The 122,553-nt window shown below is 43.3% G+C and overlaps 1 protein-coding gene and 3 pseudogenes across 1 annotated transcript; 1 reads left to right on the forward strand and 3 right to left on the reverse strand.

Annotated features, from left to right (window-relative positions):
• Positions 1–9,467: 9,467 nt before the first annotated feature.
• TAF1 (TATA-box binding protein associated factor 1) lies at positions 9,468–108,816 on the forward strand. Its single transcript, XM_030933770.1, is given in 38 exon segments — positions 9,468–9,710; positions 10,720–10,834; positions 11,275–11,391; positions 18,771–18,890; positions 20,561–20,802; positions 21,555–21,773; positions 22,185–22,403; positions 22,768–22,975; positions 25,676–25,852; positions 26,399–26,526; positions 26,620–26,727; positions 26,850–27,038; positions 27,789–27,962; positions 28,527–28,631; positions 31,168–31,368; positions 32,074–32,215; positions 32,576–32,706; positions 33,412–33,492; positions 36,720–36,869; positions 37,026–37,145; positions 37,490–37,665; positions 38,255–38,433; positions 41,666–41,879; positions 42,942–43,107; positions 45,901–46,112; positions 50,970–51,078; positions 51,982–52,080; positions 52,377–52,554; positions 65,989–66,056; positions 67,828–67,950; positions 68,679–68,771; positions 68,855–68,939; positions 96,754–96,821; positions 97,317–97,433; positions 100,778–100,903; positions 102,087–102,243; positions 103,173–103,350; positions 106,645–108,816. Coding segments are annotated over 38 exon segments (5,694 nt in total). The 5' UTR covers positions 9,468–9,530; the 3' UTR covers positions 106,865–108,816.
• LOC104653838 lies at positions 64,749–65,655 on the reverse strand (annotated as a pseudogene).
• On the reverse strand, positions 81,577–81,705 carry LOC115898927 (annotated as a pseudogene).
• Positions 108,817–113,120: 4,304 nt separating the features above from the next.
• LOC104653839 lies at positions 113,121–114,844 on the reverse strand (annotated as a pseudogene).
• Between the last annotated feature and the right edge of the window lie 7,709 nt (positions 114,845–122,553).

Genomic DNA, 122,553 nt, shown 5'->3' on the forward strand with positions numbered 1-122,553 from the left:
ACATTTCTCAAACTTATTTCACCACCGAATTTTTTTTTTGGTCCCATGCAACACCTATTAATATGTCTGGTGACACCATTTTTTTTTTTTCTTTTCAGATGGGGTCTCGCTCTGTCGCCCAGGCTGGAGTGCAGTGGTGTAATCTCGGCTCACTGCAATCTCCGCCTCCTGGGTTCAAGCAATTCTCTGCCTCAGACTCCTAAGCAGCTAGGATTACAGGCACCTGCCACTGCGCCGAGCAAATTTTTGTATTTTTAGTAGAAACGGGGTTTCACCATCTTGGCTAGGCTGGTCTTGAACTCATGACCTCGTGATCCACCCACCTCAGCCTCCCAAAGTGTTGGGATTATAGGCGTGAGCCACCGCGCCTGGCCGACACCATTTCAAAGAAGCTGGGTTAATGGGAACTAGGAATTTCCAAGGAAGAGGCTGTAAAACCAAAAAGCATCATGTAGTCTTGTTCTTTTGGTGTTTTCCTCTTCATGTCTTTGAGACAAATGTTTATCAGCATAGTCTTATTTGTTCCTCTGCTTCAGGAGATGGGTCTGGCCCTTAGTCATGATAGTGCACTGGAGGTGGGATCTGACAGTGAGATCTGCTATCACATTCTGATAGCACTATGGGCCTTGTGATGTGGAATTACCAATCCCTCTGAAAAAAAGCTTGTGTCTGAGTCTTCCCTGTGGCCCCTCTCACTTTCAGCTTTAAGGACAGACCACTCAAGGTTAACCTCCAACAGGGTGCAGTTGCTCACTCCTGTAATCCCAGCTACTCACAAGGCCGAGGCAGGAGGATTGCTTGAGGCCAGGAGTTCCAGAGCAGCCTAGGCAACATAGGGAGACCCCCATCTCTATTAAAAGAAAAAGGAGAAAAACAGTAAGTTAACCCCCTAAATAAAACAAACAAATAAAATACTGTCCTGCCAGTCATTGTTGGAGTTCTGTGCTTTTTCTGAGACTTCTCTTCTGCCCTCGTGTCTGGGTTTAGCTTGAGTCTACACAGGCTGTCATGCTTGCTTCCTGTCCTTCCCTGCTCGGAACAGCACTAGGAACAACCACTATCAACACAGTGGTTGATAACTCCACTGTGCACGCATGCTCCCTGCCAAATAGCATTGGGTTTTTGAGAGTTTGGGAAATGAAGCTAAGGGATTGCATGGTCCCTACCCCCTGCAGTGGGTAAAGTGTCTGTGCTTTGTTCTGTGGTAGCCTCCCTCTTGTTCTTTGACAAGGTTTGGTCAGCACAGCCTCCTGGACAGGGCTGACAGATAAAATACACAATGCCCTGTTAAATTTGAACTTCAAATAAATAGATAATTTCCCATAATTTTTCTAAATCCCCAAACTCTGTATTTTTTTCAACAGAAATTTTTCAGTGTATATACCATACAATATTTGGAACATACACTAAAACATTATTGTTTATCTGAAATTCAAATTTAATTGTGTTTTTATTTGATAAATCTGTCAAGCCTACTCTTGGAGAATCTGGAACCTGAAAGTCAAGCAGATATCAAGTACTGATAGAAGATAAAAGGTTACATAAGCTTCCTATTCTCCTTCCTTTTCTTCTGGTTTCCCTTTTCCCTCACTATGGGCTAAAGTGTTTGTTGTTTTTTTCTTTTTTTTTTTTTTTTTGCTTTTCTTTCATCACTGTACCCTTAACTTTGGATAGCTCTTCACTGTTGACACCATTGGTTGTCTAATGGCTGTGGCGAGTCCAGGTTGGACATGTGAACCCTGAAAATTTGAGGCAAGTCTCAGTTAATTTACAAAGTTTTATTTTGCCAAGATTGAGGATGTGAGCCCGTGACACAGCCTCTGGAAGTCCTGAAAACATGTGCCCAAGGTGGTCAGAGCAGTTTGGTTTTATGCATTTTAGGAGAAATGAGACATCAATGAACATATGTCAGATGAACATTGGTTCAGTCTGGAAAGGCGGGACATCTCCAAGCAGGGGGGGTGCTTTCAGGTCACAGGTAAATAAGAGACAAATGGTTGTATTCTTTTGTTTCTGATTAGCCTCTCCAAAGGCAGCAATCAGATATGCATATATCTCAGTGAGCAGAGGGATGACTTTGAATAGAAAGAGAGGCAGGTTTGCTCTAAGCAGTTCCCAGTTTGACTTTTCCCTTTAACTTAGTGATTTTGGGGACCCAAGCTATTTTCCTTTCACATTTCCCTCCTTTTTATTTTTAAAAATCTTCTGGAGAAAGCACTTTAGAAGAAAATGAGTCTCTGGTTCCAGGTTTTGTCTGTTCTCTCATGGCTAGGATGGTTTATTCCTAGATGGGTAGGTCCTGAGTTATTAGGAAAGTTCATTTTTATTATTTATGTATTAATATTTAAGACACAGTCTCATTCTGTCACCCAGGCTGGAGTGTAGTGGTGTGATCTCAGCTCACTGCAACCTCTGCCTCTTGGGTTCAAGTGATTCTCGTGTCTCAGCCTCCCAAGTAGCTGGGATTACAGGTATTAGCCATAAAAACACCTGGCTAATTTTTGTGTTTTTAGTAGAGATGGGGTCTCACCATGTTGTCCAGGCTGGTCTTGAACTCCTGACCTCAAGTGATCTGCCAGCTTCAACCTCCCAAAGTGCTGAGGTTACAGGCATGAGCCACCGCGCCTGGCCAACACACTTTCATAAGCAATGATACCAGTAATTTAGTCCATCCTGAAAGAACTGAGGATCCTGAGAATTTAACCAGTCAAATGCAGTTTTTTTACATAATGAACTGAGGAAAGGCTGGGTATGATGGCTCACATCTGTAATCCTAGCACTTTGGGAGGCCGAGGTGGGCTGCAGCTCAAGAGTTAGAGACCAGCCTGGGCAATATGGTAAAACCGTTTCTTTTTTTGAGACAGAGTCTCGCTCTGTCGCCCAGGCTGGAGTGCAGTGGCACGAACTCGGCTCACTGCAAGCTCCGCCTCCCGGGTTCATGCCATTCTCCTGCCTCAGCCTCCTGAGTAGCTGGGACTACAGGCGCCTGCCACCATGCCTAGCTAATTTTTTGTAGTTTTAGTAGAGACGAGGTTTCACCGTGTTAGCCAGGATGGTCTCGATCTCTTGACCTCGTGATCCGCCCGCCTCGGCCTCCAAAAGTGCTGGGATTACAGGCGTGAGCTACCGCGCCCAGCTGTGAAACCGTTTCTACAAAAAATACAAAAATTAGCTTGGCGTTGTAGTGTGTGCCCGTAGTCCCAGTAATTGGAAGGCTGAGGTGGGAGGATAGCTTGAGCCCCAGAGGGAGAGGTTGCACTGAGCTGACATTGGACCACTGCACTCCAGCCTGGGTGATGAGAGTCAGACCCTGTCTCAGGGCCAGGCGTGGTAGTATGCACCTGTAATCCCAGCACTTTGGGAGGCTGAGGCGGGTGGATCACTTGAAGCCAGGAGTTCAAGACCAGCCTGTCCAACATGGCAAAACCCTGTCTCTACTAAAAAAAAAAAAAAAAAAAAAAAAGAAAGAAAAATTAAAAGAATTAGCCAGGCATGGTGGTGCGTGCCTGTAGTCACAGCTACTCAGGAGGCTGAAGCAGAATTGCTTGAACCCAGGAGGCGGAGGTTGCAGTGAGCCAAGATTGTGCCACTGCACTCCAGCCTGGGTGACAGAGCAAGACTGCATCTCAAAAACAAAAACCGAGTCAGATCCTGTCTCAAAAAAAAAGAAAAAAATAGGTGGTCTCCAGCTGCCAGCTACATCTTCAATATTGTCTTGTCCCTTCTTACAATGAGTTATCTATTTGTAAACCGCTTTTTGTTGTTTTTTTCAAGGCAGAGTCTTGCTCTGTCACCCAGGCTGGAGTGCAGTGGCGCAATTTTGGCTCACTGCAACCTCTGCCTCCTGGGTTCAAGAGATTCTCATGCCTCAGCCACCAGAGTAGCTGGGATTACAGGCCTGTGCCACCAAACCCGGATAATTTTTGTATTTTTAATAGAAGCGGGGTTTCACCATGTTGGCCAGGCTGGTTTTGAACTCCTGGCCTTTCAAGAAATTTACCCACCTTGGCCTCCTAAAGTGCTGGAATTACAGGCGTGAGCCACCTCACCCAGCCAACTGCTGATTTCTTTATGGTATTGTCCCCATAAACGTTTCATAAAGCACCAATGATTTCACCATTCTTTCACCTAAACTTGAAGTTGTTGCTTCAATTTTAGAAGAATTCATATTGTTCTGATAGGGATCTTTTCAAACTGATGTCTTATCCTTTTTAGTGCCTGAAACTAGATCCTGTTTAGACATTTTTTTTTTTTTTTTTTTTTTTTGAGATGGAATCTCACTCTGTAGCCCAAGCTGGAGTGCAGTGGTGTGATGTCGGCTCACTGCAACCTCCGCCTCCTGGGCTCAAGCGATTCTCATGCCTCAGCCTCTGGAGTAGCTGGGACTACAGGGGTGTGAAACCATGCCCGGCTAATTTCTGAATTTTAGTAGAGACGGGGTTTCACCACGTTGCCCAGCTGGGTCTCAAACTCCTGAGCTCAGGTGATCCGCCTGCCTAGGCCTCCCAAAGTGCTGGGATTACAGGCATGAACCATCGTGCCTGGCCTCAGCAAATAATTATTAAGCTCCTACTATGTTACAAGCATTACCATACTAGGGACTGGAGTTGTAAAGATAAGACATCATTTAATGTGCTTTGCCTCTTCCAGTCATCTCAGCAAAATATCCTTCTGTTTGTTATAAAAATTGACTAATCTGGCTGGTAATTGTGTGTAGTGCTGATGCACTAGTAAGGAAAGAACCATGTTTTTTTATTCAAACCCAGCTTTATTGAGGTATAATTTATATAACATAAAATCCACCCATTTCAAGTGTACAATTTAATACTTTTTAATATTTACTTAGTTGTGCAGCCATCTCCAAGATCCAGTTTTAGAACATTTCTATCATCCCAAAAAGATGCCTCATTCACTAAATCCCTGTTCCCACCTCTAGCCCTAGACAAACTAGTCTACTTTCTTTTACAGATGTCTTTTCTGGGTATTTCATATAAATGAAATAATGTAATATATGGTCTTTTGTAACTTACTTCATTCATTTTGGATGTTTTCAACGCACATTCATTTTGTAGCATGCATTAGTACTTCATTTCTTTTTCAGAGATGGGGTCTTGATGTGTTGCCCAGGCCAGAGTCCAGTGGCTCTTCACAGGCACAGTCATACCATGCTAAACCCTGAACTCCTGAGATTAAGCGATCCTCCTGCCTCAGCTTCCAAAATAGCTGGAACTACAAGTGCTGGCCACTCTGCCTGGTTACATTTCTTTTTATTGCTGAATAATATTCCATTATGTGGATATCCCATACTTTGCTTATCAGTTGATGGACATTTGGGTTGTTTCTACTTTTTGGCTATTATTAACACTGCTGTGAACATGTACAAGGTTTTGTGTGGACATATATTTTAATTCTCTTGGGTAGAAAACCATGAGTGAAATTGTTGGGTTACAAGGTAAATTTACATAAAACCATTTTTTAAAAAAATTTTTTTTTGAGATGGAGTCTCACTCTGTCGCCCAGGCTGAAGTGCGGTGGCGTGATCTCTGCTCACTGCAATCTCTGTCTCCCAGGTTCAAGCTATTCTCTTTCCCCAGCCTCCCAAGTAACTGGAATTACAGGCACGTGACACCACGCCCAGCTAATTTTTTTGTATTTTTAGTACAGATGGGGTTTCACCATGTTGGTCAGGCTGGTCTTTAACTCCTGACCTCCAGTGATCCACCTGCCTTGGCCTCCCAAAGTGCTGGGATTACAGGCATGAGCCATTGTGCCCAGACTATTTTTAAAAACTTTTTTTTTTTTTTTGAGATGGAGTCTTGCTTTGTCACCCAGGATGGAGTGCAGTGGCATGATCTTGGTTCACTGCTAACCACCGTCTCCTGGGTTCAAGCGATTCTCTTGCCTCAGCCTCCTGAGTCACTGGGATTACAGGCGCCCGCCACCGCATCTGGCTAATTTTTGTATTTTTAGTAGACACAGTGTTTCACCATGTCGGCTAGGCTGGTCTCAACTCCTGACTTCAGGTGATCTGCCCACTTTGGCCTCCCAAAGTGCTGGGATTACAGAAGTGAGCCACTGTGCCCAGCCTATTTTAATTTTTAATTTTTTTCTGAGACAGAGTCTTGCTCTGTTGCCCAGGCTGGAGTGCAGTGGTGCCATCTCAGCTCACTGTAAGCTCTGCCTCCCGGGTTCACGCCATTCTCCTGCCTCAGCCTCCCGAGTAGCTGGGACTACAGGCGCCCGCCACCACAACCGGCTAATTTTTTTATCTTTAGTAGAGATGGGGTTTCACCATGTTAGCCTGACCTCATGATCTGCCCGCCTCGGCCTCCCAAAGTGCTGGGATTACAAGCGTGAGCCACCTCGCCTGGCCGCCTATTTTTATTTTTAAAAAGATTTTTATTTTACTTTTTGGACAGAACAGTGTGAACATATAAAAGCATGTTTTGAATCAAGAATGGTATCTTTAGGTTAGGTGTGGTGGCTCATGCCTGTAATCCCAACACTCTGGGAGGCCAAGGCAGGACTGCTTGAGCTCAGGAGTTCAAGACCATCCTGGGCTACATAGTGAGACCCTGTTTCTACAAAAAATAATAATAATAAAAAAAGAATATTGTAATCTTTTATATTTATAGGACCTGAAGTCTCCTTCCACATCCTACAAGCCTCTACCTCTCATTGCATCTGCTTTTTCTCAAGCACAAGCATCCAAGAGAAAATATATTGTACTAAATAACTTTTTTTTTTTTTTAGACGGAGTCTCGCTCTGTCGCCCAGGCTGGAGTGCAGTGGCACAATCTAAGTTCACTGCCAACCTCCGTCTCTTGGATTCAAGCAATTCTCTTGCCTCAGCCTCCTGAATCACTGGGATTACAGGCGCCCACCACTGCATCCGGCTAATATTTGTATTTGTATTTCTAGTAGAGATGGGGTTTCACCATGTTGGCTAGGCTGGTCTCGAACTCCTGACTTTAGGTGATCTGCCCGCCTGGGCCTCCCAAAGTGCTGGGATTACAGGAGTGAGCCACCGTGCCCAGCCTATTTTTACTTTTTAAAAAATTTTTATTTTACTTTTTGGACCAAACAATGTGAATATATAAAGCCATGTTTTGAATCAAGAATGGTATCTTTAGGTTAGGTGTGGTGGCTCATACCTGTAATCCCAACACTTTGGGAGGCCAAGGTGGGAGGACTGTTTGGGCTCAGGAGTTCAAGACCACCCTGGACTACGTAGTGTGAGACTCTGTCTCTCCAAAAAGAAAAAAAAAGTTATCTTTTATATTTATAGGACCTGAAGACTCCCTACAAGCCTCTACCTTTATTCAATCTGTTTTTCCTCAAGTACAAGCATCCAAGAAACAATATATTGTACTAAATAATTTTTTTTTTTTTGAGACAGTCTGGCTCTGTTGCCCAGGTTGGAGTGCAGCCGCACGATCTCAGCTCACTGCAACCTCCACCTCCCGGGTTCAAGCGATTCTCCAGCCTCAGCTTCCCAAGTAGCTGGGACTACAGGTGTGCGCCACTATGTCGGCTAATTTTCTTATATTTTTAGTAAAGAAAGGGTTTCAAAGTATTGGCCAGGTTGGTCTCGAACTCCTGACCTCAGGTGATCCGTCCACCTCGGCCTCCCAAAGTGCTGGGATTACAACTGTGAGCCACTGTGCCGGGCCACTACATAACTATCCATAAAGTACACTAAAAGGCATTCCAGGCTGCAATGTATGTATATATGTATTTTTTTTTTTTTGAGACGGAGTCTCGCTCTGTCGCCCAGGCTGGAGTGCAGTGGCCGGATCTCAGCTCACTGCAAGCTCCGCCTCCCGGGTTTACGCCATTCTCCTGCCTCAGCCTCCTGAGTAGCTGGGACTACAGGCGCCCGCCACCTGGCCCGGCTAGTGTTTTTGTATGTTTTAGTAGAGACGGAGTTTCACCCTGTTAGCCAGGATGGTCTTGATCTCCTGACCTCGTGATCCGCCCGTCTCGGCCTCCCAAAGTGCTGAGATTACAGGCTTGAGCCACCGCGCCCGGCCGTGTATTTTAACCTGAATCAATCTAAGGAAACAAGAGAAATTCAGATCATGGAATGTTTTCAAGACAACTTGCCTGGCTTCTTCCAAATATTTAGTGTCATGAAAAACAAAGAAAAAGGCAGGTGGATTCTGGACTAAAGGAAGATGACCAAATACAATGCATGAAACGTGAATGGATCCTTGAGTGGAAAAAAGGAGAATGAGGAAGAGCGCTATGGTGTGGTACAGAAATTATTTCAGTCTATGTTATTATAATAAGTAAAAAAAGCAAGGTGAAGGCCGGGCGTGGTAGCTCACACCTGTAATCCCAGCATTTCGGGAGGCTGAAGCGAGCAGATTGCTTGAGCCCAGGAGTTTGAAACCAGCCTGTGCAACATGACGAAACCCCGTAAAATGTCCCAACTAGGACAACTGGGGAAATTTAAGTGCGGACTCTTTGTTAAATAATATTGACTTACTTCCTAAAGATGTGATAAAGGTACTTTGGTTCCGTAGTTAAGACGCTTATTTTTAGGAGTGAAGAACAAGATGCCCGTAAATGGTTTAGAAAAATAAAAATCCTAGCAAAATGTTAACAATTGTGAGTCTAGGTTAAGGGTCAGCTGTTCATTTTACTAAAATTTCACATTTTCCGAAATAAAACGTTGGGGGAAAAAGTATTTCTTTTTGAGGCGGGCTGGAGTGCAATGGCCCGATCACAGGTCACTGCAGACTCCAACTCCTGGCTCCCACCTCAGACCCCCCCAATAGCTGGACTACAGGAACTGGCCACCACATCTGGCTAATTTTTTAGATTTTGTGTAGGGATGCAGTCTCGCTTTCTTGCCCTAGCTGGCCTCATACTCGTGGGCTCAAGCGATCCTCCCACCTCGGCCTCTCCAAGTGGTGGAACTACAGGCCTGAGCCAACGCGCCCGGTCAAAAAATCAATTTCTAGGGAAAAATGTCAACTCAAAACAAGTAACCTGCAAAGATACCTTCAGCATAGCTGGGGAATGCCTGTATAATTTACGTCAAGGGTCTCCTTGGGAAGAAGCGGTGAAATCGCAGGCAGCACAAAGACCGGCTCTTATCTCTACTTCCGGGTATTGTGGCACAGGAATCCGAGGTTGCCAGAGCGTAAGCCACGTGACCAGAGCAGCTCCTTCTGACTGGAGGAAGAGCCATTGCTCTAATTCGGTGCCGTGAGAAAGCTCGCGCGCAGAGCAGTGGGAGCGGGCGGGACTGAGTATTTTCTTTGACCAACCGCTTTCCACGTATCCATCCTCCTGATCCCGTAGCGTCGAATCAAAAGCCGTTAGTAAAGTAGTTACTTCTTTCTCTTAGGATAGCCGGTCTTTCCGGGTTTTTCCCCCCTCCCCCTCCTCCCTCCCCTCTCCCCCCTTTCCCCTCCCCTCCCCTCCCTTCCCCTCCCCCTCTTTATTCAGCTTCCGGTAGAGGCTGGTAGGGTAAGGGAGCTCAGTAAGTCACTTCTGTGCGACTGTTTTATATCCGGTCTATGGGACCCGGCTGCGATTTGCTGCTGCGGGCAGCAGGTACCATCACTGCTGCCGCCATCATGTCAGACACGGACAGCGACGAAGATTCTGCTGGAGGCGGCCCATTTTCTTTAGCGGGTTTCCTTTTCGGCAACATCAATGGAGCCGGGCAGCTGGAGGGGGAAAGCGTCTTGGATGATGTGAGGGGGTGGGCGTGGGGGTAGGGCTGGGGGGGTGCGGCTAAGCAGAGGAAGGAGGTGCAGGGAGGAAAGCAGAGGGTGCTCAGGCAGCGAGAACAGGGCACAGTTAACGCCGGGGAGGAGGATCCCGCCCTCGTGGGTGCGGGAGCAGCGTCGCGTGGGAGTGATCAGTTCTGGGGGAGGGTGGGCAGAAGAGAGCACGAGGCGAGCCCGGGGCCAGGGGCGTAGGGAATGGTGGCTTTGGAGCTAGTGCTCTGCCGACCAGACAGTACGACTACATGCTTGTTTCGCCTAATGAGATGGCTTCCCACCCGTAACCTGCTTGGAGATTCTTGACGCTGCCTGCCCCTCTGACATCGGTAGCCTGAGATGGCTCTATAGAGCCAGAGGACTGGACAGGACCTGCCCCCGGCTCGGTTGGTTCTGGCCCCAGGCTTAGGACAATGGGGTGTTCCCAGCACCCGGGCGGGCCTCCTGGTCCCAGTGCGCCTTTTAGGTGGGGGGAGCAGCGTCTTCACTGACATCCGTGAAATAGTGTCCTGCGCCCTCGTGAAACTACATCGCCTTCACTTAGGCCCGTTTTCTTGAGGGGTGAAGCTGTCGGCTGCTGTGGCCCCTCCTGTGCCACAGGCTCATGCGAAACTTGGCCCGAACGAGCCCCGTCTCGCCGCCTCCAATCCCACTCATCTCCCTGCCTCGGCCCTGGTTCCGAGAACGACCGTTCCGTTCGTTCAGTCTTGGTAGTTGTTTGATTCGTCTTCTCTTGCAGTATTATATTTTAAAGTGTGGGCGATGCAGTTGGCCGTGGTGCTTTAATAAAGATCTGATCGATGCAAAGTTTGGTAGATAGATATTGCAGTTCTTGAACGTGTTGCTCCTTTTGGCACACTGCACAGTCATTTTTCATGTGGATTTGTGACTTTGTTGTGGACCAGGGAAATAAGCCTTTCTGGTGTGGGAATCGTAGATTTAGTTGTTGTCTTCGACTCTGGTGCTGTCCCTTTTTCAGGAGTGTAAGAAGCACTTGGCAGGCTTGGGGGCTTTGGGGCTGGGCAGCCTGATCACTGAACTCACGGCAAATGAAGAATTGACCGGGACTGACGGTGCCTTGGTAAATGATGAAGGTGAAGTCTGGGTTGTGAGGAGTAGGTGGGGGAGGAGGCTAGCCACCTACTATATATGTACTTTTTTGTGTGTGTAAGATGGGAGTTTTGCTCTGTCTCCCAGGTTGGAGTGCAGTGGGGTGATCTCGGCTGACTGCAACCTCCGCCACCCGGGTTCAAGCATTTCTCCTGTCTGAGCCTCCCAAGTAGCTGGGACTACAGGCGCGCGCCACCACGCCCGGCTAATTTTTGTATTTTTAGTAGAGACAGGGTTTCATCATATTGGTCAGACTGGTCTCGAACTCCTGACCTGAGGTGATCCACCTGCCTCGGCCCCCCAAAGTGCTGGGATTACAGGCGGGAGCCACCACATCCAGCCTGTACATGTACTTTTAAATGGGAATTACCTGAGGGAGTGAGGGTCACTTACTGTTGTTGCTATTCTCCCTGCTTTTTCATAGGGTGGATTAGGAGTACAGAAGATGCTGTGGACTATTCAGACATCAACGAGGTGGCAGAAGATGAAAGCCGAAGATACCAGCAGACAATGGGGAGCTTGCAGCCCCTTTGCCACTCAGGTGATTCTTTGGTGTATTAGCTTGAACATTCCAGTGCATTATCCTGCTGTATAGTCCAGTTTGGGCTCTAGTTTCCATGCCTGCTTTCTGCCATTGTTCCTGCTCTCTATGCCTTTGCTTTGCTCCTCTCCCTTTGTCAGCTGAGTTCCAAGTAGCTGCTATCTTTTTTTATTCTGGCCAGTGTTAACTGTACTCCTGGTTATTCCTCATACTGTTCAGTCATGAATTCTTGGTTAATGACAAGTAGCTTCCTTGTCATCTGGTATTTGAATACCTGCAGGGGTTTGTGAGATGCACTTCAAAGTTGGAAACTATGAAACAAATTCAGTTTTTGCCCTGAAGGAATTGATAGTTCAAGAGGGATGCAAGGTCATACATAAACAGTGAACTAAGGCAGGACGCGGTGGCTCACGCCAGCACTTTGGGAGACCGAGGCGGGTGTATTACCTACCTGAGGTCGGGAGTTTGAGACAAGCCTGACAAACATGGAGAAACCTGGTCTACTAAAAATACAAAATTAGCCAGGTGTGGTGGCACATGGAGTGTAATACCAGGTACTCGGGAGGCTGAGGCAGGAAAATTGCTTCAAACCGGCAGGCGGAGGTTGCAGTGAGCTTAGATCGTGCCACTACACTCCAGCCTGGGTGACAGAGCGAGACTCCGTCTCAAAAAAAAAAAGAAACACACTTCCTGTCAGTCTAGAGTACATAACAAGTGCTCAAACAACGTGTAATGAACTGAGTTAGAGTCTACCACTTGCTAATTGTATTACTTTTGATAAAATTCCACATTTTATTATAAAGTTCTCTAAAGTTCAAGTTTTCCTTTTTAGTAGAGGTTACAAATAAATAATTCCTAAGACTCCTTCCACTTACTGACTTTACCTTCTAAGTCTGAGGTTCTGATTCTATAATGTAGCATCTTATTCTGATTCTATAATGTAGCACCTTATACCAGAGAAGAAAAAAACATATTTGCAAGCAGGTATCAAGTTCATTGTTTTACACAGGGTGCAGTGGCTCACGCCTGTAGGGGAGCATGGTCATTTGAGGTCAGGAGTTCGAAACCTGTCTGGCCAACATGGTGAAACCCCTTCTCTACTAAAAATACAAAAAAATTGGCCAGGTGTGGGATTACCTGCCTGTAATCCCAGCTACTCGGGAGGCTGAGACAGGAGAATTGCTTCAAACCGGAGGCGGAGGTTACAGTGAGCTGAGATCAAGCTCCGCATCCTGGGTTCATGCCATTTTCCTGCCTTTGCCTCCTCAGTAGCTGGGACTACAGGCGCCCGCCACCTTGCCCGGCTAATTTTTATTTTTATTTTTATTTTTGGTAGAGATAGGGTTTCACCATGTTAGCCAGGATGGTCTCCATCTCCTGACCTCGTGATCAGCCCGCCTTGGCCTCCCAAAGTGCTGGGATTACAGGCGTGAGCCGCCGCGCCCGGCCTAGGCAGTGTGTTTCAAAGATAATGAAGTTGGCTGGGTGTGGTGGCTCAGGCCTTTGTAAACCCAGCATCGGGCAGATCACATAAGGCCAGGAGTTCGAGACCAGCCTGGCCAACATGGAGAAACCCCGTCTCTACTAAAAGTACAAAAGTTAGCTGGGCATGGTGGCGTGCGTCTGTAGTCCCAGCTACTCGGGAGGCTGAGGCATGAGAATCGCTTGAACCCAGGGAGGGGGAGGTTGCAGTGAGCAAAAACGAGGTGCTGCATTCCAGCCTGGGCGGCAAGAGCTACATGGTGTCTCAAAAGATCAATGAAGTCCATTTTCGGAACTTGAGGAGTTCAATTTAGTGGTGTGGAATCTAGAGCTATTGGTCCACAGTTCTTTATAGTTCATTCTTTGCACTGCCCTATTCTACCTCTCACTGCCTGAAACTCCCCTGCCACGCCCCTGACGGAGTCTCTCTCTATCACCAAGGCTGGAGCGCAGTGGCGCAATCTTGCCTCACTGCAGCATCCACCTACCAGGTTCAAGTGATTCTCCCACCTCAGCTTCCCCAGTAGCTGGGACTACAGGTGCACGCCACCACTCCCAGCTAATTTTTCTTGTATTTTTAGTAGAGATGAGGTTTTGCCATGTTGACCAGGCTGGTCTCGAACTCCTGATCTCAGGTGATCCACCCACCTTTGCCTCCCAAAGTGTTGGGATTACAGGTTTGAGCCACCCTGCCCGGCCTGCTTGAAAGTTTTATATGAAGTTGCTCGTTATTCATTCATTGTCCATCTCTTCGAACTAGATTTCAGGCTGCTGATAAATGTGAATAAAACCTTGGTAAATACTTGAACTTAATTTTTTCGGGACAGCTTATGGATTTGAGTGCTGCTTATATGAAAAGAATTAACTATACTGCATATACGAAAATTAACCCACGAAAAATAGAAGATATAAGCCCTGTCTTTAAGGATATTGTTATCTTGTGGGGAAGATGACATAAATAAATGCAGAACAATTAGTCATAGTAAGACGAACCAACTATGAGCTCCTGTTTCTATATATAGAGTGTTATATTTAGTTTTGATGGGCTGCCAGAATAGGTAAGTCAATAGCTGTCATTTTTGAGCACCCTGACTGAGGGGAGATGGTGGCAGTTATTATTTTCAGTAGAAGTTATAATTTCCAGGTTTGTGTTTGTTGTCTTGACTAGGGATGGTAAGGAAAAGGCTGCGAATTTCCCTAGGTGAGTTTTATGAGCTAACTTCCTGGAAAAGGAGGATGCTACATTTGATAGAATCTCAGTACTCTGGGATGCTCATTTCTAATTTCTCTTGTCCTCTAGAGGTGCCTTCACCTATACCCTTAGCTTTTTCCTTCCTTGGCATTGGCTCCTTTGCGTGGCTTGATTTACAAGGTTGCTTCTTGGGAATAATTGGAAGTGGGTGTAGATTGCTAATAAAGCTTTCATGGAGGTGAATTTTGAGTAGAATTTTGAAAGTGAGGCAAGGTTTGGTGGAGAAGGAGCAGCAGAGCATTTTGGTTTGAAAACATGGCTTGTCTAAAGGTTTGGAGATACTTAGAAATAAGCAAGTTGTGTGTGTAGAGGGGGGAATTAGCCAGTAGGTTTTCTTGAAAGGAGTAGAAAACATGCTGCCAAATAGCAAGAACCAAGAATGGAGCAATTTCATAGTACCTTTTATGTATGTATTACTTGGGATTTGATGACATAAGGAATTGTAAACCATCATAGACTGTTGAGTGAGAGGCAGGATGGTATAATGAAAAGAAAAGGACTTTGGAATCAAAGTGTCCTAGGCTTAGAGTGTCATAGATTCAAATTCCAACTCCATATTTAGTGTGACTGTGAGCATGTTGCTCAATCTCTGAGGCTTGGATTTCTCATTTGTAATAATCCCTCAGTTTTCTTGTCAGTAGTAAAGGTGATAATAGTTACATTAATAATAGTTTTGTGAGAATTTAAGTTTATCACATGACGTGAAAGCATATAGTATAATGGTAAATGCTCTTGTCAATATTAGTTGACTTTCCTTTTTTTCTGCTTTGCTAGTTTACAGTCTTAGAGGCTTCCCTTTGTGATGCTTTAGAAGAGTGATACTTGTCGCTCTGGGATTTTGATTAGTAAAAGAGTGAATGTGACATCAACTTGGAGGCTGTTCTTGCAGGCTAGAGATGTAAAGTTATTAAGGTCTGAAGTAGGGTGACAATTGTAGAAAATGATAGCTAGGGTCATGCCGGGCGTGGTGGCTCACGCTTATAATCCCAGCACTTTGGGAGGCTGAGGAGGACGGATAACTTGCGGTCAGGAGTTCGAGTCCAGCCTGACCAACATGGTGAAACCCCGTCTGTACTAAAAATGCAAAAATTAGCCGGGTATGGTGGCACGCTTCTGTAATCCCAGCTACTTGGGAGGCTGAGACAGAAGAATCGCTTGAACCCGGGAGGCGAAGGTTGCAGTGAGCTGAGATCATGCCACTGCACTCCAGCCTGGGGGACAAGAGCGAAACTCCGCCTCAAAAAAAAAAAAAGATAGCTAGGGTCAAACTTAGAAGATACTGATAAAGTATCGTAGGACTTGGTTGCTTATAGTCCCACCTACTCAGGAGGCTGTGGCGGGAAGATAACTTGAGCCCAGGAGTTGGAGGTTGCAGTGAGCTATGATCAAGCCTCTGCTCTAGCCTGGGCAACAGAGCAAGACCCCTGCCTCAAAATAAATAAATAAATAAATAAATAAATACAAGGCTTGGTGAGTGAGGAATTGTGTTGGAAAGATTGTAGGCTTTGTTGTTAAACCAGGCTTGTATTGTGATTTTGTCACTTAAAATTCAGTCTCTTCCATATCTCAGGATAATTCCTGTTGTGAAGTGTTATTGGGAGGATCATACATAAAACATCTAGAAATGCCTGGCACATAATGGAAGTTTTTTTTTTTTTTTTTTTTTTTTTTTTTGTTGAGACGGAGTCTAGCTCTGTCGCCCAGGCTGGAGTGCAGTGGCCGGATCTCAGCTCACTGCAAGCTCCGCCTCCTGGGTTTACGCCATTCTCCTGCCTCAGCCTCCCGAGTAGCTTGGACTACAGGCGCCCGCCACCTCGCCCGGCTAGTTTTTTGTATTTTTTAGTAGAGACGGGTTTCACTGTGTTAGCCAGGATGGTCTCGATCTCCTGACCTCGTGATCTGCCCGTCTCGGCCTCCCAAAGTGCTAGGATTACAGGCTTGAGCCACCGCGCCCGGCCCATAATGGAACTTTTATAGTAGAAAGTTGCTATGCTTTTTTTTTTGAGACGGAGTCTTGCTCTGTCGCCCAGGCTAGAGTGCAGTGGCATAGTCAGGGCTCACTGTAACCTCTGCCTCCCAGGTTCAAGCGATTATCCTGCCTCAGCCTCCTGAGTAGCTGTGACTACAGGCCCGTGCCACCTCTCCCAGTTAATTTTTTGAATTTTAGTAGAGACTGGGTTTCACCATGTTGCCTAGGCTGGTCTTGAACTCCTGAGCTCAGGCAATCCGCCCGCCTCAGCCTCCCAAAATGCTGGGATTACAGGTGTGAGCCACCTCGCTGGCCCTACACTTACTATTTGTAATGATCAACTGGACAAATGTGTATTGGGGGTCACGAGATTGATGAAGGAGACAGTGGACTAAAGTCATAAACTGGGAAAATGCATGTGGATGTGATGTTGATAGGGAATTTAAAAGAGATGAAGGATATTTCAGTGTTTTATAAGGTACAGTTGTTAAATATCTGAGTAGAAAGATTCTTTTTTTTTTTTTTTTTTTTTTGAGACGGAGTCTCGCTCTGTTGCCCAGGCTGGAGTGCAGTGGCCGGATCTCAGCTCACTGCAAGCTCCGTCTCCCGGGTTTACGCCATTCTCCTGCCTCAGCCTCCCGAGTAGCTGGGACTACAGGCGCCCGCTACGTCGCCCGGCTAGTTTTTTGTATTTTTTTTAGTAGAGACGGGGTTTCACCGTGTTAGCCAGGATGGTCTCGATCTCCTGACCTCGTGATCCGCCCGTCTCGGCCTCCCAAAGTGCTGGGATTACAGGCTTGAGCCACCGCGCCCGGCCGAAAGATTCTTTAGGAAGCAGAAGAGTTGTGGAATTGTAGAGGAGGTAAATTTTTTTTTTTTTTTTTTTTTGAGACTAGAGTCTCCCTCTGTCACCCAGGCTAGAGTGCAGTGGCGCGATCTTGGCTCACTGCAACCTCTGCCACCTGTGTTCAAGCGATTCTCTTGCCTCAGCCTCCAGAGTAGCTGGGACTACAGGCGCCTGCCATTGTGCCTAGCTAATTTTTGTATTTTTAATAGAGACGGGGTTTCACCGTGTTAGCCAGGATGGTCTCGATCTCCTGACCTCATGATCCACCTGCCTCGGCCTCCCAAAGTGCTGGGATTACAGGCGTGAGCCACCGTGCCCAGCCCGAGGAGGTAAATTAAGGCCGCATATGTAGATTTGGGTTTAATCTAGGTGAAGGTGATTCTTGAGAAAGGGAATAGGGAATGTGCAGGGGAATAAAAGCAGAGTCTTCAGGATGAAGTCTTGAGTGATGCCAATGGCTAAAGGGCAGTGAAAAGAGTAATAAACTGCAGATGATAGATAGAAAAACTGTGTCATCTCTCATTTGAGAGATGAGAAGAAAGACCAATCTTATGGGAAACTGACAGAGGGAGAAGATTCCCAAAGTGCTGGGAATTACAGGTGCGAGCCACTGTGCCCGGCCCAGTATGAAAATTCTAAAAAAGGTATGGTCAGGAAAGGAGCAAAGGTTTCAAACAGCTCTTGGAAGCTCTTTCATATGTTGTATGATTATTTATTTTTATTTATTTATTTATTTATTTTTGAGACATAGTTTCACTCTGTCGCCCAGGCTGGAGTGCAGTGGCACGACCTCGGTTTACTGCAACCTTCACCTCCCGGTTCAAGTGATTCTTGTGCCTCAGCCTCTTGAGTAGCTGGGATTATAGGCACATGCCACCACTGCTGGCTAATTTTTGTGTATTTGACAGAGATGGGGTTTCATCATGTTGGCTAGGCTGGTCTCAGAACTCCTGACCTCAGGTGATCTGCCCACTTCAGCCTCCCAAAGTGCTGGCGTGAGCCACCATTTCTTGTATGAGAAGTCAAGAATCATGTCTTGTATGAGGTATTACTCATGTTATAGCAATTGACTTGCACCTTGACATCATCTCTTTCTAAAGGCTAAAGCTATGTTTCAGATATGTATATGTAAAATATTTTGAGGCATGGTCTTGCTCTGTCACACGATTACTGCTCGTCAATGCCTTGACCTCCCAGGCTCAAACTGTAACTCCACCCCAGCCTCCTGAGTAGCTGGTACTACAGGCATGTGTCACCACGCGTAGCTAATTTTTGTATTTTTTGTGCAGATGGGGTTTCTCCATGTTGTTTAGGCTGGTCTTAAAATTCTGGGCTCAAGCCATCTGCCCATCTTGGCCTCCCAAAGTGCTGGGATTACAGGTGTGAGCCATCATGCCTGGCCCTCACCTTGCTTTTTTCACTTGTGTGTTCTTAAGGGATATGGATAGTGCTTCATGGGGTGCTTTAAATTATTGGGTGGCCCTGTAGTCCCCAGCACTTTGGGAGGCCAAGGTGGGCGGATCTTGAGGTCAGGAGTTCGAGACCAGCCTGACCAACACGATGAAACCCTCTCTCTACTAAAAATACAAAAATTAGCCAGGCGTGGTGGCGCATGCCTGTAATCCCAGCTACTCAGGAGGCTGAGGCAGGAGAATCACTTGAACTCGGGAGGTGGAGGTTGCAGTGAGCCGAGATTGTGCCACTGCACTCCAGCCTGCGCAACAGAGTGAGACTCCATCTTAAAAAACAAAAAATTGAGTGGCAAGGAAGCTTAAGGCGGTTGTGTAATATTTTGGATATTGAGGAGATCACGTTCTTGGTTTTATTAGATTATGATGAAGATGACTATGATGCTGATTGTGAAGACATTGATTGCAAGTTGATGCCTCCTCCACCTCCACCCCCGGGACCAATGAAGAAGGATAAGGACCAGGATGCTGTTACCAGTGGTAAGTAGAGATAGTCTACTTTTGTGTTAGGAGCAAGTTTCCATTCGTAAGTCCAGTCTTGTGGCTCACACATAAGGGACAAACTTAAGCTTATACGAAAGGACAAAACTTCTAGAAATAATTCATACAATCTCAAATTTTAGTATTAAAGGGAAGTTTTACTTTTAAAACATTTGGCAACAGTATTTTAACGTGCTCAATATATAGTAGTTTAGTCAGTGGTTCTCAAATCTGGTTAACCATCAGAATCACTTAGTCTTGAAAAAAAAACAAAAAAAAACCCATTACCTGACTTTCACCCCTTGAACCTGATTCAGAAGATCTTGGGTAGAGTCCAGGAATTCAATTCAATTCAATTCAATTAATTAATTTTTTTTTTTTTTTTTGAGAAAGAGTCTTGCTGTGTTGCCCAGGTTGGAGTGCAGTAGCACGATCTTGGCTCACTACAACCTCTGCCTCCCGGATTCAAGTAATTCTTGTGCCTCAGCCTCCAGAGTAGGGGCTGGAACTCCTGACCTCAAGTGATCCTCTTGCCTTGGCCTTCCAAAGTGCTGGGATTACAGGCGTGATCCACTGTGCCCTGCCAAACCCAAGAATTTTAAAGAGTTTCTTAAGTAATTTATGATACAACTGATCTGTATACTGGTATTTAGAAACTACTTATTTAGATGGCTTTATTTTCAGTGAAGTGATTAAATAAGGAAGGTGCCCTGGAATGTTGATAAATCAGATAGTGTCAACTACCAGATATTCAGAGATTTCAAAGGCTGGTAGAGTCTTCAGTGTTTATCTTACCTATTCGTATAACAGTAACTGTCCTAGGCTTGAAAATTGGGGAAGAGCAGTGTGTTTGACTGACCTATATGTTGAGGCTTGCATTTACCTAAATTCTTCCTGTTGGAGTTTTAAGCCATTTCTTTTTAACAGTCTGCTAAATGTCAGCTGTTTCATAGATCTTCTTTATGCCAAATAATCTTAACGTTGTCCGGTGGGCTTAAAAAGATTCTCCAGTTCATGGGTCTCTGAACTAGGACTACCTGAGCGGTATAAAGTATTACATAATTTTGCTATTGGTCACAACATTGGTTACAATATTGGTTACTTAACAGAAAGTAGGGCCAGGCGTGGTGGCTCACACCTGTAATCCAAGTGCTTTGGGAGGTGGAGACGGGCAGATCATTTGAGGTGAGGAGTTCGAGACCAGCCTGGCCAAGACGGTGAAACCCTGTCTCTACTAAAAATACAAAAATTTAGCCAGCTGTGGTGGTGCATGACTGTAATCCCAGCTACTCAGGAGGCTGAGGCAGGAGAATCACTTGAACCTGGGAGATAGAGGTTTCAACAAGCTGAGATCTCACCACTGCACTCCAGCCTCTGCGACAGAGCAAGACTCTGTCTCAAAAAAAAAAAAACCGAAAGTAGTAAACCTAGTAATAGTGTTTGTTTTCTCATCACAACCCTAGGGTACCAGGTACGTGGTGAGTTGGGGGATAATGGGAGATAACGAGTTAGAAGAGTTTTCTGGGTTGCATACTAGTATTATGATTTGGGTGCTTGGGCCTATATCTTCTGGCATTGAGCCATGTGTATAGCCTAAAGTGGGTGTTTGCGGAATTCAAGGAAATATGTTCACAGTTACATGCCAAAGGGGTTTCTCTTCCTTGTTGCAGTGTCTGAAAATGGAGAAGGCATCATCTTGCCCTCCATCATTGCCCCTTCCTCTTTGGCCTCAGAGAAAGTGGACTTCAGTAGTTCCTCTGACTCAGAATCTGAGATGGGACCTCAGGAAGCAACACAGGCAGAATCTGAGGATGGAAAGCTGACCCTTCCATTGGCTGGGATTATGCAACATGATGCCACCAAGCTGTTGCCAAGTGTCACAGAACTTTTTCCAGAATTTCGACCCGGAAAGGTACATTGTATGGAGAATGCCCAGATTGCAAACCACTGACCTCTTCCAAATAATGAGTTTCGTTGTTAAGATGCTGAGTATGGAATAGACCTAAGGGTTTCCTTACTCAGTGACATATTATTGGCTATATAAGAGTTCTTCACACTGTATTAGGTCTTTTTTTAAAAGTTGTATATATTGATAGTAAATGTGATTTATGCTGTTCTCATTGGAAATTTCCCTGTTACCTTAAAAGAACTAGTCCAAATTATTAAGGAACGCTTTTTTACTTTCTTTTTTTTTTTTTTTTTTTTTTTTTTTTTTTTTTTTTTTTTTTTTTTTTTGAGACGGAGTCTCGCTCTGTCACCCAGGCAGGCTGGAGTGCAGTGGCGCGATCTCGGCTCACTGCAAGCTCCGCTTCTTGGGTTCACGCCATTCTCCTGGCTCAGCCTCCTGAGTAGCTGGGACTACAGGCGCCCGCCACAGCGCCTGGTTAATTTTTTTGTATTTTTAGTAGAGACGGGGTTTCACCGTGGTCTCGATCTCCTGACCTTGTGATCCGCCCGCCTCGGCCTCCCAAAGTGCTGGGATTACAGGCGTGAGCCACCGCGCCCGGCCTACTTTCTTGTTAGATGTTGTAAGTCTGAATGCAACCCTCCTTTATTTCTCCCCCGCGTTTGAATAGATCTCTCAGGGGAGTTTTCAGGCCCAGATGCTGCTGTTTTCCTATCTGACTTTGAGTCTCTGTCATAGTAATGTATTCTGTGTTCTAGGTGTTACGCTTCCTACGTCTTTTTGGACCAGGGAAGAATGTCCCATCTGTTTGGCGGAGTGCTCGGAGAAAGAGGAAGAAGAAGCACCGTGAGCTGATACAAGAAGAGCAGATCCAGGAGGTGGAATGCTCAGTAGAATCAGAAGTCAGCCAGAAGTCTTTGTGGAACTACGACTACGCTCCACCACCACCTCCAGAGCAGTGTCTCTCTGATGATGAAGTAGGCAAAATGGAGACCTGAGATTAAGGCTTATGAGAGGAACAAATGAATTCAATGAATTCTCTCTAGTTTATGTCTAAATTGTAAATAACACCATAGCAGATAGAATTCTGTGCTAATTCTCAATGAGTAATCATGGGTTCAATCTCAGTGGCTGCCCCTTCCCTATTGTAAAAGAAAAATGTTTGGTGGGGTAGGCAGGGATGAGAGGGGTAGATGATGATATGCTGCTGAATAAGGTTTGATCAATAGGCGGAATGTGCTATGATACATCTCCATTGTTTACATTCTAACTCCGGGTAAATCATCCTCAGTTTCTCTAAGTTCCCCTCCTGACTGTTAACTCTCTATAGCCTTAGGACAGCTGGGATCAGGAAATTCTCCGTGCTCTACTTCTTTTTTCTGTTACAGATCACAATGATGGCTCCTGTGGAGTCCAAATTTTCCCAATCAACTGGAGATATAGATAAAGTGACAGATACCAAGCCAAGAGTGGCTGAGTGGCGTTATGGGCCTGCCCGACTGTGGTACGATATGCTGGGTGTCCCTGAAGATGGCAGTGGGTTTGACTATGGCTTCAAACTGAGAAAGACAGAACATGAACCTGTGATAAAATCTAGAATGACAGAGGTGAGCAACACTGGTATGTAAGAAAGGAATCAGTGTACTCAGGTCCTATTACTTTTACTAACTTTACTTTTTAATTCGGGAGATACTTGGTAGGGTTTCTTTGGTGGGAGATTGAGGTGTCTCAGCCTTTTATTTGGTATGGTATATCACCCTGGTAGCTAGGTGCTATACTAAGGATTCTGTTTGTGAAGTGAGTGCTGTGCCAGACTAGGAGTGGGAAGAGGCAAATATTCCTCTTTTATCAAGTGGTTGTTTCAAGTAAAGGACCACTTACGATGTATCTGTATCTCTAACGTGGAATTTGGAGTGTAAACTTTGACCAGTGACCAATCGAGGGTGTGTTTTTTCTTCCCTACTTACCCAGGAATTTAGGAAACTTGAGGAAAACAATGGCACTGATCTTCTGGCTGATGAAAACTTCCTGATGGTGACACAGCTGCATTGGGAGGATGATATCATCTGGGATGGGGAGGATGTCAAACACAAAGGGACAAAACCTCAGCGTGCAAGCCTGGCAGGCTGGCTTCCTTCTAGCATGACTAGGAATGCGATGGCTTACAATGTTCAGCAAGGTGTGCTTCTGTGCTAGCTGTGTCCAGCGTATACTGCCCTTAATCTTAGTCACCATAAGTGGGCTTAGCTGTGGTTTTTTTTTTTTTTTTTTTTTTTTTTGAGAGAGAGTTTCGCTCTTGCTGCCCAGGATGGAGTGCAATGGTGCAATCTTGGCTCACTGCAACCTCTGCCTCCCGGGTTCAAGCGATTCTCCTGCCTCAGCCTCTGGAGTGGCTGGGATTACAGGCATGTGCCACCATGCCTGACTAATTTTTGTATTTTTAGTAGAGATGGAGTTTCTCCATGTTGGTCAGGCTGGTCTCGAACTCCCGACCTCAGGTGATCCACCCGCCTCGGCCTCCCAAAGTGCTGGGATTATAGGTGTGAGCCACTGCGCCCGGCCGGCTGTGATGTTCTGAGCTGCCAAGAGATAGTGAAATGTTTAGGATCCGAGGCCTAATTCTAGTCCCTATAGTTTTTATTTTATTTTTATGCTCAACCAGCAGGGAGATAGTCCATGTAATTTTTTGCCCTGTTAAGAAGCTAGGCCAGACTCAGGTTTCTTAGAAAAATGTGATAACCATTTTGAAGTTAAAGATCTTTTTTTTTTTTTTTTTTAAGACAGAGTATTGGTTGCTCTGTTGCCTGGGCTGGAGTGCAGTGGCGCAATCTCAGCTCACTGCAATCTCTGCCTGCTGGGCTCAGGCGATTCTCCTGCCTCAGCCTCCCGAGTAGCTGGGATTACAGGCATGTGCCACCACGTCCAGCTAATTTTGTATTTTTAGTAGAGATGGAGTTTCTCCATGTTGGTCAGGCTGGTCTCGAACTCCTGACCTCAGGTGATCCACCTGCCTCAGCCTCCCAAAGTGCTGGAATTACAGGTATGAGCCACCACGCCTGGCCTGAAGTTCTTTCTGAACTATAACAGTACTTTACAGTATATTTTTGTTTCCCAAGTCCCTCTGTATTTAGAATTCTAGTTTCTTTTTTTTCTCCTTAAATAGGTTTGTATGTTTTTTTTAAAGGTATGCCACGATTCATGTAAAACACTTTGAAAATACAGTATAGTGTTAAAAAAAAAAGTCACTGGTAATCTATCTGGAGATTATCAATTGTTAATTTTTGGTGTATTTTCAGTGTTCTCTGTGTGTATGTAGTTGAGCTCATTTCTATATGTACAGTTTTTGTGTATTGTGCTTTTCACTTAATAAATATTTTTCTCTCTTTCATTTTTTATTATTTATTATTGAGACAGGGCCTCACTTTGTTGCCCAGACTAGTTTCAAACTCCTGGACTCAAGCGATCTTCCTGCCTCGGACTCCGAAAGTGCTGAGATTACAAGCAAGAGCCACCCCAACCAAGCCACATAAATATTATTCTGTTCTTTATAAAAATGTTTAATGACATGGGAAACTCATTCATTTTATTTTAATTATTTTTTGTAGAGGTAGAGTGTTGTTACGTTGCTCAGGCTGGACTCCTGGGCTCAGGTGATCCTCCTGCCTCAGCCTCAAGTAGCCGAGACTTCAGGTGCACGCCACCACACCTGGCTTGAGAAACTCATTTTAAATGGAAAGAAAGAAGATATGAAACAACATATATGATATCCTATTAGTGTAAATGAAAAAAAGCAGACTGCATAAACAGAAAGCTGGATTACTTCTACATTTTGGAGGAAAAACAAAATTTTTTTTTTTTTTTTGAGAAAGCAGTCTCTGTTGCCCAGGGTGGAATGTGTTGGCGCGATTTTGGCTCACTGCAACATCCGCCTCCCAGGTTGAAGTGATTCTTGTGTCTCAGCCTCCCGAGTAGCTGGGATTATAGGTGTGCACCACTGTGCTCGGATAATTTTTGCATTTTTAGTAGAGATGGGGTTTCACCAGGTTGGCCAGGCTGGTCTTGAACTCCTGATCTCAAGTGATCTGCCTGCCTTGGCCTCCTAAAGTGCTAGGATTACAGGCGTGAGCCACCGCACCTGGATACAAAAATGTCTGATTTTTAAAACCTAAGAAATAGGTTTTTTCCTTTCCATTCTGCCCACTTTATGGGTTGTGTATTATTCTTATGTATGTTTCATAATTTACTGGTACATGTTGCATTTGTTAATAAAATTTATTACCATTTATTGTTAGCATACTTTACCGTGTCATTTACTATAATTTAAGCAATTCCTTCTTAAACATTTAGGTTATTTAAATTTCAACTATTGTAAACAGTGTTGCAATGAACATTTTTGACTGCAACATTGTTTTATTTTTATTTAGTTTTTGAGACAGAATTTCACTCTTGTTGCCCAGGCTGGAGTGCAATGGCACGATCTCAGATCACTGCAACCTCTACCTCCCAGGTTTGAGTGATTCTCCTGCCTCAGCCTCCTGAGTAGCTGGGATTACAGGCATGTGCCACCACACCCAGCTAATTTTTGTATTTTTTGTAAAGATGAGGTTTCTCCTTATTGGTCAGGTTGGTCTTGAATTCCTGACCTGAAGTGATCCACCTGCCTTGGCCTCCTAAAATGCTGTGATTACAGGTGTGAGCCACTGCGCCCAGCCTGCAACGTTATTTTAAAGTGAGAAATACGCTGTGTAGGTTCCTTTTCAGTGGGCACATGAGTAACTCACATTACTCATGTTACTCATAAAAAATCTTTGCCAGAATCTTGATTGAAAGGGGCATAAATGTTTTCTCTGTTACTATTTCCTCCTTGCGCTTTGACTAGGTTTTGCAGCCACCCTTGATGATGACAAACCTTGGTACTCCATTTTTCCCATTGACAATGAGGATCTGGTGTATGGACGCTGGGAGGACAATATCATTTGGGATGCTCAGGCCATGCCCCGGCTGTTGGAACCTCCTGTTTTGACACTTGATCCCAATGATGAGAACCTCATTTTGGGTATATTACTGGCAGAGGCCAGTGTTCCTTCTCCTTTGACAACTTGATGTTAATGTCAACGGGCAGGAGGAAATCAGAAGGGTTGGAGAAGATTAGGACTAGAAACTTACAGGTAGTGGCTTGAAAGAGCGAAGTTTTGGCTGTTTATATTATTTGTGTATATGCTTAGGGGACACTCACGTAGGAATGTTGGAAAGTTGCAACTTTGAGATGTCAGGAGCATAGTTTGTTCCATTAGTGAATCATGGACTGGAAACTTCTAGGTAGCAGTTTGAGGGAGCAAAGTTGTAGCTGTTAGTTTTTATTATTTGTGTATTCCCTAGGGAAAACTCATGTAGGAATGTCAGTAATACCTTTAGAGATGTCAAGCATGTAGTTCAGTTAGTAAATCATGGACTAGAAGTTACCTGGGGTGGGATGAAAGATCTAGTTAAGAACTTCATTGGGACATTCATCACCTTAAAAAAGAAGAAAACTGGATACTTGTCTGTAGGAAAGGTGAATCTTCAGGGAGAGCAACTCAAGTGGTTTTTGTTTTATTCTCAGAAATTCCTGATGAGAAGGAAGAGGCCACCTCTAACTCCCCCTCCAAGGAGAGTAAGAAGGAATCATCTCTGAAGAAGAGTCGAATTCTCTTAGGGAAAACAGGAGTCATCAAGGAGGAACCACAGCAGGTGTGTGAAGAAAAAAGGGGCTTGGTGTTTAGAGGAACAAAGATAATAGAGAAGGATAGTCTGACCAAGATTTGTTTGATTATCTATCATTAGAACATGTCTCAGCCAGAAGTGAAAGATCCATGGAATCTCTCCAATGATGAGTATTATTACCCCAAGCAACAGGGTCTTCGAGGCACCTTTGGAGGGAATATTATCCAGGTACAAATAGTGTCTTTTCTGTGGTAGAGGAGAACCCCATGGCTTTGTGCTGACGGAGGATATGGGAAAATCTTGCTTAGGCTGGAATTAGCTAATTTTAACCCTTCTATTTCCTGTTTTAGCATTCAATTCCTGCTGTGGAATTACGGCAGCCCTTCTTTCCCACCCACATGGGGCCCATCAAACTCCGGCAGTTCCATCGCCCACCTCTGAAAAAGTACTCATTTGGTGCACTCTCTCAGCCAGGTCCCCACTCAGTTCAACCTTTGCTAAAGCACATCAAAAAAAGGCCAAGGTATAATTGAATTCTGGTTAGAAAACAGCTATAAAGGATATTGGGGTGTAAATTAGGGAAATGTACCAGATATTAGATTGTATCAGGGAGTTGGTTACTTTCTCAGATGTGATAGAATGTTATTTTGTTTATTTAGGAGAATGTCTTTATTGTTAGGTGATGCATGTGAAAATATTTAAAGGTGAGGTGTCACAATGACTGCATCTTTCAAAAACCAGCAAAGTCTATAGAAAGGTAAAGGTTAAAAAAAAGGCAAAATATAAACAGCAACGTGGGATAAGTGTTCGTAGTACAGTAGTCCTTATGTATCTCTGGGAGATTGGTTCTAGGACCTCCTCTGGATACCAAAATCTTTAGATGTTCCGGTTTCTGATATAATAGCATAATATTTGCACATAACCTATGCACATCCTCTCCTATACTTTAAATCATCTCTAGATTACTTATAATACTTACTCCAATGTAGATGCTATGTGAATGGTTGTTACACTGTTACTGTTTAGGGAATAATGACAAGAAAAGTCTGTACCTGTTCAGCACAGATGCAGTTGTATTTTCTGAATATTTTCTATCTATGGTTGGTTGAATTCACGGATGCAGAACCATACATGGATATGGAGGGCTGACTGTACTATTGTTTGAACTTTACAGTAGTTTGAAAAATAGGTAAAATCTTTTTGGTGTGTTTGTCTCAGATTGAACAACATCATTGTGTGTAGTAGTTGTCCTGTCAGGAGCTAGATGGTATTTTCTTTGTTCTGGACAGATGAGAGAACAAGAGAGGCAAGCTTCAGGTGGTGGAGAGATGTTTTTTATGCGCACACCTCAGGACCTCACAGGCAAAGATGGAGATCTTATTCTTGCAGAATATAGTGAGGAAAATGGACCCTTAATGATGCAGGTTGGCATGGCAACCAAGATAAAGAACTATTATAAACGGGTGAGTCTCTGCTCAGAAAATTTTTTTCCACACATAATTCTGCTTATGCTTCCATAAACTTTTATGTACAAACTTTTTGTTATTAACATAGCTGTAGTAAGACAAACTGCAAACTTATATACAAACTTTTTGTTATTAACATAGGTGTAGTAAGACAAACTGCAAACTTATATACAAACTTTTTGTTATTAACATAGCTGTAGTTAGAGATCTACTGGTAATCTGTGAACATATACCATAAATTTCTTGGGAGAAAGGAGTGGTACCTGTTTTGTAGTTATAACATGTTGAGCATCTCAAACCTCAAAATTCGAAGTAAAAATCCACAACTTTTTGAGCACTACTAACATGATACTCAAATGAAATGCTCATTGGAGCATGTTGGATTTCCAGATTTGGGATGCCCAACTGGTAAGTATAATGAAACTATTCCAAAATCTTCTGGTCACAAGCATTTTGGATGAGGGATACTCAACATGTGTTAGTAAAGTGCTATGCTCATATTGTGTAGGATTATTGATTATATTCTGTGATTAATAACTGGGTCTTCTGTGTTCCTTTTAGAAACCTGGAAAAGATCCTGGAGCACCAGATTGTAAATATGGGGAAACTGTTTACTGCCATACATCTCCTTTCCTGGGCTCTCTCCATCCTGGCCAATTACTGCAGGTGAGGAATTCTTCCCTGTTTTTAGTGTTAACTAAGGAAATTGATAAATGAGGAACCAGTCAGCTCAGAAAGAACTATTATAATTCTAGTTGATTGAGATGCTTTAATATTAAGTACAAAGAAGATAAGTATAATCCAAAAATGTTTTAAGGAAATCTTTTTCTTAAAACTGGCTGTAATTGTGTTGTTCTTAGGCTAAATGTAAAATAGGTTTTTAAAAATACACACTGGTAAGCTCAGTAACATCTGGGAAGCATGAGGAAGTCAACCAGGATGAATTTACTATAATTTATGAATGTTTAATTTTTGTGTATAAAATTGATAACATTTTGATCATATTAGCTGTGGTTATTGTGAATATTGAACCACACCTGAACTGTGCCATCTGCAGTCCCCAGCCATAGTGAAATGCCTTTTTTTCCTCCTTTATTCTAATGGGTGTAAAGAGGCCCTCTTGTAACAGCTTTTATATATTCAAGGGGGGAAGTATGGTGGTCCACAAATGATGTGGAAAATCTCTAACACTGTCCTATCTTTTTTTTTCTCCATTTCATTTCTCTTGGCAATCTTAACCATTTGTCCTACTCTTATACCTAGTTTATTCTACTACTGTTATCCTTTACTCTCCTAAAACGTCTGCAAAGCTCAGTTTTTTTCTTTATCCTTTACATCCATAGTCTATTGCCTACCAGATTTTTAGTATCATCTTTGTATTGTTCTTCTCCTTTCCCTGAAACTTTCTGTTGAGGTTTTTTACCAATTCAGCCTCTTCTTTTGTGCCTACTTTTGTAGTCTCTTAAAGATCTTTTTTTTTTTTTTTTTTGAGACGGAGTCTTGCTCAGTCGCCCAGGCTGGAGTGCAGTGGCGCGATCTCGGCCCACTGCAAGCTCTGCCTCCCGGGTTCAAGCCGTTCTCCTGCCTCAGCCTTCCAAGTAGCTGGGACTACAGGCGCCCACCACCACGCCCGGCTAATTTTTTGCATTTTTAGTAGAGACGGGGTTTCACCGTGTTAGCTAGGATGGTCTCGATCTCCTGACCTCGTGATCCACCCGCCTTGGCCTCCCAAAGTGCTGGGATTACAGGCGTGAGCCACTGCGCCCAGCTCTTAAAGATCTTTTTCTGGCCGAGTGCGGTGGCTCACGCCTGTAATCCTAGCACTTCGGGAGGCCGAGGTGGGCGAATCACCTGAGGTCAGGAGTTTGAGACTAGTCTGACCAACATGGAGAAACTCTGTTTCTAGTAAAAATACAAAATTAGCCGGGTGTGGTGGCACATGTGTGAAATCCCAGCTACTCAGGAGGCTGAGGCAGGAGGATCACTGGAACCCAGGAGGTGGAGGTTGCAGTGAGCCGAGATCGCACCATTGCACTCCAGCCTGGGCAACAAGAGTGAAACTCCATCTCAAAAAAAAAAAAGGTCTTTTTCTGTATTCTGTAATTCTTTTTCTGTGTTCTTCTGTAATTCTTTTTCTCCCTGTATTTCACATTTAGAATTTTCTTTCCACACTCAATGATGTTCTTCCCTCGTTCTGTCTACTCTTCTGATTTTCAGCAAAGGCTTTCCTTAGTCTCAGGCTTCTTGTGACAGTTGATCCCTATCTTGCCTCTACTTAAACTAGCTTAGATGTTTCTGTTCAGCTGTCCTCTGCCCTACTGTCTTGTGTTTTCCTTTTTTTTTTTCCAGCCTATTCTGTCTAGCAGTCTTTATACCTCATTGGTTGTTTTATGATTTGTTTGTTTGGAGACAGGGTCTGGCTCTGTCACCCAGGCTGGAGTGCAGTGGCACGATCTTGGCTCACTGCAACTTCTGCTTCCTGGGCTCAAGCCATCCTCCCACCTCAGCTTCCCAAGTAGATGGGACAACAGGTGCATGCCACCACATCCAGCTAATTATTGTATTTTCTGTAGAAATGGGATTTTGTCACGTTGCCCAGGCTGATCTTGAACTCCTGAGGTCAAGTGATCTACCTTCTTTGGCCTCCCATAGTGCTGGGATTACAGGCATGAGCCACCATGCCCAGCGTTGTTTTATTTTTTAATTAGTTAACTAATTTATTCAACAAATGTTGCTCTCACCTGTTGTGTGTCGGGCTACACTGTGGTCTAGTATAATACTTGGTACATTATAAAGTGATTTTCATATGTAATCTTCATAGCAGTTCTGTGAGGTATAGGCATTTTTAAGTACCTCTGTTTTGTAGATGAGGAAAACTAAGCTTAGACATGTTAAATAGCTTAAATAGACTTGTTAAAAAGCTTAAATAGACATGTTAAATAATATAGGTAATGGCAGAGCTAGCATCATCTGAATTCACTTCCTGTATTTTCTCCCCTACTGACTCTGAAAGATAGATAGTGGATGAAAAACTGTTTAATCACATTTGATAATCCATATTTTAATTTATTTGTATTACTGGATAGACTTTAGATGGCATAATGAAGATGGAGAGCAATAAGCTTGATTTTTCTTTCTCAGCAGTTGACTGAATTTCCTAGGGCTACTCTGTACATAATTTTTGTGTTTTTACTTTTGTTAGGCATTTGAGAACAATCTTTTTCGAGCTCCAATTTATCTTCATAAGATGCCAGAAACTGATTTCCTGATCATTCGGACAAGACAGGGATACTATATTCGGGAATTAGTGGATATTTTTGTGGTTGGCCAGCAGTGTCCCTTGTTTGAAGTTCCTGGGCCTAACTCCAAAAGGGCCAATACACATATTCGAGACTTTCTACAGGTAAGAATGGGAGGATAGGGAGGGGGTTGGGTTGTATATAGAAAGGGTATGTTGGGGCTGGGCACCGTGGCTCACGGCTGTAATCTCAGCACTTTGGGAGGCCGAGGCGAATGGATCACTTGAGGTCAGGAGTTCGAGACCAACCTGACTGACATGATGAAACCCTGTCTCTACTAAAAATACAAAAATTAGCCGGGTGCGGTGACTCACACCTGTAATCCCAGCACTTTGGGAGGCCAAGGCGGGCAGATCATCTGAGATCGGGAGTCCGAGACCAGCCTGACCAACATGGAGAAACCCCGTCTCTACTAAAAATAGAAAATTAGCCAGGTGTGGTGGCACATGCCTGTAATCCCAGCTACTCGGGAGGCTGAGGCAGGAGAATCGCTTGAACCCAGGAGGCGGAGGTTGCAGTGAGCCGAGATCGCAGCATTGCACTCCAGCCTGGGCAACAAGAGTGAAACAGTCTCCAAAAAAAAAAAAAAAATCACTGGAGCCTGAGAGGCAGAGGTTGCAATGAGCACTGCACTCCACTCTGGGTGACAGAGCGAGTCTCCGTCTCAGAAAAAGTGGGGTGTGTGGGTTTGGGAGCACATCAGGAAAGATGAAAATACATTAGAGCTTAGCAAGGGAAGAGGCCCTAGTGAGGACTTTCATCCTTTTCTTTGCCAAATAAAAATAAAATACACTTGGTTTGTTGGGCAGGTTTTTATTTACCGCCTTTTCTGGAAAAGTAAAGATCGGCCACGGAGGATACGAATGGAAGATATAAAAAAAGCCTTTCCTTCCCATTCAGAAAGCAGCATCCGGAAGAGGCTAAAGCTCTGCGCTGACTTCAAACGCACAGGTCATCCCGTTGTGACTAGTTATTTGACTGCCTTTTTCCAAGAAAAGAATTTTGATGGCTTTGAGTTAAAGTATAAGCATATAGTTAATAAAATAGAAATTGATGGCCGTTGAAAGTTGGTAGCAGATCTTCTAACGCTGTGGTTGCTTTTTTGAATTTGGCTGCCAGGAAGTTTAATGTGATTGTTGGATATCTTCTATGAGTTGTAGGAAACTTAGCAGCTGGGGTTTTCTTGGCCAGTCATGCCAACTGTGGCTAGGCCTGTTACAGTTTTGGTTTACTGTCCCTGTTGCTGTCAGTAAATATCAGGGCCTTTGGAATTCAGAATGGTCTCATTCTCTATGTATATGTCTTTTCCAGGGATGGACTCAAACTGGTGGGTGCTTAAGTCTGATTTTCGTTTACCAACGGAAGAAGAGATCAGAGCTATGGTGTCACCAGAGCAGTGCTGTGCTTATTATAGCATGATAGCTGCAGAGCAACGACTGAAGGTGAACACCTTCCTCTTAGACACCACTTGTGCCTGTGGTTTTTTTTTTTCTCCCCCCAGAGAGATGAGAGAGACGACTCTCTCGCTGGCTTAGGGAGGATGGTTACTAGATTATTACCAATTACTAAAAAGTTGAATTTGTGTAAAGTACTTCCTATGTACATCAGTTCTGGAGAAAAACTGCAGTGTAGCTGAATATCAGTGGGAAGGCATAACCAGGAACTTTGGGCATATTGTTTTGCTTTGAAAATGGTGACTAGGTGACTTTAATCTCTTCTTTGCAAGATAAGCATATAAGCAGGGAAAGTACTTGTCAACCTCTCAGGTAGGCAGAGATGATGATGGTGCTGAATGTGTGCTTTAGAGAAGCACAGAATTCTTATAAGGCAGAAAGAAAAGGTCCAGCTGGGGTGGGACAGCACAGCTCTGTCCCACTGAGTTAATGAGTCTCAGTTGTTGAGCATCTCTGTTCAGCTTGCTTATGGGCTGTAACTATCTGTACATCAGCTAGTAAGCTGCTTGGCATGTGGTAATGTATCTTCTCATAGCTTAAGGATGTGCCATGGTGCTAGATATAGTGAAGACTTTATGGAATCCATCTATGCAAAATAGGCTTTGGTATTCTGTACTTGTATTCAGTAAAAAAAGAACTTGTGCTTTGTGTTTTTTAACTGACTGATTTATGCATGGATCTGTCCTCTTCCAGGATGCTGGCTATGGTGAGAAATCCTTTTTTGCTCCAGAAGAAGAAAATGAGGAAGATTTCCAGATGAAGATTGATGATGAAGTAAGGCTTTATACTAGTTTGTATTAGTCATTAATACATCTCGTTTATCCTTTTAAAAGAGACAGCTTTATTGAGATAAAATTAACATACAATAAACTGTACACATTTAAAGCATACTATTTCATGTTCTTGCTTTATTCATGCCAGAAAAAATGATGTAATATATCCAATACTGTACTTTATATGATATGGTTTTTTTCTTTCTTTTTTTTTTTTTTTTTTTTTGACGGAGTTTTGCTCTGTTGCCCAGGCTGGAGTGCAGTGATGGCGTGTCCTCGACTCACTGCAACCTTCACCTCCCGGGTTCCCGCGATTCTTGCGATTCTCCTGCCTCAGCCTCTCGAGTAGCTGAAATTACAGTTGCATGCCACCATGCCCAGCTAGTTTTTTGTATTTTTAGTAGAGCCGGGGTTCCACCATGTTGACCAGACTGGTCTCGAACTCCTGACCTTAAGTGATCCTCATGCCTTGGCCTCCCAAAGTGCTGGGATTACAGGCATGAGCCACTGTGCCTAGCAGGATTTTCATTTCTTCTAGAAAAAATACTTTGACCTGATTTATAAGACTCCACATGATTTTGACCTTGCATATTAATCTGACCTTCTTTCATCTCCTGTCACTGCCTGTCTTATAGTCTAAGCTCCAACCATACCGAAGTTCATTCCGTTTCCTAAATTTCTCTCCCCTTCCAGAATTTTGCAACTGTTATGTCCTCTGTGGAAATATTTTTTCTCCACTCTGCCATTTGACTCTCATCTACAAGTTATTTTCTCTGGGAAGCTTTCCTGGACTTTTCCCCTCATTCCACCCTAGGTTTCGATTGGATGATAATTCTCCTTTCATTGTGTACATATAGTACCCCTTTACTTTTTTTTTCCCCAAGGTAGGGTCTTGCTCTGTTGCCCAGGCTGTACTGTGGTGAGATCACAGCTCACTGTAGCCTTGAACTCCTGGGCTCAAGCAGTCCTTCTGCCTCAGCCTCCCGAGTAGCTGGGACAACAAGCACTCACCACGACACCCAGCTAATAGTTTAAATTTTTTGTAGAAATGGGGTCTCATGGCCAGGCACGGTGGCTCATGCCTATAATCCCAGCACTTTGGGAGGCCAAGGCGAGTGGATCACCTGAGGTCAGGAGTTCAAGACCAGCCTGGCCAACATGGTGAGACCCTGTCTCTACTAAAAATACAAAATTAGCTGGGCGTGGTGGCGCCCGCCTGTAATCCCAGCTACTTGGGAGGCTGAGGCAGGAGAATCACTTGAACCTGGGAAGTGGAGGTTGCAGGGAGCCGAGACCACGCCATTGTACTCCAGCCTGGACTAAAAGAACGAATCTCCGTCTCAAAAAAAAAAAAAGAAAGAAAGAAATGGGGTCTTACTGTGTTGCCCAGGCTGATCTTGAACTCCTGGGTTCAAACAATCATCCTGCCTTGGTCTTCTAAAGTGTTGGAATTATAGGCATGAGCCACTGTGCTTGGCCTCCTTTACTTTCTTACCATGGTACTGATCACAATAGTACTGAACTTGGTTGGCTGTTTTTCCCTCACTGACTTGAGGTTCATGAAAAAGTAGCATGGAGTAGTGTGTAGTTGGTATTCAATAAATGTTCGTTAAATGAATGAAGTGATTATAAAATGAAGCAGAAAATGAGGCCACAGAGAGTGAGTAAAGAATCGTTGTACTATTTTGAGGTTGGAATGAAAAATGAGTGGATATCTAAGAATTTCAGAAATTAAGAATTCTATTGAGGCCAGGTGCAGTGGCTCAGGCCTGTAATCCTAGCACCTTGGGAGGTCAAGGTGGGAGGATTGCTTGAGGCCAAGGGTTCAAGACCAACCTGGCCAACATAGTGAGACCCTATCTCTAAAAAAGAAAAACAATTTTTTTTTTTTTTTTTTGAGACGGAGTCTCGCTCTGTCGCCCAGGCTGGAGTGCAGTGGCCGGATCTCAGCTCACTGCAAGCTCCGTCTCCCGGGTTCACGCCATTCTCCTGCCTCAGCCTCCCCAGTAGCTGGGACTACAGGCACCCGCCACCTCGCCCGGCTAGTTTTTGTATTTTTAGTAGAGACGGGGTTTCACCGTGTTAGCCAGGATGGTCTCGATCTCCTGACCTTGTGATCTGCCCGTCTCGGCCTCCCAAAGTGCTGGGATTACAGGCTTGAGCCACCGCGCCCGGCAAGAAAAACAATTTTTTTTTAATTAAAAAGAAGAAAAGAATTCTGTTGAATGGCTTTTAATATTGAATCTTAGAGAATTGGCCATTTTCTTGTTAATCATATATACTCTTTTTTTTTTTTTTTTTGAGACAAAGTCTCACTCTGTCGCCCAGGCTGGAGTGCATTGGCGCAGTCTCTGCTCACTGCAACCTCTGACTGCTGAGTTCAATCCATTCTCGTGTCTCAGCCTTCTGAGTAGCTGGGACAATAGGTGTGCGCCACCACATCTGGCTAATTTTTGTATTTTTAGAAGAGATGGGATTTCACCATGTTGGCCAGGCTGGTCTTGAACTCCTGGCCTCAAGAGATCTGCCCGCCTCGGCCTCCCAGAGTGTTGGGATTACAGGTGTGAGCCCCCACACCTGGCCTTATGTGTACTTCTGACTGGTCTGTGTGGGCAGGCACATTCACCCCTTGGCTTAATTCTTTAAGAATTTTGCAGGGGTTGGTAAACACTATTCAGGGTCCCAGGAGAGGACAGACCTTTTTGACCAAACCAGTGGCAGAAATAGAATGGACTTCGGTTTAGTGTCACTGGAATGGGGGCCAGTGCTTTGAATGCAAGCATATCAACTATTTCGAGAAAATAGGTTTCATTCTAAAACAGCTGTTTGAGCAATTGGACAATCAAATGTAGTCATTAGTCTAATTTTGAGCATCATGAGGATGAGGGAAACACTGTCCTTAAGAATGCTTATTGAAGCCCAAGGGATAAGGGGCTGAAGGGATACCACTGTTCTTTATTTTTCTCCTTATCCTGGCTGAGCTCTTGACCTCTATTTAATATCATGTTGTAAGTATTGTACCATAGGATAGAAGAGAACTGAGTACTAGGTAGCTATATTTAACTGTTGATTTTTGTGGACAGTTTAAGAAAGCACGAACCCACAAAAATTAAACATTAGAAAAAAAAAGAACATGAAATAGTTTGAAATCATTCTACTCTTGTGGATATTGACTAGACATAGAACAAATGTTTCCCACTGCCCTGAGAATCTTTTTCTTTATCTCAGGTTCGCACTGCTCCTTGGAACACCACAAGGGCCTTCATTGCTGCCATGAAGGGCAAGTGTCTCCTAGAGGTGACTGGGGTGGCAGATCCCACAGGGTGTGGTGAAGGATTCTCCTATGTGAAGATTCCAAACAAACCAACACAGCAGAAGGTGGGATTGTGTTTATTTCTAGAATGAGAAAGTCAGGGGAGAAAGAAATGGGTGAGTGGAGGACTTGGAATGTAGTTAAGTTAGCAGAATGACTTAGATTCCTACTTACAAGGAATTCAGGTTTTTAGGATTCTCACTTTTTTTGGTTTGAGGTAGGATGATAAAGAACCTCAGCCAGTGAAGAAGACAGTGACAGGAACAGATGCAGACCTTCGTCGCCTTTCCCTGAAAAATGCCAAGCAACTTCTACGTAAATTTGGTGTGCCTGAGGAAGAGGTGAGTGTGGAAGTGGAAAACTTAAAGGATACTAGAGGCTTTGTATAGAGAGGGAATTGCTAGGGGGCAGATGTATAGAACTATCTGGGGAACTTTGTATTGTAGGGTATAGTAGGATATAGTAAGCTAGGTCTTAGATATTGTTTCAGGAGTTATCTTTCTATGTAATCTGCTTTGGGATGATTTTTCTTTTTTGGTCTAACTAATTGTGTACATTGGCTTGTCCTTTGAAATCCCTGAATGATTTTTGTGTGTATATATATATGTGTGTGTGTGTGTGTGTGTGTGTTTGTGTGTGTGTGTGTATATATATATATATATATATGTGGCTATTTGTCTTGTAGATTAAAAAGTTGTCCCGCTGGGAAGTGATTGATGTGGTGCGCACAATGTCAACAGAACAGGCTCGTTCTGGAGAGGGGCCCATGAGTAAATTTGCCCGCGGATCAAGGTTTTCTGTGGCTGAGCATCAAGAGCGTTACAAAGAGGAATGTCAGCGCATCTTTGACCTACAGAACAAGTGGGTCGTTTTAGTGCTGCAGAAAATCCAAGCTGGAAAGGGGAGGAGTTCCAGGCACTATTTCATAATAAAGAGGAGGTCACCTAAAAGTTTGACTACCTAGGTAGTCAGATATCCGACGTGTCAGGGTAGTATCTGTTTGTAATACCACCACCAGAGTACCTATTTCCTTCAACCAAACTTGGCAAAATTTTTGAATGGAAAGAGACGCTAGTCTTGTGTTCTAGGTTCCATGACAACTCTTATGGCCTACTTGGGCCTAACAAACAGCACAATGGTAGCAGGTGACAGGTGGGGTTTTTTCCTAAAGGTTTAGTTGTGAGAGGACGTTAATACACTGTTAAAAATGACCAGTGTGCTGATTTATTTATCAAATTGTCTCCAGGAATTCTGAAAGAGTTACTACAATTTTTCAAACTTGTCTTGTTGACCAGATGTGTCGGAAAACTTTGTAAAGCTTTTCTGTTAGGGGCCCCATGTCTTAGTTGATTTTGAGTATGCCTTTTTAAGATTGATTTCCCAATTTTTTACTTTTGCCTGCAACCATATTTCTTTAGCTCTTTCTGCACATTGCTTTTTCTCTTTTTAGGGTTCTGTCATCAACTGAAGTTTTATCAACTGACACAGACAGCAGCTCAGCTGAAGATAGTGACTTTGAAGAAATGGGAAAGAACATTGAGAACATGTTGCAGAACAAGAAAACCAGCTCTCAGCTGTCACGTGAACGGGAGGAGCAGGAGCGGAAGGAACTACAGCGAATGCTACTGGGTGAGGATAGTGGCTTCACAGACAGATAAAGAAGAGAAGGATTTAAAAAGGAGCCTAAATAACCGCAGACTATAACTGAGGGAGATCTGGAGGCAGAAGATGTAGAGGATGCATGTAGAAAAGTCTGTGAGGCCGGGCGCGGTGGCTCAAGCCTGTAATCCCAGCACTTTGGGAGGCCGAGACGGGGGGATCATGAGGTCAGGAGATCGAGACCATCCTGGCTAACACGGTGAAACCCCGTCTCTACTAAAAATACAAAAAATGAGCTGGGCGAGGTGGCGGGTGCCTGTAGTCCCAGCTACTGGGGAGGCTGAGGCAGGAGAATGGCATAAACCCGGGAGGCGGAGCTTGCGGTGAGCTGAGATCCGGCCACTGCACTCCAGCCTGGGCGACAGAGCGAGACTCTGTCCCAAAAAAAAAAGAAAAGTCTGTGAATGGAGTAGAAAGCTTTTTACAATCTGGACTCTAGGATTGTCTGTGGAGGACAAATTTCAGAGATGATGCCACTCCACTACTGCCTCTGTCTGTATCAGGTGCCTGGCCAAGCCTGGGCTATCAGTGCTGTACTTCAAATGAGCTTTTTGTGCATTTATCCTAGAGGGTAAGAGTTTTTAATACAGAATTTGTAAATGAATTTAGGCAGTTATCTTTGAAACTTCTGAAATTACATGTAAAATATGCATATGTGCATTTTATTATTTTTTTGTTTTGGAGACAGGGTTTCATTCTGCCACCCAGGCTGGAGTGCACTGGTACAATCTTAGCTTACTGCAGCCCCCGCCTCCCAGGCTCAAACGATCCTCCTGCCTCAGCCTCCTGAGTAGCTGGGACTATAGGTGCATACCACCATGCCTGGCTAATTTTTGTATTTTTTGTAGAAACGGGATTTCACCATGTTGCCCAGGATAGTCTCGAACTCTTGAGCTCAAAGTGAGCCGCCTGCCTCAGCCTCCCAAAGTGTTGGCATTAGAGGCGTGAGCCACCGCGCCTGGCCTTAAATGTGCGTTTTCTGAGAACATCCATGGCTTTCAGAAGACCCTCAGAAGGAGTCTTAGACCCTGAAAAGAGTTTTAAAATTGTAGAAATTGAGGGTAGGAATAATAAAGACCTGAATTGAGTTGGGATATGGAGGGCATTAAGGATGAAAATCAAGACAACCTTAAGATTTCACTCTGGGATTACTAGAAAGATGTTGGTACCATTGATTAAAGTAGTGCATTTCATGGTCTGACGTGGTGGCTCATGCCTGTAATCTCAGCACTTCGGGAGGTCAAAGTGAGAGGATCACATGAGTCCAGGAGTTTGAGACCAGCCTGGGCAACATGGTGAAACCCTTTTTCTACAGAAAATACAAAAATTAGATGTGGTAGCAGGCACCTATAATTCCAGCTACTCGGGAGGCTGAGGTGGGAGGATCACTTGAGCCTGGGAGGTAGAGGTTGCATTGAGTTGAGATTGCACCACTGCACTCCAGCCTGGGTGACAGGGTGAGACCCTGTCTCAAAAGAAATTAGGAAGGGAATGTGTAGTATGTGGAGTTTGAGGTCCCTTTGACACCCTTGAAGTATACGTGTCAAAGAGGCAGTTGAAAACTTGGATGTAGATATTGCAAGAGAGGATAAAGGCTGATGATGAAGATTTATATGACTTCTCAGTCACAGTAGTCTTCCCTTTGTTTCCTCTTTTCTGTGTAAGTTTTGTGTAATTTCATTGTTTTGGGTGCTTTGTAAAAATGTGATATAGCCCTTCCACCAATGTGGTCATCTATGTTTTCTAGTGTAGTCCTGGAACACAGTATCTATATCATTTGGGAATTAGAAATGTGGAATCTCAGGCCTCACTCCACATCTACTAAATTAGAACCTACATTTGTGGCCGGGTGCGGTGGCTCACGCCTATAATCCTAGCATTTTGGGAGGCCAAGGCGGGCGGATCACCTGAGGTCAGGAGTTTAAGACCAGCCTGGCCAACATGGTAAAACCCCATCTCTACAAAAGTTAGCCAGACATGATGGTGGCTGCCTGTAATCCCAGCTACTTGGGAGACTGAGGCAGGAGAATCGCTCGAACCTAGGAGGCAGAGGTTGCAGTGAGCTGAGAGTGCGCCATTGAACTCTACCCTGGGCGACAGAGTAAAACTCTGTCTCAAAAAAAAAAACAAAAAAATCCTACAGTTGAACAAGATCCCCAGGTGATTCCTATTCGTATTAATGTTTGAGAAGCATATGTTAGACTTTAAGACTCGGAACTTGTTTTTGTAGTGCCATTTTTCCCCCTGAATTGTGTGCTTGGGTACTTTTTTTTTTGGAAACAGGGTCTTGTTCTGTTGCCCAGGCTGGAGGGCAGTAGTGCAACCATGGCTTGTTTACTGCAGCCTCAACTTCCTGGGCTCAAGAACCTCAGTAGCTGGGACCACAGGTGTGTACCACCATACCTGGCTAGTTAAAGGCATTTGTAGAGACAGTGTCTTCCTTTGTTGACCAGGCTGGTCTCAAACTCCTGGGCTCAAGCGATCCTCCCACCTTAGCCTCCCCAAATGCTGGGATTATAGGCATGAGCTACTGTACTCGGCCTTGTGTGCTTTTATTTGTAATGTGATCATCACCCACTGCCTACCTGGCCTTTTCTCTTGCACTGTTGTTCAGAGGAATCTGCTTCTCTATCTCCTATAGCAAACATGTAGTTCTTTGAGGTTCTTTCAGAACTTTTTGTACTTATAAAAGTTGGGAAATTGGCCGGACGTGTGGCTTAGGCCTGTAATCCCAGCATGTTGGGAGGCCAAGGCTGGCCTATCTCTTGAGCCCAGGAGTTAGAGACCAGCCTGGGCAACATGACAAGACCCCGTCTCTACAAAAATTTAGCTGGGTATGGTGGTACACACCTGTAGTCCCAGCTACTCAGGAGGCTGAGCTGGAAGGATGGATTGAGCCTGGGAGGTGGAGGTTGCAGTGAGCCGAGATTGCACCACTACTCCAGGCTGGGCAACAGAGCGAGAGAGATCCTGTCTCAAAAAAAAAAAAAAAAAAAAAAAAAGTGGGGAAATTGGCAGTGCCTAAAATGAAGTCAGGAAGGGACAAATCAGCATATTCTTGGGGATGATGATGACTTCGATGCTTTTTGTAGAACCATAGTTTTGTGGCATGTTGAGTTTCGGTATCTCCACTCAACCCCAAGAAAATGATCATTTGGGAGATAAGGGAAATGTTTGGAAATCTTTTCTACTTACCTTGCAGCAGCAGGCTCAGCAGCATCAGGAAACAATCACAGAGATGATGACACAGCTTCCGTGACTAGCCTTAACTCTTCTGCCACTGGACGCTGTCTCAAGATTTATCGCACGTTTCGAGATGAAGAAGGGAAAGAGTATGTTCGCTGTGAGACAGTCCGAAAACCAGCTGTCATTGATGCTTATGTGCGCATACGAACTACAAAAGATGAGGAATTCATGTGAGTTTGATTTACCACTTCCTTTTTTTTCTTTGAGGACAGAGTCTTGCTCTGTGGCCCAGGCTGGAGTGCAGCGGCGTGATCTCGGCTCATTGCAACCTCCATCTCTCGGGTTCAAGTGATTCTCGTGCCTCAACTTCCAGAGTAGCTGGGATTGCAGACATGCACCACCATGGCCAGCTAATTTTTGTATTTTTAGTAGAGATGGGGTTTTGCCATGTTGGTCAGGCTGGTATTGAACTCCTGGACTCTAGCAATCTGCCTGCTCCAGCCTCCTAAAGTGCTGCGATTACAGGCATGAGCCACGGCGCCTGGCCTAATACACCACTTTTGAGTGTGATACGGAGAATAATAATGGTGGGGAATGGTGATTGGGGTGGGTGCTTGAGTTTTAGTGACAGGGTTCTTCACAGTTGTTTCTAGAACTCTGCTGTAATTGAGAACTATCTTGCCTTTAGATTGGGTTTGAATAGAGCCAAATTACAGGGAAAATTCTATTCGGTATTTGCCACAAGATGAAGGCATGTCTTGTTCCATTTCAGTCCTTTGCATTTTGATTGGTTGGTTTGCAAAAATCTTAGAGATTACTGGCCGGGCGCTCATGCCTGTAATCCCAGCACTTGGGGAGGCCAAGGTGGGCAGATCACGAGGTCAGGAGTTCAAGACCAGCCTGACCAACATGTTGAAAAATTAGCCAGATGTGGTGGCACGCACCTGTAATCCCAGTTACTCGGGAGGCTGAGGCAGGAGAATCGCTTGAACCCGGGAGGCAGAGGTTGCAGTGAGCCAATATCTTGCCACTGCACTCCAGCCTGGGCGACAGAGGGAGACTCCGTCTCAAAAAAAAAAAAAAAATCTTAGAGATTACTCAGGACTTATTCTAAGAGAGTTACCTCGGCAAATGGAAGACCGACTAGGGAGGGAGATGGGAATGGCATGTAGCTCCTTTTATATTAGCGTGAATGGATTAGTCCTGAGATGTTAGCTATCACGATGGCCTTCTTGGTTAAGATTTGCTTATGGTCCTGTGATTTTTCTTCCTCTGCTGCCCACATTGTTCAGTCGAAAATTTGCCCTTTTTGATGAACAACATCGAGAAGAGATGCGAAAAGAACGGCGGAGGATTCAAGAGCAACTGAGGCGGCTTAAGCGGAACCAGGAAAAGGAGAAGCTTAAGGGTCCTCCTGAGAAGAAGCCCAAGAAAATGAAGGAGCGTCCTGACCTAAAAGTAAGTATAATGTGGTGTAATTACAGCTAATGGAGCAAAGGAAGAAAGTATACCTTTTCCTTTAGTTTTTGACATCCTCTTTTGATATCCTCCTTTACTGGGAATGAGGGAAGTATATTGTGGAAAGCTGGTTTGAATTGATGTGACTACTTGGGGGTGTTCTCAGTACTAATGTGAGTGATACTGACAATTCCACACCAAATCTGGTGCTGTTGTTCTCTCTCTTTTTTTTTTTTTAGACAGGGTCTGGCTCTGTTGCCCAGGCTGGAGCACACTGGCACGATCTTGGCTCACTGCAGCCTCTGCCTCCTGGGCTTAAGCCATCCTCCTACCTCTGCCTCCCAGGTAGCTGGGACTACAGGCACATGTCACCACACCTGGATACTTTTTGTATATTTTGTAGAGATGGGGTTTTGCCATGTTGCTCAGGCTAGTCTCAAACTCCTGAGCTCAAGTGATCCTCCTACCTTGGTTTCCCAAAGTGCTGGGATTGCAGGCATCAGCCACCATGCCTGGCTTGTCATTTATTCTTTTTTTTTTTTTTTTTTTTTTTTTTGAGACAGAGTCTCACTCTGTTGCCCAGGCTGGAGTGCAGTGGTGCGATCTCAGCTCATTGCAACCTCTGCCTCCTGGGTTCAAGCGATTTTCCTGCCAGAACCTCTCGAATAGCTGGGATTACAGGTGTCTGCCACCATGCCTGGCTAATTTTTTGTAGTTTTAGTAGAGATGAGGTTTCACCATGTTGGTCAGGCTGGTCTCGAACTCCTGACCTGGTGATCTACCTGCTTCCACCTCCCAAAGTGCTGGGATTACAGGTGTAAGCCACCACGCCAGGCTTGTTATTTATTCTTTTTTGAGACAGAGTCTCACTCTGTTGCCCAGGCTGGAGTGCAATGGCGCAATCTCAGCTCATTGCAACTTCTGCCTCCTGGTAAGCAATTCTTGTGCCTCAGCCTCCCAAGTGGCTGTGCTACCAGGCATGTGCTACCATGCCTGGCTAATATTTTTTTTTGAGACGGAGTTTTGCTCTGCCCAGGCTGGAGTGCAGTGGTGCCATCTCGGCTCACTGCAAGCTCTGCCTTCCCATTAAGCAACTCTCCTGCCTCAACCTCCCAAGTAGCTGGGATTACAGGCGCTTGCCACCACGCCCAGTTAATTTTTGTATTTTTAGTAGAGGCGGGGTTTCACCATGTTGGCCAGGCTGGATTTGAACTCCTGACCTCAGATGATCTGCCCACCTTGGCCTCCCAAAGTGCTGGGATTACAGGCACGAGCCACTGAGCCTGGCCTTATTCTTTATCTGAAATATTTTCTAGGAGTTGAGATAGGTTTGGTAGGTTTTTTTTGTTCGTTTGTTTGTTTTAGAGACAGAGTCTATGTTTACCACTTAGGCTGGAGTGCAATGGTGTGATCTCCACTTACTGCAGCCTCCACCTTCCGGGTTCAAGGGATTCTTGTGCCTCAGCCTCCTGAGTAGCTGGGATTACAGGCATGCACCACCATGCCTGGCTAATTTTTTTGTATTTTTAGTAAAGGCGGGGTTTTAATGTGTTGGCCAGGCTGGTCTCGAGCTCTTGGCTTCAAGTGATCCTCCCATCTTGGCCTCCCAAAGTTGTGGGATTACACACATGAGCCACTGCTCTTGGCCCAGGTTTGGTAGGTTTTTTCATATGTACTTTCATGTCTCTTGTCTGTGTGTATACATTGTGTATATATATTTTTAAATATGTACCTTTAAAATATTATACATATTAAAAGAAGCAACAAAAGTAAAACATACAAGTTGTTTTCCATAACTTAGGATCACAGATACTACTGTGATTGTAATAAGCATCCTAAGATGAGGCAGTTGTCCTACAGTGGAAAGAGCCATGAGCTTGGAAACGGAAGATCTGAATTCAGGTTCTGTTTCTGCCATTTAATAGGTCTGTGACCTTAACCTCTCCAAACTTGTTTTCTCTAATATAAAATGATATGTCCACAGTGTTGTTGTTTTAAATGATACAATTCAGGGGAAGCACTTTATAAACTATAAAATATTCAACAGATGTAAAGAGCTGTTCTTAACGCATACTGAGGTCATGAAGTGTTTTAATGTTCCTTTTTGTATGTGGCATTAGGTAAGTGTGATACAGTATTGGCCCCATTTTACAGATGAAACTGAGGTCTAGGATACCAGAGCTACTCATCTGCAAAACTGAGATGGAGACTTGGTGTTATCGAACGTTTTTCTTGTTTTGACTAGAGAATGGGAATACACCCAGCAGGCTGATTATGCTGCTGAATGTAGATGGGCTTCCAACAGCTTGTCTCCTGCATATTTAATATTTTCATAGTTTACAACTTAAATTGGGAGTGAAGATCTTCTCTTTTTTCTTCTTACCTGAGTTTTAAAGCAATGTTTAGTCTCTGGATTTAATTTTTTTTCCATGTGTCATTTCCATACATGCAGTTTTGTCTGGTGGCTTCTGATTGATCAGTGCATAACAGTTCTATTAGAGCAAAAGTTTTTAAGCTGACTTTGTTTTTCCCGTCTTGTATGTACAGTTGAGCTTTGAACAACATGGGTTTGAACTGCACGGGTCCACTTAATGTGTAGATCATGGTATGTGGAGCCTGTGTATATGGAGGGCTGGCTTTTTGTATATATGGGCTTCACTATTGTGGATTTTGGTATACTCGGGGTCCTGGAACCAATCCCCTGCGTATACTGAGGGACAACTTGCCTGCTTATCTCTGATACGTGTTTCAGCCTACTTACCTCTGACATGTTTGATACTTTTCCTTTTGCAGCTGAAATGTGGGGCATGTGGTGCCATTGGACACATGAGGACTAACAAATTCTGCCCCCTCTATTATCAAACAAATGCGCCACCTTCCAACCCTGTTGCCATGACAGAAGAGCAGGAGGAGGAGTTGGAAAAGACAGTCATTCATAATGATAATGAAGAACTTATCAAGGTTGAAGGAACCAAAATTGTCTTGGGGAAACAGCTAATTGAGAGGTAAGAGATACCAGGCAGGAAGTGCTATGGGACGGATTCATTTGAGATTGGTTTTATTGGTGGCTGGCGGGGGTAGATGTGATGTGTTCTCTGAAATGAAACTGAAGGAACAGGAATTTTGATGGCTTTTCCTCAGTTATTGTTGCCAGTACTGAAAATTATAGCACTCATTAGGTTGTACCACTTGTTTCGGAGCATGCTGCCTAACTTCTGAGTCTGTTTCCTTAGTTACAAAATAAAACCACCCTTACCAGGATAGTTAAGAAGATAAAATGAGACAGACTACAAAGTATACAGTATAGTGCCTGACATATAGTAGATGCTCAGTAGATGTTAGTTATCTCTTCTTGTTCTACTTCTAGGCACTTAATAATATTTGCAAGGTCCCTAATATTGTTGTGTTTTTTTTTTTTTTTTTGAGACAGTCTTGCTCTGTTGCCCAGGCTGGAGTGCAGTGGCTCACTGCCACCTCTACCTCCTGGGTTCAAGCGATTCTCATGCCTCAGCCTCCCGAGTAGCTGGGATTACAGGCACATGCCACCACGCCTGGCTAATTTTTGTATTTTTGTAGAGATGGGGTTTCATTATGTTGGCCAGGCTGGACTCCTGACCTCAAGTGATCTGCCTGCCTTGGCCCCCCAGAGTGCTGGGATTACAGACATGCTGGAATTACCATGCCCAGCCTAATTTTTGTATTTTTAGTAGAGATAGGGTTTTGCCATGTTGGCCATGCTGGTCTCGAACTCTTGTCCTCAAGTGATTCTCCAGCCTCGGCCTCCCCAGGCGTTGGGATTACAGGCGTAAGCCACCATGTCCGGCCTTGTAGTGTTCTAATAAAGAATGGAAGAGACATAGAAACTGTGCTTATACTTGTGTCTTGCCCTCAAGAGAGTTTAATAGACAATAAAATGAAGAAATTGTAAAGTTCTTTCCCCTAACTTTTTTTTTTTTTTTTTTTTGAGACGGAGTCTTGCTCTGTTGCCCGGGCTAGAGTGCAGTGGCCGGATCTCAGCTCACTGGAAGCTCCGTCTCCCGGGTTTACGCCATTCTCCTGCCTCAGCCTCCAGAGTAGCTGGGACTACAGGCGCCCGCCACCTCGCCCGGCTAGTTTTTTTGTATTTTTAGTAGAGACGGGGTTTCACCGTGTTAGCCAGGATGGTCTCGATCTCCTGACCTCGTGATCTGCCCGTCTCGGCCTCCCAAAGTGCTGGGATTACAGGCTTGAGCCACTGCGCCTGGCCTCCCCTAACTTTTTAGTTTGAAAATGACAAACCTACAGAAAAGTTGAAAGAATGTAGTATATAATTTCTCTAAATTCACTAATTGTTAACATTTTGTCACATTTGCTTCATCTTTATATACTTAAAACTTTTTTTTTTTTTCCTGAATCATTTGGAACTAAGTTGCAGGCATCATATTTCACTCCTAAGAAAGTTAACATTAATGTAATAATATATAATATTCAGATCTTATTCAGTCTTCCCCAGTTGTCTCAGTGTCCTTTATTGCCTCTGTCCCCAGTTCTGGATTCGTTCCCAGTTCAAACATTAAATATATTTTGAATCTTTCTTAATCTAGAATGGTTTTCCCTACCTTTTATATTTTTCTTTTTTTTTTTCTTCTTTTTTTTTTTTTTTTGAGATAGGGTCTTGTTCTGTTACCCAGGCTGGAGTGCAGGGGCATGATCTCAGCTCACTGCAACCTTTGCCTCCCAGGTTTAAGTCATCCTCTCACCTCAGCATCCACAGTTGTTGGGACTACAGGCGTGCAGTACCACACCTGGCTAATTTTTGTATTTTTTGTAGAGACAGTATTTTGCCGTGTTGCCCAGGCTGGTCTCAAACTCCTGGGCTCAAGCAGTCCTCCTGCCTCAGCTTCCCAAAGTGCTGGGACTATAGGCATCAGCCACTGCACCCAGCCCCATTTATGTTTTTCATGACATTGAATTTTTTGAAAATTCCAGGCCAGTCGTCTCAAAATATTCCACATTCTGGAATTGTCTGTTCTCTCATTGATTAGATTCCAATTAAATGTTGTTGGCAAGACATTTAATGTCATATTTGGGTGATATACTTACTATACCACATCAGCAAGCATGTAATGTCAGATTTTCCCACTGTTTTGATCATCTTGTTAAAGTGGTGATCCTCAGATCCTATAATAAAGTATGTTTTTTCTTTGTAATTAACATGTTGGTGAATATCCTGTTCCCTGACAATCTTTTAATAGTTTTAGCATCAGTTGATGGCCATTGCTTTATTCAGTTATTTCAGTGGGGGTTCAAAAATGGTAATTTTTCTAATTCTAGCATTTCTTCAACATTAGCTAACATTTTTCTATAAAAAGCTTTCTACTCTCCCTTTCCAACATAGTGTCCCAAATTTGACTCCCTCAAGCCAGATCCTGTGTTTTTTTTTTTCTTTTTTTTTTTTTTAAACGACCCTATAAATATTTGAGAACTTCCTTGCTTTCTGGCACAAGATGTTTTTGTTTCCGTCTCAACGAAGTCTTGCTCCATTGCCCAGACTAGAGTGCGGTGGCGTAATCTTGGCTCACTGAAACCTCTGCCTCCCGGGTTCAAGGGATTCTCCCATCTCAGCCTCCCAAGTAGCTGGGATTACAGACTTGTGCCACCACATCTGGCTAATTTTTGTGTTTTTAGTAGAGATAGGTTTTCACCATGTTGGCCAGGCTCTTCTTGAACTTCTGAACTCGTGATCCGCCCGCCTGGGCCTCCCAAAGTGCTGGGATTACTGGCGTGAGCCACCGCTCCCAGCCTTCTGGCACAAAATGTTAAAAGCTCTCTTTCAAATTTTCCTATCCTATACCTAGAGTCAGCCATTTCTCCAAGAGCCCAGGTTCCTTTTTCTTCTTGAGACAGAGTCTTGCTCTGTCGCCCAGGCTGCAGTGTGGCACCATCTTGGCTCACTGTAACCTCCGCCTCCCCAGTTCAAACAGTTCTCCTGCCTCAGCCTCCTGAGTAACGGACTACAGGCACGTACCACCTTGCCCTGCTAATTTTGTATTTTTAGTAGAGACAGGGTTTCTCCCTGTTGGTCAGGCTGCTCTTGAACTCCAGACCTGAGGTGATCCGCCTGCCTCCACCTCCCAAAGTGCTGAGATTATAGGCATGCGCTACCATGCCCAGCTGATATACATGTATTTTAAATTACAACTTTATACTGATACCTCCAATTTAGTTTATAGATCTTTTTTTCCTCATCTTCCCTCTTTTCATATTTGTCTCCATTCTCAAGAAATAACTTAATTTCTCTATATATTTACTTAGAAATCAATATATTGAGAAATTTGCTCTGTCCTATGATATGTACAAAATAGTTTAAGAATTACTATAATAATACCACTACCACCAACAAACCCATAAAGTAGATTCAAGATGTTTTTCGTAGTTTATTTTTCTTGGACTACATGCCACTGAGGTATAGTTAGGGTATTCCAAACGTATTTGAATCACTTCTTTTTTTGTGTGTAATTTAAGAAATCAATTTGATACAGTTAGAGTCATTTGTTTCTGTTTGTGTTTAGTTTGAGGTTCCTTTTCCCATCCTTGTTGATTTATTTTATTTTTTGAGATGGAATCTCGCTCTGTTGCCCAGGCTGGAGTGAAGTGGTGCGATCTCAGTTGACTGCAACTTCTGCCTCCTAGGTTTAAGTGATTCTCCTGCCTTAGCCTCCCAAGTATCTGGGACTGCAGGCGCATTCTATCACGCCTGGCTAATTTTTGTATTTTTAGTAGAGATGGGGTTTCACCATGTTGGTCACGCTGGTCTCGAACTCCTGAGCTCAGGTAATCTGCCTGCCTTGGCCTTCCAAAGTGCTGAAATTACAGACGTGAGCCACCACACCCAGCCTCCATCCTTGTTGATTTAGTTATTAATATTTGTAATAGTCATTGTTTTTTGAAGCATATTAGAAGAGGAAGATGGGCCGGACGTGGTGGCTCATGCCTATAATCCCAGCGTTTTGGGAGGCTGAGGTGGGAGGATCACTTGAGCTCAGGAGTTCGAGACCAGCCTAGGCAATATAGTGAGATCCTGTCTCTATTACTGAAAAAGCAGTTTTTAAATTTAAAATATGAAGAAGAAGAAAATGTGATACCATGGTCCCTTAAAGTGGAAGAGAAGAAGGTGAATGAGCTTTAATGATTCAGGGAAGCCCAAACTAGTTTGTTTTCTTTTTTCAAACCAGTTTTAAGTTTCTTGTTTCCATTCTGAATGAGTTAGGTTTCCTAGCCTTTTAAGATAGAATGCTGGGGCTGGGCGCAATGGCTCACACCTGTAATCCCAGCACTTTGGGATGCCAAGGTAGGTGGATCACCTGAGGTCAGCAGTTTGAGACTCGCCTGACCAACATGGCGAAACCCTGTCTCTACTGAAAATACAAAAATTAGCTGTGAGTGGTGGTGGGCTCCTGTAATCCCAGCTACTTGGGAGGCTGAGACAGGAGAATCACTTGAGCCTGGGAGGTGGAGGTTGCAGTGAGCTGACATTGCGCTCTTGTACTCCAGCCTGGGTGACGAGCGAAACTACGTCTCAAAAAAAAAAAAAAAAAAAGATAGAATGTTGGAACTGGAAGGATTCTTAAAATTCTTTAGCCTGGTTTCCTTATCTTCCCAATAGGAAACTGAGGTAAAGTTGTGACTTGCCTAGTTATTTATTAACTTGGAGAGCCTATGCGGGCTTGCCTGATCTGAAGGTGGATGTCTGGCCTTTGGTTTGCCTTTTTCCTCCCTAAGCTCATGCTTAGGTACCTTGGACTTTTTTTTATTATAGTTGGTTTTTTTTCCCTGGGAACTAGAAATAGGGGCTGTATCTTACTAAAGTGTTTTGATTACAGTGCGGATGAGGTTCGCAGAAAATCTCTGGTTCTCAAATTTCCTAAACAGCAGCTTCCTCCAAAGAAGAAACGGAGAGTTGGAACCACTGTTCATTGTGACTACTTGAATGTGAGTATGTGCATTGCTTCCTTCTGATTAGGTGGGTTCTCATTGATTCCCCTAACCGTATATGCCATGGCTCTGACAGCCTTAGATTCTCCGTTTGCCTTGCCCTGAGAATTATGTGTACTGTTCATTATAAGATTTCTAAAATATGTTTGTCTAGTTAGAGAATGTGGACTTTTTTTTTTATTTGAAACGGAATCTTATTCTGTTGCCCAGGCTGGAGTGCAGTGGCACGATCTTGGCTCACTGGAACCTCCACCTCCCAGGTTCAAGCAATTCGCCTGCCTCAGCCTCCCAAGTAGTTGGGATTACAGGCACACACCACCTAATTTTCATACTTTTAGTAGAGATGGGGTTTTGCCATACTGACCAGGCTGGTCTTGAACTCCTGACCTCAGGTAATCTGAGGTGATCTGCCCGCCTCCACCTCGCAAAGTGCTGAGATTATAGTCATGAGCTACCACGCCCAGCTGATACACAATCCACTCGCCTTGGCTTCCCAAAGTGCTGGGATTACAGGTGTGAGCCACCGTGCTTGGCGGATTTTTTCTTTTCTTTTTTTTTTTTTGAGATAGAGTCTCGCTCTGTTACCCAGGCTGGAGTGCAATGGTGTGATATTGGCTCACTGCAACCTCCGCCTCCCAGGTTCAAGTGATTCTCCCACCTCAGCCTCCTGAGCAGTTTGGATTACAGGCATGTGCCACCACACCCAGCTAATTTTTGTATTTTTAGTAGAAACAGGGCTTTGCCATGTTACTCAGGCTGGTGTTGAACTCCTGGCCTCAAGTGGTCCGTCCACCTCGGCCTCCCAAAGTGCTGGGATTACAGGCATGAGCTACTGTGCCTGGACAGAATGTGGATTTTTTTTGGTCTGAGGAAGCATTCTGATTTCATGTTTCTTCTTAGAGACCTCATAAGTCCATCCACCGGCGCCGCACAGATCCTATGGTGACGCTGTCATCCATCTTGGAGTCTATCATCAATGACATGAGAGATCTTCCAAATGTGAGTTCATTGCGTTGGATATCTATAGTAGGGATGTCAAAGCCCTTTGTTCTGTCTGTGATTTCCAATAGAGGGCAGTAATCTATAGATTTAGGTAACTGGAACGCCTAATTTTTGGGGATTTAGTTAGTTTTTTTGTTTGTTTAAGCAGTTTAGTAGAGGAAACAGACCTGCTCCACCTAGAAAGATTCCTTTCAGAGTTGATAGCCAGGTAGATAGGTAAGATGTGAGAATCTTCAGGAATTGGCTCTGGCACGTGTTCTTTGCTGATGTATGGTTCCGGCCCTTGTTTGCAGACATACCCTTTCCACACTCCAGTCAATGCAAAGGTTGTAAAGGACTACTACAAAATCATCACTCGGCCAATGGACCTACAAACACTCCGCGAAAACGTGCGTAAACGCCTCTACCCATCTCGGGAAGAGTTCAGAGAGCATCTGGAGCTAATTGTGAAAAATAGTGCAACCTACAATGGTAAGAATCAAATGTTCCATGATTGCAAAGGTCACTCACTGTTCAGATCTTTATTTATTCCTTGCTGGGCCTAAATTCAGACTAGATTGGACTGAGAGGACAATAGTGTATTTGTGCATTCATTTGTGGGTATGAAAATCAGGTAATGTACATTTTCAATCATTTAATAAATATCACTTCTTTTTTTGTGGGGAGTGGGTGTTGGAGTCTCTCTCTCTTGCCCAGGCTGGAGTGCAGTGGTGCAATCTTGGCTCACTGCAACCTCCGCCTCTCGGTTCAAGCAATTCTCCTGCCTCAGCCTCCCGAGTAGCTGGGATTACAGGCACGCGCCACCATGCCCAGCTAATTTTTGTATTTTTAGTAGAGACAGGGTTTCACCATGTTGGTTAGGCTTGTCTCTAACTCCTGACTTCATGATCCACCCACCTCGGCCTCCCAGGATTACAGACATGAGCCACTGCGCCCAGCCTAATGTCACTTCTTTTTATTCCCACTGTTTAATTCTTGTATCCTCTGGAGAATTTGGAGTCTATCCGTTGCAATGAAACAGTTTCATGGAAAGTAGTGGAAGAGGTGGTCCTAGGTTAGTAGAAAAGAGGGACATTCAGTATGGATGGAACCTGTGTAGGGTATGCACTTGTGACCATGTTTGCTGTGTCTGAATCTTCTATTTGGTCTACAAATTTGTTAGAGGCACCGTTATATGTTCACTTTGCTCAAAAACTGAGAAGACAAAGGGGAAGAAATCTGTCTTTTTTTTTCCCCTTATGAGACAGGGTTTCACTCTTGTTGCCCAGTAGCCTCCTGAGTAGCTGGGACTACAGGTGGTTGCCACCACGCCATGCTAATTTTTGTATTTTTTTGGTAGAGATGGCGTTTCGCCATGTTGCCCAGGTTCTCAGACTCTTGAGCTCAACTGATCTGACCACCTCGGCCTCCCAAAGTCCTGGGTTTACAGGCATGAGCCACTGCACCTGGCCTGTTGCTGTGTCTTAAAAAGAGGAAACAGTATAGCTTCTGCATGTGAAGGATAAGGTTTTCTGGTTTCCATTTGCATCCTTGAGCACAGATTCACATATATAAATGTAGGGATTCAGAGTACAGATAGAGTATAAATCATGGCTCTGGCACTTACTAGTTGAGTTACCATAGACAAGTTATTTAACTTCTCATACCCTCCTCAGTTTTCTAATTTGTAAACATGGGATAGTACTATGTGAATTTTAAAACCTTTCAGAAGCAGGCCCAACCCATTTATCTACTTTCCATCTCTAATGACTGGCTCCCATACCCACTATCAACCCCTGCCACACTCAGCATTATATTTCACAAAATATCCCCTATCATTTCTTCATGACTTTGCAGTCTTTGCTCTCTCTCTGGGATGCCTTTCTTTCCTATATTTCTGGACCAACTTATATTACCTCTTTTTATTTTATTTCTTTTGAGATGGAGTCTTGCTCTGTCGCCCAGGTTGGAGTGCAGTGGCGCCATCTCGGCTCACTGCAACCTTTGCCTCCTGGGTTCCAGTGATTCTCCTGCCTCAGCCTCCCAAGTGGGTGGGATCACAGGTGCCCACCACCACACCTGGCTAATTTTTGTATTTTTAGTAGAGATGGGGTTTCTCCATGTTGGCCAGGCTGGTCTTGAACTCTTGACCCTGTGATCTGCCCACCTCAGCCTCCCAAAGTGCTAGGATTACAGGCATGAACCACCGTACCCGGCCCATTATTTTCTTTATTTCACCATAAGAAGTCTTTAAAATGGTTACTGCTATAACCCTCATTTTCTAGATGAACATACAGGCCTATAGTGTTTAAATAGCTTTAAAAAATGTTTTTTTAATGATGAAGTGATGGGTTGATGTGTGCAGCAAACCACCATGGCAAACGTTTACCTATGTAACAAATCTGCACATCCTGCACGTGTATTTAAAAAAAAAAAACGGAGGAAGATTACTTTACCTTTAGGGGCGCTTCTAACCTACATTTGTGATTTTCTTTTTTTGGAGATGGAGTCTCGCTGTGTCGCCCAGGCTGGAGTGCAGTGATGCGATCTTGGTTCACTGCAATCTCTGCCTCCTGTGTTCAAGTGATTCTCCTGCGTCAGCCTCCTGAGTAGCTGGGATTACAGGCATGCGCCACCATGCTGGGCTAATTTTTTTATTTTTAGTAGAGATGAGGTTTTGCCATGTTGGCCAAGCTGGTCTCGAACTCCTGACTTCAGGTGATCTGCCCTCCTTGGCCTCCTAAAATACTGGGATTACAGGCGTGAGCCACCGCGTCCATCTGATTTTCTCTTTTGATACAGTCTCTGTCACCCAGGCTGGAGGAGTGTGGTGGTACGATCTTGGCTCATTGCAACTTCCTCCCCCTCTGGGGTTCAAGCGATTCTCCTGCCTCAGCCTCCTGAGTAGCTGGAACTACAGCTGTGCCCCACCATGCCCGGCTAATTTTTGTATTTTTAGTAGAGACAGGGTTTCACCATGTTGACCAGGCTGGTCTTCAACTCGTGTCCTCAAGTGATTCACTGACCTTGGCCTTCCGAAGTGCTGGGATTACAGGCATGAGCCACCACTAGACTTAGACATGAGAATCACTTGAATCTGGGAGGTGGAGGTTGCAGTGAACCAAGATCGCACCACGGCACTCCAGCCTGTGTGAGAGAGTAAGACTGTCTCCAAAAAAAAAAAAAACAAAAACAAAAAAACAAAATAAAAATGACAGAGTAGAGATGTTAATCCAGTTATATCTAATGCCAGAGCCTGTACTCTTAACCACCATGCTCCATATACCCTTCTCCACTTTTTCACTTACTGTTTATGCCTCACAACCCTGCACTTGTCTTCTGCTGAAGTACCAGCTACATCCTAATTGCTGGATCCACTGGCCACATTTCAGAAGTAACCTTTTATTTAAACACCTTTATTGAAATATAATTCACATACTATGCAATTTACCCATTTAAAGTGGTCAGTTTTTTTTGTTTGTTTGAGATGATGTTTTGCTTTTGTTGCCCAGGCTGGAGTGCAATAGCGTGATCTCGGCTCACTGCAACCTCCGCCTCCTGGATTCAAGCGATTCTCTTGCCTCAGCCTTGCGAGTACCTGGGATTATAGGCATGTGCCACCACTCCTGGCTAATTTTGTATTTTTAGTAGAGACGGGGTTTCTCCATGTTGGTCAGGCTGATCTTGAACTCCCAACCTCAAGTGATCTGCCTACCTGGGCCTCCCAAAGTGCTGGGATTAAATCAGGCGTTAGCCACCACACCTGGCTGGCTAAAGTGGTCAGTTTTTTTTTTTTTTTTTTTTGAGACGGAGTCACGCTCTGTCGCCCAGGCTGGAGTGCAGTGGCCGGATCTCAGCTCACTGCAAGCTCTGCCTCCCGGGTTTATGCCATTCTCCTGCCTCAGCCTCCCGAGTAGCTGGGACTACAGGTGCCCGCCACCTCGCCCGGCTAGTTTTTTGTATTTTTTTAGTAGAGACGGGGTTTCACCATGTTAGCCAGGATGGTCTCGATCTCCTGACCTCGTGATCCGCCCGTCTCGGCCTCCCAAAGTGCTGGGATTACAGGCTTGAGCCACCGCGCCCGGCCTAAAGTGGTCAGTTTTAACGTGTCATCCATATTGTAACATGTATCAGTACTTCATTCCTGTTTTTTTTGAGACAGGATCTCACTGTGTTGTCCAGGCTGGAGTGCAGTGGCACAGTCACAGCTCACTGCAGCCTCACCCTCCCAGGCTCAAGGAATCCTCCCATCTCAGCATCTCAAGTAGCTGGAACCACATGTGCATGCCACCATGCCTAGCTAATTTTTATTTTGTAGAGACAGAGTCTCACTATGTTGCCCAGGCTGGCCTCAAACTCCTGGGCTCAAGCGATCTTCCTGACTTAGCCTCCCAAAGTGCTGGGATTACAGGCATGAGCCATTGTGCCCAACCTCATTTTTTTTTGTTATCTTGTAATACTCCATTGTATGGATGCCCCACATTTTGTCTGTCAATTGATGGACATTTAGATTGTAATTTTGGCTGCTGATGCAAATAATGCATCTGTGAACATTTTGTGAACATTTTTGTACAAACTTTTGTGTGGACATTTGCTTTTTTTTTTTTTTTTTTTGGAGACAGAGTCTTCCTGTGTCGCCCAGGCTGGAGCGCAGTGGCACGATCTCTGCTCACTGCAACCTCCACCTCCTGGGTTCAAGCGATTCTCCTGCCTCAGCCTGCCAAATAGCTAGGACTATAGGCGCGTGCCACCATGCCTGGCTGATTTTTTGTATTTTTAGTAGAGACAGGGTTTCACTGTTGGTCTTGATCTCCAGGCCTCGCGATCCACCCGCTTCGGCCTCCCAAAGTACTGGGATTACAGGCATGAACCACCGCACCCGGCCAACATTTGCTTTTTTTAATTTTAATTTTTTTTATTTCTCAGGCAAGTAAGAAAGGGACACTTGTTTTTATTTCTCTTGGGTATATAAAGATTGAACATCCCAAATCCAAAAACTTGAAATGCTCCAAAATCTTAAACTTTTTGAATGCCTGCTTGATGCTCTAAGGAAATACTCACTGGAACATTTGGATTTCTGATTTTCGGATTAGAGATGTTCACATATTTGCAGATACTCCAAAATATTTCAGATTCTTAAAAAACCTGAAATCTGAAACACCTGTGGTCCCAAGCATTTCAGATAAGGAATACTCAGTCTGTACCTAAGAGCTGAATTGCTGAGTCCACATGGTAACTCATATGTTTAACTAACTTTTTGAGGAACCGCCAAACTGTTTCCCAGAGCAACTGCACCATTTTGTAATCCCACCAGCAGTGTATAAGGGTTCCAGTTTCTTCACATCCTTGTCAACGCTTGTTATTCTCCACCTTTTTGCTTCTAACCATCCTAGTGGGTGTAAAGTGGTATTTCATTGTAATTTTGATTTGCATTTCCCTATTTTTTTTTTTTTTGAGACAGAGTCTCGCTCTGTCACCCAGGCTGGAGTGCAGTGGCCGGATCTCAGCTCACTGCAAGCTCCGCCTCCCGGGTTCACGTCATTCTCCTGCCTCAGCCTCCCAAGTAGCTGGGACTACAGGCGCCCGCCACCTCGCCCGGCTAGTTTTTTTTGTATTTTTTAGTAGAGACGGGGTTTCACCGGGTTAGCCAGAATGGTCTTGATCTCCTGACCTCGTGATCCGCCCGTCTCGGCCTCCCAAAGTTCTGGGATTACAGGCTTGAGCCACCGCGCCCGGTCATTGCATTTCCCTATTGACTAATGATGCCGAAAATTTTTGCATATGATTAGAAATATCATTCTTGAACTTTTGTGCATTTGCCACTATTCACCACTTTTTCCTCCTTGATACTCTCTTCTCCCTTTTCCAGAAACACTTTCTCAAATGATTTCCTTGCCTTTTCATTCTCATTACTTCAGCCATCATATGTCTGTTAACATCACTATCTCCAGCCCCATACCTCTCTTCAGGGCTCCATACCTGTGCTTCCAGTTGTCTGCCAGACATGTCCATTTTTCATTGCCCTACTGGCAACTTATTATCTGATTGCCCATCTAGTTGTACATCCTAGAAATCACAGTCATAATTTATTCCATCTTCTCTTCCCCACACTCATAGATAACCAAGTCCCATAAATTGGAAATTCCAAGTTGCCAACGGAAAAACATAACAAAGATACTGATCTGGGGTTAGGAGAGTGTTCGCAGTCAGTCATACTCCTGTTGGCCAGCAGTGTCCCACGTGTTCAGGCTGACGATTTGCCCATCCACAGATGTCTGGACGCTATAGTTGTCAAAGACAGTGGGGATATACTGCTCAGGAAAGGCATTTGTTGTGTAACTGATGAGGAGGCAGGTTTTACCTATAGCCTCATCTCCTACAACCACACGTGATTGTGTGCATTCTTCCCTTGTAGTCCTATGTACAAGAGAGAAAGAATATTCAGAGATACTTGGTTAATGTAGGGAGCTATTCTAAACATTTCTCTCTGAGGAGAAGATGAGGAGGATAAGATGCCCCCCACACTCTCTATACCCTTAATGCTATAAAAGAGTCAGCTGCAAAGGGTTGTATAGGTCAAGAGTTCTTACCCTGGAGTCTCTGGACTACTGGAGGATGGGCTTCAGTAGGTCCTAGCAGCCTCTTCTGAAGTTGTGTACAATACTATGTATGTGTGCATAATTGAATTTTTCTGGAAAGAAGATCCAGAGCTGTCACCAGCATCCCACAAAAGGCTTTTTAATCTTTTGGTGAGCTCAAAAAGATTAAAAACCATTCATACACACAGGTATTTGTGTTACACTGTTGTCATAAGGTCTGGATCTACTGTATCAAAGGTGCTAAAATATTATGGGTTCTCAATAAATGGTTAGTAATTGTTTAAAATTATCATAGAAGGTTTCCAGGGTTGAATCAAGAAACATGGCTCTCACTCTGGGTCTCTGGCTATAGAGCAGCAGAGGAACCTCCATTCCTGAAAAACAGAGACATCACAATACTGGAGAGAAAGGCAGACAAAGTCACACTCAGCTAGAGAAATGGTTAAGAGGGCTGGGCGCGGTGGCTCACGCCTGTATTCCCAGCACTTTAGGAGGCCGAGGCGAGTAGATCACTTGTGGTCAGGAGTTCGAGGCCAACCTGGCCAACATGGCAAAACCCCATCTCTACTAAAAATAGAAAAATTAGCTAGATATGGTGGCACACATCTGTAATTCTAGCTACTCGGGAGGCTGAGGCAGGAGAATCACTTGAGCCCCGGGGGCAGAGGTTGCATTGAGCCGAGGTCATGCCATTGCATTCCAGCCTGGGCAACAGAGCAAGACTCTTATCTCAAAAAAAAAGAAAAAGAGAAATGGTTAAGAGTCTAGCCTCCGAGGTCAGGAGGCAAAACCCAGTTCTCCCTCTAATCTTTGTGAACTTGTCGTTTGTTTTTTGTTTTTTGTTCTGTTTTTTTTTTTTTTTTTTGGCGGAGGCTTGCTCTGTCACCCAGGCTGGAGTGTGCAGTGGTGCATCTCAGCTCACTGCAATCTGTGCCTCCTGGGTTCAAACGATTTTTGTGCCTCAGCCTCCCGAGTAGCTGGGATTACAGGCGTGCACCACCACACCCAGCTAATTTTTGCGTTTTTAGTAGAGACAGGGTTTCACCATGTTGACCAGGCTGGTCTTGAACTCCTGGCCTCAAGTGGTCCACCCGCCTCTGCCTCTCAAAGTGCTGGGATTACAGGCGTGAGCCACAGCACCCGGCCAGAGAAAATTTTTAACCTGAGGGTTAAATGAAAGTTGGCATGCGTAGTACTTATTAGTCCCTCTCACATAGACAGTACTCATTAAGTGATAGAAGCTACTATGTCTTCTTAATAATTCTACTATTCTACTACTGGAGAAGGCAAAAATTCTGTAATATGGTTAAAAACCAGGGGTCTCATCCCCTTCAACCTTATGTGAGTAAAACTACAGGTCTTAATGCCACCACACTCATCCATTTCTTCATGAATCAGTATTTGATAAATGATATAGCAGAGATGCTCTCCAAGAAGCTTGTTTATTATGAGTTCCTATATTTATACCCTCACATTAATACCCCATCAATGCCTTGCCCTCAATTTAGGTCCCGAAGTACTCCACTTTCTGTAGGTTCTTAACTACTGCCCTAATTTCAGACCTAATTCTTATAGCAGTACCTTCTTGAAGTGTCAGAGCACAGAGGAAAGGGCATTAAATAATCATACATATTTGGTTACAGAAAAATAATTGAGAATGAATTTATTTCTCACCTTAAGGATTTTGGGAAATAGATACATCCCCCATCCTGTTGTCTCATTAGCTAAGGTCTACATTAGGCCCATATCATAAGCAAAAACAAAATAAACACAACACTTCATTTTGGTCAGAATAAAGACAAGTGAGCTGGGCGTGGTGGCTCATGCCTGTAATCCCAGCATTTTGGGAGGCTGAGGTGGGAAGGTTGCTTGAGCTCAGAAGTTTGAGGCCAGCCTGGGCAACATAGTGAGACTTTGTCTCACTAAAAATAAAAAAAATTAGCCAGGCATGGTGGCATGTACCTGTAGTCCCAGCTACTTGGGATGCTGAGGTGGGAGGATTCCTTGAGCCTGGGAGATCGAGGCTGCAGTGAGCTATGATCACACCACTGGACTCCAGCCTGGGTGACAGATAGAGACCCTGTCTCAAAAAGAAAAAAGAAAAAGAAAAAAGAAAAGTGGCTTTCAGAGTGTGTTTTCCACAAGCCCACTAGGGGTTGCTCTCTGCCCACTCAGAGCCAATTCTGAGTGGTGAGGCCTCCCACCCAGAAGTCGTCTTTAGCACAGGTTCCACAGCTGAAATAAGTCCAGAGCATAATTTAACTCTGGTGGGAAACCACCCCAGGGTATTCACTGACCATCAGCCCGTTCTTTTTCCATCCAGGAATAGGCATAAGGATCAAACACACAAGGTCGATACAAAAGGGGCACAGCCATCACCACCTTCCTCGAGAATAGCCTTCTTTGACTTTCCTGATCTGGATAAATTTATTTCCCCTCTGAATTCGTACAACAATTATTGTCTGTGCAACTCATTTTCCCAGCTTCCTCTAGGTATCATCCAGTGTCCAACACCTCTGCTCAAAGTGACTGCTTTCAGAACAGCAGTGCAACTTAGGCAGTTGCTGAACCGGAGTAAAACTCTTGGAGACAGGCTGGGCACGGTGGCTCACGCCTTTAATCCCAGCACTTTGGGAAGCTGAGGAGGGCAGATCGCTTGGAAGTCAGGAGTTCAAGACCAGCCTGGCCAACACTCCAACCTGAGCGACAGAGCGAGATCCTGTCTCAAATAAATAAATAAAAAAAACAAAATTCATATTGAAACTTAATGCCCAAATGTGACAGTATTGAGAGGTGGGGTTTTCAAGAGGTGACTGGATCTGGAGGACCCTGTCCTCATGAATGGATTAATAGATTAATGGGCTAATATGGGATTGGAACTAGTGGCTTCATAAGAAGAGGAAAAGGGACCTGAGCAAGCACCGCGGGATTCCCTGAGCCACTTCGGTACTCTGCAGAGTTTCCACTAGCAAAAAGGCTCTTACTAATTGAGGCCCCTTGACCCTGGACTGCTCAGCCTCCATAATTGCAAGACATTTTTTTTTTTTTTTTTTTTGAGACGGTCTCACTCTGTTGCCCAGGCTGGAGTACAGTGGCGTAATCACAGCATAATTACAGTCTCAATATCCCTGGGCTCGATGATTCTCCCACCTCAGCCTCCCAAGTAGCTGGGACCACAGGTATGCTTCAGCGCGCCCAGCTAATTTTTGTATTTTTTTTTTATCTTGTAGAGATAGGGTTTTGTCACATTCGAACTCCTGGGCTCAAGCGATCTGTCCACCTCAGCATCCCAAAGTGCTGGGATTACAGGTGTGAGCCACCACCCCCGGCCCCCGTAAGCAGATTCAGTTGTTGTAAAACAGCTTATAGCATACTGTGTTGTGCTGTCTGCAGTAAATGCATTTATGATGTTTTCCACTGATTATGTGTTTATTGGGATATAACCCTCTCATAAGTCAAGGAGCATCTGTATCTCATATGTAGCTCCTCCATAATTTATGGCAACCAATATATTTCTCTATTTATATGAATACTCTTTTTAAAAAAATTATTACGGAAATTGGTAGACACATTCAGAAATAAAAGAGGAAATAAGCTTCAGTGCTATTCACTCAGTTGAACACTTTGTTAGCATATGGTCAATCTAGTATATATTTTCAGCTTTTGTATCATTTCATCCATAAATACTTAAAGCATTTATACTCTGTCTGGCAATAATTTATTTTCAAGTCATTTCTTTGACTAGACCAGCAACTACCTTTATTTTATTTTTTTCTATTGTTTGAGATGGGATCTCACTCTGTCACCTAGGCTGCAGTGCAGTGGCACAGTCTTGGCTTACTGCAGCCTTGACCTCCTGGGCTGAAGCAATCCTCCTTTCTCAGCCTACCGAGTAGCTGGGACTACAGGTGCATGCCATCACGACCAGCTAATTTATGATTTTTTTTTTTTTTGTAGAGGTGAGGTCTTGCTATGTTGCCCAGGCTGGTCTCAAACTCCTAGGCTGAAACAATCCTCCTGCCTCAGTCTCACAGAGTGTTGGGATTACAGGCATGAGCCACTGTGCCTGGCCTAAACCAGTAAGTCTCATAGGCAGGAAGTCTGTCTTATTTTTCCTTATATTCCCATCATTGAACACATTGTACATAGTCATTAAACATGTATTAAATGAATAAGCAAGTGAATGCTGAATTAAATTAAATAGTAAGTGAGAATAGAACTGACATTTAGGCTCTGGGGAGCACTAACAAAAGGATAGACAGGAATACAATCTAGCAAAGGATATGTAAAAGAAGTAATTGGAATTGCTAGCTAAATGAAAATATTTTAGATTCTTTATGATGAGCTTAAATTAGGGCATTCATAAGCAGGGAGTGTAGGAGATAGGTCAGATAGTTCAAGGATTTTCTGCAGCTTCTGATAGGGATCAGTGTGGAGATTCGTGTATTTTTTTTTTTTTTTTTTTGAGGCGGAGTTTCACTGTTGTTGCCCAGGCTGGAGTGCAATGGCACAATCTTGGCTCATGCAACCTCCACCTCCTGGGTTCAAGCAATTCTTCTGCCTCAGCCTCCCGAGCAGCTGGGATTACAGGCGCCCACCACCGTACCCAGCTAATTTTGTATTTTTAGTAGAGACGGGGTTTCTCTATGTTGGTAGGCTGGCCTTGAGCTCCCAACCTCAGGTGATCCGCCTGCTTCGGCCTCCCAAAGTGCTGGGATTACAGGCCTGAGCCACCACTCCCAGCCCAGAGATTATTTTTTAACACAGGCTTTGGATTAACCCGATGTAATTAGAACATCAGAAACCATAAATTCTACAAACAAAAATTGCAATCACAAATTGTATATGCTAAGTGTGGGAAAATTACAAGTTACCCATTGGTTTCTTTAGGCATTCTTTTTTTTTTTTTTTTTTTTTTTTAGTTTTCAAAAACAACTTTATTCATGACATATATTTAAAAAAAAATTCCAACCCCTGGAAATGAGCTAAAAAAAAAACAAAATCCACCTTTCACCTCCCTGTTCCCACTTCTCATTCCCTCCAAATAAAAGGGAAAAAAGGCAAAGGAAAAAAAAAATAAAAACTGAAAAACAAAACACTCCTAAACCTCCCAAAACAAGGTAGTGCATTTCCCCAGGAGGAAGGGGAATTTACACTGGAACCACTGGGAGCTGAACGGAGATCTTCCAGCTACAGAAACCTGCAAAGAAAGACACTCAAAACAGAAAAAGAAGCACAAAAGGAAACAAAATAGATCACCAGGCAATCTGGAGGGGCAGGGAGCCGGAGAAGAGGGCTGGGGTGGGTGGTAGACTTGACTGGACAGGAGCAGGCAGGACGGGACTGTGAAAGGCGAGAAGATGGAGGGAAGGTAACAAGCAGAACAGTTTGGTGTCCTTCCAGAGCCCTGGGTAAAAAAAAACAACAAAACCTCCTACCACCCACACTCACCTACCCTTGAGCAGCACCCAAGGGGGTGAAATGGTGCAGGGAAACATGGGGAGCAGCTTACGCAGTTGAGACGTGTCCATGGCGAATCCCCAGAGTGAATAAGCAGCCTCCTGCCCTACTCCCTGGGCCTTCCCCTACTCCCCAAAGCAGGTCCCTCTTCGGCTGTTAGTTATGGGATTTTCCCCCCTTCCACAGTATATCTTTTTTTTTAAAAATGTTTTTTTCCCATCAAGGTCATCTTCTGTTTTTTTTTTTTTTTTTTTTTTTTGAGACGGAGTCTCGCTCTGTCGCCCAGGCTGGAGTGCAGTGGCCGGATCTCAGCTCACGGCAAGCTCCGCCTCCCGGGTTTACGCCATTCTCCTGCCTCAGCCTCCCGAGTAGCTGGGACTACAGGCGCCAGCCACCTCGCCCGGCTAGCTTTTTTTGTATTTTTTAGTAGAGACGGGGTTTCACCGTGTTAGCCAGGATGGTCTCGAACTCCTGACCTCGTGATCCGCCCGTCTCGGCCTCCCAAAGTGCTGGGATTACAGGCTTGAGCCACCACGCCCGGCCCATCTTCTGTTTTTTAGGGGTTTTTTTATTCCCTTTTTTCCCCTCCTTTCCTCTTTTTTTCTTCTCTCTTCTCCTAATACTTTTTTAGTAAGGGGAATACCATGATGTTGCTCTAGCCCGGCCCCTGTAGATGCGACCCTGGGGCCTGCTGTTAAAACCACTGTAGAATCGAGAGAGGTAACTGTTATAGTTGGTGGTCTGGGCGCGGTAGCGGGCTCGTGGGAAACCCCGGTCTGTTGTGCTGATTCCTGGTCTGTTGGTTCGTTTTGGGATCACCTTGATTTGCCTTCCTCTAAATAGGGACTCATCTGAGACCAAGGAAGTCCTCACTGATTCTTTGTCTGAGAACTCTGTATATGCAAACCCTTTGGGATGGCCACTAAATTTGTCACAGAGTATAGTGACACGGTTGACTGAATCACAGCCATGAAAGTGAGCTTCCAGCTTTTCTGCTGTTGCACCATAGTCCACATTGCCAACATAGATGAAACGGGCATCAGCCTCCATCTTCTCTTCAATGACATGATCATTGGGCCAGCATTGCCTAGAGGTGGACTCATATTCATCTGCTTCTCTACCTCGTTCTGTAGCTCCTTTAGCTTCTCAGCTTCTTCCTCCATCTCCCTGACTCGAGTTTTGATAGTTTCCAGTTCCCGGTCCTCAATGGCGCCGTACCCTGGGTCACCCTCGACCAGTCCCGGCTCCTCCTCATCTTGGCTGCCAGGGGCTCCCGAACCAGGCCCAGGGCCCAGAGCTCCTGCGGGAGTGAGGGTGTCGGGCCGGGGCGGCTCCTCTTTGGGCTTGGGCTCTGGCTTGGGGTCCAGCAGCAGCTCCTCAGGCTCCAGTTCCTCAGACTCCAGGCCATTCCTGTAGTCCCTTGCGCCCCCCGGTGCCCCCTCCCCGGCCTCCCCACTGGCCCTGGGCACAAGATGGCACCACCGCCCTGGCCCGGGGCCCCGACCGTCCACAGCCCCCATCATCTGCAGCCCCTGCCGCCTGCTCACTCTTTGGGCATTCTTAAATTATTGCTCCCCTTCCATAGTATTATGTTCAAGGTAGTAAAGGCAGCAGTAGTACTACCGTGTGTAGATATACACAAATTAAGGAAAGAGTTAAAATTAGTTTATTCATTCATATTGTGTACCTGCTATGTTTTAGGCACTGAAAAATGGATATAAGTCTGGTATATCTGTCTAACCCATCAGTTAGCCTGGTGCCTGACACATACCAGGTTCTTAAGCAAGTGCATTAAGAGGATAAAGAAGTGTTGGCAGATTTTTGCCTTCCATTTTTAATGGTTTCATCTCTTACTGTTCCTCTACAGGGCCAAAACACTCATTGACTCAGATCTCTCAATCCATGCTGGATCTCTGTGATGAAAAACTCAAAGAGGTAAGACAGAGTGAGAGAAAGGCAGTGGAATTTGAAGGAGGGGGTGATATCAGGGATTAGGAAGTAGGGAATTTAACAGAAGGAAAAATATATGTGGGAGTAGCAGATATTTAGTATATGTGAAGGCTGGAAGGGACTTTAGAACTCATAGGCCAGTCCCTTTTGTAGATGGAAAAACTGGGCCCATAGAAGAAAAGTATTTGCTCAGGACATCTTGACTATTAATAAAGTTAGAATTAAGATCCAGCACCTACATAACTCATTAGAAAGGGCAAAGGAAAGTGAGTTTCTAGGAAGTCAGCTATAGCTGAGAGACTAATCAATGTTTTAGGAAGGAGGAATTTAAATTTTTTTTTCATATTTTTAACCAACCAAGCAGCAAGTGGTAGAAGTTTTAATTTTTAAATGATAATCTATCTATATTCCCTCTTCTTACCAAAAACATTTAATGGTACTTTATAAACCTACAAAAGTATAAGTATGAAGTAGACATTTCACAAAAGAGGATAGCTAGCCAGTAAACATGGAAAGATTCTCAACTTGACAGATTATTGAGGAGATGCAAATTTAAACCACGATGTCACTACATACCCACTGGAAAGGCTAAAATTAAAAAGACTGACAATGCTAAGTGTTGATGAGGATTTGGAGCAATAGGAATACAAACTTTTTCCTACTAGAGTCTAAAATAAATTTATTGGGTTAGGTCCCATTATACAAAAGTCACTAATCAGTAATAATGTTTAGTGTTGTTCAGCAGTAGTTTTATACCAAAAACAGAGAGCATGATCTTAAAGCCTAAATTGCTAAAGATGTTTTTTTTGTGTGTGTGGCAGCTATGATGTTGACACTCAGGGAAGTATAAATTTTGGTGAACCAGAAGAATAGAATGTAGAGTACTTAAAGAAGTTGTTGACGTATCCTTTTTGACCGTTTTACTGGAATATCTGTTTTTTTTTTGTTTTTTTTTTTTTGTTTTTTTTTTGTTTTTTTTTGAGACAGAGTCTTGTTCTGTCACCCGGGCTGGAGTGCAGTGGGATGATCTTGGCTCACTGCAACCTCGCCTCCTGGGTTCAAGTGATTCTTGTGCCTTGGCCTCCTGAGTAGCTGGGACCACCGGCGTGTGCCACCACGCCCAGCTAATTTTTTTTTTTTTTTTTTTTTTTAATTCTTAGTAGAGATGGGGTTTTGCCATGTTGGCCAGGCTGGTCTCAAGCTCCTGGCCTCATGTGATCCACCTGCTTGGCCTCCCAGATTGCTGGGATTACAGGTGTGAGCCACTGTGCCCAGCCTGGAATATCATTTATCTTGACTTTTTGTCATTCCGTAGACAATTCAAAGTTACACTTTCTGGGGCAAGGGTCATAGATAGCTAGCTGAACTTTAAATTATCCTTAATTTTTTTTTTTTTTTTTTGAGATGGAGCCTCGCTCTGTCACCCAGCCTGGAGTGCAGTGGTGCGATTTCGGCTCACTGCAGGCTCCACCTCCCAGATTCATGCCATTTTCCTTCCTCAGCCTCCTGAGTAGCTGGGACTACAGGCGCCCGCCAACATGCCCGGCTAGTTTTTTTTTGTATTTTTAATAGAGATGGGGTTTAACCGTGTTAGCCAGGATGGTCTCGATCTCTTGACCTTGTGATCCGCTCGCCTCAGCCTCCCAAAGTGCTGGGATTACAGGCATGAGCCACCATGCCCAGTAAATTATCCTTGATTTTTCTGTGGTGATCACACCTTAGGGAAACCTCTGTCTTGGCTTTGCTTTAATTTCAGAAAGAAGACAAATTAGCTCGCTTAGAGAAAGCTATCAACCCCTTGCTGGATGATGATGACCAAGTGGCCTTTTCTTTCATTCTGGACAACATAGTCACCCAGAAGATGATGGCAGTTCCAGATGTAAGCTGTCTCAGTGCCAAATATTGTGAGGATCATGCAGGGGAAAGGAAAAATATATAGGGTGTACGTGTATGTGTATTTTGGAGAGTCTAAGTGGGTATGTCAGTTGTGACTGGTATGTGATTTTAAATATTGACCTTTTTGCTGTATGGGTACATTATTTTTTTTTTTAAAGAGTACATTATCATTGAAATCAAAGAGGCCAAGAATCTTTGGATGTAGGGAGGTTTTTGCTTCCTGTTGCTGACATTCAGTATGTGAATGCTCCTGAGTAGCCCTATAGAGAGAGGGTGCTAGCAAATGTGAGGCTTTTGATTTAGAGGTGCTTCTAAGCAAATGATACTTTGATAATTAGACACCGTTGGTTGTCTTTTATTTCGTTTTTATATTGTTATGGTGATCCTCCCCAGGAATTCTCAACAGTTTCCTTTTGCAGTATAGGAATGTGTTCTACGTCTGTAATGCTATAAAACTTCTGAATGGGACTAGGGAATAAGAAATTTTAATTATGACTATAGAGCAAGTGTTTTTATCCTATCATGGCATAGAAATCCTTAAAGGAATCTGTGAACCCCTTACATTATATACAGAAGTTTTGTATGATTATGTGTTTTTCTAGGGAAAGAATCCATAGTTATTTATAGGAATATTTGTAACCCAACAAAGGTGGTGAAATTCTGGTATGAAGAGTGATTTCCATTTAATTTCTTATGCTTTCTATTTACTAGTCTTGGCCATTTCATCACCCAGTTAATAAGAAATTTGTTCCAGATTATTACAAAGTGATTGTCAATCCAATGGATTTAGAGACCATACGTAAGGTGAGTGACTGATTTGATCTAAATGCCTTTTTGTAATCAAGTGACTGTGTGTGTATCTGAGTGCCTGATTCTTTTCATCACAGAACATCTCGAAGCACAAGTATCAGAGTCGGGAGAGCTTTCTAGATGATGTAAACCTTATTCTGGCCAACAGTGTTAAGTATAATGGTGGGTATTTCTCTTTATTTTCTTTCCATGAATCCATCCATCTTCTATCCATCTAACATTACTTAGCATTATTAAAAAAATTTTTTTTGAGGCCGGGCGCGGTGGCTCAAGCCTGTAATCCCAGCACTTTGGGAGGCCGAGACAGGCGGATCACGAGGTCAGGAGATCGAGACCATCCTGGCTAACACGGTGAAACCCCGTCTCTACTAAAAAAAATACAAAAAAAATTAGCCGGGCGAGATGGCGGGCGCCTCTAGTCCCAGCTGCTCGGGAGGCTGAGGCGAGAGAATGGCGTAAACCCGGGAGGCGGAGCTTGCAGTGAGCTGAGATCTGGCCACTGCACTCCAGCCTGGGCAACAGAGCAAGACTCCGTCTCAAAAAAAAAAAAAAAAAATTTTTTTTGAAACAGGATCTTGCTCTCCTAACCAGGCTGGATGCTATGGTGTGATCATAGTTCACTGAACCAGGCACACGCCACCGCGCCAGGCTCTTTTTTTAGTAGAGACAGGGTTTTGCTGTTTTGCCCAGGCTGAGCTCAAGCAATCCTCCCACCTTGGCTTCGCAAAATGCTGGGATTACAGGCATGAACCAACACTCCTACCCAGCATTATTAAAATTCATGTGCATAAAGCAGCCTTGAGCAGTGGTCGCAGAATCAATTGAGCGACTTAGTCTTTTTATTTTTATTTTTTTGAGACGGAGTTTCACTCTTGTCGCCCAGGCTGGAGTACAGTGGTGCGATCTTGGCTCACTGCAACCTCTACCTCTCCCAGGTTCGAGCAATTTTCCTGCCTCAGCCTCCTGAGTAGCTGGGATTACAGGTACCTACCACCACGCTCAGCTAATTTTTGTATTTTTAGTAGAAATGGGGTTTCACTATGTTGGCCAAGCTTGTCTCGAACTCCTGACCTCAGGTGATCCATCTGCCTCAGCTTCCCAAAGTGCTGGGATTACAGGTGTGAGCCACACTCCTGGCCAGTCTTTTTTTTTTTTTTTTTTTTTTTTTTTTAAAAGCAAGCATATCTTTTAGTGTGTATGCTGTATAAAGATTGCTATTAGCCTTTAATGATGAAAAAGTAATATATGCTTACTTTTGAAATCTCAGAAGGCACAGAAAAATGAAGTGAGAATAAAAATCAAATGGATATTATTTTGGGCTCTGAGCCATCACTGCCTTTTCCTAGAATGTGAAAACTCACCTATGCCCCAGGCCCTTAGATGGAACTTAGGGAAATGGGTAGCTATAGCCGTGGTGAGCTTCCTTGGTGCATGGAGTTTTGCTCAGTACATGAGTTGATTGAATAACATATGCCAGGCTCTGTGCTAGCTGCTTAATCTACTGATAAGAAAGACAATTACTGTCCTCAAGTAATTCACAATCCAGTTGGCAGAAAGAGACAATTAAAATGCAGCTTGGAACCAGGCACGGTGGCTCATGCCTGTAATCTCAACACTTTGGTAGGCTGAGGTAGGAGGATTGCTTGAGGCCAGGAGTTTGAGACCAGCCTGGGCACACATAACAAGACCTTCCTTGTCTGTATAAAACACTTAAAAACAAAAGCTTAGCTAGGTGTAGTGGTGAGCGCCTGAAGTCTTAGCTGTTTGGGAGGCTAAGGCAGGAGGATCACTTGAACTCAGGAGTTCAAAACTGCAATGAGCTATGATCACGCCCCTGCACTACATCCTGGGCGACAGCAAGACCCTGTCTCTATAAATAAATAAAATAAGTAAAATGCAGCTTGACAAGGGCTATAATAGAAGTATGTGCAGAGTGCATCAGACGAGAGCAAGGAATATCTTAACTGAGAGGGAAGGCTTCATAAACAAGCTAATACAGTTTTTAATGACAATTTTTAAACATTGAGTACTTATATGTGCTGGCACTGATGTTATAAATATCAAATTATATATGGTTTCTGTTCCAAATTAGTTTAGTTTAGTTGGGGAAACAGAAAAGAAAAATTATAGTACTTAAATTTTATTGCTATAAGCATGCACAGAGTATCACAGGACAGTATATCTAAATTAGAGTGGGGCTGGGTGCGGTGGCTCACGCCTGTAATCCTAGCACCTTGGGAGGCCAAGGCGGGTGGATCACTTGAGCTCAGGAGTGCAAGACCAGCCTGGGCAACATAGTGAGACCCCATCTCAAAAAAAAAAAGTGGGGTTAGAGGAAGCTTTCTGGAAGAGGATTTTCTTTTTTCTTTTTCTTTTTTGTAAATAGAGATAGGGATCTTGTTGTGTTGCCCAGTCTGGTCTGGAACTCCAGGACTCAAGCCATCCTCCTATCTTGGCCTCCCAAAGTGTTAGGATTACAGGCATGAGCCACCACACCCATCCAGTTTTCTTAAGCTGAATTCTGAAAGATCAATGGTGTTTACTTGGCAAAGAATGTGGAGGAGAAAATGTTCTAGGTGAGAGAACAGCAATATGTAAAGGCACAGAGGCCTGAAATTGCATGATAAGTTTAAGAAACAGGCTGGGTGCGGTGGCTCACGCCTGTAATCCCAGCACTTTGGGAGGCTGAGGTGGTGGGATCCCCTGAGGTCGGGAGTTTGAGACCAGCCTGACCAACATGGAGAAACCCCGTCTCTACTAAAAATACAAAATTAGCCGGGCGTGGTGGCACATGCCTGTCATCCCAGCTACTCAGGAGGCTGAGGCAGGAGAATCGCTTGAACCTGGGAGGTGGAGGTTGCAGGGAGCCGAGATGGCACCATTGCACTCCAGCCTGGGCAACAAAAGTGAAACTCCGTCTCAAAAAAAGAAAAAAGAAACAAGGTGGTGGGGTTGCAGTTCAAGTGTACATATTGGTGAATAACTGTTTAGAGAGGCAGGCAAGAGTCAAATCATAGAGGATTTTGTGTGCTGTACTTGAGTTTGTACTTGATCCTAAATAGGAAAACACTGCAGGAATGAAACAGGGAAACGATTTCTTATAATTCCTTAAACAAATAGAAGAGGGAGCTAAGGGCGTTTGAGAGAATTATCTAGCATACTGAGGTTCTCAACTAAGAATCCACGTGATTATAAGACTTTTCTCCTGTAATTTTTAGCAGTAAGTAGTATGACTGTTAAGTTTGTCAGAAGAGGCAGAGAATTGGAGAGAAAAGGTGAAGGATTGGTCAATTGGAAAGACTGATGAAGAAATAGGCGTTCTGGGCAAAGAACACAATGTTTAATATCATGGAAGAATGAAAGAACAGGGCAAGTTCAGGGAATTATACGTAACTAGGACATGCATATATCATTAAAGAGATGAGACTTCCATTTTTGTTCATTCTGGTTTGCGTTGAAAGGATGTACTTTCTCACTTTGCTCTGCTTATTACACATTGGAAATTGGAGAGTGGAAATGTCCCTTGTTGGGTCAATTATCCATTATTGTTTCATGAAAACACCTAAAGTTAATCACCCAGAATTCTGTCAGTGGAAGTGTTGGTAAGCTCACAGACGTCTAAAAAAGACTATGTGTAGCAAGTGATAAGCAAGAGTGTTACAGAAAGGCACTTGACCTGGTGATGCCTGACTTAGGACATAGGGCAGACTTACAAGGAGCTTATGTAAAACAGTAAGAAAAACCCAGAAGATACTAATAAAAAAGTAAGCAGAGGGCAGATGGACAAATCACAAAAGACAAAAATTAAATAGCTAACAAACATGAATAAATATTGTGTTGCACTAGTAATCGAAGAAATGCAATTGGGCCGGACATGGTGGCTCATGCCTGTAATTCCAGCACTTTGGGAGGCCGAGACAGATAGATCACCTGAGGTCGAGTTTGAGATCAGCCTGGCCAACATGGTGAAACCCCATCTCTACTAAAAATTCACAAGTTAGCCGGGCGTGATGGCAGGCTCCTGTAATCCCAGCTACTTGGGAATATGAGGCATGATAATTGCTTGAACCTGGGAGGTAGAGGTTGCAGTGAGCCGAGATAGTGCCACTGCACCCCAGCCTGGGTGATAGAGTGAGACTTAGTCTCAAAAATATATATATATATTGAAAGAGTTTTTTTTTTTTTTTTTTTTTTTTTTTTTTTTTTTATATGGAGTCTTGCTCTGTCGCTCAGGCTAGAGTACAGTGGCATGATCTTGGCACACTGCACCCTCTGCCTCCTGGGTTCAAGCGATTCTCCTGCCTCAGCCTCCCGAGTAACTGGGATTACAGGTTCCCGCCACCGTGCTCGGCTAATTTTTGTATTTTTAGTAGAGATGGGGTTTCACCATCTTGGCTAGGCTGGTCTCGAACTCCTGACCTCATGAGCCACTGCGTCCGGCCAACTCAATTTTTTAGTAGACATAATGGTAGTAAGACAGGTGCTCTCACTTATTGCTGTTGGCAGTGTAAAATTGTGTGAGATTTCTGGAAAGCTATTTGGCAACATTGAGAGACTAAAAAATTGTTCAGACTTTATTGAACAGACTTTATTGTCAGGTAGACTTGGATTTGAACATTGGCCCCAGCACTTAATAGCAATGTGACTTTGAGCAAATAACTTAGTCTCTGCTTTTCCTATCTGTAAAATAAGAATAATAGTACTCCCCTCTGAGAGTTGTTGTGAGGATTAAATAAAATAGTGCATGTAAGTAGTTAGCATGTGGTAAGATTATAATCCTAATCAGAGATGTAGTCAAAGGTATTCATGATAACTGTTACTTATATTAGCAAGGACTTATTTAACTTGAACAGTTGACGTAAAGGGGATGATGTTATAGTGCCATCTGTATAATTAATTATTAGGTACAGATTTAAAGCTCTTTTTTGGAGAACTTATTGACCAAAAAATGCTCACAATGTTAAGTGAGAAAAGCAGAGCACAAAGATGTTTATTTCATCTTAGTCATGCTTTTTAAAAAAAGATGTATATACATACAAAAAAGGCTGGAAGGAAACACACTAGAGTGATAATAGTGGTTATTTCTGTGACATGGGCTTAGGATTGTCTTTGTTTTTCATCTTTTAAATGTTTTCCATGGTTTTTTCATGTATAGGAAGCAGGGAACTCTCCTAAGAGGAAGTGACTTTTGAACTGAGTTTTGAAGAATGATGATGATAATAACTACTTACTGAGCACCTACTGTGCCAAGGAAATAGTCAAGTGGAAAACGGTGGAGAAGTTCCTGGCAGATAGCACAAATGCAAAAGTAGATGAAGGTGCCTTGGATAGGGAAATGCCGGTAGTTAAATATGACTAGGATGCGTAGTGGAATTACATTTGGTAGTGAGATTCGAGATTTTAAAGGTAGAGGGGCCAAATCATGAAAGGCCTAGTATGTTACACCAAACCTTTAGAAGGAGAAAGGGACATATCAGGTACTAGTACCTGAATGTATCATTCCGAAACCTATCTGAAGAATGGATTGGAGGAGGGGAATAAGATAGAGACCGGTAAAGAAACTATTGACAGCATTCCCAATTAAAAATACTGATGGTCTGAACTAAGGTCAGTATCAATAAGAGTAAAAAGATGAAGACGGGGTGTAGAGATACTGAGGAGGTAGAATTGATATTTCATAAATGGTTAGAAGTTGGGGGGCATGGGTAAAGGATGGAGATTTTAAGATGGTATCAAGCACTCATGCTCTTGGGGGAAACATAAATTAGTACAAACGTTTTAGAGGACTGTAAATGTTCATTTCCATTGGCTAAGCACCTTCACTTCCAGGGACGACTCCACACAAGTTTATAAAGGTACATGTACAAATGTTCTTTGTAGCATTGCTTGTAATTGCAAAAGCATGGAGCATTCTAAATATCCAACAATAGGAAATTGTTTTAAAAATGGCACATCTATGTGATGAAATACTGCTTAGCTATCAAAATGGTAGACTTAGCTAACAAATTAGGTGTATTTGTATATACTTATATGAAAAGATATTCAAGTTGTATTATTGAGAACCATATTACTCAACAGTATATTTAGAAAGGGGGGGTCACAAATTTGGATTCTATGGACAGGTAATACAAATGAGTGAAATGGGCTGTTTGTGGGGGCCAATGAACTGGAGAGCAGGTATCCCATCTAGGAGTCAGTCACTGTTAAGCTCAGTTGTTGCCATGGAATTGAATTACCAAAGGGAGAAATGGAGAATAGTTTTTACTTTATACTTGTTTGTACTTAGGTATTTGAATTTTTTAGTGAGCACATAATACTTTTGCAATTAAGAGAAATTTCCATTTTTGGAAGGATGAAGAAATCAGATGACATCCAAAATTCTGACTTGGGCAACAAGTGGTGCCATTGACTAATATGGGAAATACAGGAAGAGTAGTTTGGAGAAAAGATAGCAGAGTTCAACTTGCTATGTTGTATTGGGGTAGGACATCTAAGTGAAGACTTTTAATAGGTAGTTAGCTGTATACAGGTCAAAAGCTCAGATGAATTTTTTTTTTTTTTTTTTTTGTGGGGACAGAGTCTTGCTCTGTCGCCCAGGCTGGAGTGCAGTGGTGTGATCTCGGCCCACAGCAACGTTCGTCTCCCAGGTTCAGATGATTTGCCTGCTTCAGCCTCCCAAGTAGCTGGGATTACAGGCACATGTCATCACACCCAGCTAATTTTTGTATTTTTAGTAGAGACGGGGTTTCACCATGTTGGCCAGGCTGGTCTCAAACTCCTGACCTCAAATGGTCCACCTCCCTCGGCCTCCCAAAGTGCTGGGATTATAGGTATGAACTTTTGCACCTGGCCTCAGAAGAGAGTTTATACTATAAATATGGTTATTTTTCAGATTAGCAGCATATAAAAATATAAGTAGATGAGCTCAAATAGGGAGTAGGGTACATTCCTTGAACCCTCTGATGTTGTATGTAAAATATGATTATTTTACTGAGTAGAAAGACCATAGATTTTATCAGATTATCAAAGTTGTGTGTGATCCCAAAAAAGATAAGAATCACTGTTTAGTTTAAGAGAGGATGTGGGATAAGAATAGACCTGACAAATTCCAATATTTAAGATAATAGGTGAGGCCCAGCGCGGTGGCTCACACCTGTAATCCCAGCACTTTGGGAGGCCGAGGCGGGTGGATCGTGAGGTCAAGAGATCGAGACCATCCTGGCCAACATAGCGAAACCCTGTCTCTACTAAAAATACAAAAAATTAGCTGGGTGTGGTGGCATGCGCCAGTTGTCCCAGCTACTCGGGAGGCTGAGGCAGGAGAATCACTTGAACCCGGGAGGCGGAGGTTGCAGTGAGCAGAGATTGCACCGCTGCACTTCAGCCTGGTCACAGAGCGAGACTCCGTCTCAAAAAAAGATAAAAAAATAAAAAAAAGTGAATATGAAGGAGTGGCCAGAATGAAAGAAGAAAAACTAGGAGAGAATAATATACTGCAAACTAAGAGAAGAGAATTTCAAAGAGGGAAAATTACCAACGGGTCAGGTGCTACAGAGAAGACCAAAGAGGATGGTGATTAGAAGAGTTATTTCACTGAAGTGGGAGAATAAAAAGCCAGACTGCAGGGGTTATGAATGAATGGGAAGCAAGAAAGTAGAGATTGAGAGTTGCCTGTGAAGGGAAGAAGGAAGTAGACAATATGTTGAGGGGATGAAGGCAGTTGGACAGAGGAGACCTTTGTATAGGTTAAAGAGAAGAAAAGGATATGAAATGCCTATGAAAGTGGGAAGACAGACATTGAGAAAGTTTCCGCCTAAGTAACATCTTAGTTCTCTGTAAAGTAGGAAACAGTATTTTTTGCTGAGATTTAAGTACGAGAAGGAATTTGAAGAAAAATACCAACAAGCGAATTATTTTTGTGGGAAATTGGAAAAGGAGCTGATTAGGGACATTTCAGAAGAATGCTGTTGAGCAGCCTTTCAGGGTCCAGCTGAAGATGGAGACTTTTTTTTTGAGCAGTATCATTTGGAACAGTTCTGTAATTTTTGTCAGTGCTCATCAGATCAAGTTAGGAAACTGAGAAGGCAGATGATAAAATTGATTCAGGATTGAGATTTTGTTTTGTGGATGTGCTGGAAAGATTGGGAATTGAGGGTATTAGCAAAAAAAAAAAAAAATTGTTGAAGTTTGGGCATCTCAAACCAATAAAGGATGCTTTATTGCAGAGGATTGTGACCATATAGTCTCCAGTTTGGGGGAATATCTCAGAGCAGCTTCACAAAAGCTTGCAATTTATTTGGCAATTTGTGTTTTATCTTAAAAACTTAGGCAAATTTTCCTTTAGGCTTATCTGTACTTTAACTTGCTTCAAATTTCTTACCAAATTACTTCACATCCCCTCTCCAATCTTCAAGTAAAATTGCTGATTCAGGAAGCTATACAACAATGATCCCATAGCTTACTTTGGTATATTCTTCTGCATTACCTTAGTTTTTAAAACATGGGGCTGATTATACATTAAAGTAATGCCAGGAGAGGCTTAATATGTTGAGAGATAGAAATTAATGGGCCTGGCAATTTTCTTGAAGTAAGAGAAAGAGAATGAAAAAACTGGACAGACACAAGGCTGTGGTAAGAAAGTTGAATATTTGGAGTTGAAAGTTCCAGAGGTGAAGCAGTTTTCAGTAGATAGCATTCTGGGTATAGCCATGGATGTGTTTGGTAGCCATGGATGTGTTTGACTGGAACAAAGGTGCAAACTATTGGCACAAAGATTTGCAGGGATTTGGATAGGTTGTACATGTGAACAATAAAGTAACTCACTGTGATGGGAGAGATTTGGAGCCGAGAGAATGATTGTGCTAGGTGCATAAGTTTTCGTGAATGAGAATCAGTTAATAATGGTGACTAAAGGTGAAGAACACAGATTTCAAACTCAGGTGTCCTGCAGGGGCCAGACAAATAATGTAAATGACTAAGGTGGGCCGGGTGGGATTGTGCTAAACTAGAAGAGTGCATATTCCATCTAAAGCAGCATGTCCTTCATCTGATTGTTGTCCTAAGGAAATGAGTATCCTGTGTTGCTAGATGTCTTAATTTTTCAAGAGAAGTTGAAAATCTGAATTTTTTATGTGACATTTCTCAAATTTTTATGTATTTGCAAATAGTTTAAATGTTTTTTTACTCCGTTGGACAAATAAAAACATCTATCTGCAGGCCAAATTTGGCTCCAAGTCTTCAACCTCTGGCATAGTGAAAAACAGGCCTTAGCGTAGGAGAGATTTTTTTTTTTATCCCCAAGAAGAAGTAAATAATGTCTGGGTAGTAGCAGTGGACAGCCTAGAAGGCTGACTTTCCCCCCTTCTTAACCAGTGGATGAGAGAATAGGAAACTTCTGAATAGGGCTATAAGGGTTAGTGGTGCCATGTGATATGAAATGATGACATCTAGAAAGACACCATAAAGACATTGAGGAGTTAAAGGCACATGAAATATTTCCTACTATCCGGTGATACACACGAAATAATATTTCTGTTTAAAACTTTGTTGGTTCAGCCAAATATGATCCTGCCTCTGTTTTTAATTAATAGTAACAAAGTCCAGGCTGGATGCAGCGGCTCACTCCTGTAATCCTAATGCTTTGGGAGGCCAAGGCAGGAGAATCTCTTGAGGCCAGAAGTTCAAGATCAGCCCTGGCAAGAGACCCTGTCTCTTAAAAAATTTTAAAAATTACCTGGGCATGGTGGTGTGTGTGCCTGTTGCTGAGCCCAGGAGTTCAAGGCTGCAGTGAGCCATGATTGTGCCACTGCACTCCAGCTTGGTTGACAGAGTGAGACCCTGTCTCAAAAAACAAAAAATATAAATAGTAACAAAGTCCATGTGGACTTTATTCTCTACTTTAAAATTTTTATTTTGTAAAATTTTGTTAGTATTAAAGTTAATCTAAATTAGTAGAATGGTATCTCTAACATTATTTTGACTCTTTATATTCAGATCCTTCACTCATAATATACTGCATATGAGCATATTTCTATAACACTTTACACTGACTTCCTTGACTTTATTAGTCACATATTTAGCCCGTGAACTATATTGTATATAGCCAGAATACTTAGCACTAAGATTAGGGTCATTAGGCAAAAACCAGAAGATAAGTAACACTCCATATAAAACACATCTGGACATAGGCAGCATGTATCAGAGGAATTGGTCTTGTCCTTAAGTGATGACAGTGGACTGTATGCTAATTGTGGAGTTAAACCCTTGTACCTTCCAGCTGCCACGTAAGTACTAGATCAATTTCAGAACCTCTGTTCATGTTTAAATAGCATTTGAAAAGAACATTAATACAGGGAAGCCCACAACTTTAAGTGGTTGGAGTTATTTGCAGCAGTCCCCAAAGGACCACAACAGTTAAAGGAAAGAGTCATACAGATAAGTCCCTTCTCAAAAATACAACCGAAACTTTTTGCCGGACTTAACAAAATTGGCAGAGGCCTTACTACTTAATGTTTAGTTAAATTTGAAATGAGCTGCATAGTCTGTGGCTGTGCCACCCTAAATGTGCCTGATCTCATTTGAAATGAGCTGCGTAGTCTGAACCAATAGGTGATGCTGAGCTAGCCATGATGAGATTCCCCTTTCCCAAAGATTTCATAGCAAGTTTCTCCTCTAGTGCTCTTAAGACCAAAATCAACTCCAGTAAGAAACCATCTTTAGGATGGACATAGGTAGAACTTGTGTCATGAAACCTGAGAGCCCAAAGTTTTAGAATGCTCAGTTGGACCCCACAATCTAGATATAAATTTACAAAGAAAAACTGATAAATCTCCCCGTCCCCAACTTTTGAGTATCTCCCAACCTTTTGTGGGCTCTGATAGTTGTTCAGGACCTTTACCTGACATTCTGGAGTCTCGTCCTATGCCTGTGTAGCTTAGTAGTTATTCAGCCAAAGACTAAAGGGAGTCCTTGCAGATCTTGTTATTTTTCTGTGGAGCACCGTCTTCTCCAATTGTGCCTTGCAATTTCCAGCTGTCTTAACCTCCTCAGACTCTAATATGTCTCCACAGCTCAGGAAGACTGCGATAATTGGCTTGTCTTCAGCAGAAAGCCAGGGACAATTGTAGGGCTCACTTCATTTCCCTTCCCTTCTCACAGGGGTCACAGAATCTTACACTACTAGTTGCTCAGTGTCTGAAAGCAGTTGGTTTATTTGTTTTTTTCTAGTTTTCTGGTTATAGTAGGAGGACTAATCCAATAGCATTTATTCTGTCATGCCCAGAAAGTCTTTTAATGTTTAGTTTTATGGTATTTCTGACATACAGAAACTTCATATGCATACGTTTGTATTTATCAGTCTTTCCTATATGATTCCTGTCTTTGGTATTATAACTCTTCAAAAGATCTTCCCAACCCCCAAGATAGCAAACCATATTTTCTTCTAATACGTACAGTATTTTAAATATTTAAATGTTTGTCTACTTTTTAGAATAAAATCTTAAGTAGAAGGTAAATATTTAACTTACTTTCTTTCCCAAATGACTAGCCAAAGTGTCCAAGTCCCTTTTATGGAACAGTCTAACCTTTTCTACTAATGGAAATGCTACTTGCATTTTTTTTTTTTTTTTTTGAAACAAGGTCTTGCTCTGTTGCCCAGACTGGAGTGCAGTAGTGTGATCATGGGTCATTACAGCCTCCACCTCCTGGGTTCAAGCTATCCTACCACCATAGCCTCCCAAGTAGCTGGAACTACAGGCATACCTCACCAAGCCTGGCTAATTTTTGTTTTTGGTTTAGTTTTTTTTTTTTTTTTTTTTTTTTTTTTTGAGACGGAGTCTCGCTCTGTCGCCCAGGCTGGAGTGCAGTGGCCTGATCTCCGCTCACTACAAGCTCTGCCTCCCAGGTTCACGCCATTCTCCTGCCTCAGCCTCCTGAGTAGCTGGGACTACAGGCGCCCGCCACCATGCCTGACTAATTTTTTGTATTTTTTTTTTATTTTGTATTTTTTTTGTTTTATTCTGTAATTTGCTCTTTTTTGCTCATGAATATATTCTGATCCTTTTTATTTTGAGGTAATGATAGATTCAGAAGTTGCAAGAAATAGTACAGAGTCCTGTGGGCTTCTCACTCAGCTTCCTTCAGTGGCAATATCTTACATAGCTGTACTTCAATATCAAAACCAGGAAATTTATATTGGTACATTACTGTTAAATAAATTACAAAACTTAGTTTTCGCCATTTAAAAAATCGATTTGTGCATATGTGTGTGCAATTTCATGCCGTATATATGTTCCTGTAACCACCACCACAATCAAGACTTAGAACTGTTACCATAAAGGAACTCCCTGTTCTTTGTATCTGCACCCCCCCACACACACACGCCCACCACCACACCCACAACTGTTCCTGTTCCCCTTATCTGTTCTCCATCTCTATAGTTTTGACATTTGAGCATGTTATATAAATGGAATAGTATAATATGCATGTAACAATTTGAGATTGACTTTTTTCACAAAGCATAATTCCCTTGAAGTCCACCTAAATTGTTGTATCAGTAGTTCATTTTTTAAATTGTTGAGTGTCCCATTGTGTGGTTGTACCAGAGTTTGTTCAAACATTTACTCATTGAAGGACATTCAGATTTTCACTATTTTGCCATTATGAGTAAAGCTGCTGTGAGCAATCATAGACAGGGTTTTGGATGAGTTTAATTTTTCATTTCTCTGGGATAAATGCCCAAGAATAGAATGGCATATGTTTAGTTTTACAAGAAACCGCACTATTTCATTTTTTTTTTCCACATCAGATGTGGAAAAAAAAATGTACTGGCATTGTAATAAGGCTTGAGGGAGGCACATCTCACACATGAGCGTGAAAACCCAGTGTCATCACGCTTATGTCATCATAAGCTTATGAACTACAAAAAGATTGTGCCATACTTTCGGAGTGTCTGTACCATTTTACATTCCCACCAGCAATGTACGTGATCCAGTTTCTCTGCAGCATTCACTATTAACACTTTTAAAAATTTTAGCTGTTCTCCTATTGTGATTTTATTTTTTTGTGTTTTTTGGAATTTGGTGCAAATTTTATTAGACTACAAAAATCATACAGTTATTATTTTAGATATATTTATATAAAGTCATAAAAGCTATGATTTTTGAAAAACATTAGCATAAGAAATTTTTTTGTTATATAAGTAAATTTAGCATCTTAAGGATTCAATAATACAGTTTTAAATTTTTTTTTTTTTTTTTTTTTTTTTTTTGAGATGGAGTCTCGCTCTGTCGCCCGGGCTGGAGTACAGTGGCCGGATCTCAGCTCACTGCAAGCTCCACCTCATGGGTTTATGCCATTCTCCTGCCTCAGCCTCCCGAGTAGCTGGGACTACAGGCGCCCACCACTTCGCCCAGCTAGTTTTTTGTATTTTTTAGTAGAGACGGGGGGGTTTCACCGTGTTAGCCAGGATGGTCTCGATCTCCTGACCTCATGATCCGCCCGTCTCGGCCTCCCAAAGTGCTGGGATTACAGGCTTGAGCCACCGCGCCCCGCCTTAAAATTTTTTAAATTGACAGCGATTGTGCATATTCTTGAGGGCACATAATTATATTTCCATACATAAAATTTATAGTTATCAGATCAGGGTAATTAGCACATCCACCATCTCAAATGTTTATCATTTCTTTGTGTTGAGAATGTACAATATCCTTCTAGCTATTTGAAACTATATATTGTTTTATTATTAACTATAGTCATTCTATGGTGCTATAGAGCACTAGAACTTATTTCTATCTAGCTATAATTCTGTATTTTTTTTTTCTAGGGTACATGTGCACAACGTGCAGGTTTGTTACATATGTATACATGTGCCATGTTGGTTTGCTGCACCCATTAACTCGTCATTTACATTAGGTATTTCTCCTAATGCTATCCCTCCCCCAAGCCCCCACCCCACGACAGGCCCTGGTATGTGATGTTCTCCACCCTGTGTCCAAGTGTTCTTATTGATCAGTTCCCACCTATGAGTGAGAACATGTGGTGTTTGGTTTTCTGTCCTTGTGATAGTTTGCTCAGAATGATGGTTTCCAGCTTCATCCATGTCCCTGCAAGGGACATGAACTCATCCTTTTTTATGTCTGCATAGGATTCCATGGTGTATATGTGCCACATTTTCTTAATCAAGTCTATCATTGATGGACATTTGAGCTGGTTCCAAGTCTGCTATTGTGAATAGTGCCGCAATAAACATATGTGTGCATGTGTCTTTATAGTAGCATGATCTATAATCCTTTGAGTATATACCCAGTAATGGGATGGCTGGGTCAGATGGTATTTCTAGTTCTAGATCCTTGAGGAATCGCCACACTGTCTTCCATAGCGGTTGAGCTGGCTTACAGTCCCACCAACAGTGTAAAAGTGTTCCTATTTCTCCACATCCTCTCCAGCATCTGTTGTTTCCTGACTTTTTAATGATCGCCATTCTGACTGGTGTGAGATGGTATCTCATTGTGGTTTTGATTTGCATTTCTCTGATGGCCAGTGATGATGAGCATTTTTTTCATGTGTCTGTTGGCTGCATAAATGTCTTCTTTTGAGGAGTGTCTGTTTATATCCTTTGCCCACTTTTTGATGGGATTATTTGATTTTTTTCTTGTAAATTTAAGTTCTTTGTAGATTCTGGATATTAGCCCTTTGTCAGATGGGTAGATTGTTAAAATTTTCTCCCATTCTGTAGGTTGCCTGTTCACTCTGATGGTAGTTTCTTTCGCTGTGCAGAAGCTCTTTAGTTTAATTAGATCCCATTTGTCAGTTTTGTCTTTTGTTGCCATTGCTTTTGGTGTTTTAGTCATGCAGTCCTTGCCCATGCTTATGTCCTGAATTGTATTGCCTAGGTTTTCTTCTAGGGTTTTTATGGTTTTAGGTCTAACATTTAAGTCTTTAATCCGTCTTGAATTAATTTTTGTATAAGGTGTAAAGAAGGGATCCAGTTTCAGCTTTCTACATATGGCTAGCCAGTTTTCCCAGCACCATTTATTAAATAGGGAATCCTTTCCCCATTTCTTGTTTTTGTCAGGTTTGTCAAAGATCAGATGGTTGTAGATGTGTGGAGTTATTTCTGAGGCTTCTGTTCTATTCCATCGGTCTATATCTCTGTTTTGGTACCAGTACCATGCTGTTTTGATTACTGTAGCCTTGTAGTATAGTTTGAAGTCAGGTAGCATGATGCCTCCAGCTTTGTTCTTTTGGCTTAGGATTGTCTTGGCAATGTGGACTCTTTTTTGGTTCCATATGAACTTTAAAGTAGTTTTTTCCAGTTCCGTGAAGAAAGTCTTTAGTAGCTTGATGGGGATGGCATTGAATCTGTAAATTACCTTGGGCAGTATGGCCATTTTCATGATATTGATTCTTCCTATCCATGAGCATGGAATGTTCTTCCTTTTGTTTGTGTCCTCTTTTATTTCGTTGAGCAGTGGTTTGTAGTTCTCCTTGATGAAGTCCTTCATATCCCTTGTAAGTTGGATTCCTAGGTGTTTTATTCTCTTTGTGGCAGTTGTGAATGGGAGTTCACTCATGATTTGGCTCTCTGTTGGTCTGTTATTGGTGTATAAGAATGCTTGTGATTTTTGCACATTGATTTTGTATCCTGAGACTTTGCTGAAGTTGCTTATCAGCTTAAGGAGATTTTGGGCTGAGACGATGGGGTTTTCTAAATATACAATCATGTCATCTGCAAACAGGGACAATTTGACTTTCTCTTTTCCTAATTGAATACCCTTTATTTCTTTCTCTTGCCTGATTGCCCTGACTTTGGCCCAGTTTTAATTGTGTTTTCTTTTTTTTTTTTTTTTTTTCTTTTTTTGAGACAGAATCTCACACTGTCACCCAGGCTGGAGTGCAGTGGCGCAATCTTGGCTCACTGCAGTGTCTGCCTCCCAGATTCAAGCGATTTTCCTGCCTTGGCCTCCTGAGAATCTGGGATTACAGGCGTCCGCCCCAATGCCCGGCTCATTTTTTTGTATTTTTAGTAGAGACGTAATTTCACTGTGTTGGCCAGGCTGGTTTTGAATGCCTGACCTCAAGTGATCTGCCTGCCTCAGCCTCCCAAAGCGTTGGGATTACAGGCATGACCCACTGTGCCCGGCCTGTGTTTTCTTTTTGAGACGGAGTCTCGCACTGTCACCCAGGCTGGAGTACGGTGGCGCAATCTCGGCTCACTGCAACCTTCGCCTCCCAGGTTTGAGTGATTTTCCTGCCTCAGCCTCCCGAGTAACCGAGATTACAGGCACCTGCTACCATGCCTGGCTAATTTTTTTAGTTTTAGTAGAGACGGGGTTTTGCCATGTTGGCCAGAATGGTCTGGAACTCCTGACCTCAAGTGATCGGCCTTCCTCAGCCTCCCAAAGTGTTAGGACTAGGGTCGTGAGTCACCTCACTCGGCCTGTTTTCTTAATGAGTTTTGAGGGTTCTTTATATATTCTAAGTATGAGACATTTATTACATATACCATTTGCAGAGATTTTCTCCCCAGTCTATGCCTTACTTTTTCAGTCCCTTAATAGTATCTTTCAGGCTAGGCACAGTGACTCACACCTGTAATCCCAGTGCTTTGGGAGGCCAAGGTGGGAAGACTACCTGAACCCAGGAGTTCGAGAACAGCCTAGACAATATAGTGAGACCCCATCTCTACAAAAAATTTTAAAAATTTATGTTTGGTGGTGCATGCCCATAGTCCCAGCTACTCGGGAGGCTGAGATGAAAGGATTGCTTGAGTCCAGGAGGTCAAGGCTATGGTCAGGGCTGACCCAGGAGGTCAAGGTGAAGTGCTGGGATTACAGGTGTGAGTCCGCAGGCGTGGCCAGTGTTTGTATCTCTCTCTCTCTCTTTTTTTTTTTTTTGAGACAAGGAGTCTCTGCTCTGTCACCCAGGCTGGAGTGCAGTGGTGCCATTTCAGCTCACTGCCAGCTCCGCCTCCTGGGTTCATGCCATTCTCCTGCCTCAGCCTTCTGAGTAGCTGGGACTACAGTTGTCCGCCACCATGCCCGGCTAATTTTTTTTTGTATTTTTAGTAGAGACGGGGTTTCACCGTAGCCAGGATAGTCTCGATCTCCTGACCTCGTGATCCTCCTGCCTCGGCCTCCCAATGTGCTGGGATTACAGGCTTGAGCCACCGCGCCCAGCCCAGTGTTTGTATCTCTTAAGAAGTCGGCCAGGCGCAGTGGCTCACACCTATAATCCAAGCACATTGGGAGGCCGAGACGGTGGGTTGCTTGAGGTCAGGAGTTTGAGATTAGCCTGGTCAACATGGTGCAACCCATCTCTACTAAAAATACAAAGAAAAAATAATAATAATAATTAGCTGGGTGTGGTATGTGGTGGTGCACACCTATAATCCTAGCTACTCAGGAGGCTGAGGCACGAGAACTGGTTGAACCTGGGAGGTGGAGGTTGCAGTTAGTTGACATCACGCCACTGCACTCCAGCCTGGACGACAGAGTGAGATTCGTCTCAAAAAAAAAAAAAAAAAAAGTCTTTGCCCAGCTCAGATCACAAAGGTTTTCTCTTATGTTTTTTCCTAAAATTTTACAGTTGTAGCCTTTTACACTTAAGTCCGTGATCCATTTTTAATTACTTTTTGTGTACAGTTTGAAATTTAGGTAGAAGTACTTTTTTTTGCCTATGGATGTCCAATTTTTCATCATTTATTGAAAAAACTGTCCTTCCTCCATTGAGTTGCCCTGTATGTACACCTTTATCAAAAATCAATTGAGTGTGTTGGTTTATTTCTAGAAGTCTTATTATCAGGTAGAGTGATTCCTCTCTTTTTCAAAACTGTTTTATATTCTAGTTCTTTTGCCATTTCACTAAATTTAGAAGGGGCTTGTCTATATCCACAAAAGCATCTTACTGGGATTTGGGTAAGAGTTGTGTTAAAACCCATAGATCAATTTGAGGAGAATTGACATCTTTACTGATTCCGTTTTCATGTTAGTACGTATAGATTTCTACATTCTTTTAAACTTATTTCTTAGCATGGATGGATGTATCATAATTTATTTTATATTGATAGACATTTAAAGTATCTCCATAATGCTGGCTTGCAGACTGTTGTTCACTTTTTTTTTTTTTTTGAGACTGAGTCTCTGTCACCCAGGTTGGAGTGCAGTGGCGTGATCTCGGCTCACTATAACCTCTGCCTCCCGGATTGAAGCAATTCTTGTGCCTCAGCCTCCCGAGTAACTGGGATTACAGGTGTGCACCACCATGTCTGGCTAATTTTTGTATTTTTAGTAGAGATGGGGTTTTCCCATGTTGCCCAGGCTGGTCCCGAACTCCTGACCTCAGGTGATCCACCTGCCTCAGCCTCCCAAAGTGCTGGGATTACAGGTGTGAGCCACTGTGCCCGGCCTAGTTGTTCACTATTTTTGTATTTTATTGATGTGTGCTTGTATAAAATTTCTGTGGGAAATCTTGATATTTTGAAATTGTGTTCCAAAAGGCTGTATCTTTATAGTCAAAATAACAGTGAAGGAAAATACCTGTTTCCCTACAACCTCTTTAACGCTGGGAATAATCAATACTTTAAAAATTATTCTCGTAAAATTAAAGTATATAATTTAAAATTTTATAAAAATTGCATACATGTTCATTGAATAAATGAAACAGCATAGAATTGTATAAAGTGAAAAGGAAAAATCTTGTTCTTCCCTTCCTACCATCCCATTAGTAGCCAGTATTAGATTTGGTGTGAAGTATTATAAATTTTACTCTATAGGAAAAGGTGTTTTGAGGTGTTCATTTTTCTAGTTGTAGAGATATGAGGATATGTTTTTAGCCAAAGCTATCTGTTTATTTATCTATATATTTTTAAGTTGCTAAATGGAATGGTGTTTCATTTTGGGGGAAAAACATATTTTCAGGGTCTTTGGGCTTTTCATCAAATAGACCCTTGGCCATGAGATTTATTACCCCAGTTCCTTCTGGATGGTTTCTACCTTCTTGAATTTCTAGTCTAGATTCTGAGTGAGATTGTTGAGAGACTGAACCTCTTTATCTTGGAAACTAAACATCCTAATTTACATTTGATCCTCATTCTACATAAGGTAAGGAGCCTAGCTATATTGTGAAAGATTAGGTTCACTTCTCTTTAATTTTCACTTGTTTTGGATCTAGTTTGAAGGTAAATATCTAAGAATTGCAGAGTCAGAGCTCATCTCTTTGGGATTTGGACTATGCATAGTTGCATTTAGTAATTCTAATTTCTTTAGGAATTTAGCATGCAGATTCTTTTTTATATCTGGCACTGATTTTTTAAAAAAAACTTTGTACTTCTACTGAACTTTTATTTTTTAATTTTAATGGTTCACATTGGAACAAATGCATATCCTCACACCATCCAACTGTCAAGATGATAATTTATGCTGTTTTGACAGAGTACTCATTTTCTTAGGGAGGGATTATTTTTAGTATTTGTGGAAGAGTTCTCAAGGGAAACGTGAGCCTAGGAATGATCACAAATCCCCTCTTCTCCTTGGGGCCCAGGGATGCTTACTAACTTGACTGGTGTTTTTCTCTGAATCTTTTCAGAAAGTTAGCAGCAATAGACAGAGCATGGTGGCTCACGCCTGTAATCCCAGCACTTTGGGAGGCCGAGGCGGGTAAATGACTGGAGGTCAGGAGTTCGAGACCAGCCTGGCCAACATGGTGAAACTCTGTCTCTGTTAAAAAATAAAAAAATTCGATGGATGTGGTGGTGCGCACCTGTAATCCCAGCTACTTGGGGAGGCTGAGGCAGGAGAAATACTTGAACCCGGGAGACGGAGGTTGCAACAAGCAGAGATCACGCCACTGTACTCCAGCCTGGGTGACAGAGCGAGACACTGTGTCAAGAAAAAAAAAAAATAGCAATAATGCTTGCTTTCCCCCTCTTACTAGAACCATGAAGCTTGTGACTTGGGTTTCTTCTCACATCACCATACAGAAGGAAATTAACTTAGAAACCAGAAAAGGAATTTTCTTGGTGGAGTATCAGCTTTCCAAAGTTGTCATTGGCATTATCTCTATTTAAGGACATTAGAATTTGAATTGTATGTGATTCTGTAGACTCTACCACTCCTTATTTGGTATGAGGCAAAGTATAAATAAATAACGTTTCTCCAACGTGACATGTAGAGTTGCTTCAGCCTTGATTTAACGAAAGAGAGAAAAAACAAAATATACTCAGAAAAAACATTCCTTTTCATGAGTGGGTAGCTTATTCTGTTGAGTACAGTGACAAGTCACAGATCATCTTTCATTCATTTTGCTGTCATTCTGGAAATTCTTTATAACTTAATTCTAGTTTTCTGTGTAGTAACCCTGTAGGGACTAGGAATTGGAGTTCAGTTCTGTTTAACCTTCTTCCCAGCCCCCCCCACAGTAGCTTTAGCACCTTTACTATTCCTGTAGAGGCTCTGTTGTCTTTGTCTCTTTACTTGGATTCCTCATTTCTTCCTAAGCTACAAAACCTATAGCTTATCATCCTACTTTTAGTAAGTTCCTGATTGTTCCAAAATGTAGAACGGTATTTTTAGATTTATGGAGATGGTTATGGATCCCTTTGAAAATCCAATGAAAAACTAAGGCTGTTCTGCTCTCAAAGATGTGTATTACATACAGAATTTTGTTTATAGTTCTAAGGATTCGTAGCTCGCTCTCTCATAAGAACTCCTGGTATAGGTAGGGATAAGAAAACATCACAGTGGATGTTTTTATCCACTATGTTAACAGTGGTTTACCAGTTCCACCACCATGTTTCATTAGAAAGACTTAAATGCTCCTTTGCATATAATAGTGTAATAGAGTCTAATAGCTGAAGCTCTTGTAACTATTGAGAACATGGACTGTCTGAAACTGACACAAACACATAAGTGTATCAGCTGTGCAAGTAAGTGTGGGTTTTTTTTAAATATTCTAGAGGTATTAGTGCATATTTCTTTTCTTTTCTTTTCTTTTTTTTTTTTTTTTTGAGACGGAGTTTCGCCCTTGTTGCCCAGGCTGGAGTACAATGGTGCGATCTCGGCTCACTGCAACCTCCGCCTCCCGGGTTCAAGTGATTTTCTTGCCTCAGCCTCCGGAGTAGCTGGGACTGCAGACATGTACCACCACGCCCGGCTAATTTTGTATTTTTATTTTTATTTATTTTTTTGTTTTGTTTTGAGAGCTCTTGTTGCCCAGGCTGGAGTGCAATGGTGCGATCTCAGCTCACCACAACCTCCGCCTCCTGGGTTCAAGTGATTCTCCTGCCTCAGCCTCCCGAGTAGCTGGGATTACAGGCATGCGCCACCATGCCTGGTTAATTTTGTATTTTTAGTAGAGATGGGGTTTCTCCATGTTGGTCAGGCTAGGCTCAAACTCCTGATCTCAGGTGATCTGCCCACCTAGGCCTCCCAAAGTGCTGGGATTACAGGCATGAGCCACTGCGCCCAACCATTAGTGGATATTTCTTAGAGTGATGTGTTGCAAAGAAAATGGGTAGGGAAGAGGTCCCATTTTCAAAATGGATTAAAGTAAGAGAGAAACTTCACAAATGTATAAAACTAATTTTTCCTTGTATTATAAAGTGAGGGAATTGAGATTGAGAGGTTGGTTCATGTTTAAGTTTCGAAACTAAAGTAGAATAAAGGTTGAATTCCTAATTTATAGGCTGGGGTTTTAGCCATGAGGCAGGTCCCTATAGGTAGAAGAGCCTATACTGTAAGGAACTACCGTTGTACAGGCTTGGTGAAGGAGGCCTGTAACCTGTATGCAGCCTTTCTATTTTCTCCAGCAACATTTCTGTTTTCTTTTTTTGTTTTTTTGAGACAGAGTCTCGCTCTGTCACTCAGGCTGGAGTGCAGTGGCACGATCATGGCTCACTACAGCCTCAACCTCCTGAGCTCAACTGATCCTCTCACCTCAGCCTCCTGAGTAGCTGGGACTACAGGTGCACACCACAATGCCCAGCTAATTTTTGTGTTATTTGTATAGACGGGGTTTCGCCATATTGCCCAGGCTGGTCTTGAACTCCTGAGCTCAAGTGATCATCCTGCCCAGCCTCCCAAAGTGCTGGGATTACAGGCATGAGCCACCACACCCGGCTCTAAATATCTTGACAATTGACTTTTCTTCCTTGTTTGTGTTTGGCACAGGCAGTTTCTGTGAGAATACAACTTTATTTTTCATGTTTTAAAGAATAAATGACCTATACTTGTAAGAGGTTTTACCTGGAAGATACTTTTTTTTGAGGCAGAGTCTTGCTCTGTTTGCCCAGGCTGGAGTACAGTAGTGCAATCTTGGCTCACTGCAGCCTCCATCTCCCGGGTTCAAGAGATTCTCATGCTTCATCCTCCCGAGTAGCTGGGACTACAGGCATGTGCCACCATGCCCAGCTAAGTTTTATATTTTTAGTAGAGATGGCGTTTCATCAAGTTGCCCAGGCTGGTCTCGAACTCCTGACCTCAAGTGATCTTCCCACCTCGGCCTCCCAGAGTGCTGAGATTACAGTTGTGAGCCGCAGCGCCTGGCCAAGACTTTTTTATTCATGTAATAGCTTATAATAGTCATAGTAGATATGACCTGAAAGCTTCAAAGCTTCACATACACATGTGGTATCTATTTTTTGTGTTTTTTATTGACAGATGATAGTTGTACATATTTATGGAGTACATGTGATGTTTTGATACATGTATACGATGTATAGTGATCAAATCAGGGTAATTGGGATATCCAACACCTCAAACATTTATCTTTTTTTTTGTATTAGAAACATACAATTCTTCTAGCTATTTTGAAATATAAATTATTGTTAACTATGATTTCCTTACTGTACTATTGAATACTAGAATTTATTCCTCCTATCTCATCTCCCACATCTCTTCCCTTCCCAGCTTCTGGTAACCACCATTCTACTCTCTACTTCCATGACATCCACGTTTTTAGCTCTCACATATGAATGAGAACATGTAATATTTGTTTCACTGTGCGTGGCTTATTTTGCTTAACATGATGATCTCTGTTTCCAACCATACTGGTTGGATTTCATTCTCTCTTATGGCTGAATAATATTCCATCGTGTATATATAACACTTTTTTTTTTTTTTTTTTGAAATCGAGTCTTCCTCTCGTCGTCCAGGCTGGAATGCAGTGGCACAGTCTCAACTCACTGCAACCTCTGCCTCCCGGGTTCAAGCGATTCTTCTGCCTCAGCCTCCCGGGTAGCTGGGATGACAGGCGCTCGCCTCCACGCCTGGCTAATTTTTTTTGTATTTTTAGTAGAGATAGGGTTTCACCGTGTTAGCCAAGCTGGTCTCGAACTCCTGGCCCCTCAGGTGATCCCGCCTGCCTCGGCTTCCCATAGTGCTGGGATTATAGGCGTGAGCCACCGTGCCTGGCCAGCACATGTTCTTTATCCATGTATTTGTTGATGGACACCTAGGTTGATTCCATATTTGGCTCTTGTGAATAGTGCTGCAGTAAACATGCGGGTGCAGATATTTTTTCATTATGCTGATTTCCTTTCTTTTGGATATATACCTAGCAGTGGTATTGCTGGATCATCCTGTGATAATCCGATTTTTCGTATTTCGAGTAACCTCCATACTGTTTTCCATAATGGCTGTGTACTAGTATACCAACAGTGTGCGAGCGTTCCCCTTTCTCCACATTTTCATCAGCATCTGTTATTCTCTGTCTTTTTGATTAAAGCCATTCTATCCAGGAGTGGTGGCTCACACCTGTAATTCTAGCACTTTGAGGGGCTGAGGTGAGCAGATTGCTTGAGCCCAGGAGTTCAAGACCTGCCTGGGCAACATGGCGAAACCCATCTCCACAAAAAATGCAAAAGTTAGCCAGGTGTGGTGGCACCTGCCTGTAGTCCCAGCTAGGTTGCAGTGAGCCGTGACTGCGCCATTGTACTCCAGCCTTGGTGACAGAGTGAGACCCTGTCACAAAAAAAAAAAAATCTCACGGTGGTTTTGATTTGCATTTCCCCAATGATTATTGATGTTGAGCACCTTTTTATATACCTGCTTACCTTGTATGTCTCTGGATAAATATCCAGGTCTTTTGCCTATTTCTTTTTTTGTTTGTTTTTGTTTTTGTTTTTTTTGAGACGGAGTCTCACTCTGTCACCCAGGCTGGGGTGCAGTGGCCGGATCTCAGCTCACTGCAAGCTCCGCCTCCCGGGTTTACACCATTCTCCTGCCTCAGCCTCCGAGTAGCTAGGACTACAGGCGCCCGCCACCTTGCCAGGCTAGTTTTTTTTTTTTTTTTTTTGTATTTTTTAGTAGAGACGGGGTTTCACCGTGTTAGCCAGGATGGTCTCGATCTCCTGACCTCGTGATCCGCCCGTCTCGGCCTCCCAAAGTGCTGGGATTACAGGCTTGAGCCACCGCGCCCGGCCTTGCCTATTTCTTAGTCAGATTGGTTTTTTGCTATTAGATTTTTTTAGTGCCTTTTATATTCTGGTTAATTGATCTCTTGTTGATGGTTGATGGATAGTTTGCGAATGTTTTCTCCTATTCTGTAGTTTGTCTCTTTACTTTGTTAATTGTTTCCATTGCTGTGTAGAAGCTTTTTAGCTTCATATGATCCCATTTGTTTGGCTTTTGTTGTTACTTTAAAAATTTTGCCCCAGATTAGTATCCTGTAGCATTTCTCCAATGTTTCTTCTAGTAATTTTGTAGTTTAGGTCTTAACATTTGTCTTTAATCCATTTTGAGTTGATTTCTATATATGGTGAAAGATGGAGATCTAGTTTTATTCTTCTACATGTGGATAACCAGTTTTCCCAGCACCATTTATTTATTTATTTATTTATTTTTGAGATGGAGTCTCGCTCTGTCGCCCAGGCTGGGGTGCAGTGGCCGGATCTCAGCCCACTGCAAGCTCCGCCTCCCGGGTTTACGCCATTCTCCTGCCTCAGCCTCCGGAGCAGCTGGGACTACAGGTGCCCGCCACCTCGCCCGGCTAGTTTTTTGTATTTTTAGTAGAGACGGGGTTTCACCGTGTTAGCCAGGATGGTCTTGATCTCCTGACCTCGTGATCCGCCCGTCTCGGCCTCCCAAAGTGCTGGGATTACAGGCTTGAGCCACCACGCCCGGCCTTTTTTTTTTTTTTTTTTTTTGAGACGGAGTCTTGCTCTGTTGCCCAGGCTGGAGTGCAGTGGCGCAATCTCGGCTCACTGCAAGCTCCGCCTCCCGGGTTCACGCCATTCTCCTGCCTCAGCCTCCCAAGTAGCTGGGACTACAGGCGCCCGCCACCGCGCCCGGCTAATTTTTTGTATTTTTAGTAGAGACAGGGTTTCACTGTGGTCTCGATCTCCTGACCTTGAGATCCGCCCACCTCGGCCTCCCAAAGTGCTGGGATTACAGGCGTGAGCCACCGCGCCCGGCCCCAGCACCATTTATTAAAGAGACTGCCCTTTCCCCAAATGTGTGTTCTTGTTGCCTTTGTTGAAAATTATTTGGCTGTGTTTGGATTTGTATCTGTGTTTTCTATTCTGTGCCATTGGTCTGTGTGTCTGTTTTATGTCAGTACCATGCCGTTTTGGTTCCTATAGCTTTGTGGTATAATTTGAAGTCCATGTGGGGGGTGTGTGTGTGTGTGTGTATACACATATATATATACACATATATATATATACACACACACATATATATATACACACATATATATATACACATATATATACACACACACATATATATATACACACACATATATATATATATATATATATTTTTTTTTTTTTTTTTTTTTTTTTTTGAGGCTGTTTCACTCTGTCGTCCAGGCTGGAGTGCAGTGGCATGATCTTGCTTCACTGCAACCTCTGCCTCCCGGGTTCAAGTGATTCTCATGCCTCAGTCACCCAAGTAGCTGGGATTACAGGCATGTACCACCACGCCCAGCTAATTTTTGTATTATTAGTAGAGACAGGGTTTTGCCATGCTGGCCAGGCTGGTCTCAAACTCCTGGCCTCAAGTAATCTCCCCACCTCGGCCTCCCAAAGTGCTGAGATTACAGGCTTGAGCCACCATGCCTGGCCTGTGATATGTTTTTTATCCTTTATATCCTGATAAAACAGTAGGTTTAATTTAGGGATCACCTCTTATGAAGGCTTTCTTAATTCCTCTTCCCCTCTTACCTCCAAGAATCAGCCACTTCCTTGTTTGTGCCACTGTTTTTCCATTGCATTGTGTTGCCCTATTTGTTTACAGTCTATCTCACTGTACTAGACTATAAATTTCTTGAGGATATGACCTATATCTCACTCATTTCTATCATCTCCAATGCCTGGCACAGAAGAAGTATTAAGAAAATTTCTTATGAATAAATTAGTGAATGATCAATATATTAAAAGAACATTTTAAGCATTTAAGGCAGGGATTGAAAACTCAAATGTCTTCAGGGTCTAGGCATAAGATAAGCAGACCTGGGAGGGACTATGATAACCTGGAGAACACATGCTTTATCTAAAACGAACAGCTGCTACTCAGCCCCAGCCCATTGGTGCCTTGCAGGAATGCTGACCCTGTCTTGGCCACATCTTTAAATTTTCTAAAAGAAGCCAGACAATTTAGGTTTTTATGTGAAATCTCCCAAGTGTTAAATGTTATCAACTAAGTTTTTTTCTAAAAGCCTTTTATTGAAATATAACTTAGATACAGAAAAGTGTTTTTTATGTATTTTGGGTGTATAGCTCAATCCATTTTTACAAACTGAACTAAGTTTTTATGTGAGTCAAACAAAGCTATAAGCCACCAGTTTGCAACTTGTAACTAAGGCCATATGGGGACCCATATAGTTAAGAATCATCTTATAGATAAAAGTGTCTTAAGGAGACACATCAGCCAGATGCAATGTATGGACCTTTTTTGGGTTATGATTCAAAGAAATAAATGTAAAAGAGTGTTTATAAAGTAATTTGGGAAATTTGAATCTTGGCTGGCTATTTGATAATATTAAAGAATTATTGTTAATTATTTTAGATGTGATATAGTTGGTTTGTTTTTAGAGCAACTTTAGTTCATGGCAAAATTGAGCAGAAGTTACAGAGAGTTCCCATATACTCCCTGCCCTCACATACATACAGCCTCCCCAGTTATCAACATCTTGCACCACGCTGGGCGTTGTGGTTCACGCCTGTAATCCCAGCACTTTGGGAGGCCAAGAGTTCAAGACCAGCCTGTGCAACATAGTGAGACGCCCCCATCTCTAAAACAAACAAAGAAAAATGGGCGTGGTGGTGCATGCTTGCACCCAGGAATTCAAGGCTGCAGTGAGCTGTGATCATATCACTGTGACGGAGTGAAACTCTGTCTCAAAACAAAAACAACATCCTGCACCAGAGTGTTATATTAATTGTGTTAGTTGATGAACCTACATTGACATATCATCACCCGCAAGTCCATGGTTCATTCTTGGTGGTGGTATACATTATATGGGTTTTGAAAAATGTATAATGACATGTATCCACCATTATACCAATAATTGTTTATTAAAAGCAGCCTTAGGCTGGGCACAGTGGCTCATGCCTGTAATCCCAGCACTTTGGGAGGCTGAAGGGAGTGGATCACTTAAGGCCAGGAATCCAAGAGCAGCCTGGCCAACATGGTGAAACCTTGCAACACATACTGAAAAATTTTTAGAGGAAAATTGTTACGATGCTGGAATTTGCTTCGAAACAATTTGAGAAGAGTCTGAAAATTGAAGTAAATGAAACAAGATTAGCTATGTGTTAATCATTGAAGCTGGCTAGTGAGTACATGGGAGTTCATTATGTTAGTGTTGTTTTGCATATGTTTGAAATTTTCTGCCTCTGAAAGTAGAACAAGAGTCCAAGTTAAAGCTGAGGAATTATTTTTCTAGGTCTAGGATAATGGGACACACTGCTGATGACAGAATGTAAATTCTGGAACAAGTCTGCAAAGATAATGGCACTTTCTTATTTTATTTATAGGACCTGAGAGTCAGTATACTAAGACTGCCCAGGAGATTGTGAACGTCTGTTACCAGACATTGACTGAGGTAGGTGGTAAAGATGGAGGTCCCAAGCCTGGGCAACATAGGGAGACCCCATCTCTACAAAAAATATTTTAAAATTAGTGGGGTGTGGTGGTAAACGCATGTTGTCCCAGCTACTCATCTGAGGTAGGAGAATCATTTGAGCCTGGGAGGTCAAGGCTGCAGTGAGTCATGATCATATCTCTGCATTCCAGCCTGGGCACAGCAAGACTCATTCTCAAAAAATAAAAGAGGTCCCCTTGGGATCTAGCTTTTTGAAATCCTGTTCCCTTAAATGAGGAGCCTTCCCTGATTATCCTATTTTAAAATGTAGTATTCCCTGCCCCCCCAACTCCACATCCCCTATTTCCTTCCCTGCTTGATTTATTTTTATTATTATCTGTGTCCTGCCACTAGAACATAAGCTTCATGAAGATAGATATTTTTGTCTTTTGTATACTTTTGTATCCCCAGTAATTAAAATACATGTTGAATGAATTTATTTCCTTTATTTCTCAGTATGATGAGCATTTGACTCAACTTGAGAAGGATATCTGTACAGCTAAAGAAGCAGCTTTGGAGGAAGCAGAATTAGAAAGCCTGGACCCAATGACCCCAGGGCCCTACACACCTCAGGTGAGTCTGAGGACTAAGTACTTCCTTGTATAGTTTTCTTATTGGTTTGGGAAATTGGGAGCATGTTAACAAATCCGTTTACTGAGATACCATTCTTCTCTGTCCTTCCTCTTCATATGCCTTTCGTGTGCTTTCTTGTCTTCTCAAAGGCTAAGGTGAGTGAGGGCCATGGGTCTTGGTGGCCTTGAATCCAGACGAGGCAGCTGTGGGATGAATGAGTGGGGTGGGGCCTTAGTTGTTTAGGCAGTGTTTGGGAATACCAAATTCCTGACCCAGCCATCCTCTGGGTCTCGGGAATTTTCTTGTCCGTGAATTTTGGGACTCTAGAACATCCCTGGAGTGTAGACTTCTCAGTTACAGACATGGGCCATATTGTTCCTGTGCCTTACAGACACTTGATTACTCATTCCCTCAGAGGTATCTCAGTGTAGCTCAGAAGTCACTCATTTTACTGGATTGACTCCTAGTAAATGAAGAAAGGTAGTACTACTAATGTTCTTAAATGTTTGTGTCAAAAGAATTAGAAGGATAAATAAGAAATTTTTAGTCTTCCTGGTCTAACTGAATCCTTGAAATACACTAAGAGTGTATTTCCTCTCTACTGTACTCTTAGAGGGTTGGCATATTTGAAGAATAGGACTTAAGAGAACATCACTGGTGCTTGGTTTCTGTATTGGAGGCACTATGGTAGGGCGGAAAGTACATAAGATTTGACATAAAACAGGCCTGGGTTTGAGTCTTAGTTCTCCTGTTGTCTAGCTTTGTAATCTTGGAAAGTTAACCTCTCTCACTTAGTTTCCTTTTCTCTGAAATCTTTTCAAGATTGTTGTAAACATTAAATGAGTTAATTTAATTTGCCTGATACATCTTTATCTGTTCTCTGAGACCCTTTCAAATTTAATCAAGTATTTTAATGCAGAATTCTGCCAATTTCCACAGGAAAATTTTTTTTTTCATTCTATCCAGGTTTCCCTCTGAACTGATAATGCAACTTATGTGACCTCTGTTGGATTATTGCTGTCTCTGTATCTCGTTCATGCACTATCCCTATCTATCTTTTACTCTCTCTTTCATCTCACAACCTAGGTTACTGAGGGGCCAGGTATAAAAGAACCCTCAGATACTCCTTCAAAGGTCCAGAACAAGGAAAGGCTCTTGGAGTGTGTGGGCAGATTGGGTCAAGGGTTCTTGGGTGAGTGATGTTGTCCCAGGAAGGCGCTATTTGCTAATAGGCCCACAGCTTCCACAAGATACTTTCTGGTAAGTTAAAGCCTGGGTGTTAGCCATCATTCCCCAGGAGAGTCTAGCCATTGAATGGCACATGGCTTGCTCATTTCTAGGACAGCCTAAGCCTAGTCCTTTGGTGAGTCAAAGCTTTGGACCCCAAAGTCACCTTCCTTTCTTCGCTACGTCTCCCAGGCTACTTCAAATGGCTAAGGAAAACCTGTCAACTATTCTCTCTCTTGAGCATTAGCTGTTGTTTAGTGCAGTTAGAGGGTTTCCTATGAAGAGTAGGATTAGATAGTACTGCTTCATTATTCCAGTTCACCTTTTCATCATTCCCTTCACTCAGTTTAAGATAGTAACCAACTCATTATCTCTTAACCTGAGGAAGGTGTACATGAGTGACTGTGTGACTGTCCTTACACATTACTACTCTCAAACTCAAATGTTATTAGAGTGTGTTTGCAAAAGTGTAACCTGCCTTAATACAATTTTGGTTGTAAGAAGCATGATAGTAATCATACCTTTCGACTTCTAAATGGTGGTGGTCAGTAATGTATTTTCTTTTTTTTTTTTTTTTTTTTTTTTTTGAGACAGAGTTTCGTTCTTGTCGCCCAGGCTGGAGTGCAATGGCGCAATCTCGGCTCACTGCAACCTCTACTTCCCGGGTTCAAGCAATTCTCCTGCCTCAGCCTCCCGATTAACTGGTTTTACAGGCATGGGCCACCATACCTGGCTAATTTTGTATTTTTAGTAGAGACAGGGTTTCTTCATGTTGGTCAGGCTGGTCTTGAACTCCCGACCTCAGGCCCGCCTCAGCCTCCCAAAGTGCTGGGATTACAGGCGTGAGCCATGCACCCGGCCCAATGATGTATTTTCACTCAACTATTTCCACCTAACTTGCATTGCATCATCTGTTCAGCTTAACACTTTATCTAAAACTGTTGACTTTGCGGTTTTCTACACTGTGCTGTAGGGTTTTGCAGAAATTTCATCCCCTTATTTTTCCCTTCTTCTGTTCCACACTGATTTACCTGCTCTGTAATGCTTTGAATTTTGTTTTGCCTCTATTTCACCGAAACCCTCTTCAGAATCAGTCGTTTTCTTTTTTTAAAAAACACAATGTAACGCATATATGGGTTTTCTGTTGATAAAAGTAACATGTTCGTTAGAGAAAATTGGAAAATTAAAACAAGAAATAAGTTACCTGTAATCACTTCCACCACTCAGAAGCAACATCAACCAGTGTGAATATTTTTATTTTTCATATCTGTGGTGTATGTATTTGTGTTTATATACACACTTTTAAAATGAAATTGATCAATATGGTTTTGTGTCTTACTCTTTTCACTTTATATTGTGAGCACTTTATCTAGTCCTTCTTGCCCTCCTGTCACTAAATAGTCCATTTGCTAAATCCCTGTTCTTTCCAGGGAAGAAAACAGGGAAGGGATCTATAATTTATTGAGTATTGGATAAGGAACTTACACATCTCTTAATTCTCACAACAACCCTGTGAGGTAGACATTATCATCCATGTTTTATAGTTGGGTTAATCAAGGCTTAGAGATGTTAAGTAATTTGTTACTCACTAGCAAGTGTTGGAGCCAGGACTCAAACCCAGGACATTTTACTCCAAAGCCTATGATTTTTCACCATGCCATTTTGCTTCGTGGCATCCTCTGATGGGCTCAGACTATCAAAGCATTCTATGCTCTTGTTGGAATTGAAATTCCTTTATCCCATTTCCTCTTAGATGTCTCCAGATCAAGCAATCAAAATAGCACTGATATTAAGCTTTGGGCCTGAAAACCAAAAGACAAGGCTTAGAAAAAACTAGGTTATTGACCAGAAAGGCTGTTAGGGCATAAAACTGTCCCATAGCTTTGGTGCATTTCTGCTTCAGGCTTCTGATTACATGCATCAGGCACCTGTCTACTAGAATAGGCAACATTTGTAAGAGTCCCAAAAACTTGTCTGTAAAGCTGTGTCAGACTGTTTCTCTTTAACTGAATTGCTCTGCATGATCTTTTTCTCCAGTAAATGCTTTAAAGGGGAGTTATCTGTATTTAATTTTCCCTTTCCTAGATGGAAGCTAAGTTGTATGTTTTGTGCCACAGCCTCCTGATTTGTATGATACCAACACATCCCTCAGTATGTCTCGAGATGCCTCTGTATTTCAAGATGAGAGTAATATGTCTGTCTTGGATATTCCCACTGCCACTCCAGAAAAGCAAGTAACACAGGTAGGATGTTGTTTTTCTCTTTATAAGATTGGTATTATGCCTGCAGGTGGGGCTAGGGGAATAGTGATGGTGATGTGTGACATATGTCAAGAATGACTGGGCCCTTTGGCCCTGGGAATGAAAGCTTACAAATGGGATTTCAAGTTGGGATGGCGTCAGGTCGTGTGACCAGAATTATCTTCTGTCTGTCCCCATGGGCATAGTCAGGCACAGCAGAACTTCAGGGAAGGCACAAGTATGAAAAAAGGGTATGAAGCATCAGAGTAGCCTGACAGGTGACTAGAATGGCCAACTGCACTCAGACAGTTCAAAATAATTGGCCTACTTTATGTGTATTGTAATTTAAATTAAAATTATTTATAAAATTAAATTTTAAAAATTGACCTTTTCTAGAGGTATCAGAAGATACAGTCTGAAGCCAGAAATTCTACAGCTATTCTCAGTCAGGGTTCCACTGGAAAGTGTAAAAACCCTGGGTTTTTCTATCCCAAAGAGTTCAACACAAGCTATAAGGAAAAGTTTGGGTTAGAAAGAAAGAGTCTCTTTGTAATGATACAGTAAGAGTAGACTAAGGGCCTTTCCTGTTCTTTGGGTTTTTTACTCTGGCTATGATTTCCAAAGAATGGGGGAAAATGCGCATGCCTTGAGCGGTCTAAACAGCCCCCACTAGCAGTGGGGTTGGCTGGGATATCAGGGAGGAGCATCCATCCTGGGTGAGAGCCCTTGGTTAACTCCTCCTACAGGCACGTCCCTCAATGATGTGCTATTTGTGTTCCTTACTCAGATGCGCCAGGGCCGAGGTAGGCTGGGCGAGGAAGACTCTGATGTAGATATTGAAGGGTATGATGATGAGGAGGAGGATGGGAAACCTAAGACTCCAGCCCCAGTGAGTATGCTTACAGAAAGCTTATGGTTACGTTATACCCTTATATGATAGGAGCCCCATCAGTACAGGGCAGGCCAAATCCTAAGGTGATATCAGGGGGTCTCCTTAGTGAGCCCCAATCCGAATTTAATCCTTGGGACCAACTAAACAATCTATCCACCAAAAATACTTAACTTCTTGTGAGGCAGCAAGTGGAGGGATGGGCGGAGTGGGGAGGGTGGGTTGTGTCTGGTGGTGGCTTCTGGTCTCTTACGTGGTCAGTTGATAGGACTTTGACCCCCAACTGGTCTCATTCAGGAAGGTGAAGATGGAGATGGTGATCTTGCAGATGAAGAGGAAGGAACTGTACAACAGCCTCAAGCCAGTGTCCTGTATGAGGATTTGCTTATGTCTGAAGGAGAAGATGATGAGGAAGATGCTGGGAGTGATGAAGAAGGAGACAATCCATTCTCTGGTGGGCCTCGACCATTGCTTCTATTCGTTTATAACTCACTATAGCACCCTCAGGACTGGACTGGATAGGCGCTCTTGGCCACATATGCTTTTATTGGAAGCTGCCTCTTTTATTGAATACCTATCAATAGACCTGAGAGTACTGAGCACTCACGCATAGGATGATCATATTCATTAGCAGGAGGTACAAAATACGACAGTGGAAAAGACAGTGTCTAAATAAGAGCTTTGATTTGGATACTTGTTAAAGGCTGGGCACAGTGGCTCATACCTGTAATCCCAGCACTTTGGGAAGCCAAGGTAGGAGGAATACTTGAGACCAGGAGTTTGAGACCAGCCTAGGCAACATAGCGATACCCTGTCTCTACAAAAAGTACATAAATAAAAATTAGCTAGGTGTGGTGGCGAGTGCCTGTAGTCCCAGTTACTCAGGAGGCTGAGGCAGGAGGGTCGCTTGAGTGCAGGACTTTAAGGCTTCATTGAGCCATGATCATACCACTGCACTACAGCCTAGGCAACATAGTGAGACTCTGTCTCCAAAGAAAAAGAAAAAAGATGAGAACAGAATGATAAAGTGTTATATGTGGCAACAGGGAAGGAAAATTAAGAAAAATCCTGTTTGGGGACTAATGTTTTGTGTATTAATGGCAATGGCCAAGGAAAAGTATGGGAGTAGATGGTAGAAAAAACACAGATAGGTTGGCATGAGATGGAAAAGGAAATTGTTATTTGGATTCAGATTCTAAACTACAAACCTTGCTACTACTGTTGACCCTAGGCAGTTATAAGAAAGGCATCTGAGGAGAGGAGTATAGGCAAGATGCCCGTGTAGATGTGTGAGAGTTACTAGTTTGGGAAGATCAAACCAAAGATCAAGTTAAATCTGTCAAGCTTAACTCTTGATGAACCAGAATCTGTCTCTTTTTACAGCTATCCAGCTGAGTGAAAGTGGAAGTGACTCTGATGTGGGATCTGGTGGAATAAGACCCAAACAACCCCGCATGCTTCAGGAGAACACAAGGATGGACATGGAAAATGAAGAAAGCATGATGTCCTATGAGGGAGACGGTGGGGAGGCTTCCCATGGTTTGGAGGATAGCAATATCAGGTAATCGGCAGCAACATGCTACAGGGCTGTGGCATCAGTGCCTAGCTATGATGTCGAGGGGCCCAGCATCAGATTACTTTTCATCCATCAAACATTTCCTGGGCACCTACTAGGGCCAGGCACTGTGCTAGGTCCTGGGGATACACAGAGGAGCAAAACATACCCTGCCCTTGAGGAGCTCACAGCCTAGTGGAAGAGACTGACACAAACAAATCATTATAAATACAATGTGATGAGTGCTATAGCATAAGTAAGACAAAGTGCCAAGGCACCACTGAGAAGGGAGTGTCTCACTCTGCTTGGAGTTATCGGGAAAAGTTTCACAGACAAGGGAACATTTGAATTGGGCCTTAAAAGATTAATAGGAGTTTAGTAAGTAGGTAGTATGGCGGGGGGGGGGAGATCTTTATAGGTAGAACAGTGTGTTCCAGAGCAAATGGAATTTGTTGGGGAGTTGAGGCTCCAGAAGTATAGCAAGGGGAATTATATTGTGAAGGACTTTACAAGGTATGCTAAGACATTTGGACCTTAACCTTAACCTGTGGGTAATAGGAGTCATCAGTTTAAGGAAAAGGAAGTGACATCAAATTTGTATAACTTGGGACAATGTGGGACAGATGATGATATCAACAGAAACTTGTCAGGAGTGGGGAAAATAAAGGGACATAAAGAGGTAAGGAGGTTAGATGAATAATGAATGGAGATGTCTCTGGTAAAGAGGAAGAATACGTGTTAGATGGGACAGGAAAGGAGGAAAAAATGGATTTGGATTTGGCTTTGGACATGTTGGATTTAATGTACCTATGATACATCTAACCAGCAAGCAGCTAATACGCAAATAACATTGTAAATAAATTAAAATTTTTTATTTCAGCAAATATTTATCATAAGTACAAAAACCAACTAAGATATGGTCCCTTCCTTCAAGGAGATGAGTCTAGTAGGAAACCTAAAACAGGCAATCACAGTGTAATATGAAAAGTGCTATGCTAGGCAACCGCAGGGCTCTTCTAGAACTTGGGTAGAGGTGGGGAGGGAGGAGAGCTGGCTAGAGAAGGAAATTGAGCCAAATATGAATAGGAATTAGCTAAACGAAAAAGAAAGCAATGGGCATTCCAGAGACTAGGAAGAGCCTATATGAAGACACAGGCATGAAACATTTTACAGGCATGAAACACTTTTAGAGAACACACGTAGCTCAGTGTGACTGGAGATTTTTTGATTGATCCGTGTAAGATCTATAATTCATGTGATAGAAATGATTTAAAGAGGTAGGTAAATACCAAATCATGAAGGGCCTGAAAGTTCTGGGCAGTCATTGAATGAGAATAGTATGACCAGATTTACATTTTAGAAAGATTGTCCTGTGCCCCAAAAGAAAAATGGGCAAAGGTATGAACTAATTTAGAAAAGAAATGTAGCCGGGCGTGGTGGCTCAAGCCTGTAATCCCAGCACTTTGGGAGGCCGAGGCGGGTGGATCAGGAGGTCAGGAGATCGAGACCATCCTGGCTAACACGGTGAAACCCTGTCTCTACTAAAAATACAAAAAAAAAATTAGTCGGGCGTGGTGGCAGGCACCTGTAGTCCCAGCTACTCGGGAGGCTGAGACAGGAGAATGGCGTGAACCTGGGAGGCAGAGCTTGCAGTGAGCAGAGATTGCGCCACTGCACTCCAGCCTGGGTGACACAGCAAGACTGTCTCAAAAACAAAACAACAACAACAACAACAAAAAAAGAAATGTAAATGACCAATATATCATATGAAAAAATAACTTCCAGCCGGGCGCGGTGGCTCATGCCTATAATCCCAGCACTTTGGGAGGCTGAGGCAGGTGGATCACAAGGTCAAGAGATCGAGACCATCCTGGCCAACATGGTGAAACCCTGTCTCTACTAAAAATACAAAAATTAGCTGGACCTGGTCACACCTGTAGTCCCAGCTGCTGGGGAGGCTGAGGCAGGAGAATCGCTTGAACCCAGGAGGCAGAGGTTACAGTGAGCCGAGATCGTGCCACTGTACTCCAGCCTGGTGACAGAGCGAGACTCAGTCTCAAAATAATAATAATAATAACTCCCCTAATAAAGAAATGCAGTAAAACCACGAAGTGCAATTTTTTACGTATCATATTGGTGATTAAAATGAATGATAATGCCTAGTGTTTGGAAAGATTATGAGGAAAAAGACATTCTCAAACTACTGGTGGTAATGTTGATTGATAAAAATGGGGTGGTTTGGAGAGAGGCTTAGCAATTTATCATCATAAATAAAAACATTTAAAAATGTGCATCCCCTTTGGCCCAAAAAATCCACATCTAGGAAATTATTTTGTGGGAATAATTAACACACCATCAGAATGTTTGTGTAAGGATGTTTTATGACAGCATTGTTCCTAATAGTGGAATAATTGGAGACAGCTTCAATGTCCTAGTGAGAGGCTGTTAAGTCATGTTACAGCCATATGGCGGAATACCGTGTAGCTATTAAAATTATGCTATAGACGTATGTTTATTGACACGGGAAGATGTTCGTTATAATCATTAGTGAAGAAGGCAGATTCCTGGAGAGTATGTAGAGTATCGCAATTTTGTAAATTAAACAAAAACGTTCAAGCATCTAAAGTGCACAGAAAATTTTGGAAGGTAATATACCAAAAGATTATCTCGGATGATGGAGTTATTGATGATTTTTTAAAAATTTTTTCTGGTGTATGTTCTAATTTTTTCAACCAGTGAACGTGCATTACTTGTGTGATTTTTGTTTTTCAAGTAAAATTAAGAATAAACAAACAAACAAAAAAATAAAGAGCACTCTGGCAGAAGTGTGAAGAAGTAATTGGAGGAGAGCAAGACTGGAGGCATGACGACTTACTTCAGTAGTGCAGGCCAGAGATAACAAAGGACTAAGCCAAGGCAGGCAGAGTCGGGATGGAAAGGAGGGGATAGAGACAAGATATATTGAAGAGAGAATCTTCAGGACTATTGACTAATTGGATACTGTAAGTGGTAGATGAAACCATGAGGCTGTCAGAGCATTTATGGTCATGTAAGATGGCAGTGTGTTGTTCAGGTGTAAGGGAGTTTCTTCCATTCAGGTTCTTGTGTATATGAAGTTGGCAAGTTGATGTTTTTGAACAGGATCATTTTTCTCTCAGGGGCATGTAGAATAGTTCAGAACCAGTCACTTTAGTGTCCAGGGGAGGTGAGATGGGCTTATCCTTTGGTGGCACTGAGAATGGGAATGGTCAGCTAGAGGATGGTGTCCGAGCTTGAGAGATGACATGTTTCTCTTCTCAGTTATGGGAGCTATGAGGAGCCTGATCCCAAGTCGAACACCCAAGACACAAGCTTCAGCAGCATCGGTGGGTATGAGGTATCAGAGGAGGAAGAAGATGAGGAGGAAGAGCAGCGCTCTGGGCCGAGCGTACTAAGCCAGGTCCACCTGTCAGAGGACGAGGAGGACAGTGAGGATTTCCACTCCATTGCTGGGGACAGTGACTTGGACTCTGATGAATGAGGCTTCCTTTGGGCCTCCTTGGTCAGCCTTCCCTGTTCTCCAGCCTAGGTGGTTCACCTTTCCCCAGTTTGTTCATATTTGTACAGTATCTGATCCTGAAATCATGAAATTAACTAACACCTTAGCCTTTTTAAAAGTAGTAAGTAAATGATAATAAATCACCTCTCCTAATCTTCCTGGGGCAGTATCACCCTTTGATTTAAAACAAAGCAACCCCCTTTCCCCTACCACTACCAAAAAGAGCAAGCTCATTTTCCCGTGTCCTCCTTTAACTCCATGTATTGCTTTTGGTATAATTTTTCCCTGGGGAAGGAGGGGAAATTATGAAAGAACTAGTAACTTTATGTCCTCTTGATGTATTAGGAAATTTCCGGCCGGGCGTGGTGGCTCACACCTGTAATCTCAGCACTCTGGGAGGCCGAGGCAGGCGGATCACCTGAGGTCAGAAGTTCGAGACCAGCTTGGCCAACATAGCGAAACCTCATCTCTACTAAACATATGAAAATTAGCCAGGCGTGGTGGCGTATGCCTGTAATCCCAGCTACTTGGGAGGCTGAGGCAGGAGAATCGCTTGAACCCAGGGAGGCAGAGGTTGCAGTGAGTGGAGATAACGCCACTGCACTCCAGCCTGGGTGAAAGAGTGAGATTCCATCTCAAAAAAAGAAAATTTTCAAGCATGGTATCATCTCACTTTTCTAATTTACAGGCTGGAACAGATGAGAGCCCTCCTGCTGGGACAGAGACTTGGGTTCTAGTGGACTCTGCTACACTTAAATCTATGTGACATACTGCCCATTATTTTATTATTTAATTATGCAATGCCTAGTTCCTAAATGGATTTGAGGCAAATTACTGTAAATTTTGAAACAGCCTATATGTCAGAAATGATAATGTTGCCATCTAAATGTTTTCTGTCCCTCCCGCCTCAGGGGAAATGGTAGGAAAATGGTAAGTTTCTTAGGGCAATGACTGTGTCTTGTGTTTCTTTTCATGCTTAGGATATGGTTCTGTGCATAGTAAGTACTCAGTAAATGTTCCTAGAATCATAAAACCCTCAACAGATATGTTACTGAGCATCTGCTTTTCATGATAAGCTCTCTATCAGATCCTTGGTATACAAAGGTAAATAAGACAAATCCCTTTTACCCAAAGAGCTCACCATCGAGTTGGGGGAGGGGAAGTGGAATTCAAAACATGTTAATAAATCATTATAGTACTGTGAGATAAATGCAATTAAGAAGCTTGCTGTAAAGTATAGGGGAAATAGAGGAGTAATCATGTCTGAAAAGTCAGGGAAGTCTTCCTAGAGATAATTTTAAGCTGATTGTTTTAGAATTAGTAGAAGCTTGCCAGATGGAAAAGTCCAGGCAAAGTGTAACATGAATGGGAAGGCCACAGTCTAGAAATGGCAGAATGTGTTTCTAGTTTGTTTGTTTGTAACTGCCGTATTCCAGGAAGGATTTAGGATGGTTTATATTCCAGTCCTTTAATGCTGGAATGGCTAGAGATGAGACTGAAAGATGGGCAGGAAGTATATCATCACAAGCTTTGTGTTTGATGTTAATGTGTATGATTTTTATATTATGGGAAATAAGCTGTTAGAGGAGTGATGTAATCAGGTTTGTGTTTTAGAAATCTGTGTAATGTGTGAATGAAGAAAGAAATTGAAGAACTATGTAACAGATATATGTGATCCCATTTTTGTAAGACATAGAACCATGTGTGTTTATTTATATGTGTTTATATATATACTTGTGTATGCAAAGGTAAACGTCTGAAAGGATATATGCTAACTGTTCACAATGATAACCCCCCAGGAATGGGATTGGAGGGGAGGGGGCTTCTGTGTTTGTTATGTATGCTGGGTGGGATATTGTGCTTTTATTTCTGTATTGTTTGAATTTTTTTACAAGTGTGTATTATTTTTGTAATAAAATTTTTAAAAAATTCCAGCAGTAGTGTGGAGAATGGTTTGGATGGATCTAGTTCAAGTAAGAGAGAATGGAGCCCAAACTGGTGCTATGGTATTGGGATGGGGAGGAGAGGGATGGATTTGAGAGATCTTTAGGGAGTAGGACTTGGCATTTGGGGGTAGAGAAGGAGGAATGGAAGGTGGCTTCCAGAATTTTGGTTGGGAGGATTGGGTGAGTACATGGTATTCATTGGTTCATTTCAACATTTATCATGCCACCTTTTTTTGTTTTGTTTTTTTTAAATGGAGTCTCCCTCTGTTGCCCAGGCTGGAGTGCAGTGGTGTGATCTCGGCTCACTGCAGCCTCCACCTCCGGGGTTCAAGTGATTTTCTTGCTTCGGCCTCCTGAGTAACTGGGATTACAGGCACCCATCACCACACCAGGCTAGTTTTTGTAGGCTGGAGTGCAATGGTGCAATCTCAGCTCACTGCAACCTCCGCCTCCCGGGTTCAAGCGATTCTTGTGCCTCAGCCTCCTCAGTAGCTGGGATTACAGACGCCTGCCACCATACCCAGCTAATTTTTGTATTTTTAGTAGAGTCGTTTCGCCATGTTGGCCAGTCTGGTTTCGAACTCCTGACCTCAGGGGATCCGCCCGCCTCGGCCTCTAAAAGTGCTGGGATTACAGGCGTGAGCCACCGCACCCAGCCAAGACGGGGTTTTGCCATGTTGGCCAGGCTGGTCTAGAGCTCTTGACCTCAAGCAATCCACCTACCTTGCCCTCCCAAAGTGCTGGGATTACAGGCATGAGCCACTGTGCCTGGCTGGCCAAACCACCTGTTTTTATAAGCAGCCTGCCAGATGCTGATAGAGAAGTCAGATATACTCCCTGATTGCAAGGAACTTAGGGTCTAGAATGAGAGGTAGATATGTAAATAAAAAAGTTTAATAAAAAGTGATCATTGCAATAAATATTTACAAGAATCCGTGGTGAGAGGAAAAAGTTCTTGATTCTTTACAAAGTACGAACAAGAATGCTTCACAGAGGAGACCCTTAAAAAAATCATGAAGAGTGGAAAGGAATTTACTAGATGGTCATAGGGGTGGGATGGGAGGGCATTCTAAACAGAGGGAACAGAATGCTTAGGAGCATGAAGCAACATGTTCATAGAACTACATATAGTTATAGACGGCTGGAATGTAGGGAACCTATGTAGTATAGTGATCACAAGCTCAGGATGAAATGCTCATTTTAAAGCAATCACTCTGGCAGCAGTATGAAAATAGAGTGGAGAAGGGGTGATGCCAGATAAGAGATGCTGGAGACCTAAACTGTGACTAAGGCATTGACAGCAGGGATGGAATGAGTGGTATATCTTGGTGACTGAGTGCAAAATGGAAAGTAAGGGAGTGGAACCTAGATTTCTGATCTGGGTGACTGGATAAATAGTGATGCCATTTACTGAACAGGTTGAGGGTGGAAGGCAGGGGGAAACAGCTAAGCTTAGTTTTGAAGCATGTAAGTTTGAAGTACGGTATGTATAAAGTTTAGGATTTGTACAATCTTGGAAGTAGGTGAGATCACCCAGGAAATGTGTAGAGTCAGAGTACAGAGGATAGACTCCTGGTGAAGACCAGTATTTAGGGGTGGTGAGAAATAGCCTGAAGAGTAATATTTCTCAAACTAAGGAAGGGATTTAAGGAAGAGAAAAAGACAACATATTTACCACAGAAAAGTCAAGTCAGACCCAAGAGAGCATTTGAATTTGGCAACTAGCAGGTCCCTGGTGACCTGAGCGATCAAAAAGCTGTTTTAACAGAGTAGCGAGATTGTAATTTCACCAGCAGTAGGGCAAGGAACAAATGGGAGGTGAGGAAGTGATGATAAAGATAATAGACTACTCTTTCAAGAAGCTAGGGAGACGCACAGTCTTAACATGGAAGACAAATATGGATACCTATGTAGGCTTAGGGAAAGAAAGCAAGACAGGATAATTGTTGGAAGGACCTGTGAAAACAGGAGAGGATGTTAGCTAACAGGTAGAGATACTGACTTAGAGGAGAGAGATCTTCCCCTGAGAGAGACAAAAGAATGGATGTAATTATCATTGTGTAGATAGGGAGATGGGAAATTGAGGAGTTCACGCTTCATAGCTTCAGCTTCCTCTGTGAAACTGTAAGATCATCCTTATGACAAAAGTGAAAATGGGAATGAGGGCTTGAATACCATCCTACTGTGGGGGTTAATGAGAAACTGGAAACAAGCTAAATGTCCAGTAGCAGAGAGGTTGAATTATGGCATATCCATTCAGTGAAAAAGTATGCAGCTGTTAAAGGAAAATTGGCTGGGTGCGGTGGCTCACATCTCTAATCCTAGCACTTTGGAAGGCTGACGCGGGTGGGTCACTTGAGGTCAGGAGTTTGAGACCAGCCTGACCAACGTGGTGAAACCCCATCTCTACTACAAAAAAAAATTAGGCATGGTGGCACGTGCCTGTAATCCCAACTACTCCGGAGGCTGAGGCAGGAGAACTACTTGAACCTGGAAGGCGGAGGTTGCAGTGAGCCAGGATCGTGCCACTGCTCTCTAGCCTGGATGACAGAGTAAGACTCCCATCTCAAAAAAAATAAGCATTTTTGTTTTTAATCTTTTTTTTTTTGAGACGGAGTCTCCCTCTGTCGCCCAGGCTGGGGTGCAGTGGCCGGATCTCAGCTCACTGCAAGCTCCGCCTCCCGGGTTTACGCCATTCTCCTGCCTCAGCCTCCTGAGTAGCTGGGACTACAGGCGCCCGCCACCTTGCCCGGCTAGTTTTTTTTTTTTTTTTTTGCATTTTTTAGTAGAGACGGGGTTTCACCGTGTTAGCCAGGATGGTCTAGATCTCCTGACCTCGTGATCTGCCCGTCTCGGCCTCCCAAAGTGCTGGGATTACAGGCTTGAGCCACTGCACCCGGCCTGTTTTTAATCTTATAATAGTCACCGATGAAAATGGGAGCTGGAGCTGACTAGGGATCCATGAAAGGATTACTGGATGCTTAATGTACAAGCAAGGTTGAAGACTTAATTTAAAATGGTACCCACTTATTGTGGTGTGATTTTTTTCCCTTTATTTTTATTTCTGTTTTTTTGAGACGGAGTCTCACTCTGTTGCCCAAGCTGGAGTGTAGTGACTGCGATCTCGGCTCACTGCAGCTTCTGCCTCCCAGGTTCAAGTGATTCTCCTGCCTCAGCCTTCCGAGTAGCTAGGATTACAGATGCGTGCCACCATGCCTGGCTAATATTTTGTGTTTTTGGTAGAGATGGGGTTTCACCGTGTTAGCCAGGATGGTCCTGATCTTCTGACCTCATGATCCACCCGTCTCGGCCTTCCAAAGTTCTGGGATTACAGGCATGAGCCACCGCGCCCGGCCTGTTTTTCCTTTAAAGGTACTTAGCAACACAACTAGTCAGTGTGTAGAAGCACAGATAGTAAAGCAGTCTGGGGTGAAGACCTGGTTATAAGGAATAGATCGGTGAATTTCATTTCATTTCAGTAACGCTCTCTTGACTACTCTATACCAAGCACTGTGCTAGGTACTGTGAATACCGCTCATGGTCTAGTGTTAGACAAGTCCATGCAAGAGTGTGATAAGTGAAATGATAAAATACATACGGTGTACTTTGAAGGTACAGAGTAACGCCAACTCTGGATCTAAGGAAACCTTTCCAGAGCTTACTAGCTTGAATTAGGTGAAGCAAGCAATGGGGGTAGGGAATGGTTATCATTCCAGGCAGAAAAAATAGCATGTGCAAGGAGCATGTGATTAAGGAATTAGGAATGGTTACAGCATGGTACACATGGAAGGGCTGGCAAGAACTGAAACTGAGGAATTAGCCAGTGTCCAGATCTCCAGAGCTCTGTATGCTTTGCTAAAGAATTTGGACTTTATCCTAAAGGCAGTGGGGATCTGTTGAAGGACTGGGATCATTTCAGCAGCAATTCAGAATGTGGATGGTAAAGAGCAGGACTGGAAATGGTTATGGTAGTCATTAGGTGAGACACGAATCAGCTGTAAGGCAGGAACAGTGGTCAGAGATTTGAGAGAATTTAGGAGGTAGAATCTATATAAAATTTGATGACTGATTAGATGTGGATTATTTCAGTCAGTCAATATTCATTGAGTCTAATGGATACCAGGCATTATTCTAGATCAGAAGTGTCCAATCTTTTGACTTCCCTGGGCCACATTGGAAGAAGAATTGTCTTGGGCCACGCATAAAATACACTAACGATAGCTGATGAGCTTTTTAATAAAAACGCCGCATAAATCTTTTTTTTTTTTTTTTCTGCAGAGCTAGCTGAGGTTTTATTTTGGACCAAAAAAAAAGGCAGTTGAATTGTTTTGTAGCTGGAGGCATGGACAAGGGGGGGTCCCCAGGCAGTAAATTCCCCCGCAGGAGGACTGAGGGCTAGGGCTGAGCCTCAGGTGGGTCTCCTGTTCCCTGTGCTCCCCTGCACAGCGGCCTCCCTCCTGGGCTCTAGGGAAGTCACAGAAGGGGCAGGCTGGGAGGGGCGGTGCAGCTGTACACTTGGGCAGGACATCAGAGGACTCAGACACCAGCTTCTCATCGCGGGTCTCGATCTTCTTCACAACCATGGCCCTGATGGAGCTGGTGCAGCTGAAGGAGCTGGAGCCTGTGCCGTAGCCGAGGCTGAGTCTTGTGAGGTCCCCATAGGCCAAGCTCAGACCACCTGCATAGCCGCTGGTGGTCGTCATATGGATACTCATGTTCTGCATCCCAGACTCCAGCCGGCTCTCCTCACCCTCCAGCAGCTTCCTGTAGGTGGCGATCTCGATGTCCAGGGCCCGCTTGACGTTCATCAGCTCTGGGTACTCACGCAGCTGCCACACCAGGTCCTGTTTGGCCTGCTGCAGGGCTGCCTCCAGCTCGGACAGCTTGGCATTGGCATCCTTAACGGCCAGCTCCCCTGGCTGCTCAGCATCTGCGATGGCGGCCTCCAGGGAAGCCCTCTGGCCTTTAAGACCCTCAATCTCAGCCCGGAACCGGCTGATGTTCCAGTTCGTCTGAGAGTTCTCAGTCTTTGGACACCGCAGGTCATCCCTGTGCTTCCCAGCCAGCGTCTGCAACTCCTCATACTTGATCTGGTACATGCCCTCAGCCTCAGCCTGGTTGCGGTTGGCGGTCTCCTCATAATGCACCTTGACCTCAGCAATGATGCTGTCCATGTCCAGGGAGTAGCTGTTGTCCATGGACAGCACCACAGATGTGTCCGAGATCTCGGACTGCAGCTCCTGGATCTCCTCTTCATAGAGCTGCCTGAGGAAGTTGATCTCATCAGTCAGCCCTTCCAGGCGAGACTCTATCTCTACCTTGTTCATGTAAGTTTCATCCACATCCTTCTTGATGAGGACAAATTCATTCTCCATCTCTGTATGTACGCGTATTGAGCTCATCCTCATAGTTGTTCTTGAAGTCCTCCACCACCCCCTGCATGTTGCAAAGCTCTGCCTCCAGCTTCAGCTTCTGCTGGCCCAGAGTCTCCAGCTGCCACCTAAGGTTGTTGATGTAGTTCTCCAACATGTTGTCCATGTTGCTCCGAGCCATCTTATGCTGCTGCAGGAGGCTCCACTTGGTCTCCAGCATCTTGTTCTGCTGCTTCAGGTACTGTACCTTGTCTATGAAGGAGGCAAACTTGTTGTTGAAGGTCTTGATCTGCTCCTCCTGGGTGCGCACAGCCTGGATATTGGGGTCCACCACCAAGTTAAGGGGGCTCAGCAGGCTCTGGTTGACCGTGACGGCAGTGATGCCTCCATGCCGCTGGCCCCACCATAGCCTCTGTCCAGGCCACCCTGGAAGCTGCGGCTGCCCACTCGGGAGAAGCTCAAGGAGCTGATGCAGGCACCGGGCCCGCTCATGTAGGAGTGGCTGCTGAAGCGTCGGGGGCCAGAGGTGGACACCTTGTAGGACTTCTGGGTCACCCTGATGGACATGGTGGAGGCAGGAGTGGAAGCAGGCGGGCTGAACCTGGTGGAGATCCCAGAAGGAGCAGAGAACCTGCTTCTTGGTCCTCATAATGTTTTAAGAAAGTTTACGAATTTGCGTTGAGCCACATTCAAAGCCATCCTGGGCCGCATGTGGCCTGTGGGCCACAGGTTGGACAAGCTTGTTCTAGATACAGCAATGAATAAAACAGCCCCTTCCCTCAAAGTGCTTAGAATTTAGTGAAGGAAGGAGACAATAACAAATAAGAGTGAGAAGCACTATTTAGAAAATAAAAGTGATGTGAGAGGGTGTGGGTGAGGTTGCTAGTTTTTTGTTTTGTTTTGTTTTGTTTTTTGAGACAGTCTCACTCTGTCACCCAGGCTGAGTGCAGTGGCGCTATCACAGCTTGCTGCAGCCTCAACCTCCTAGGCTTACGTGATCCTCCCACCTCAGCCTCCTGAATAGCTGGGACTACAGTCACGTGCCACCACACTCGGCTAATTTTTTTTGTATTTTTTGAAGAGACAGAGTCTCGCTATGTTGCCTAGGCTGGTCTTGAACTCCTGGACACGAGCAGTTCCTCCTGCCTTAACCTCCCAAAGTGCTGGGATTACTGGCGTGAGCCACTGCACCCAATCAAGGGTGCTAATTTAATGGTCAGGGAAGACCTTCCTGAGTAACTGTCATTGACATACAAATATACATGTATTATTTCTGTAAAGTTAAAACATTTTTTAAGTGTGAAAAGGCAAGCAATAAAAGAACCTCAAAAGATGCTTTGAAACACAGTCTAGAAAAATATGCAGAAACCAGGATATACTGTTTGGAGGGAAGCCAAAGAAGGAGAGTTTCAAAGGATGGAGTGGTCAGCAGTGTCCAGTACTTGCAGAAAGGTCAGTCAGGTAAGGACTGAAATTTGTCATTTGAATTTGGCATTTGGTGAGCCTGGTGAAAACAGTGCTGAAATCAGATGGCAAGTAGGTTGAATAATTGAATGAGAAGGAATAGCAACAGTTTCTAGGAGCTTGATTTGATTAAATAATAGCTATCATTCATTTTGCCAACCTCTCCGCAGAGAATACCTGACCTCATTTAATCCTGAACCGTGGGCCGGGCGCGGTGGCTCAAGCCTGTAATCCCAGCACTTTGGGAGGCCGAGACGGGCGGATCACAAGGTCAGGAGATCGAGACCATCCTGGCTAACACAGTGAAACCCCCTCTCTACTAAAAATACAAAAAAACTAGCCGGGCGAGGTGGCGGGCGCCTGTAGTCCCAGCTACTCGGGAGGCTGAGGCAGGAGAATGGCGTAAACCCGGGAGGCGGAGCTTGCAGTGAGCTGAGATCCGGCCACTGCACTCCAGTCCGGGCGACAGAGCGAGACTCCGCCTCAAAAAAAAAAAAAAAAAAAAAAAAAAAAAAAAAAAAAAAAAAAAAAAAAATCCTGAACCGTCTATGAGATAGGTATTATTCCCATTTTACAAATGAGGGAACTTGTTCAGGGTCATACAAATAGAGGGATTAGCCTTGGACTGGAGAAGGACTCTCTTTAAGGCCAGAAAGATGCATATATATGCAGTAGGACGGGGGCAAAACCATGCCCCTGGGCATTGTAGGCCCTGTTGAGAAGTTTTGTCAGGCTGGCCCGGTGGCTTATGCCAGTAATCCCAGCATTTTGGGAGCCTGAGGTGGGAGGATCACATGAGCCCAGAAGTTTGAGACCAGTCTGGGCAACACAGGGAGACCCTGTCTCTAAAAAAATAAAGAAGTTTTGTTTTTATCCTAAGAGTAATGGGAAACTTTTCAATGGGAATGGGGTAGAACCTGGGAAGATGACCTCAGGTTTGTGCTTCCAAACCAGTGTGAAAATAGTAAAAAAAAAAAATGTTTTTTTGAGATGAAGTCTTGCTCTTGTCACCCATGCTGGAGTGCAGTGGCACCATCTCACCTCACTGCAACCTCTGCCTCCCAGGTTCAAGCGATTCTCCTGCCTCAGCCTCCCGAGTAGCTGGGATTACAGGCACCTGCCACCAGGCCCTGCTAACTTTTGTATTTTTAGTAGAGACGGGGTTTCACTATGTTGGCCATGCTGGTCTCGAACTCCTGACCTCAGGTGATCTGCCGCCTCGGCCTCCCAAAGTGCTGGGATTACAGGAGTGAGCCACCGCGCCCAGGCTTTTTTTTTTTTGGATACTATGAAGTCTCGCTCTGTCGCCAGGCTGGAGTGCAATGGCGCTATCTCGGCTCACTGCAACCTCCACCTCCCGGGTTCAAGCGATTCTCCTGCCTCAGCCTCCCAAGTAGCTGGGACTACAGGTGCATGCCATCACGCCCAGCTAATTTTTGTATTTTTAGTAGAGATGGGGTTTCACCATGTTAGCCAAGATAGTCTCCATCTCGACCTCGTGATCCGCCCGCCTCAGCCTCCCAAAGTGCTGGGATTACAGGCTTGAGCCACTACGCCCGGCCTTTTTTTTTGAGATAAGTTTTGTCCTTGTTGCCCAGGCTGGAGTGCAGTGGTACAATCTCGGCTCACTGCAACCTCCACTTCCTCAGTTCAAGCGATTTTCCTGCCTCCACCTCCCGAGTAATTGGGATTATAGGCATGCGCCATGACGCCCAGCTAATTTTTGTGTTTTTAGTAGAGACGGGGTTTCACCATGTTGTCCAGGCTGGTCTCGAACTTCTGACCTCTGGTGATCCACCCGCCTTGGCCTCCCAAAGTGCTGGGATTACAGGCATGAGCCACCGCACCTGGTCATTCAAAATTTTTTTTTTCCTATGGGTAGTTTAAGCTTCATTTGCAGATCTAGGATCTTGGGAATTACAGTACAATATTTGCTAAATATAACAATCTTTTTCCCTTCCCCCAACTTTGAAAATAAGCAACTGGTGTACAACACTGATTCTAGGCCCCAGTTCAGCCCTCTTGAGTCAGAATATCTAGTGGAGAAGAGGTGGCAGTCTGTATATTTTATAGATGACCTAAGTGATTCTTACTTGAGAAGTTTGGGAAACTCTGATCCAGCAACATTCCCAAATTAATGTTATTCTCTGTATCAGCTGTTCTTAACTAGTGTGCATCAAAATGGAGTAGGGATCCCAGCACTTTGGGAGGCCGAGACGGACGGATCATGAGGTCAGGAGATCGAGACCATCCTGGCTAATACGGTGAAACCCCGTCTCTACTAAAAATGCAAAAAACTAGCCGGGCGAGGTGGCAGGCGCCTGTAGTCCCAGCTACTCCGGAGGCTGAGGCAGGAGTATGGCGTAAACCCAGGAGGTGGAGCTTGCAGTGAGCTGAGATCCGGCCACTGCACTCCAGCCCAGGCGACAGAGCAAGACTCCATCTCAAAAAAAAAAATTTCAATTCCTGGGCTTGGAATGTGCATTTATAATATGCACACCTGTAATTCTGATGCAGATAGTCCCTAAAGCAATAGCGACATTATTAATAATAATCCTTTGGTAAATACAAGTACTTTAGAAGAAATATAGTCATAATTTTAAAAATTACTAGGTATATCATCTTGCAGATTTATTCTTTGCTTTCTGGTTAATAACTTAATAGTCAAGGGTTTTTTTGTTTTTGTTTTTCTTGAGATGGAGTCTCGCTCTGTCACCCAGGCTGGAATGCAGTGGCGCCATCTCGGCTCACTGCAAACTCCACCTCCGGGATTCACACCATTCTCCCGCCACAGCCTCCAGAGTAGCTGGGACTACAGGCGTCTGCCACCATGCCCGGCTAATTTTTTTTTTTTTTTGTATTTTTAGTAGAGACGGGGTTTCACGGTGTTAGCCACGATGGTCTTGATCTCCTGACCTCGTGATCCGCCCACCTTGGCCTCCCAAAGTGCTGGGATTACAGGTGTGAGCCACCGTGCCCGGCCAATAGTCAAGGCTTTTTAAGTAATAAATTGCTCTTAACATTTTATATTTCATCCATCATGCATAAATTGTGATGATTAATTACATATAAATTCTACAAGTTGTTTTAAATGGATATAAAAGTTTGAAATTGTTTATTTTAAATTTTGCCTATATAGCTTTGGATTGTCCCCATTTTGGGGACTCGGAATCCAGTGTTTTCAGTGAACTCCATGTTACCACGTTTCGTCTTGTTTAAATATCCATTCCTCCTGATTTACAATAAAATAAAAATGTGTACTTATATCTTGTGTTCGTGACTCTCTTATGTAGCACATAAGATCCTCCATTAACCAGAAATTTAACTCAGTTATCCTACAGTAGATGTAAGAAGTGGTCAAATGGAGTAAGCAGTTAAATTACATTTGAGTTGGAGGGCATGTTATATCAGTGATCACAAAATTACTTTCTCCTTGTGTTTCCTTCTTCCTATGAAATCAGGAATGCTTTAAAGAAAAGGCTGAAATGGGAAATTGGAAACATAAATAGTCACAACTAGAGAAGCAGTATCCCCTTGGCTGTAAATCAGTGCCTTGGTGAGCCACTGTTACAGATGAAAATGTATAAAGGACCAGCCTGGGCAACATAGCAAGACCCTATCTCTACAAAAAAAGAAAGAAAAAGAAAATGTATAAAGGTAGGGGAAAAGCTTCAGAACCACTTACTGATTTCGTCTCCCATTTCTGACAGGGCTAGAAAGCAGTCTTTTCAACTTACTTGACTCTCTGTTATTTCAAATAAACTCGATGACACAGTCAAATGAAAGCAAAACAAACACTTGAGAGCTCTGGACAGCTCCAAGTACTATAATACAGTTCCTTCATATATTTCCAAAATTCAAATTTAGAATAAAAATTGGGAGTTTTAAAAGGTTTGCTTCTCATTTCATTTTCTCTTCATTTTTTTTAACTTTAGAATTAAATTCTAAGTCAACAGATTTAACTCTTAAGATCACCAAGTAAGTATGGGTTCTCCTAACTTTAAGCAACAAATATTGGACTGCAGGCCAGGTGCGGTGGCTCACGCCTGTAATCCCAGCACTTTGGAAGGCCAAGGTGGGCGGATCACGAGGTCAGGAGATCGAGACCATCCTGCCTAACACAGTGTAAACCCCGTCTCTACTAAAAATACGAAAAATTAGCTGGGTGTGGTGGCAGGCGCCTGTAGTTCCAGCTACTTGGGAGGCTGAGGCAGGAGAATGGGGTGAACCTGGGAGGCGGAGTTTGCAGTGAGCTGAGATCACACCACTGCACTCCAGCCTGGGCGACAGCAAGAATCCTTCTCAAAAAAATATATATATATATCGGGCTGGACAGAATTTGTTTACCAGAAAGTGTAATATACATTTCTTAAAAGGTAAGACAAATTTCTTACAATTAGGCTGGGCATGGTGGCTCACGCCTGTAATCCCAACACTTTGGGAGGCTGAGGTGGGAGGATCTCTTGAGGCCAGGAGTTTGAGACCAGTGTGGCAACGTAGGGAGACTCCCCCTCACCGTCTCTACAAATAATTTTTTTTTAACTAGCTGGGCATTGTGGTGCATGCTTGTGGCACCACCTACTCAGGAGGCTGAGGAAGGATCGCTTAAGCCCCAGGAGACTGAGGCTGCAGTAAGCCGTGATCACGCCACTGCACTCCAGCCTGGGTGACAGAGTGAGACCCTGTCTCAAAAAAAGTTTCTTACAATTAAACCAGAAGGTGTTCCCTTTAACTCAATTCTGGCATGATGATTTTTAATCCATATTTAGAAGTTATTACATAGTAAATACATCCATTCCATTAAAATATTTTTACATCCCAGTGTAGCCAATTGACCTAATTTCAAGGGCTCTTCATTTTATGACATAAATTCTAGGTTTTTCCGTGCAAACCTGTAATTATTAAAGTTTCAAGCAATTAGAGTGCTTTTGCTATCAGTTGGAGCTGTGTAAAGAGGACTGCCTGGAGTTATCTCTAGATGTCAAGTCTTACCATAGATAATGCCCTGAAACGTCAAAGATAGTCTCTCAATATATATGTAAGTGGCCAGCTGTGGTGGCTGATGCCTGTAATCACAGCACTTTGGGAGGCTGAAGTGGGAGGACTGCTTGAGCCCAGGAGCTGGTGACAAGCCTGGACAAGATGGTAAGACCCCATCACTAAAAAAAATACAAAAAATTAGCTAGGCATGGTGGCATGCACCTGTGGTCCCAGCTACTCGGGAGGCTTAGGTGGATCGCTTGAGCCCAGGAGGAAGAGGTTGCAGTAAGCCAAGATCATGCCACTGCACTCCAGCCTGTACAACAGAGTGAGACCTTGAATCAAAAAAAAAAAAAATTATATATACACACACACACACACACACACACACACACACACACACACATATATATGTCTTCTGTGTCCAGAAGACATTTTAATCAGAATGTTGCTCGGTGAGAAATCAGAACCAGTCAGTAAGTTGGATTTTATTTTTAGCTTTTTGCTATAGAAAATTTTAAACATACTTAAAGGTAGAAAGAATATAATGGTCTGGGTGTGGTGGCTCACGTCTGTAATCCCAGCACTTTGGGAGGCCGAGGCGGGCGGATCTTGAGGTCAGGAGTTCGAGACCAGCCTGGCCAATATGGTGAAACCCCGTCTCTACTAAAAATACAAAAATTAGCCAGGCATGGTGGCGCATGCCTATAGTCCCAGCTACTCGGGAGGCTGAGGCAGAAGAATCGCTTGAACCCGGGAGGTGGAGGTTGCAGTGAGCTGAGATCACGCCACTGCACTCCAGCCTGGGTGACAGAGCAAGACTCCGTCTCAAAAAACAAAAACAAAACAAAACAAAAAACCAACAAAACACACACACACACACACACAAAAAAAAAAACAGAAAGAAAGAATATAATGAACCTTCAAGAGTATAGTGAATCCTTATCAAGCTTTAAACAATTAACAACATTTTGCCAGTCTTCTTTCATCTATCCAGCCCCCACCCTTTTTTAGAAAGATGCTGTGGTATCTTAAAACAAATCCCAGACATTTTATTTTACCAGTAAATTCTTCAGTATCTCTTACAGATAAAAACTTCTAAAATTAATAACTCTTCTGACCAGGCACAGTGGCTCATGCCTGTAATCCCAGCACTTTGGAAGGCTGAGGCAAGAGGATAGCTTGAGCCCAGGAATTTGAGACCAACCTAGGCAACATAGCAAGACCTCCATCTCTACAAAATAAGAATAAGAATAAAATGGGCTGGCTTAGTGGCGCATACCTGTAATCCTAGCTACTTGGGAGGCTTAGGCAGGAGGATTGCTTGAGCCCAGGAGTTCAAGGCTGCAGTGAGCTATGATCACACATACCATTGCACTTCAGCTTAGGCAACAGAATGAGACCCTATCTCTAAAACAAAAATGAAACAAGCCTCCCCAAAATGCTTCTACCATTATAACACTTATCAAATAAGTAATAATAATCCCCTAATACAATCTAATACCCAATCTATGTTCAAAGTTCCCCATTGTCTCGAAAAACGTTTTTATACATTTGGCTTGTTGACATCAGGATTTAGACATTGTCTTTGAAGTCTTTTATAATCTTTGAGAGTTCAGGCCAGGGGAGGTGGCTCGGGCCTGTAGTGCCAGCACTTTGGGAGGCCAAGGCGGGCAGATCGCTTGAGGTCACAAATTCTAGAATTTCCTGGGCAACATGGTGAAACCCCATCTCTACAAAACATACACAAATTAGCCAGGCATGGTGGCATGTGCTGTAAGTCCCAGCTACTCGGGAGGGTGAGGCAGGAGGATCGCTTGAGCCTCGAGGCAGAGGCTGCAGTGAGCCATGATCCCACCACTGCACTCCACACTTCAGCCTGGGCAACAAAGTGAGACCCTGTCTCCAC

Source organism: Rhinopithecus roxellana, chromosome 7, assembly GCF_007565055.1.
Source record: "Rhinopithecus roxellana isolate Shanxi Qingling chromosome 7, ASM756505v1, whole genome shotgun sequence".
NCBI lineage: Eukaryota > Metazoa > Chordata > Mammalia > Primates > Cercopithecidae > Rhinopithecus > Rhinopithecus roxellana.